The sequence below is a fragment of the Oryza brachyantha genome, chromosome 6 (genome assembly GCF_000231095.2).
Source record: "Oryza brachyantha chromosome 6, ObraRS2, whole genome shotgun sequence".
Classification (NCBI taxonomy): domain Eukaryota; kingdom Viridiplantae; phylum Streptophyta; class Magnoliopsida; order Poales; family Poaceae; genus Oryza; species Oryza brachyantha.
The window spans coordinates 16,968,329-17,110,152 of record NC_023168.2 but is presented as its reverse complement, the minus strand read 5'-3'; the positions used below and the strand labels follow the sequence as shown (position 1 = coordinate 17,110,152).

The following is a 141,824-nucleotide window of genomic DNA, read 5'->3' as shown; positions in this document are numbered from 1 at the left end:
AGATGATCAGTGCAGAGCTTTGTGTGAATTTTTCATGGAGTTTCTTTTTTCTTTCTGGTGTTTGATCGATGGAGTTGCAGGTAGAGAGAGAGCGAGAGGATGACGATGACAGGGGGGCACCATGACGCGCACCACGAGGATTTCCAGCTCAAGGACACGAACCCGCTGCTGGGGGAGCAGTGGCCGAAGGGCGCGGCGGCGGTGCCGGCGCGGCCGGGCGGCGGCATCGCCGGGTGGCTGGGGATGGAGAAGCCGTCGAGCACGTACGACCTGGTGGAGCAGATGTTCTTCCTGTACGTGCGCGTGGTGAAGGCGAAGGACCTGCCGCCCAACCCCATCACCGGCGCCGCCATGGATCCGTACGTGGAGGTGAAGCTGGGCAACTACAAGGGCACGACGAAGCACTACGACCGGCGAGCCAACCCGGAGTGGGATCAGGTGTTCGCCTTCTCCAAGTCGAGGGTGCAGTCCAACGTCCTGGAGGTGTACCTCAAGGACAAGGAGATGCTGGGCCGCGACGACTACGTCGGCAAGGTGGTGTTCGACCTCGCCGAGGTGCCGACGAGGGTGCCGCCGGACAGCCCGCTGGCGCCGCAGTGGTACCGGCTCGAGGACCGGCGAGGGGAGGGCGGGAAGGTGAGGGGGGAGCTCATGCTGGCCGTGTGGATCGGGACGCAGGCCGACGAGGCGTTCCCGGAGGCGTGGCACTCCGACGCCGCCACCGTCCGCGGCGAGGGCGTCGCCAGCGTGCGGTCCAAGGCGTACGTGTCGCCGAAGCTGTGGTACCTCCGCGTCAACGTGATCGAGGCGCAGGACGTGCAGCCGCAGGCGAGGGGCCGCGCGCCGGAGGTGTTCGTGAAGGCGCAGGTCGGGAACCAGATCCTCAAGACGTCGGTGGTGGCGGCGCCGACGCTGAACCCGCGGTGGAACGAGGACCTGGTGTTCGTCGTCGCCGAGCCGTTCGAGGAGCAGCTGGTGCTGACGGTGGAGGACCGGGTGACGCCGCGCAAGGACGACCTCCTCGGCCGCGCCGCGCTGCCGCTCACGCTCTTCGAGAAGCGGCTGGACCACCGGCCGTTCGTCCAGTCGCGGTGGTTCGACCTCGAGAAGTTCGGCATCGGCGGCGCCATCGAGGGCGAGACTCGGCGGGAGCTCCGGTTCGCCAGCCGCGTCCACGTCCGCGCCTGCCTCGAGGGCGCCTACCACGTCATGGACGAGTCCACCATGTACATCAGCGACACCCGCCCCACGGCGAGGCAGCTCTGGAAGCCGCCCGTCGGCGTGCTCGAGGTCGGCATCCTCTCCGCCGCCGGCCTGCAGCCGATGAAGAACCGCGACGGCCGCGGCACCACCGACGCCTACTGCGTCGCCAAGTACGGCCAGAAGTGGGTGCGCACGCGCACCATGCTCGGCACCTTCGGCCCCACATGGAACGAGCAGTACACCTGGGAGGTGTTCGACCCGTGCACCGTCATCACCATCGGCGTCTTCGACAACAACCACCTCGGGAACGGCGGCAACGGCAACGGGAACAACGGCGGCGGCGCGCCGCCGGCGAGGGACGCCCGCATCGGCAAGATCCGCATCCGCCTCTCGACGCTGGAGACCGACCGCGTGTACACGCACGCGTACCCGCTGATCGTGCTGCAGCCGTCGGGGGTGAAGAAGATGGGCGAGCTCCGGCTCGCCGTGCGGTTCACCTGCCTGTCGCTGATGAACATGGTGCACCTCTACACGCAGCCGCTGCTCCCGAGGATGCACTACCTCCACCCGTTCACGGTGACGCAGCTGGACGCGCTCCGGTACCAGGCGATGGGGATCGTGGCGGCGCGGCTGGGGCGCGCGGAGCCGCCGCTGCGGCGGGAGGTGGTGGAGTACATGCTCGACGTGGAGTCCCACATGTGGAGCATGCGGAGGAGCAAGGCGAACTTCTTCCGCGCCGTGTCGCTCTTCTCCGGCGCGGCGGCGGCGGCGCGGTGGTTCAACGACGTGTGCCACTGGAAGAACGTGGCGACGACGGCGCTGGTGCACATCCTGCTGCTCATCCTCGTCTGGTACCCGGAGCTGATCCTCCCCACGGTGTTCCTCTACATGTTCCTGATCGGGCTGTGGAACTACCGGCGGCGGCCGCGCCACCCGCCGCACATGGACACGAAGATGTCGTGGGCGGAGGCGGTGCACCCTGACGAGCTCGACGAGGAGTTCGACACGTTCCCGACGTCGAGGCAGCAGGACGTCGTGTACATGCGGTACGACCGGCTGCGGAGCGTCGCCGGCAGGATCCAGACGGTGGTCGGCGACATGGCGACGCAGGGGGAGCGGCTGCAGTCGCTGCTCAGCTGGCGCGACCCGAGGGCGACCTGCCTCTTCGTCATCTTCTGCCTCGTCGCCGCCGTCGTGCTCTACGTCACGCCGTTCCGCGTCGTGGCGCTCGTCGCCGGCCTCTACCTGCTCCGCCACCCGCGCTTCCGGACCAGGCTGCCGGCCGTGCCCAGCAACTTCTTCCGCCGCCTACCGTCGCGGGCGGACAGCATGCTCTGACCAACCCACCCAGCATCTTCAAAGTTTTCAAATTTTCAGTCGAATTACATGAGATTTCGTTTGCTTTTATCAGTTTGCTGATGAACGTGCACGTACGTTATAAGTTTGGACGCTTGAGATTTGAGAAATTCCCCTCCATGTAAACTATGTTTGTCTCAAGGATGGTAATAAGTTCATGCCTGAAAGGACCTCGTGATGGCAGATAGGAAAATTGTTTTTAGCAAAACTCATCGTAGCCAGAAAAAAGTTAGTCATTTGTTACGTAGAAAAAAGCATAATGGAGTTATTTTTAAAATTGATTTTGAGAAGGCTTATGACAAGGTTAATTGGTCTTTTGTGCAGCAAATACTTCGAATGAAAGGCTTTTCACTACAATTGTGTCAATGGGTTGCTTCTTTTATTCAAGGTGGTCATGTTGCAATCAAAGTTAATGATCAAATTGGACCTAATTTTCAAACAAAAAAGGGGTTGAGACAAGGTGATCATTTATCTCCGATTTTTTTAATATAGTAGTGGATATGCTTGCTATTTTAATTAAACGGGCAAAAGAAAATGAACAGGTACTAGTTGTTGTTCCTCATCTTATTGAGGATGGTTTATCTATTTTGCAATACGCAGATGATACTTTAATTTTTATGGACCATGATATTGACAAAGCGAAAAATATGAAATTGATCTTAAATGTCTTTGCTCAATTGTCTGGACTAAAAATTAATTATCATAAAAGTGAACTTTTTCTGTTTTGAAGAGGCTAAGGTCAATGAGAATTTCTACTCTAATTTGTTCGGTTGTAAGCTAGGCAATCTCCCTATGAGGTATCTTGGAATTCCAATGCATTTGAGAAAATTAAGGAATTCTGATTGGAAGCATATTGAGGAAAGAATGGAGAGAAAACTTAGTAGCTGGAAAGGAAAGTTGTTATCAGTAGGTGAGAGGTTGGTGTTGATTAATTCTGTTCTTTCAAGTTTAGTTATGTTTATGGCATCATTTTTTGAGATCCCAAAAGGAGTTATTCAGAAAATGGATTTTTATAGATCTCCTTTCTTTTGGCAAAATGACAGTCATAAGAAAAAAATACAGGCTAGCTAGATAGAATTTGTTATGTTAACCAAAGGAACAAGGGGGTTTAGGAATACATAACTTAGAATTACAAAATAGATGTCTGTTGAGTAAGTGGCTTTTTAGACTTATTAATGAGGATGACGTTTGGCAAAACTTACTAAGACGAAAGTATCTTAAAAATCAAACAATAACAGGTGTGGTAAAAAAATTTGGTGATTCCCATTTCTGGTCAGGTCTTATGAAAGTGAAAGACTCTTTCCTTGCTATGGGATCTTTTGCTGTCAATAATGGCTCACAACTTAGATTTTGGGAGGATACATGGATTGGAAATAGACCTTTAAAAAATCAGTATCCATATTTATATAATACCATTCAGAAAAGAAATGATTCTATTGCAACTGTTATTTTGATTGTTCCATTAAATGTATCTTTTTGAAGACATTTGTTTGGTAACAATCGACTGTTGGGGTATAACTTAGTTGCAAGAATTGTACATGTCAATTTAAACAATGGCACTGATGTGTTTAGATGGAACCTGCATCAAAATGGAAAATTTTCGGTTCACTCCATGTATTCTGCCTTAATAAACTATGGTCATTCTTTTAGGAATAAAGGCACGTGAAAGTTGAAATTACCTCTTAAGATAAAAGTATTTTTATGGTACTTATTTAAGGGTGTAGTTTTGGCAAAAGACAACTTAGCTAAGAGAAACTGGGATGGTAGTTTGAAGTGTTGCTTTTGTATGCACAATGAATCTATCCAACATCTGTTCTTTGATTGTCATTATGCCAAATTTATATGGGGATGTGTTTTTATATCTTTAGGGTTAAGAGCATCATTTAGTTTTGACGATTTAGGAGGAAACTGGTTGAGTGGAAAGAGTGTGGAGATTAAAAATTTGATGTTAATAGGAGCATCTGCAATTTGTTGGGCTCTTTGGCTAAGTAGGAATAAGGTGATTTTTGACAAATCCCTTCCAAAAACATATTTGCAGGTTCTTTTCAGAACGACGTATTTGTTGCGGTGGTGGGCAATCCTACAAAAGCATGAAGAGAACAAAGAAACTATCTCTATTGCGTGTCAGAAGTTGAAGATTTTGGCTATGCAGGTGTTTGGACACTTTGGCTAGAGATTTAGCAATAGAATTGAGTAATGCTTTACTCTAGTGATCCTCGTTGTTTCTCTTTTGTCCGATGGACTTTTAGATTTATGTATGGGCCAAATTTATGCATGTTAGGGATCTATAAACTTTGTAATAAGTGGTCGTAGCTTTTTGAAGTCAAGGCTAGATTTTTTTAATCCATTATTAAAAAAAAAGACTCTTTGTGAAACCTTGCTGAGTTTTGGTTGGGAGAAAGCTGTAACTTCATCTCGCAACTGGTTGTGAGTGAGTATATTAATTTTGAGTAATATATTTTCTTTTCCCCGAAAAAAAAAAGAAAACTGTGATCCCTTCACGTAAGCAGGTCCTCATAAAGGGGTCTTTTTACATTATATCTTTCACTGTGGGCGGTACATATGGCGATTTTTTTTATTTTTAACCTTTTAAATAAATAATTTTATTACTAAATATCGAAGAAAAATATTTTCAGTGTATAAACCTTTCAGCCACATCATTATTGGTGGCGTGACAAGACAAGTTGTCACGCAAGTTGGCTTGCGTAGTAGGCTTAACACGCCACCGACACTGGCGTTGTCTATACCAGTGTTATTGGCGTGGCAAGCCTACCATACACCATACACTCTGCATGACAGCGTTATCCTGTTACTCTAGTGTTGGTGGCATGGTCAAAAGATTTATATGGTAAAAGTATTTTCTTTTGAGGTTTAGTAATAATAAAACAATGTGTTATAACAACATTAAATGTTATTGAGATAACAAGACTTATACCTCACTTTACATGAATAAACTAAAGATTAATTTAGTGCTAATTGAATATTTTAACCTTTATTTTAAGGATCTCTGGTCAAGGTCATTACACAGTCCATGTTCCTTAAATAAGTTGGGAGAAAAAAATCATTTGGTTGGTTAGCTTTTAGGCATATACTATGGGCACATTCGCAACTGCATATCACCGTCGTACCCTAGTCTTACAATTAACAGTGTACTACAGTATTCGGAAACACGTACGTACGTCCTACCTTCTTCCCAACTGAAATAAGGTCCACGAAAAGCTTAGACTGAATCACGGGCAAACTCCGAAGTTTGGATTTTGGAAAGTACTTTCGTTCTTATTTGTTCCATCTCATAGCAGCTGCAACTAATATTACAACTTCGTCCTAACGAGCTATATTGCCGAAGTAGAGTTGGTACACTAACTTAACTCCAAAATTGATAAAAATTTATATGATTTGTCGAGAATCGAAGATGTCTTAAACAAGGCATGAGACCAATACTTAAAAAAAGGCAGTAGATATAAGAAAGATAAACCCATACTCGGTAAAAAAAGACTTCCTTTCCAGTAAGTCAACAAGTTGACGACCAATATAGGTTTCACGTTACCATAACATAAGAAGTCTTGCTGATAAGGTGACCTTGCTCAACTTTAATGTGTGTGCTATAATTGTTTATATACTAAGTACTTTGAAATATATATATATATATAGAGAAAAAAATTCCAAGCATATTCACTAACTTGGGGCGCCTCACATGCAGAGAAACTTTTCAACATCCCGGCAAACAACTTTGATGTTATTAGAGAGGAGATAGCACGTTTTTCATACTCAATGACGTCAGAGCATCCAACTAGATATCTAGAACACAATAGTACCTAGCTCGTCAGTTAATTATTGAAAATGTTGCAATGCTTGTGAATGACATTTTATTTTTCCCATGGTTGAATATTAATTTATGTATATATTCCACGTAAAACATTTTGGTACATACTTGCAATGCTGATTATGTATATATTTGTTCCAATTTATAGCTCAATTTTGCAGGTTTTGATGCATATCAGCGGGAATAGGGTGTGAATGGATGTGCTCTGACTATATGTATATTTGTTCTAATATGTTTATGACTGAATATATGTAATTTAAATCATAAAATGACTGTGATGGCTTATGTGAATATGGATATGAAAGTTTAATTTTCTGAAATACTAGGAATGGGGGTGTTGGGAGGGGATATATATATATATATGCAGTGGACATGGCTAGCAAAGGCTTGACGCTAGCAAAAAATATTTTTTTTTGTTAACGTACTCATCGGTAACGGGCGTCTAGTAAAGCCCGATAGAGACATATAGATAACCTCATTTCACTAGAACGGAATCGGTTATCTCTAACGGACGTAAAGTGCATCTCTATCGAGCATGACTCCCGTCACTAAAATAAGGTCAGTGATATGAGAAAATATCTCAATCATGTATCCGACCGTCACATATGGCATTCATCTTAATTGGGCCTAGATTATTGCCCGTCACAGATGACTCTCATCTCTGACGGACCAAAATTATGGCCCGTCACAGATGATTATAATCCAAAAAAAAAATTGTCATATGTGTGCCTTTTTGGTGGTCATCTCTGACGGACATTTGGTTAGCCGTGTGTCTTCCCAGTAGGTCACTTATCAAGAAATTGCTTTAGGCCAAGCACGCTTAACCTCATAGTTCCTTTGAATATTGCTTCTGAGAAAGAAATTGTTATTTGTTAGTATGAGTATTTAATTAATCCTATTAACTCCTGTGCCAGGATGTCACATTCTCCCCAATTCATATATATTCATTCACAAACACAATCATCAATATATTTAACACAACCACATTCATACAAATTTTACTTTGGTATTTTTGCTAGATAAAATTTTTTGAACAATTTGAATTTGAATTTAAAATATGACAACTTTAAACAATATTTTTCAAATACTAAATGATCTCAACTGAAAAAGTCATCAACAACAAAGTTATATAACTCATCAATATATATAACTCTTATTTTGTTCATTTTTCTATACAACATGTTTTTGAACAGTTTGAATTTGAATTTGAAAATATGACTGCTTCAAACAACATTTTAAAATACTAAATGATTTCAATTAAAAAAGTCATCAAATATAACTCATCAAGATTATAACTTTTATTTTGGTTATTTCTTCATCCAATAAAGTGGTAGCAACATTGTTTATAAAATTCACATATGTCTCATTTGATTTATAAACTATAACACAAATATGTCAATTTTATGAACAATATTACTAACACTTTGTCGGATGAAGAAATGACCAAAATAAAAGTTATAGATCTTGATGAGTTATACATCTTTGTTGTTGATGACCTTTTTAGTTGAAATCATTTAGTATTTACAAATGTTGTTTGAAGTTATCGTATTTTTAAATTCAAATTCAAACTATTTTAAAAAAAGATATATAAAAATGATCAAAATAAAAGTTATAAATCTTGATGAGTTATAAAACTTCGTTGTTGATAACCTTTTAGTTGAAATCATTTAGTATTTGAAAATGTTGTTTTGAAGTGATATATTTTCAAATTTAAATTCAAATTATTCAAAAAACATTATATAGAAAATTGACCAAAATAAAAGTTATAAATCTTCGAAAGTTATACAAGTTTGTTGTTAATAATTTTTTCATTTGAAATCATTTAGTATTTAAAAATATCATTTGAAGTTGTTACATTTAAAAGTAGTCATATGTGACGGGCCATAATTTAGGCCCATCAGTCTGATGAGGGTTATCTGTGAGACTGTGACAGGCCATAATCTAGACCCGATTGAGATGACCGTTATATCTTATGACGGATCCATCGAGGCGGCGGCTGCTGGGCGTAGGGTTCAGGCTGCCGGAGGCGGCCGTTGCGACGGGTTCGGCCGGATCGATGACGGATCCAGCTGAGAAGGGTGCAGATCCGGTGATGCCGGTCGTGCATCTGGGAGCCTACGGTCGTTGTTTGCGACGGCGGCCTTGACTGGACTTTCGTTGCCACGGCATGCCGGCCCCTCGCCGTGCTCACGTCGCCCTTTTTTCGTTCGCCGTCTGATCGTTCGTTTGTGGCCTGATGCGTTGCTCTCTCTCAGTTTTCCCTCTCTGCCTCCGCGAGCTCTCGGGGAGCCGCGCCGCACGAGCACCGAGCAGCCAAGGACTTGGCGTCGCTCCTGGAAGCGTACCGCCGCGATCGGCGCGCCCTCCTCGGCTTCATCCTCTCCACCGTCGGCGGCCGCGCCGTCGACCTCTCCCGCGTGGACCTCGACGCCGTCAGCGCCGACTACGCCCTTGACTGCGTCGCCTCCGGTGAGCCGCTCTCTTCCCTCGACTAAGTGGTTGTGCTCAGGTGGAGCCATTTGGAATGGGCAAATCTGATGGTCGGTTGTTTGCTACTCCCTCGCCTAAATGATTGATTTTTTTATACATGGTTTGACTACTCGTTTTATTCAAAAAATTTGCATAATTATTAATTATTTTTATGTTATTTCATTTATTGTTAAATATACTTTTGTTCGTAATAACTTTATATATTTAAAAAAAAATTGAATAAGATGAATAGTTATAAAAAAGTCAAACGCCGTCAAATATTTAAGTACGGAGGTAGTATTATTTTTGTTTGAAAGAGGCGTGCAGTTTGACGCCTCAGCAGCCACCGTGAGGTATTTTGACGAGAGGAGATACTCGATCATGGTATTAGTGTTACTCATCACTCCAAGTTCCCTTTTCTATTTTAGCTCCAACTGATTTGACACACTGGCCAAATGTTTGATGATTTCTACTTGGGGGATGCTGAGTATGACCAGGAGACCCCTGAGAACCTCAACTTCGCTATGAACTTCACCGAGAAAGCTCTGTGCTGTGAGTCCCCTCCTCAGTATGACATACACTGTAATCTCTTGACCATTACATGTGCTGCAATTGATTCATGATCTCGATGCATATTTACGACTGTCTGCTCTGCTCCCTGGGCCAGATCATGATTCAGCTGTAGGTGGCCAACAAGAGCGAAGCCTCAATCTCTCTTGAGGACAACGACACTGTTATTGTCGCCTCTGACTACGCTCAAGAGGCCTCCTCACATCTTCAGACTTGGTATCCATTAACTTCTTTCGGCTTACTAAGGTAATACTACCTTTTATTTTTTTTATGAATTGTTTCCAACAAATCGGTCCCTGGATATGTATGATACAACTATTGTTTGTTCTTACTGTCTCACTGTAATTGTCAGTATCTGTTATATTTAAAGAAAGATGACTTCTTTCTGCTTTGCAACCTGTGAGGCCAGGTGCCATAATATTTGTTCGGCAAGGTTTCTTCACGGGCAGTTGTGTGGATTTGGCTATTGATTTTTGTTAGTATCATTGTGTTGAGCATCTCAAATCTTCAATTTGGTTCTTTTAGTGTTATGATCTATAAGCGCATTTATTGTACTGCATTTTCTTTCAATGTTCAGGCAACAGCTGAGAAAAAAAAAGGGAGAACCTCCCCAGATTGCATCGTTTGATGAACTATCTCCTTCTGGTACCCAGGACAAGATAATTAATACTTATCTCTGCTTTCAACCAAAAACTATAAACACTGACAAGATAAACTATGCTACAAGGCAAAGGCACCCACAATAGCAGTAGAAGATACTCCATCAGCATCCCCATCATCGCCTACCAAAAACATTCCCCAAAAAGGTATATTCTTCTATCTTTACTCAGTTACAACAACTTTCTGGTCTACCAAAAATACAGGTGAACTGTATCCTGAACAAAACAGGTCTGCAGCCTCTGCCTCAGCTGCTAAGAAACTATTGAAAGGTGATAGTCAGTACAAGCACAAGTTACATAATTAATCAGATCAATTCTATCTATCATAGGACACATAGTTCAATACATATTGCTAATCCATATTTTTCTTTGCTCTTTATCTAGCGGATGAAGAAGGAAACAACATGCAACACAGTACTGCCCCTTTTGGTTATATATGTCCAGGATGGCATCAGTATGCACAACTAGCCTTAGAAGCAACACTATTTGTTTACAACCTTTGCATTATGGCCAGTAATGTAAATAGCTGCTATCATATATATGGCGTTTGGTTCCTAGAATCCTTTTGCTTTACACAAAACTGCAATCCAGACTATTACAAGCACTTATGGTTAAAATCCTATAAGCCTTAATTATTATTACTCTGGATGTCTACTACTTTTCTATGCTCCTTATTTCAGGGTAAGCATATGCCATGAAAAAATGCATGAGGTAACTCTCAGCCAACTATTGTTGCCAATCTGGGATGAGCTACATTTTTTTGGCTACATTACTGTTGTTATGGAAACATGGAAAGGTATTAGGCTAGGGTACATATTTGTTGCTAATCTGGGATGAACTACCTTTTTCCCCAGTTAAATTCATGTCTAGCAACATAAGCTTTGTAGATATTTGATCTTAGTCAATCCTATTGAATAGTGCTATTTTGCCTTAATTTTCCTTTCTTATCTTTTGGAATAGCATAGCTTCACTTTCCTAATTATTTTCTACAATAATATAACATGTGTTTGTAAATCACCCTTAGGTGCTGCATTTTGATCACAATCAAAATCTGTCAGCTCCAACCAGTGCCAAAAAATATCACTGTTGCTTCGCCTAATTGCTTCCTTTCTTGGGGTTCATTTATAATTGTCTGCAAAATGGTTTATAGTACATCAGCTCTGTAAGACGAGTGCTATATAAACAAAGCATTCAAGCTTTCCAATGAAATGTTGTTCCAAGTAATTAAAAGGCGATGCTGTAGCATGCAACGTTGTGATACGATGGTGCAGTGTTCAAGTTTAACCTAATAAGACTTTGGGAATATACATTAATATGATTAGATGTGCAATGCAACAGGCATCTCTTATGGTTAGCAAGCAACAGGCATTGGTGTTGACCATCAGATAACCTGAAATGTAAGCGATAGGACAATGCATTTTAGGTTCTCTGATCACAAATCTATCTCATACAAACTAGGATACATATAGATTTTTTTGGGGTACTTACTGACAGAATTGAAACTATCTATAGATTCCTTTGTTAGATTTTGGACACAAGGGTGTGCTGATTAATCAAAGTACTTGTTAAATAGATCTAGGTGGTTCAGAATTTTGTCTGTGCATTCTATCAACAACCATCTGAACCTTAAAATTTAAAATTTGAACCATATCTCCTTCCTTTCAGATTGCGTCAACCATGCGTGTATGGGATATATCACCTGGCTTCACATCTTGTTCTTTTCCTAAATACCACGCACGACTTTTCCTTATCATATTGTTTCAAAGCACCGTACACAATTATGGTAAAACTATTATTTATTTTTCTTAGCACATGATTTTTGATACTAGCTTAATATTAGTTTTTCATACAGCACACAACATCGTGTCATAGTTCTATGTTTGGTCATGTATATTATAAAGTGGTAATTAATTTTCCATCCAGATTAATTTGTATATTGCAAGATTACTACTCTTCTTCCATGATGCTTCTTCCTTGCATGACTGGTACCGCGCGTGTCCACTCTAGTAAGAGAAGTATACCAAGAGAAAAGTGTGCATGCTCAGCAAGTAGAAAATTAAGTTAAATGTGAGCTTCATAACTGCATCAGTCATGACCAAAGTGTAGTTTACTCAAAAAAAAGAAAAATCTGACAATTACTGCATGCAGTGACGAGTGGTGGAAGGTGAATAAACGGTTACGGAAAAGAGGGAATCCATGGTATATCCTTGAGTTTGACATAGGTCTACGATTTACCATTAATATTATCATGTTCTATAAAATGCCACCGACTTTTACTTAAATTACACGATTTACCATCGTCATCGATAAGTGAGAGTCCTGTATAATTTTATCCAAATAACCAAAATACCCCTGAAAATAAAATTCTGAAATACTTCCTCCATTTTATAACGTGAGATGTTTGACTTTTTTTTTACAATGTTTGATCATTTGTCTTATTCAAAAAAGACAAATTCAAAAAATTGTGAAAATATTATTTATTTTGTCTGCGACTTACTTTATTATCAAAAGAACTTTAAGCACGACTTGTTATTTTTTATATTTGTACTAAATTTTTGAATGAGACGAATGATCAAATGTTGGAACAAAAAAAGTCAAATATCTTACGTTGGAGGTAGTATCAGATTTTAAGTTTCCGGCTAAAGTTTGGATGTTTATAATATGATATTTTAGATTTTTTTTTTACAAATTTTGGAAGTTTTTGTCGTAAGAGTACTTTGGTCATTTGAACAAAATTATATTAGTAGTAACGGAGGCTAACATGGTGATGATGGTAAATTATAGAAAAAAAAGTCAATGATATATTGTAAAAAGTAACAAAGTCAATGGCAAACTGTAGAATTGAGCTCAAGCCAATGGTATACACAATAGATTCTCTATGGAGAAGTCCACAATTTTCAAACTGCATAGTCATTCAATAATTACTTTTTGAATTTGATACAAAATTTGACTATTTTAAAATTCAATAAAATTACTTTTCAAATTGTTGAATTTGAAACTGCATATCAGGTTGTTTACCCCTTGTTGTTTTTTTTCAAAATCCAAATAATTCGTACGTAGAACCTTTCTGAACTTTTAGATCAACTAATGGTTAACTAAGGAGATAACAAAAAAGATCATGTAAAATACCAGGGGCATTGATCAGGAATTAACTCTACTGTATATGTATGATGGCCTTAAATCGAACTCTTTTATGCTGAAAATTTATGATCTGGTTCAGCTCATGTACTGAAACGAGAGAGTTCAGATATGATGCGAGCCTCAGCGGCTGTACGAAGAGGCAATCGATCGGCTGGGTGTCTATGATCACTCATAAGCGACAACTCGCTCTACGTCGCCGTCGCCGAATCTACAAGCAGCGATGCTAGCTGGAAACTTTTAGCATGTACTCTTATCTATGCGGTGAGTAAGGGCATGACCAATGCTCCGATTTGGCGTGTGGCTCTAGCCCGCCATATCGGAGCATCCTTGTCAGGTGGTATGGAAAAAACGCAAGTGAATATTTTTCATAGGGCTTACTTTGAGGCACTCTGCATTGTGAGGGAGAGAGAGGAGAGAGCTCGGAGGGGGAGGGAGAGAGAGGGGGGAGAGAGACGGTGGAAGGGTGGCATGGAAAAAACGCAAGTGAATATTTTTCATAGGGCTCACTTTGAGACACTCTGCATTGTGAGGGGTGTAGCTTCATCACGTAGTATTTTTTTTTCCTCCAGAACCACTCCACAGAGATACTTGCGTTGTGTATGTCCTAATGGGAACTCGTTGTCTTTCGCATCATCACGAAGAGTATTGAGTTCAATCACGTATCTCTCACATACTTCCTCTATCCTAAAATAAACAAATTTGATATATTTTATCTACAATATTTGACTCTTCGTCTTATTTAAAAAAATTTACGATTAACATTTTTGTTTTTATTAGATGATAAATCATAAATAGTGTTTTACGTGTAACTAATTTTTTTTAATTTCTTAAAAGTTTTTTAAATAAAGCGGATGGTCAAACACAGTACATAGATGATTAAAAGTTTGCCTTATTTAGAGACGGAGGGAGTAAATATCGTAGATTCACTTGACTCCTTTGGTTGGTGCATTAAATCTGAGAATCTATAGAAGCAGCAATACTATCTCAAAACTTTTAGGTTGTGTCGGATATGATTAGACGAGCAGAACTCGAAATGGAAACTTGTTGTCTTTTGCACTATCATAAAGATCGTGGGTGCGTGCAACAGGTAGCAGCTAGCTAGCTCGTTTGAAGCCCTCCTCCATCGATGAGAGAGCTTCAATCCATTATAAAACCAGTGTTCCAGCTGTATCGATCTTCAGCCATTGCCGAAAAGAAGGAGAAGTCGGTCGAGGCTAGCCCAAGGTTTGTTAATTACTAATTTCGATCTGATTTCCTTAACATTAATGTAAGGATTTTCAGTTAATTGTTTCAGTTAATTGCAGGCAGGCCGGTCGGTGATCTCCAGTTTCCCCAACCGAGCGAGCTAGGCTAGCTACAAGCTAGTACGTACGTAGTAATTAGCCAAGTTAATTACAATGGCACATGGTGAGACGTCCCAGGGGTGCAGAGACGTGTTCGATGCCGTGGAGGGCTCCGTGGTACGCCTGAGTGTCGCCGGAGGCTCGCCGTTCATCGGGAGTGGATTCGTTGTTTTCCACGAACAACGCGCGCGCCTTATAATGACATGCATGCATGTCGTGGATGACCTTCCCCCGGGCGCTGCTCTGCGGGCCCATTTCTCCGAGTCTCGCGGCCCCGAAGACGTCCCCGTGAGGGTGGTCTTTGTCGACGCTCGCAGAGACCTCGCCTTGCTTCGTGCGGATGATGTGCCCCCTGGCATCGGTTATTCTGTGGGGTTCTTTGAATATCCTATAACTAGATATGAAGTTGTTTTGGTTGCATTCTTCAACATGCCCGATGCACCGGTCATGGTGCGGCCAGGAACGTTTCCCGGCCATATAGTGTAAGTAATATGCTTCCTTCCTTGCTTGCTTCTTTCTGTGCTAGACTAGATATACTGTACTACTTAGTAATTCGTACTCTCTTCGTTCTATATTATAAGACTTTTTCCGAGTTTGTCTATATCCATTCATATATATATATATATATATATATATATATATATATATATATATATACACACATATATATATACATATATAATTTGTATATGTGTCTAAATTTATTAGCAAATGTATAAATCTAGATAAGATTAGAAAGTCTTATAATATGAAACGGAGGAATAAGTAAAACCATTATTATATATACATGCATGCTGCCTCTTACTCTGATGACCGACCTGTTAATTATTTGGCTAAGTTTCTGCTCTTTTTTTTAATTGCAGAACACAACCAATCGTTGAACAGCCTGAACCTAACCTGGTTGAATTTTTCCGTGCAAGCTACACATCTAAGCCTGGTACATCCGGTGGACCTGTTGTCGAGCCATCATCTAATCTAGTTGTTGGAGTGCATGCTAAAGGACATGCCGGAGCCAAACTATTTATTTCTGCACGATCAGTACGCACAGCCCTACGACAATGGCTTGGACTTGGTGTAAATGTACAACTTAAAAACATTGCTATGTATAACAAACTATATATTATTATGAAGTAATTTGTATTCGCTGATATATTAATTGCATTTGTACTTTGTATACATTTTGGCAGGAATATGCATCTGAGTCGATCCAAGACCTGATCGGACTTATTGCTCAACAACGGTAACCAACAATGCATGCAAGTTATATGTCATCCAAGGTAAAAAGTTTTCTACCTTTAGCATTTTCCCCTAGACGTACAGCGTGTAATCCTTAATCCGGGTACAAATGCTAAGAGTTTTGCTTAGATCTGGACAGGTACTCAATACGATCCGTTCGTCGTTCTGTCCTTCGAACGTTGGGAAGGGGTTAGCTGGGAGCCAGCTGAAGGCATGATATATACGTCATCTTGCCACGTTGCTAATTGTCTGTGATGTGTTAGTCGCGTCTGATTAATTGGTAGGTATTTGTGCTGCACCCACCGAATGTGTCGTACACTTGTATGCCTAAGCTATAGCTAGCTAGTAGCACGCCGTATATGTGATTAGTACTAGTAGTATCTAGTCGTCAGGCCTGCCAAAGTTATCGAGGGAGTTAGCCCAGCGTTCCTGCTATTGGTGTATCTGTCTAATCATCCATGTATTATTGTTTTAATTAATTACGTCCTCTTTTTTTTTATGTCCGTTAGTTCAATTTTGAACTCAGTAACGTTATATATTTGCATACGGAGTATGTAGAATATTAGAGGCTGGCGCACGCAAAAGCTCTTACATGTACTTTGCTTTATTCTTGTGGAGGGATTTCAATGTTGTTTTTTCTACTCTCCGGCATCGTACCGCTTCAGAAAAGGGCAAACAATTGATACAAAACTAAATACCGAGAACAAACTATAATCGATTTAGGGTAAATCAGTTTATGAAGTTAGGAAATCATATTATTTGATAGGTAAAAAGGCATGGAAAATATGACTTCAGATGCATGTATATTGGGTTTTACTTGAGAACACATTCACCCATGAATGCACTCCGGGCTATGAATCAATTTGAGCTTACAACGTACACATGCCATCTAAATACGCGTGTAAAACTAACTCCCCCTGATTACATATACGGGCTTATAAACAGACAGCTGCACATTATAAAATGGAGAAATTTGTCGTTTTTGTCACTAAATCGGATGGTTTCGCTAAAATAGTCACGAAACAATGGCTTTTCTAAAATGATCTTATATCGGATGGCATCCCTTTAAATTGGTCGTTCCCTTTGAATTAAATATTTACATCTTTTTTTTTCCTAAAATAACACTTGAAAGTACTAAACTACCCTCTCTCGCAACATGTGTATGGATATTCATGGCTTTAGAAAAATAGTTTACACACCAAAGCATATTATAATTTTGAACATAGGCATAAAATATGTTGCACAACCATATGCATGGACATGATTGATACCAATGTCCATGCATATGGTTGTGCAACATATTTGTATGCATATGTTTAAAACTTTAATATGTTTTGGTGTGTAAACTATTTTTCTAGAGTCATGAACATCCATATACATGTTGATAGAGAGTTATGGGTAGTTTAGTACTTTTAAATGTTATTTTAGGGAAAAAGAGAAGAAAACATGTAATTTAGAAGGGTATGACCATTTTAAAGAGATGTCACCAGATACAAAGTTATTTTAGAGAAGTACACGGTTCCATAACCATTTTGATGAAGTCATCCGGTTTGATGTCCAAAATGGCAAATTCCTCTCTAAAATGAAACCAACTCTCCCCTAAATCTATACTATTATAAAAAGCGGTAACGATTCTGTCGGAAACTTTCGTCCGTCTGTACTGACGTCATCATATGCCATGATGACGTCAGCATCAGCAGCAGCAACCTCAGCGATACTTTGGTCTTTCAAGCCTTTGCCTTGGGTCAGGAGGAGAAGCAGCAAAGCCGAGGCCCTTGGGGCGGCGGCAGCAGCAGCAGCAGCATTAGCAACGCTCGTGGGTGAGCAGCAGCGGCAGCAGAACGCGTGGTCATTTTTTGTCGTCAGCAGCAGCAAAGACGATGTCGTATTCCGTCTAAACTCCTGCAGCACCATGCATGGCGCGTGGGTCAGCAACAGCAACATGTCATCTCCACAGTAGACTCTTGATCAGATTCTTTCTCCAAGACTGATTCGATTCCAATTTTAAATAATCTCCCTTTAAATATGTAACATCTCATAAAAAATATCAAAACAAATTATTGCAAAAAAGCTGCTCGTCCTTTTCAACCCGCCACTCAGCACAATATAATTGTTCCAGAGGAGAAAGGGTTAGGAGACAAAAAAAAACAAGCCTCCCTCCGAGCTATAAGTTATCCATTAGTTGTATTTAGTATCTTTTCTTTATCATTTTTTACTTCCGATTTGTATTTGTATAAGGGTGTGTTTAGTTTGAAAAAACAAAAATTTTTGTGGTCACATCGAACGTTTGGCCGGATGTTGAAAGCAGTTTTTGGACACGAATAAAAAAACGAATTTCACGGCTTGCCTGGAAACCGCGAGACAAATCTTTTAAGCCTAATTAATCTGTCATTAGCACATGTGGGTTACTGTAGCACTTATGTCTAATCGTGCACTAATTAGGCTCAAAAATGAACCACAATGAAACATCCAAAGTAAATTATACATTTAAAGTTAAAAAGATCGAATTTTGGTTTATAAACATAAAAAAACAAAAGGATAAGAGGATAGATTATATGACAGATACGTAAGCAGACGTTCACATATATGTCTGTTTTCTTACATAGTTCATTGGGTGAGGATTTCTCCACATGAATTTCAATTACTATGGGATATTTTTAATCGGTCACCAGGGTGAAGGTTTCTTCGCCTGAATTTCAATTAACTATGGAGTATCTAAAGCCAAGATACATGGTTTTGGATATAATTACGGTAGATTGAAGTGATAGAAGGATGATAGTTTACATGTTGAACATAGAAATGTTATTACACATGAATGGAAGTAACAAAAATTTCAAAAAACAAAAGAAGTACTAATACGATGCATGTACCGACCGAAGATTACGACACATAGTATAACGACTTACATGTATAGCCATTTAAGAAGTCATTTGAGACAAACAAATTTTAATGATATTCATATAATTTTATAGATTTTATTCTAAGGTTTATGCCCGTAGCGAAGCACGGGCATGATGCTAGTATGCAATACAGACTTGTAAGCAGAACAACTGCACAAACTTTGCTATGTCAAATTCAGTTATATGTTGGACAATCGTAAGGTGAATTACGAAGTCCATATCCCCTCTTCCTAGTTATTATACAGTTCAACCACAAAACTTGATTTCAAGGAGGCCACGTCATTGTTAAATCATAGTCGTCCGACCAAATCCGACGAGCTCTAGATTTTCGCCATGTGTCCATAGATTTCATCTCTTCATATACCTATAAAGTTTATCCCCAGTAAGTGCAATTAGTGATAATTCTCTGATACCACATCCATCCACATCACCCGGAATTAATATGGCCATTGCATTTGCATGGAACGTCTAAGATCTTACACCTCTCATCCAGACTTCCATCGTGCAATAAAAATAGTCTAGTACTAGAGTCTGTCTGTATGCCAAGCCCTTCCCATCATTTGCAATTACCACAAGTTTAGGAAACCGTCAAGGCTCCCCATCTTCCGGTAACCGGCCGAGCAATACAGATACAAACACAATAACCAACCAAAAGGAGAGCATACGATTAGCATTAGCAGGATTTATCCATTCAAGCTCTCCTTTGGTAATCTCATAATCCCATTCGGCTTCTATTGTTCTAAGTCACATGGCAATGCATAGGATCCATAGAGGCGATGATGTATGACAGTGGCAGAGCCACCTCTCAAGCACGGTGTGATCAGGCTTTAACACCGGCGTTTCCACTGTATGTATTAAATAATACATGTAAAAAAAATTATACATCACTAGCACAAACGGCTCCACCACAGGCTGGCCGAGGTCACTAGCGTCAACTTCCTGACATGTACCACCCTCTCTCTCTAAAGCAAACTTTAGCAACACCGTGTGATCAGGATTAAATATGTATTTGATGTCACAGGTTCGATCAGTTCAACAAGTCCAGAGCCGTTGCACACTTCTTTCCTTGAAAATGTTTGAATCACTAGCTTCACTGTGTGATCCATCTAATATTTTAATTTTTTGCCGTTGATGTTAGCTTTTAGGAGTATATATGGTAGCTACGTAGCTACACGATTTCTTTAAGCATGTTTTAATCTAGTGATTATTTGTTACCTATATAGTGGTAGCTAATATGGTTACATCCATTTTTTTTCACGTTCGCATATGAGTGTATATATCAAATGATGTATATGATTTTATAAACTTCACTTTGCATTGCCTTAGCATTATTTTTATCATTTTCCTCTACTTACTAGGTATGTACAAACTATGACCTCAGGAGCACTTATCAAATATTCCGCAGGAATGAGCGGGGTACCATCTAGTATGAGTATATGACTGATCTCAATCCATTGCATACGTCGTCATCTTATTTGATTGTCATTCAAACTAACATAATTGTACATTCTTCACCTTGTGGTCCCTGACTCACTGTTGTCACATGCAACACAGCTGATGAGTCTTACATTTTGCTCCCGGTACTATTTCTTAAGATGGTAAAATTGGTCAATACTATCTCCGTTTTATAGTAAAAAATGTTTGATTTTTTTTTAACGTTTGACCATTCGTCTTATTCAAAAATTTAGTACAAATATAAAAAATAATAAGTCGTTCTTAAAGTTCTTTTAATAATAAAGTAAATCACAAGCAAAATAAATGATATTTTCATAATTTTTTGAATAAGACAAATGATCAAATATTACATGAAAAAAGTCAAACATCTTCTATTAGGAAACACTATTAGGAAACAGTGGGAATAACAAACTATAAGATAATACATGGTCTACTGCGCTTGTCTTTATTGTTGCTACCATGCATATGTACCGCCTGCACTCCTGTACCCGTCTTACTTTGCGCACCTCTCTCCTGGTCTAAGCTAGAAATAGTTTGTTGATTAGATTTGTGTTGCATTTTGCAGGATCACATTAACTATGGGCTGAACTGAGCAGTACGCCAAAAAACAAGGATACTTCTTTAGGTTCTTCTCATGGAGGTGAACATCCTTGCTTTTTTACATTCTTGCATCTTCTGCAGTTAATGCTGTTTTTTTTTACTTTATTTTAATTTAGGATTTTGTTTACTCTTCTGTAAAAAGATATCGTGAGATTTTCAATAATAATATTAGTCAGAATAATTTTCCCAAAAATATTAGTAATAATAGTAATCTTACGTGTTGTAGGTGGATCATGCTATTGCTGAAGGTACACATTGGGTCCATCATAGAATCTGTAGCTCTCTAGTTAAACTGATTTGCTACAGTCCCACCTCACACAATTCACAAGGGAAAAAAGTAGAGTATGTACTGCCAGGTGCTGTTGTCGTATCAGAGAGTGGCTATTGCCACATCATTGTATTGTGGAATAAAGACCTCAGATTAAAAAAAAAATCATCCAATTGGTTTTTCGAGGCAATTTTTCATAATGGAACAAAAATGAAGCTAAAAAGGAAAAGTTTGGAAGTTCGACCTTATTTGGCCGCATTCTCTGTTAACATCTCTATGAGAGTGGACCCAGTAGAGTTTGGTACAGAAGAAGCCATAATGAATGAGGAAATTTATTCAGTTGGCTTTTGCAAAGACCCAACAATGCCATGCCACATAACTCCTGGTCGTGTTACGTAAGTATCTCATATATCTTGGGATAGTTGGGTGTTTCTTTTTACTGTGCTCCTCTTAGCGTTAGCTCTACAATTGTTGACACGCATACAAGAACTGGCTTTTTCAGCCATGATTCTCCCCCTTTCCCATTTACTCCACTTGGAGATCTCGTTGTTAACAAGCAAGCACAACTTGTTGGCATCTCTTGTAAGAATCTCGGTGTCACCATTGCTTTGAGTGTGAGCTCTATAACAAAACTTCTTGCGATGTTTGTTAACATTGACATGATGGGTGAGGTATTATATTGTTCTAATTGTTTTTAATTAAACTAAAAAAATGTGTTCTTATACTGTTAATATATTCTTTTCATGTGTAGCCCCTTAGTGACATTCTGAAGTGCATAAAAGATAAGGGTAAGTCTCTGATTAAAGGAAAGAAGAGATCTGGATCAAAGAAAAGGAAGAAAAATTCATGCTGAAGCAAAATAATCAAGGTTAGGTTTTACCTGATGGCAATCTCTGATGTTTGGTTTACTTTGAAAGATGATAAGCATGGTGATTAGTTATTGGACAAAATGATTATCGATAAGCACTAAATCTTGCATGATTTATGAACACGTTTGGACCCATATGCCCACCATTGCTCATAAATATTGAATTTGTCTCAACTCATTTGTTCATAGCAATGGAAGGCCTAAAAACCAGTTACAATTTTCTGCATTTTTTTCAGGATATTTTGTACTATTAATCAACTGAGTTTCACTGTTATGCATGAATTCATGATTCAAGAACCATTTGTCTGAAGTGCTTTGGTTGTGACATACAGCAACCAGAGTGTAAAACCAGTGAGCGTTCATGCGTAGTATTAGTGGATCTACTTATTTTGCTTTGTACACTTCAGCTTTGTGTAATGTAATATCATGAAGCTGAGTTGGTTAGGTGGCTCTAGTAGCACCCCTCAGGTCCTGGGTTTGACTCCCTGTGGGAGTGAATTTCATGCTAGGGTTAAAAAAAATCCCCTCATCTGTCCATGCCAAAGCACAGGTCTAAAGCCTGGCCCAACTCATTGGTTGTAAGAAGGTCTTCTTCTAAGCTTAATGTCTGGGGGCTGTCTTAGCCCCCACAGGTCAAGTTTTTTTTTTTAATATCATGAATCTGTTGATTGCTTAATGACCAGTTTAAGCATGTGTCCAGTTGTGGAACACATTTGGAGTAGTTGTGTGCCTATGCTGGACATTTGCAAGCTTTAATGAGCTTTGTTTGATTAAGTTTCTTACCTTTTAAATGTTTAAGACTTGTCAAAGTTGACTAATTTTTCTACCCGCATCATCTTTAGTTGGGCCATCTTTGGTCTAAGATAGTGTTTTGCTGCTCCCATTTACAGTATTGTTCATAGGGGGTGGGCATTCGGTCTAGACCGGAACTTCGGTTTGGCCTATTCGGTCTAAAAGAAAGTTCAGTCTTTCAAAATGGATTGACTGAAATCACTGTCGGTTGTTCAGTTGACTCATACTTTGTTCTCCGTCTTCGGTCTAACCGGACTGAACCCTCTCCATTGTGTGCAAGACTGCATGCAGGCAGCCAGTACACTTGCAGGCACAGGGGCAGCACGTCAACGGCATTTTGATTAGCACTTTAACAGCATTTCAGCAGCACACTTGAATGCAACATTTGAACACACAAGTACACCAGGCATGATAAATTGACAGATTCACAATGTAATCCACAACATTTCAGGCTTAAGGCTAATACACACACTACAGGATTGCAGGGACTCCATGTGCTGCTTTGTTTGGCACTTTCTCTTGTCTGTCAGTCCTTCCCAGTCCCTTGTTCCTCTTGGATCCCAACGCCTTCACTGCGTTGCAGCGCGGCGATACACAACGGCTGGCATCATGAAACCTAGGCACAGAACAACTACCTCCAAAAGACAGCAACTAACCGGGACAAGCCAGGCAACCCAAAAAACAACAGCCAATCCTTCACAAAGCTGGGCGACAGATTACAATAAGTAGATTATTATAAGCTGACATGGTAAGTTGGTAATTAGCTTAAAGTACCTAAGGGCAGTGGGTCTTTAGCCACTCAATAATCTGGAAAAGGCATCCTTGGAGGAGCTTATCAGATTATAGTAATCTGGGCTCTAGATTATAATAAGTTGACACAATAATCTAATTGTTTGTTTCAGATTATTTATATAATCTAGATTACAGGGCCGTAGTTCAGATAATACTTCCTGTCCTTATTAAGTAATTGGATTGCAGACTCTTCAGTCTTCACATATTTACATTTTTGGTTTTGCCTAATTCTATGCAGAACACATTGGCGTCACAAAGTGTGAGCTAATTTATGATATCTAACCTAGGATCTTTGTACTAGTTAATTTACCTTTATCTTAACTGTTTGGATACCATATGTTATGTGTTACAGCGGTAGAAACATTGGTGTGTAAAAGCTAAAATAATCGGTCCAATAATTAGTTCTTTGTATTTGTTGGCCATTTCTTTTGCTCATGTATACTTCATGATCAATCTAGATTAAGGTTCTATTGTACTTAAAATCCAACAGGCGAATGTCTCGGTCTTTTGGTTCAGAATATAGCTTACTTCAGGTTGGAAAATATGGATTATATTGTGAAGAGCCAGCAAGTATCTTACCCTTAGTTTGAGGCAAAAAAAGTGCTTTAAAGAGTTAGTTCTTACCCTTGGGCCTTAGCATAGTTCTCCAAATGCTTGTCTTGTTCTGGTTTTAGGATAAGTGTGAATATAATTGCATGTTGTCTGTTGGCATGTGATTGCAGTTTCCAATTGTTTAACTGTATGTGTTCATCTTAACCTTCAAAGCATATAGTTTAGACTTTTTTTTGTTTTTACAAAATAAAGTTCTTTGTATGGTTCAAGTTTGTTTTGCAGTATATATCCAATTTTTATCTGCAGAGAAGATTGTATATATGGATTAGCATTGTGTCTGCTGTGCCACCTTGAACTAGTTTGTGCAAAGCCAGAGATGAAATCTTGCCTGGAAAGGCATCCCTTTTTTCATTGTTGTTTTATAATAAGGTGGCTTCAATGTGATGAGGCTTCTAAAAGCTTTATTTAACTATTCGGAGCAGATCCTGTGCAGGACCAAATTGAATTATATTGATAAATGCAATGAGCTTTTCCTGAGATTATTTTTTGGCCTATTGTTGTCTAAGAAAATTAAATTAGTGATAAGTGCGGCAGTATTAGACAATGGCATTCAATGATTAAATGTGAAGATGTCTAGCTATTTATTAGACAATAGCAGCATCAATGTTGAGGATGGCATTTTTGGCCAGGTGGCACATGTCATGGAGGCACTCGGTATCATAAATGGTGTGATGTGCAATATGTCATTGTGTATATCTGGTGACTAGTGCATGCTTTTTGTTATATTCCCTATATGTGGAGATTGCTGATATTTCTTTAAAATTATTTCAGGGGTTGCTAATGTTTACTTTTACGATTGCTGGTGGTAAGCAGAAGAGGTAGCAGGTGGCGGACTTGAGGAGCGTTGGAAGGGTTGGCAATTGCTGGAACAACTCGTCAAATCCTTTGCCAATGAAGTTGCACAAGAAACCTTGAAGTTAACCAAATTAGTGTACTACGATGATATTGACAGTGTCCTGAACCTATACATGAGTACAACGAAATTTTATAGTATGAAATAGATTAACTCTACATATTCGAGCATCTTAACTTAACAGTATTAAGTGAAGGGAATGAGATCCTTGCCCCTGACTTAGAGGCTGACATGTGGGCTCACAGCTATTGGGCCTACATGTTATCCATAAAGTCAAGAGAAAGTTAAGTCAGAGCAGGTTTGTCCAAGTGATGTATTCGGTTCTTTAGGATTTGATTTCATTGGGAATATATCTAGAAGCTTTAGGGAGCCTCGAATGTACGGATATATTTTTACCCCTGTAAGGCTATAATGAACATACACACTGGTAATATTTATTTACCCAAAAGTACAAGTGAGATTAAAACCACTGGTCTTGTAATTGTTTGGGGGCATTCAGTGATTTATTAGATGCATGATATATTGTTTCGCTTTTTCCATGCACAGTTAAACTTATGGCTAAGAGAGAGAAAAGACATCAATCTTTTGGCATATTAAAAAATAAAAGGTCACATGACACGTTTGTAAGAAAAAATAATTTATAAAAAAAATTATATATGTGTTAATAGTGATATAAAAGTAAAAGCTGAAAAATAAACTATGATGTAAAAACCCTATAATCAACTTAAAATTTAAGGTTAAAAATTTAAATTTTAACTTATAAATATAAGCAGAAGCGAAAAGACACAGTGAAGATGGAACCCTATATACTTACCCGTCTTTGTCCTAGGACACTTTGTATCTTTTTAAGTTTTATCAATTTTATATAAAAATACAATAACAACCTAGTTTCTTTAAATCAACAATATTTGTATAATATATTTATTTTGTATTAAAATATTACTATACTTTTAATAAATTTAGTCATAAAATATCTGCTTAGGTTGCGTTCGTTTGAGGTACGAGGGAGTGTTAGTTATCGAGCGCGTAAAACGTAATATTAGATTAGAAATTTATAAAAGCAACTTTCCAATAGAATTATTTTAAAAAAAATACACCGTTTAGCAGTTCGAAAAGCGTGCGCGTGGAAAATAAGAAATCTGGGATTTAGGGAATAATTAACTTTTTACCATTTTTACATTTAGTCATAACAGATTTACCACTATACCTATACACATGAGGACCCACATGTCATAGACAGCGAATGACATATCTATTATGAATAAATTTTAAGAGTGACAAAAAGTTAAATGACGTGGGATTCAGAGGAGGGGATGCGAATCCAAACTAACTTATACGAAAAGGAGAGGTGCATATGCAAGAGAGAGCATACATGAATGAATGCATTAGGTTATCTGGATAATGTGCTTCAAAAAAAAAAGGTTATCTGGTTAAGTAGCGGAAGACGAAGAGGGGGCGTGTATATGCAGGAAATACTTACCGATTGTACTGTACCTCAAGATAAACATGCATGTGAATATGATCGACATACGCTTGGTCGTCGGTACGTGGCACATGAAGAAATTAGTACTATATATTATTCTCTTAATGTGAATACTATTAATTTATATTTAAATATAATACTAGCCCTCTTATTAGGTTTTAGAAGTAGTTTAGGAACTATGATATTCTTCATTTTTTTTATTTACTCGCTTGACACAGCATTTTTACACGATGTTTTATTTAATTTTATAAATATTATCCTAGTCATTATATCGTAAATGTCCTAACGTAAATAATTAAGCAAAGGTACAGTAGAGCGGAATGAAATCAAATTACCTAGGAAGCTATGGTGTAAAAGCCCATCATCAAGAGTTGCAAAAGTTAAGCCATTCTTCATTGGATACTTGTAGATGGAGTATTTATTTTCTCTAACTTCTTCATTCCGAGGTAGATCGAGTAAACAATAACGAATGATGGCGCATAATCATAGTCTATGGATGTTATGCGCTAGCTAGTTTTGTGCGGGGATTTAACTTTTTACCACTTTTAGAAATGGCATCTTACATATTTGTCACCCGCTGTCTATGACTCGTGGGTCCTCATGTGTCTATGACATGTAGGTCCAGTGACAAATATGTTAGTACCATTTCTAAGAGTGGCAAAAAGTTAATTATTCCGTTTTGTGCCACCAGAAACACGGATCGACTATTCAATAGCGTATTAACATCAGAATATATAACCGTCCCAAATTTGAATGTAAAGAAAGTTAGCAATCCGGCCAAAGAGGAATTGTGATATCTACTACTGTTGGTGAAAACTGTTTCCGTCGTCCGTTATCGCGTAGCGATTAAATCATATAACCACGGTCAACCCCTTAATTAATATTCTCTCCATATGCAAATGTCTGATGTTTTTAGCTAGCCAACGTCAAGTTTAATGGAGTACAGAAATATCTTGTGAGCGCAGGGGATGAGGCGCTGAACCCGCAACCCGAACGTTTCCCCAACATATCTTGTTTTTTCTTTTGGCAGCGTGCAGATTAGGCGGAGCTAGCTAGCCATGTCGAGTCTGATTAGCGGCGGACTAATTAATTACAATTTAGATTTGAGTCTGAATTTAAAGTGCTATTTTTTATTATCAAATATATTAGACAATAGATTACAAATTTTAATTAAATAAATTCTCAAATTAAGTCGTTATTATGATTTTGGGAAAGATTATTTAGATGGTTGTACAAAGTCGACAGTGCAAGTCGGACGTTGATGGTGCGTACACGGGTGCGACACCGACAACCGAACATCTGTCCGATCGCCTGCCATGCCATCTTTGCTGATCTTGCATCTGCAACTTTTGTTCAGGATCTCTCTTGAGAGAGGAGAAAAGAAATCCGAGCACTTGCTGATCTGCTGCATACCATTCTTTTTCATATACATGGGCGCTGGGAGCTGTGGTATAGCGGCCAGGATCTGTTCCGTGACTTCCGTCCATACGGCATGATTTTCTCCCGTTACCTTCTGTCCAAATTTTTTAAAGAAATGTCGCATCGGATGTTTGATTGGATGTTGGAAGTGGTTTTCGGACACGAATAAAAAAATAAATTTCACGGCTAGCAAAAAAACGCGAGACAAATCTTTTGAACCTAATTAATCCATCATTAGCTCATGGGTTACTGTATAGGCTTAAAAAATTCGTCTCAAGATTTCTTCCATAACTGTACGATTAGTTTTTTATTTCATCTATGATTAATGCTTTATTTAGATGTCTAAAGATTCGATGTGACAGACTTAAAAAAGGTTTGAGAGAAACAAACACCCCCTAAAAGCAGGTACAATAGCAGGTTATAAGTCAGCTGTAACCATATTTTAAAGAGATAAGAGTGAAGAGAGAAGAGAAGTGAGCTACTAATTTATAATCAGCGGTAGCACAAGCTTCAAGACATAGTGTATGTATGATATGTTAGACCATGTATTAATATTTTGTAGGTAACTATTATATGAATTAGCTATTATATTGACTATACTCTCCCCGTCCTAAAACAAATCAATCTTTCACCTTTTACCTATAATGATTGACTCTTCATCATATTACAAAAAATTACGATTAACATTTTGGTTTTATTAGATGATAAATCATAAATAGTATTTTACGTAGGACGGAGGAAGCACATGAATTAGAGCTAGTAGTTGGCTCTACTATTGAATTTGCTCTAACATCAGTACAATAGTAGACTATGAGCTGCCTATAAACATATTTTAGAAAGAAAAGAGATGAAAGAGAGCAATGGCCTACTAATTTGTAGTTAGCTACAGCACGGGCTCTGAGATGCTTAATGTGTATGACATGTGAGACCATGTATTAATATTTTGTAGATAACTATCATATAAATTAACTATTAGATTGACTATAGATGAATTATTTCCGTAATCGGCTGTACTATTGAATTTTTCTAAACAAGGCCTCAGCAACTGCGAATCCCGGGACAAGCGCTCCTCCTGCGTTCCGGACTGTCACGAGTTCGACTCCCGGAGCAGGCAAAGAGGAGAGAATATTTTTTACGCAACGTTGATCGACGTAGCTAGGCGCGGTTGATTATTTTAACCCTAAATTTATAGTGTTGTTTTTTGTACTTATTATTATTAAATATATCAGACAATAAATTATAAATCTAACACCAAAATTTTAACACCTAAATAAATTCTCAAATTAAATAATTATTATGATTTTATGGTAGATTATTTTGATTGTTCTATGATACAAATCTCCATTATTATAAAAAAATATCTAAATCTCTACTGTTATAAAAATTGATGAATTTTGACACCTACCTAAATTCTCAAATTAAACCATTATTATTGTGATTTTAGAATAGATTATTTTAATTGTTGTATAATCCAAATTTCTATTATCAAAAAAATTATACAAATATATATTGTTATAAAATTAATAGTGTTTCTGCCGTGTAATCTGATTCATGGGCTCACCATCAGTTCGAGCCTAAGGGAAAAGGTCAAAATCCAGCCAAGAACCAACATGGACGTTTGTATCGGTTTGGAGATATTTACTCCATATTGAACTAGGTCGTGTCGGTAGCAGCCGTAGTAGCCGCGTGTGGGACAATCATTTTCCCTATGGCAAAGTAGGTCGTGGACCACATATTTTTTTAACTCATCTATGTCTTGATCGATACATTGAGTATTTCATTATTAATAAATTAATTTGGCTAATTAAACATTGCTCAACGTGTCACCTATTTGTTGTTACATATATTATTTATCGTTACTTAGCTTGGCGATAATATTTTGAGGGCAGGTTAATATTTAATAACGTCATTAACCTTTTGACACAAGTTTAATTATTTAAATTATTTATAAATATGGAAAAATGTAATTTCTAATTAAACATATTTAGTAATAAATCTATTCATAAACATATAATTAATAATTATGTAAGTTAAGTTTTTTTTAAGAAGAAGAAAGAACAAACATGTGCCAAAAAGTTAGGGTTATTATATTAAAATAGATGTAGGGAGTATATGTTTTTACGGAGCTCAACTATTTATTAAATTATTTACACATGACTCATATATATGTCATCTATTTTAATAGAATTTTATAAAATAATTTTTACCCGTAGCGAACCACTGCTATTATGCTAGTAAAGTAAAAAAGTCAAAGTACCATATATACTAGAAACAGACCGTCTCTGTCTGCTGCCTCCACTCAATACGGCCCATGGACTGTATATAAAAAAAGGGGTCGTCTCTACTTGGCCAAAACGTTCGCGCGCAGGGCCAACGCGCGAGCGCACTTCAATTAGACTTTTCCGGCAGCGGCACAGTGGCATTCTCGGCTAGGCCCAATGGGCCAGTTGGGTCGGCTGGCCTGGTGGGCTGGGAGGCACAGAGGGAAGGCAAAGAAAAGAGTAAAAGGGGCAAGGTTTTGGCTCAAAATAAAAAGGAAAGATTGGCTACTTTTTCGAGTTATGCCCCAATCTAAGGTATAAACATTGTAAATTTTAACTGGATGTAATCGAGGAATAAAATTTAAGAGTAATTTTACAATTTTGAGTAGGTACTAAGAGATACCAAAATTTTAGTGTAAAATTTGGTACCTTTTAGTACCTAAGGTATCAAGAGATACTAAAATTTACATAAAAAAGTGGTACCTTTTGGTACCTTCTCAAGTATGATAAAATTGTTCAAAATTTAAAGGTGCTATTTGAATTTGGAGAAAAAAAAACAAAATTGAATTTATATGGGCTTTGGGAACAAATGGGAATTGAGATTTATTTGGATGGAATCAAAGAATAAAATTCAAAGAAATAATTTAAACGGAAAAGGAAAAGGAGTTATTAGTGAACTTCTATTGAAATTTGAAAATAACTCCAAATAGAAATTTATGGGCTTTTCTCGAGGTATAGGAAATCGGAAATTTATTTGAAGGAAGATATTGGTAGATGATTGAATATGGGTCCCAAGGATTTTAAAATAAAAACCAATTTATAAGATGTAAAAAATTTTAACAGAATAAAACCTTTAAAGAAAATAATTAAATATAAAATTAAAGAGAAGCTGAACTAAAATCTTTCGCAAATTCTTCTCTAAAAATTGGAAAATTTTAAGGTCTGTTACATTATCCATCAAATCAAAGACAAAAAAAACAAACATAATAAAAAAATCACTATAACAATTGGATTTAACACAAATGAACAAAAATATATTGAACAAAAAAATTTCTATTTCAAATGTGGTTCTTGCTCCTATGTAGTGACTATAAAATAATATCAAAATATCCAGTAGAGCATTCTAATCCAACATAAAGGAAAAAAGTTCTATTTCAAATGTGGTTCTTGCTCCTATGTAGTGACTATAAAACAATATCAAAATATCCAGTAGAGCATTCTAATCCAGCATAAAGGAACATCGAGTTATATAACAAAATACTTAGCACGAAGGCATCGCAATATTTTGATTTAACACAAGGGAACATTGAAAACACATTTACTCAAACATCGAAAAACTCACAACAATAAGTAGCATTTCAGATTTGACTCTTCTCCTCTTCCATGGCTATAAAACATCAAAGTACCTAGTGGAATATCTCATCCATACAAAGAAACATATAATTTTATTTTATTATAATAATCATGTGGGATTTTATTATAATGACTTAATTACCATGAACACGATGGTTAAATTGGATTATCCAATTTAATACCATTGGGCTGGGATCTAAACGCCCGTCAATAAGCATTTTCGGGATTTTGCGGAGCGCCGGCGATGTTAGTGAAGAACAGTGCATGAAGCAAAACAGGGATATGTGATGTAACATCAGCAAAGACGATGTTTCAAGTGAGCAAAATTGTAAAAAGTTGGCTCTCAATAACAAGGATAAATTTGGAGTTGGTAGTATAGGATGTCTTGTTTGATAAATATGATAACACCATGAGTAATTACTATATGGTCTAGCCAATACAATTTTTAGATAGTGGACTGAGCTCAGCTCGGCTAGGCTGTACATACTTACACCTATAGCAATAAATTTGCAGCTTGACTTCAAGATAGCATTTTCACTCTAATCTACTACTCCAATTTTCACTCTAATCTACTACTCCAAACCCTCTCGTTTCTACTCATCATTGTCATCGGCGGTCGTAGAGGATGACGGTGCCAACGTGGCGCAGGTACAGGCCACCTGTTAATGTTAATGAAAATGTTAGTGTTAATGAATAATACATTAACAATAATGTATAAGAAGTTATTAATCTGAAACAAAACAAATCCTATTCAAGAATACCTTTTTGGCATGCCGTCTATAGCTATCTCATCATCATCAGTCCTACAAAAAGACCAAAAAAAATCAGTAACCAAAACCTACGAGATATGATGCTATAAGGCATTGGATCTGTGGACTAGCATATCAACTACAACGGATGTGGCTCATAACCCTCTCAGTAAGCTGTAGATCATTAGTTGTCACTCGATAGATTGATTTAGGTTTTGTCTTCGACTTTAATGTTTAGCTTATTTATATAAAAGCGCTTTTAACTGGAATCACCCAATCATATCCCTTGGGAAGAGGATAAAAGCATGCAACATCAGTTTAGACCTATTATCATGTATGCCCATATAATATAGGAGCTATATAGTGCTAAAAAGGCTAAAAAGGTAAAAGCTGCTTGCACATAAGTTACAAAAAGTACAAGGACTATAAAATCGCTAAATTAATCCTAGAATTTGCATCTGCTAGTTCCAATTATAATAACAAAAAGTTTCATTAGAAGAGATGGAAATAATCACGCAAGTCTTTGAGAAGCAAATGCAGTTACCTAAAACCACATGAATAAAACTTACTGATCATATACCAAAAAAAATACACAAAATATGAAACATGTACCCTTCAAAATGCTTCAATAGTTTCTGAATCATTAAGCGTGGTAGATAATGTGTTTCTTCTGTTCCATAGAAGTTCATGCCAACGAAATCCCCATCAAAATCAATCAGCGGTCCTCCAATACCAGCCTGGCACAAAAAAAAAACAGACGAATTGATGAAATTTTCAACGCCATGCAGACGATGCAATGAATTAAATTGATCATATTCTGATGCAGTTATTTGCTTCCACCATAAATCAACACAATGTATCTTAGTACCTTAGTGATTTTACAAGTGGAGATCATAAGCTCTCTGCAGTCAAGATTGCTTTCCTTGTCAGACAATATCCCACTTGTGGCCATTAATTTGCCTGATTCAAATATACGCCCTATAGCTACTACCTCCCTAGTAGGTTTGATTTGCATCTGATTGTGGAGTTCTGCTGTCCGAAGGCAGCGGAAACCATTGATGCTGACCACAGCCATATTATAATTCAAATTGTAATGCTGCAATTTCCCTTCAGCAAGTCGTTTGTTTGGAAGGTACACTTGAATCTGCTAAGAAAGACAAAGAGAGAATTAATGAATATCCCAAATGATTGTGCAAGAGTGTTTGCGATACCAACCTTCAAGTTATCAGCAATCTTGTTTTCATCAGCAGAAATTCTAACCAAACTTGCTGAAGTCAAAACTCTTGATGTGGATCCATTGAAGTCTATAAATATACCTGTGCAAACAAAAAACCTTTCTTCTCCTACAAAGATCAGTTATTGTAATTATAGTCAGCGATGGAATAGAGAACAAACAAATATGGAGAAGTAATGATCTTATAACAGTGTAATCACCTTTAAAAGAAGCAAGTGAGACAACACTTCGGGATGTATTTAAAGCAACCTTTTTACTCAGTTTGCACCATGTATCTTCAGCAAATTCTTCTTCAAAAGTATTTTTCAATTGCATAGACCCTGGTTAAAAAAGCATAATACAACAGTTTACTGGAACATACTGTCAAAATGTGCAACAAAAGTGGCCAGCAAAAGCACAAGTAATGACTCACCCCCAAACTTGACTGGCATGGGATAATTACGAGGCTTTAGATCCTTCCTCAATAGTTGCGTGAATTCTGGCGCAACAAGGTGAAGTCAACAATGATCATGTGATATTAATAGCTAGCAGAAGTGAAAACAATGACTGACCATCATCTGGCAAGGGCTTAATAAGTTCAGGAAACAAGAGTTCCTCCCATTCTGGTGCAAGAAAGTGAAGCGATTAATTTACATGTACTAGAAATCATCAATAAGCAACATTATGAAATGCTGAGAGCTTGCATGATAATTTGGTCAATCACTTAGAAATAACCCAGTTCGATTCACCTTCTGAATCACTTGGATAGGATATGGGAAGCTTCTGAGTCTCACTTTCCCCCTCCTCATCTGAACTACCTAAAATAAACAAAACGAGGGGAGCAAACATAACTCAAAACAAGCAAGGAGATGAGATTAATGACCATGTATTTGCAATGATTAATAAGTATGATTATAAAACAATGACAGCTTGCGTGATCATTTGATAACAGTTAGAACTTAATTGGCTCAGCTTGATTTACCTTCTGAATCACTTGTAGAGGATGTGGAAAGCTCCTGGTTCTTTTCTTCTGCCTCTCCAATTGAGCTACCTAGAATGAAGAAAAAAACAAGAAGAATGAAGATAATCAAAACAACAAAAATGCTCTATACAGGGCATCCCCGATAGATTCTTAATATGAACCAGTTAGCACAAACCTTACATGTTATTATAGATATTATTTACCCCATTCACAAATGTGGATGGCATTTCTTTTATATTCTTATTGGAAAATACGGGGCATATTTCATACTACAAAACAAGATAAGCATATTATCCATCCACCATATACCCCCAATTATATATCCAATTTATGAGCAATTGAGCAGAGGAGCACCATAAAGTTAGCATTGACCCACAGGAGAGGAAACTACAAACAATGATTAATAGTAAACATTAATGAACACAGATTTCTGACCATAAACAATTTAGCAGTTTAGAAGAGTGATTGTGCTTTAACTGATTAACTCACCAATAAAATTATTGTATACTATCTCACATGTGCTTCTTTTAGATGTGTTATCACCTCCATTGTTGATTTCAACCCTGCAGCAGAATGTAGTAAACTCATTTAGTGAAAATACAGAGAGGTGCCGATCCCCAAGAATAATGGATTACATATATACTAATCAACAACGATATCAAGATTAATATTATTCCATCCATAAGAAGCATATAACAGAATCAGTTGTGTTGCTTTATCTAGCATAGTTATAAATGTGTAAAACCAAATTGCTATTATGGAAGAGACTCTCAAAATAAAAATTAACTGTCCAATGCAAGAACAAGTGAACTAGAATACTGGGATAGCTCAAAAGCTTTCATCAAGATAGCGTGCTTTTCTATAGTACTACAAACTACACTGGTGTATACATTGAATTTGCTTTCTGACCCAAATAAGCACAGCTGCCAAAGTGCCAATATAGTAAGCTGCTGTTGTTTACATCATTGTGTATTTCTTTCCTAGGCCAGTCTCAACCCTGGCTTGGCTAGTGTTTGGAGTGTCCAAGTGGAAGTATAGAAGACATACCAGAGTATGCAAGATCGCACCAAGCGTTGGTAAATTTTGTTCCTTGGTAGGAATGGAGTCCTACTCTCCTTCACAAAAAAGTTCATGCCAACAACGTTCCCATGCAAATCGATAAGCGGCCCTCCAGCCATAGCCTGGGAGAAAAAAAATACTGTCATGCTGAGCTAAAATAAGCACAAACATAAAAACACATTCAACGAAAAAACTACATGAAGAGGATGAAATGTTTAATGCCCCAAAAGATGTAATAGTTCAGTGCATGCAGTGATAAATTCTGCCTACAGCTCTGTGAGTGAAAAAACTACATTTAATTATTTCCACAAAGTGGAGAAGAAAGAAGAGACATCAGCAGCACACCTCTGTGATTGAACAGGTGGAGATCATAAGGTGTTCGGGACAATCTGTTGGCTCATCGGTCACTACCCCAGATAACGCCATTAATTTGTCTGAGTTGAAGCAACGGCCTACAGCTACTACTTTACTGCCAGACCCAAACCACACTTCATGGTCAAAACATGCAGCTCGGAAACCAGGGAAATATTTGATCACCACAACAACAATATTGTAATCCAAGTTAGAGTGAAACAACCACCCACGGGCAAGTTTCTTATTTGGAAGCAGCACTTGAATCTGCAGAGATAAAGCAAGGAAACACTGCAGAATTATCATCATATCTTAAACAGGCAAGCGTGCAGAGAAAATTAGCAGTACCAACCGTCATATATGGATCGATCTCTTTGTCACGGTCAGAACGTCTAATCAGATCTGCTGAAGTCAGAATCTTTACAACTAAGTCAGTCTTGATTCTGACAACTATGCCTGTGCCTGCAAAATGCATCCGATCTCCTGCACAAGATAATATCTTCAATGTTTAGAACTAATTATCAGATACAAATATGGAAAGCTAATTTGTATAGGCAATCACCATTGAATGAAGCCAGTAAGACAACAGTTTCAGATAAGTTTGAAATGGTTTCTTGACTGAGTCCGCTCCAGGCACCTTTACTATAATCAATTAGGCTACCAGATTCCTCTTCAAAAGCATCATACAACACACTTGTTATGGCTAGATTAATAGAGATGTGTAAATACATGCAAAAAAGGAGAGGAACAAATGGCCAAAGTGAATCAACAGCTGACCTTTATTTCCACTATTTCTGCAAGCTTTCTTCTTTTTATTTGACTTTGACCAACCACCCCTTCGTTTAGACATCTTTCCAACCTTGGAGCAGAAAGGACAAGACCACAAGACCCAAATAGTGAGTAAACATTAGCATGAAAGTTCTTTGTTTTTATTTACTTTTGGCAGAAGCAACTAGCTAGTCAGACCGTAAACTGATTTCCTGGCACATTTAAAGTGACTGCATGTATAAGGGTATACGTAAAACTGAGTAGGACTAGACCAGCTAATACTATCTAGTAAGCTTTGAATATAATCATCGTGCTGTACAAATGATCTGCACAAGCAAAAGATAAAAAAAAATGTACACACTCAGTGCAAATGGATCCATAGACTTATATAATGCCATTTGAACCGGAGCTACAAATGATATAGTGATTTACAATAGAAGCCCAAAGGCCACTGAGCAACTATGAAAGCAAAGTTCAGATTAATTATTTATATACGATATGAGATATAGCATCATCATCGGTAATGTATAAATTTGTAGCCCATCTCATATTATAAAATGTTTTTACTTATTTTTAAAGTCAAACTTCCTTAAGTCTGAGTCTGACCAAGTCTATAGGAAAACATAGTAACATCTACAACACCAAACTAATACCATTAAATCTAACATTGAATATGTTTTGATAATATGTTTGTTTGGTGTTAAAATATTGCTACGTTTTTTCTATAAACATAGTCAACCAGCTCTATAACCATGAAGAATACATAGGCAAGGAGAATCTGGGAAGAGTTATGAAAAATGTACTAACTCACATAGAAGCCCAACTGCCCAAGCCCCAAGGGAGAAACAACAAAAGAAAAAAACATATAAAAGACTCAAATTTCAAGAAAAATTGACAACGAACTCGAGTAACATCAAGCTTGCAACTAAACAAAGCACACGTGGATGCAGAAATGAAATCGTAGGTGAAGGCTGACAATACATAAAATGAACAGTTTTGTGGATCATCGCTGCAACTTTGAGATATGGAAGGAAGGTACAGGGTGACAACATATAACAGATTCAGCTTCAGGCATCATCATAGATACCTTGTAGATTGAAAAAAAAAAAAGAAGAAGGAAAAGCTCAATTCTCTTGCAACAGAGGCGCTGCAACAGCAAGCCTCCAGTCCAGGCTTTTAGATTAAAAAAAAAAGATGAGTGTATCTGACCTGGGAGCACCACAAACCAAACCAAATCGAGAAGAGAGGAAGAAGAGCACCGGATCACAGAAAAACACACACCTGTCGCCTGGACGACACCCTCTCTTGCGGTGGATCTGACCTCCCGCCGTCTCGGAGTTGCCTCCCCGCGCTAACCTCTCTCTCCGGCCGCGCGGTGGATCTGACCCCCCGCCGTCTCGGAGCTGCCTCCCTCGAGCCGCTTGCGCCGCCGCTGGGGTTCGAGACGGAGAAAAGGGTTGATGGGTGGAGGGTGGGTGGATTGCTCGGTCGGGCCGCGAGGTAATATGCAAGCGGGTACGAAAAGGAATCGGCCCAGTAGGAAAAAAAAAAAGTCCACTCCGACACGTCCCCAACTCCATTGATGACTTGACATCCCTTATCCAAAAGTCTGAGACAAACCCAAACTTTGGAAAATTAACTTTCTATATAATCTACTACTATTATAAAAAGCTTCCTTAGTCCGTGCAAGTGACATTTTTTCCTGACTCGCGCTTAATCAAATCACAAATGAGTACATGGTCCAGTGGATATAGACTAACCTCAGATAATTATAGTCTTAAAGACGTCTAATTTGTTATTTGACAAAGCGTAATGTTATGGTCAGTTAACATGGCAAGATTCGTTGTTTTTATTTGGATATTGATGCACCTTTAATTTTTTATAAAAGAATCTGAGTAGAAATACAATTAACAATAAAAATTGTAATCGCAGACGTTAGGGTTCCGTCGCTTTCTTTTTTAAGAAACCAAGTAAATGCTTTGCCTAAATATGAAACAATAATAGAATCACAGTAGCTTTAGCGTTAGGATTCTGTTTTAATTTTTTTTTTAAAAAAGGAAATGAAGCTGATGTTTCTTTTGTTTCTATATTTTTTTTAAAAAAAGAAACCAATAAGATGTTTTGTCTAAATAGGAAGTAAAATTCACGTCCAATTTAAATTTTAGTTCACCGTTTCAAAAATACACGATACATAAGGTTTGCACGGAGAGGAAATGGGAAAGATAAGAGGGGGAGAAGAAGAGAGAGAAAAGGAACAAAATGATAAGAGAGAAGAAAAGAAGGAGAAAAGAAATAAAAGAAGAGAAAAAGAATAAAAGAATAAAAGAAAGAGAACATACTGAGAAAGAAGTAGCCTGCTATATTGATGTTCATCGAGTACAAAGAAGTGCCCTGCTATGTACTCTATTCTTCCATGGTTCATGACAATGCGCACCGTGGGATCGACAGTTGCGACAGTAGCCAGCGGCTGCCGCCCCGGCTTGTTCCAGCCACCGGCGTCCATGGGAGAGAGAGATAAGAGTAGAAAAGAGAGAGATGAAGAGCATCAAACTACTGACACTTGAGGTCCACAAAATCCGATAAAAATAAATCAGTACTATTTATAAACCTTTTTAGAATGGATTATGCGAGTTTAGGGTATATATTTTTCATTTAAGTTAAGTGAACTCAGACATAAAGACAGTCGACGTTAAGTTGAGTGAACTTAGTCTAAAGAAAAATATGCGATTATCATCCCGAAACAAATTAATTGGTTATCATAGCCTAGGGGAGCTGCCTACGTGGGTACTGGGTAAAGGGCCTGACTCACGCTCGTACTCGGGGGTTTCTCTTTATCGTGATCATCACGATTATCTTCATAATCGAGCATATCGCCGAGAAACGATAATGGTCTCGAGCGGTTTTCTTCAGGAAAAATCACCCAATTTCAAAAAATTGAAAAAATCTGATGGAAAGTTAAGAAAATAAGGTGTTAGATATGTCTTTATTGAGCTAGATGTGAAGAAGATTTTCAAAAAACTCAATAAATCATTCGTAACTTAGAGAAAAGATGGCTTGAATTGAGTTAATTAGAGAAAAATATGTTTTTTTTTTCACTACGCATCCGGACTAACTTAGCCCACTAGGGAGAATAGCATCCCTTGTACGCAGGGCCAGTGAAATGGTCCAAAATCTCTCTCTCATTTTCCCCATTTGTTCGCATGACCGATGTACTTTATGTTATGGTTGTGGTCTTGAGTCTCTAGTTATTGTGGGTTTTACTAGATTATTATTGTCAACATTAAGATATAGTGGTTGCTAACTTTGTTATAATATGCATGCTCATTTCTTACCATGAATTGTGAATCTATGATTGTTCTCTGTGTTCTTAATTGTTAAATTTTTGAACTATTAGCAAAGGTCATGCCACTTTTTTCTTTTTTTACTCTACGACTTCTCAGGTATACCTTCTTTTTTGCTGTAAGTCTCGCCATCTTTTCTCATAATGTTCCCCTTTAATTTTTATACCTAACGACATCTATATATTTTTGCTAAAATCGTGCGATTATCGCCTATATCGCCACGGTTTTTAGATGAAACCACGTGATTATATGAAGGAAAAAACTATGACAATATCTTTTGATTTTTTAAATTTGAATTTGTGTGGTTTTCATGCGATAATTGTGACAATCGTCGATTATCGCACCTTCGCCCAGGAACAGTTTAGGGTGCCTCCGCGATAAATGAAACACGAGTCGTAAGAGCATCTCTAAGAGTTTGCTATCTCCACTCTCCATCATGTTTTTTAGCAAATTAAAAAAAAACCTCCAATGGTTTTCATATGACTTTCCCAAATTTAGCAATTTACCATATCTTCTCGTTTGCATCTATATTTAGGAGTCCAATTTTTGTTTGTCATCCACAGAAAAGTACGACACACTTCTCTCCCCTGCGCACACAAAACTCACACACGCACGACTCCGTCTCCTTCACGTGCCACCGCCGTGCCCTGAGTCACCGCCTCCGGACATCGCTGCATCCGCGTGCCCAACTGCCGTCCATCACTCGTCAGCGCACCCATCCGCCGCGCGGAATCGAACCGTAAAAACATGGACAAACCAAATCACCTGCTCGATCGACACGCGACGTGGCTGCAAGCATGACGGCATCGCGAGGTAGGCGCTTGGCGGTGCGAGGTAGGAGGCACGCCGACGTGAGGGAGGCCGGGGTAGGACGAGGAGGCGTGGCGCCGGCCTGTGTGCGGAGGCGGCGGCGCGCGGTGCGGGAAGGCGCAACGAGCAGACGGCGGGATCGAACACGGATCGACATTCACAGACTTTCGACTTCCACATTAAAAATGGCCTAATTTTAGTTTTGCTAATTGAAATATACCAGACTATTGAAAATTAAGTACAATTTCACCAGAACTAGAAAAAATATTTTTGCCTACCTCTCAGAGATGCTCACTCCTAATCACGGTGCTTACAAATTTGTCACTAGATCCCCATTTCATAAACACAGATGGGACCACAGACATCTCATCCACTCCGACAGTCAGATTTAGCCATGTTCTAACATCGGTAGTTTGGTATTCTACCAGACCAGCGTGAAACCCTACACTCCATACGCGCCGCCGCGAGAGTCGCCGCACTGCCTCCGCCCTCCGCCGCGGCGCCGGCTGCCCGCCTCCACCGCTCCCCATCAACACCACCCTAGCTGCATCAACTGGTCGACCCTAACCTCCGGATCTTCCCCAACACTTCCTCTCCCAATTCGCCAGGGACGCGTACACCCCCGAGCCGAGGCGACACGGCGTAGGAGAGACGAAGCTTATCCATATCGCCATCCGATTTACGTTGTCCTCCAATCTTCTCTGCTACCTCTATGTAGTACTAGGTACCTCCCTCTACCCCCTCTGGTAGTCAGCATTGAATGGATCTATTTTATTCATCCATTTTTTGTGATGCCGCCGTCAAAGGCCAAAACTGTTCACCAAATTATTCTAAGCTCGTGGATTCTGCAAATTTCCGCAGTCTGTAGACATTTTGCATGTACACTCGTTTTTGTTCTTTTTATGTGGAACCTGTGTGGATGCTTTTACATGGATAAAATTATTGATAGTATAGCTTTATTAGTTTCTCTTCTTTTTTACTTGAAGCATTCCCATATTTCTGGTGTTACATGAATGAACTTAAAGAACTTATATTGGGTATTGTTCATGACATGGTTACTTGGCCCTTACTATTAATGTGAATATTGTTCATTTAGATTTAGCTTTAAATTGGGCATCTACACATGGCACCAATCAAATTATGGAAGCTCAATTTATATATTCAGTTTGCATCCTCTAGCTATATATATGTTTTCATTAAATAAGGAGCAGATATGCAGGATTGACATCATGAGAAAATTGAATAGTTATTTAGGGAATTAACCCAAATTTACGAGATCAACATTATCCATGCCATTGCATGATTTTTTTATTACTACTAAGTTGATGTCCCATTATCTTACTATAATACTATTGTAATGGCATATAATTGCAATGGCATAGAAGTTAAGAGTTGTAGTTTACCTTTATTATTTAGGATTATTTAAGATAACATGAAATCTGATCTTAACAGTTTGCACTAGAAGCAATACTTTGTACTTGTTTCTTTTTTCAATGGCGGTTCATTCATTGTCATTTACTATGTTCATCTTTTATATTACTTACTCCCTTCGGTTCCATAATACTTGGCCTTACTCTCTCCGGTTCCATAATACTTGTCCTTTTGAACAAGGACACAATCTCTAAAAACAACTTTGACCACTATTTTCTATTACAATATATATAGATGTATCAACAAATATATGATTTTAAAAAAAAATTGAGTAACTTTCAAGATTAATCTATAGATAGTCTCTATGTGTCAAAAGTGTCGGCGTTAAGCATTGATAGATACATGAGAAATGGCGATGTACGATCGATTATTATAGGGTTTGTGATGCAACCAGTGTATCAAAGAGTACTTGGGAGCAAGCAAAAACGTAGGCACTTATACAGGTTCGGGCCTCCAGAAGGATAACAATTTCCTGTTTGAGGTCACTATCAGGAGAAAGCGTACAGATGCTTGGGAGTTCTCGTGCTAGCCTAGGTATCTGGATGCTCTTTTTGATCTCTCGTGTCTGGTTGGACAACCCTTCTTAAAGGGCTCAAGGTAGGTTTTTATAACCTATGGCTAGTCTCTCTCTCTCTGGACAAGAAGTATCATTTACAATCCTGATCCTAAGCTAACTCCACGAGCTCCTTGATGAGTTTACTATAGTAGCAGACATCCTGTCGGAGTTTCGCTTAAAATGATGCATCGACTCAGTTCTTGGCGGTCTGCCGACATGTCTCTTCTTCAATGTATAAGCCACGTGGCTGCCTCCGAGCAGCCTTAGGGGCATGACTTCGATTTGGGTCGGTTGCGAGCATGCGGCCTTTCTTCAATCCATCTCCTTGCGGATCTCCTGGCAAGACCTCGGACCTGGTCTAGGTGGTAGAGGCGCTGGCCCACAACCTGCTCAGTTTTGACGACTTGCTTAGTTTTCTTCTGAACTAAGCAAGCTGGCGAGTGGGGACCCTTTGCCTAGATGCTGACAGAAATAAGTATTTTAAAATTCATTCATAGTCAAAATTCTAAAGTTTGACCTTAATCTTATCCAAAATGACATGTATTATGGAATCAGAGGGAGTGGCCAAAGTTAGTGTCTGACTTATAGTCCGTGCAATCCATTCTATTCTGAGATTCTAGGAAATTCCTTCCTCACCTGGTAGTCTTCTCTGTGTATCTATGGTTTTGTAATGGTACATATTTTCTGTATTAGTGATTGAGTTACTGCATAGAGTGAGTTCATTGTATGTTTTTTTAATTCTATTGCATGAAAAATATACAATTTGGAATGACAGCAAATTTTAAATGCTGCAATTCAGTTGAGTTATGTTTTTTTTTTTCTATCTTCCAGGTCATTGACTAGGCATCAAAACAGATAGGTTTGTTTTGGAACAACTAAAAGAAATCAAATATGCCACCGGTAAATGTCCTATACTTGTAGTTTAGAATTTTAGATACCTTTCACATCTCGAAGTCTTCTCCCGTTCTATCTTAGATTTGTCATTTTTGTTTGCAGGTTTCATGCAATAAAGATGACCTGGATGAGCTTTATGAGCACGTGAAAGCGTCAGTGGTTAGTGTTACCACCTACAATACCGATAAATATAAGCTGGACTTTTTGACAGGCTTTATCATTTGGTCGGACAGAAAACACTCCTTAATTTGCGTGCATCAGTCAGCCATTGATACGAAGAAGACACTGTATGTTCATCTCACTGATGGGACCATTGAGAAGGCGAGCATGGTTCAGAGGTCTCCTTCTCCATCAGGCCACGTAGTGCTGATGACAACCACAGAATCTGGTCAAGCACGGAAAACTGTTTCTTTCCGTACCACTGAGGCAATGAGAGAGGATATATTTGTAATCGCCGAGGTTGAGGGTGGCTATAGAGGATTTAATATGCTAACTGGCACGATCATGTAAGTAACTAGCTTCTTCCACTTGTTTAATCTTTCATGAAGTGAATAATTTCTCCTTTTGCGGTTCTCTAAGTTTGAAATGATTTCTCCTTTTGCAGTTCCCCAAGCTGCAAGTCAAAAGATCCACAATCAGGAGAAGTGATTCTAGGGAGTGAGCACAGGTTTGCACTGAGTTGTGCAGCCGCAAATATTATTGGTGCTGCAGTTTTTGATTTTAATTGTCTTCTGGTGGGAACAGTCAGTGAATTCGATGATGTTTCTTATGATTTGAACTATGCACTGCAATCATGCCATTGGGTGAAACAACTGGAGGAGTCATTGAAAGCTGTAAACTCAAAAGTAATTATTCGTTTAAATTCAGTTGAAACCAATTGAAATTAAAATAACCCCTAACCCTTTTTTATTTTCATAGATTTCATTGTCAAAGGATATGAAGATCAACATTCTTGAAACAAGGAAGAGGAAGCGGAACATTTCAAAAGCATAGGGTATGTTCTGTTTTCTTTATTGTATTTGAACTGTGCCTTAAATCACTGTTGATCATTGTTGTCATTTAGGATTGTCTAACTTCATTTGAAGTTGCATTAAAAAAAATATATCAATCCATTTTTCATGTTTTTATAGCTAATAATTAATTAAGCATATGCTAATTTGCTGCTATGCTTTCCGCACTGGTTACTAACCCAACGAAAGAAACAGCCTAAGTGCCGTTAATGATATTTTCCAGCCTTGTGAAGCCATAAATCTAACCAATGGATTAAGTTTCAATATCTGAGATTCGCTCAGCCCAGCGGCAGTCCATTTTCCCTTCTCGCTCTCCTTTCCATCTTCAGTTGCAGAGCCCAGGCCACCTTATTCACCATTGCACATACCTAGAGCATCCCATTCATCTCTTGGTGTCCCCTCAGCTTCTGCGGCACAAGCAAACCCCACCGTCACGCACACTGCCTCCTCGGCATTCAACCATCAGCCACCACATGGACTCCCGGTCTACCACTACAATAGAATCCAACCATTTCATCTGGTTTGCCTCCCTCCCTCAAGCTCACCCCAAGTCTTTACTCCAAGAAAACGCTGGTGGCATCTAATGCGGCAGCTATGGCCTTCTTCAATCAGGAGCTTTAATCATGCCTTTGTGTCCACTTAGTATCTCTCTTTGAGCAATGTTATCTTCCCCTTTAACAGGTCATGTGTGCAATGCTATCTCTCCCTAATTAAATCAGTATTCATGCAACCCCTCCTTTTTCTTTCTCAGGAGAACATCTATTACCCACAGGTAGTACTGCCATATTTTGTTAAGAAATAAAGCACTAAAGCAATTTTCTTTATCATAATATACTGCTAGTTATCCCCCCCCCCCCCTTTTTTCCTCATGATTGTCTCTCTTATGCTCTATTGTTTAGCAATATTTACATTCTGTGGTGTGGGATTTGCCAATAATTTATTTGCAACATAAAACCTCAGGATCATAATTTTTGTTTATATTTTCCTTACGTTGCCACTAATATTTGAAATAAACTACCACAGGTACTACCCTATGCTATTTTATTTTATCATTAACATAGGAATATCTTGGAAACAACATTCTTTTCCTTAATATAAAACGAGACAGGAACAAACTACCATCAGATACTTCTATTATCTTTTTTTTTTGGTCCTCCCAATGCTTTTCATATCAGCAGCCCTTTATATGACTACCATGTTCTTTCTACTCTAAAAAATACACTAATGCAGCGTGCACAGGACGACGCCACGCCACCGTTTTGCCGGCGCCTGGTACTCGCTGATCATTCGCTGCAGCACGCCCCTCCGGCTTAGCACCGGGAGCAACCACGGTGCCACTAGCTCTAATCCATCACTCCATCAGCTGGACCAGCTTAATACAATCCGATATTTTACTACATGCATGTCGATTACTGGTTTGTTTAGGGATCCGCGCTAACCTTTTGGTGGTAAAATGGCATTTCTCCTCTCTCTCTCTCTCTCTCTCTTGTCCAGGGAGACATACTACTTCGACAAAACATCATCTCTAAGCTCCGTCGTGCATCTACTGGTGATCTTCATAATTAAGATGAGGGGCTCATTTGGATTGGAGGATTTTGTGGTAATTTTGGAGTATTCAAATTCTTAGAAACTATTACCCCAAGTCCATAATAGGAAAACAAACATAAGATCAAATCTCATGTCTTTATTTTGCTTTGAGAATTTCAATGCACTTCCTCTCTATGCCCCATGCAAATTCATCTGAGATTCCTGTGTTTAAATTTTTGCGAACAATCCTATGGGATTCGATGGAGCATGGCATTCTATTAATTTGTTTTTCCTATTGCTATCTGTTTTTAGAATCCTGTATTATAGATGAGCCTTAGATGGTGTTTGGATCTAGGGATTTTTTAGTCCCTTGTCACATCGAATGTTTGGAGGCTTAAAGCGGTTGCCCTACTCGAGCCCCTAGGGCCGGCCCGGTATAAAATCAATGTTTGAACATATGCAGTGCAATGTGAATTTGCATAGGTATGATTATTCGGCTAGAAAGGTCTTCTAGCTTTTCTGATAAATATAACCCTATCTTTTTCTTATGCTTATGCTTATAAGCTAAAATTTGAATTTTCAATCTTAAATCTAGAGTTGATTTTACGATTTTTTTATCGTAATTTATTTTCTAGCTTTTGTTTTTAGATAGTTAAGAACACTTATATAAAAAAGTTATATTAATATATTATTTTTTGTTTACAAATATGCTGGTTGGCTTATTGCTTGGATAAGCCAAAAATGGGCACCGGCATACTTAAGTTTATGCTATATATGATTTGTGCTATCATAATGACCAATCTTTACAAAATTCAAGAACCAATATTTCACCGAAGTGGCGTAGACTGTGACTTCACCATGCTTCCCTTGCCTCGGCACACGATGGATGTCTCTTCCGACAAGAATTCATCCTAATCACTTCTATTACTGTCGCAATTCCAGAGGGCGGACTCCGAGCGGCACATGAAGATGACTCCACCCAGGCGAGTGCCATTATCTCTGAATGGCCATTTATCTTGTGCTTGACAGCTTCACCCTCTCCTGGTACTTTAACGGTTTAAACTCCTGCAGGATAGATCTTTGGGTCTGTTTGGGGAGCTTCTTTTAGCTGTAGCTTTTATCAAAAGCTGTTTCTGCTAGAAGCTGCCATAAATGGTCCACAACTTCTGAGGGTCTGTAGTTATAGATTTTGAAAAATAAACTAGAAAGCCAGAAGTTGGAGAAGCTGAGTTTCAGAGCTTTTCTAGAGTCTTAGAAACTGACTGCCAAACAACTGCTTCTTATAATCTAAGCTCTCCTAAACAAACCCTTTACGTGGGACTCAACTTCATGAAATTTTCAGAAGCAACTTCAGGGGCATGTACACCGAGCTGAAAATGCATCATGATCTCTTCGTTATCCGCAACTATACGTCTGGTACTTCTACCAAACCTGATGCTGTACTATGTCCCATTTTTTATTTATTGACTTTTCAATCTCTGTTTAAACTATTTATCTTATTTAAAAAACATGATTATTAATTATTTTATTGTGATTTGTTTTATCATCAAAAGTACTTTACGGGTGATTTGTAATTTTGCATATTTGCATAAAAATATTGAATAATATGGTCAAATGTAGATGTTAGGGAAATTGAGGCATAACCGAGAAGCAGATTTAACGTGAAAACCCTTACGGGAAAAAACAACGGGCGTCAACTGACAATAACCACTATAAGGTAATGATTACAATAGCAGGGGAATACACCGGGCCGTCGCTCTCTTCCCGTGCAGCTTACAAGAGATATATATAAGGGAAAATCAAGGAGTCCTAATAGTACAAGGCTGACAGAATCCTATTAGGAAACTAATCCTACTCCAAGTAGGAAACGGTTAAAAGAAACCTAGTAGGAAACTAATAATATAATCCAAATACATTACAGATAATAATTCAGATCATATCTCTAACAATCTCTACCTTGAAACGAATTCTCTTGTAGCATAAAAATTGAAATCACCAGAAACCTCAAGTTTGGTTCGTGCTTATTATAGTCCAAAAGACTATTTGCCGCAAGGTGATTTTATCTATATGAAGTTTCTGGTGATTTTAATTTTTATGCTACAAGAGAATTCGTCTCAAGGTGGAGATTGTTAGTAATATAATCCAAATATATTACAGATAATAATTCGGATCATATCTCTAACAATCTCCACCTTGAGACGAATTCTCTTGTAGCATAAAAATTAAAATCACCAGAAACCTCATATAGATAAAATCACCTTGCGGCAAATAGTCTTTTGGACTATAATAAGCACGAACCAAACTTGAGGACAACGAGAATCTCGCTTGTTTTGAACAGGAGCTTGTTTTGAACAGGAGCAGTGAACCATATTTCAAACTCGCAATGGGAATAAAATGCTAAACCTGTTGGTATAAATTGGTAGAACCCAACAGAGATACGAACCAAAACGAAGTACTTGAATCTCCTGATAAACCTCATGAAAAATTGGTCATGTGCTCATAGCAATTCCTCTAAAATCACGCGACCAAAACAAGAGCATTGAGTAATACTTTAAAACTCGCCATATGATCAAATCCTAAACTTGTTGGTATAAATTGGGGGAACCCAACAGAACAGCGAAACGAAGTATTGAAATCTCTTGATAAATTTGATCAAAGTGATAAACGGGAACGAAAATCTTTTCGATGAATTATTTTTCCCTTCCAAACACCAGCTTGTAGAAGAAAGGTCAGTAGATCGAAGGGCGCCAATGTTGACGTCAGAAATCGATCTGGTCTGACGAACCAGCCAGTGATGGCGGATTGCAAATTCTCATCAGAACCTATCATATACTGAAACTGATCTTGCCATCAAACTTCTCAATGTCTAATTTAGGGAAAGACTTCAAGAAGAATTTGCAGATCAAAAATATGATAGTTTGAACAGAGAAAAAACTTCCTGATATGTTGGTGTGTGGATGAAGTGGTAAATCTCTAAGAAACTTGAAGCCAGGGCAGGAGAAAAAAAATCCAGCGATGCTACTTGTTGCTGTACTTTTTATTTGCTGCTCCTCGCCTTTGCTATGGTGTGCATGCGTGCAGGACAGGGAGTGGACGAGCGTGAGGGCGCCCCGACAGAACAGATGCATGCAATCTGTATCGCCGCTCATGTCGAGGACGAATGTTGCCGCCGGCCGTAGACACTCAACGAAGAACGCTGCAAACCGGGTAGATCGGATCTTGGCTCTGATACCACTTGTTAGGGAAATTGAGGCATAACCGAGAAGTAGATTTAACGTGGAAACCCTTGCTGGGAAAAACCACGGGCGCCAATCGGCAATATCCACTATGAGGTAATGATTACAATAGCAGGGGAATACACCGGGCCGTCGCGCCCTTCCCGTGCAGCTTACAAGGGATATATAAGGGGAAATCAAGGAGTCCTAATAGGAAAAGCTGACAGAATCTTATTAGGAAACTAATCCTACTCCTACTCTAAGTAGGAAACGGTTAGGAGAAACCTAGTAGGAAACTAGTAATATAATCCAAATATATTACAGATAATAATTCGGACCATATCTCTAACAGTAGATTCAAAATTAACCGCGTCAAATTAGCACCCATCTTTTCGTTTCTGCTTATGCTTATAAGCCAGAAAATTGAATTTTCAACCTTAAATTTAGAGTTGATTTTGGGGTCTATTCACCGAAGTTTATTTTCAACCATGGCTTTTAGATTGTTAAGAATATGTATATAAAAATTTTATTCACTACTAAGTATTTTTCCTTTGCAAAAATGTCGTTCGAGGATCACCCTCTAGAAAAGAAAAGCAGAGGAGTACCAGAAATAAATGAAATTCCGGTAAAAAAAAATATTGACACTGGAAGATTGCAGACGGGGGCCCTGATGAAGTTGTGCAAGCCCCCGAAGGACATGGGTGAGCTTTTCCAAATCATGGAAAATTACACTCGCATGGAGGAAAACACCAAGCGAAGGAACGAGAATTACAAGCATCTTATGACCACAAAAGTGATACTAGCAAAGAACCTTCTTTGGCGGATGCCACTTCGGCCAAAACCTCACAGCAACAGCTAGCACTGGATGAAACTCCGAAAAGAAAAGAAGCAAGTGTGCGACACCGATGAGACGCAAGCACAAGAAACTCATCAATTTAAACAAAACCGATGGAATAAAGGCAGGGACAAGACCGAACTTTACTCATATATTTAGAGGTAAGTTGCTTTTCGTTGCTTCATCCGACAATCCTCGTCCCTCCTATTACTAGATTTGAGATTTGTAATTAGAAGTCCTTTCATATAATGTACTTCATCCATTTATATATATGAGTCATTTGACTCTTTTCTTAGTCAATCTTTTTTTTTAAGTTTGACCAAGTTGATAGAAAACTATATTAATATTTTCAACACAAAACACATATATTATAAAATATAATTGGCCTGAAATTTAATGAAACTAATTTGATATTTTAAATGTTGCTAAATTTTTCTACGTACTTGTCAAACTTTTGACTATAAAAAGGTCAAACAATGTATAATATGAAACGAATAGAGTACGGTACTCGAAATGGTAGTGACGATCAGCTAGTTGTCATCAGCGTTCATGAGACCGTGGATACAACCGCGGTAACCATGATCTCCACCGAGGGACGGTAACGGCATAGCCACAGTAGGGTTCAATAGATTTGGGGAGGATTCATAAAATTTGAGGAAATTTAGTGACAAAATTATATGGGGTAGAGGTTGATTTATAAAATAGTTTTGTGTGAAAAATAGATGAAAGATTGTATTTCCTGACTACGTATAAATTGTTAATGAAAAATACAAATAAAAAAATGGAAAATCACACTATTCATTGCAAGGCCATCATATTATGCACATGCTGTAAAAAATTTGGACATCATATTATGGATAATATTTGGTATTGTATAATGGGCACTAATATATTTGAACAATTGCTTCATATTGTACCGTAAATTATATCATGGGCATTCTATTTATCCTAATCATCTATGGACACTGGTTTATTTATGGTTCTTCCTACTATTTATTGTGTGAAATATGATTGGAATATCACTTGTGTTGTGCAATAATTATGACTTATCATTTGTCATATATATATTTATTGCAATATCATGAATTTAGTAAAGGTCATGCCAAAATTTTCTATTTTTTTCCAAAAACATGTCCTATCAGAATTATAGCTGTCTACTATTTTCCTATGTTAATTATAATTTTATAGTTTTTTCATATTTTTTCAATCTTCTATCTTCGGATCATGCTTGCTGTGGTTTTCGGTTAAAATTGTGTGGTTTTGACTTAAAAAACCACCGTAGCAATGGCTTTTGAATTCAAAATTTTTAATTTCAAATTTGTGGCGGCATCCACGGTTACCGTGCTTTAACCGCGCCTTTGTCGTGTCACGGTTGAAGGTCCATGGGAGGTTAACCCTGGTTGTCAACCCCTGCTAAATGGGATCCACTTGAAGGATATTTTTACTCTCAATTATCAATATCTCTATCTTTGCTTTCAACAGTCCAAAAGTTTAGAATCCACTCTCCAATGCAGTACTGTATCAGTTGCAGTTGCTAACAGTCCTCACTGGCATGGCAATCACATCTGCTGTTCACCATATACATCAGCAGTTAGGCCGCGTTTTCAGGGAGGAAACGAGGATTAGTTATCCGGCATAAAAAATATAATAATATATTATTACATGATTAATTAATTATTAATTATAAAAATGTAAAATAGATTAATATGATTTTTTAAAGTAACATTTCTATAGAAAATTTTCATAAAAAATACACTGTTTAGTAGTTTGGAAAATGTGCGTATAAAAAATAAGAGAATCATCAGGAATGGGGGCATCCGAAACGCGGCCTTAATCGTAGATCCATGAGCACTATTATGTGTACATGAATGACTCAAGGCACTAAGGCAAGGGGGTGCGCCCGATAGTGTTTAGAAATATTGCAACTAACTACGATATGTTCCCTCGAACTTCACACAAACGGAAGGAACTCCTGCAAGCTTCAACATTTTTTTGGCTGGTTGGATCATCCGTATAAATTTTACTCCATTGTCTACTTTATCCTGTTATAGTATTGGGGTAGACAGTTCGATCATATTCTGTCTACTTTAACTTACAAACAAAACCACCATAGAAGCAACCCCAATAATAATCATATTTCCCCTTTGAGCGAGCCTTTTGTCCATCGGGATATATTTCGGTGAAACTGAGTTGTTAGTTCACTTAGTTGTAATGGGACTCAAAATCTCAAATAGCAAAGCCAATCTATAGTTCGAAAAATACAGCAAAGCCAATCAAAATATCATTGTTTTAGATAATGGATGATAGCATCCGGTCTTTACATCATTAAAAGCTACAGCCAGCCACCTATCACACAGTTTTAAACCAAAGTTTTGCAACAAACTCTAAGGAGTATTATAAAGTTTTGCAAACAGACAAGTTATAATGAATGACAGCATCGGGCTTTTAATTCATGAAAATAACTATCAAGAACAATTTATAACTATCAAGTTATAAATTGAAGAAAGTTTGTCGGTGAGAGATTTAAGTTTTCTACAAGGTAGTAGAAATTTAGATTGGTCCTATAACCCAGCAGATGGTACTGCTGGTTGCATTCTTACTGGTGTGAATTCAGATCTGTTTTCCAATCTCTCTTCTCATAATGGAGTCTTTTTTCATAGTAGAGGTATAAAAATAGAAATGATGGTTTTGAATGGGAGATTGTTAATGTGTATGGGCCTACTGATTATGCCTCTAAGAGTGTTTTTCTTGAAGCTTTAAGCCAACATATTTTAAATTCAGAGAGACCTGTTTTAGTTGGGGGAGACTTTAATATGTATAGGTTTGCTAATGAGAAATCTAATGGAAATGTTGATTTTAGGTCTATGGCCTTGTTTAATGAGTTTATTGATTCCTGTAATTTGAGAGAGATGTATAGATCAGGCAGTAAATATACTTGGACCAATAAACAGCTTGACCCCACACAAATTGTGCTAGACAGAGTTCTTATCTCCTCAAGGTGGGAGGACAATTTCCCTCTTTCCTCTCTTATGACCCTTGTTAGGACTGGTTCTGATCACTCCCCCCTTCTAGTGTCTTCAGGAGAGGTGGATAATAGAGTTCCTTATTATTTTAAGTTTGAGTCCAGTTGGACTTTGGTGGATGGCTTTAAAGAATTGGTTGTTAGTAAAATGCCAATTAGAGACAATAGCTATATCCTAACCTTTTGGAATAAGAAGCTGGGAAGTATTAGAAAGTTCCTGAAAGGGTGGGGGTGCTAATATCAATAGTGATACAAGGAGGGCTAAGCAAGAGTTGTTAGATAAAATGAATGAACTAGATTCTATTGCAGACCTGTCTGATTTTACTTCTGAACAATGGAATGAGAGATATACCTTAGAAGGTGAGTTAGGCCACATTTACGAGATGAACTTTTTTGGCATAAGAGAAGTGGAGAAGATTGGCTGCTCAGGAGTGATAGGAATACCTCCTATTTTCATAAGATAGCAAATGGTAAAAGAAGAAAGAGTTTTATCCATTCGCTGAATGATGACACAAGAGTTGTTAACCAACCTGGGGAATTAGTGGATCACATAGTGGGTTTTTATAAGAATCTTTTCAGAGCTGAGAATACCTCTACTATTAAACTAGTTGATAATTTTTGGACTAGTAATTTGTTCCCTGACTCCCTTAAGGCTTCTTTATGCTCCCCTTTTGAAATAAAAGAGTTGGAAGTAGTAATTAAACGAGCAAAGAACAACACTGCTCCTGGTCCTGATGGTTTCTCTATCATTTTTTACAAGTTTTTTTGGGAACATGTTAAACAAGATATATATGAGATGCTTATTCTGTTATATCACAATGAGTTAGATCTGAAAAGGTTGAATTATGGTGTGATTACCCTGATTCCCAAGTGTGATAATGCTAACAGTGTTAGACAATTTAGGCCTATTTGTGTTTTGAATGAATGCTTTAAGATCATTAGCAAAGTTATTACTAATAGGTTATCTGTGGCTGCTCCTGAGATTATTTCTAAGACCCAAACTGCTTTTATTCCTAGGAGATTTATCCTAGAAGGGGGTATTGTGTTACATGAGGTACTCCATGAACTAAAATCCAAAAATTTATCTGGTATTATTTTTAAGATTGACTTTGAAAAAGCTTATGATAGAGTTAGTTGGGAGTTTCTATTTGAAGTTCTTGTAATAAAAAAATTCTCTTCCTCTTGGATAGAGTGGATTAAAACCTGTGTGACTGGTGGTAGGGTCTGTATTAACATAAATGGTACTAGATCAGAGTTTTTAAAACCTCAAGAAGTTTGAGGCAAGGGGACCCCCTCTCCCCTCTGCTCTTTAATCTGATAGGAGATGCCTTAGCTAGAATGTTTGACCTGGCCAAAGAAAATGGTTCACTTTCTAGTATTGTTCCACATTTAGTCCCCGGAGGTCTAACTCACTTGCAATATGCAGATGATACCATAATTTTCATTTCTTGTATTGACTCAGAGATATAACTACAAAATTTCTGCTTTATTGCTTTGAAGAAATGTCTGGCATAAAAATTAACTATCACAAAAGTGAGGTTTTCTCATTTGGAAGAAGAGAGGTTTGCTAATATGCTAAACTGTAACATTGGATCTTTTCCCTGAAATATTTAGCGTTACCTATGAGTCCAGATAGATTGAAAGTCTTTGACTTTGCTTTTATTACCCAAAAATTAGAAAAGAGGCTATCTACTTGGCAAACTGGCTCTTTGTATTATAGTGGGTGAGCTGTCTTGCTAAATGCTTGCTTATCTTCCATCCCTTCTTATGCAATGGGGTTATATCTCCTTCCTGACTCAATTCATCAAAGGTTGGATTCTATTAGAGTTAGATTCTATTGGGAAGGGCTAGGAATTAAAAGAATATATCACATGGTTAAATGGAGTGGAGTGGCTATTCCTAAAGATTTTGGAGGTCTAGGGTTTACTGATACTAGAGCTATGAATATTTCCCTGCTTTCTAAATGGATTTTTATGTTAGAACTGAGGAGATGAATCTTTGTGTAAATCTGTTAAGGAACAAATACATGCGGGGGCACGGTAGGTGACATTAACAGGGCTCCTGCCTCTTTATTTTGGCAGGGGCTGCATAAGATTAAACCTTGGTTTCTAAGAGGAGTTATATGGGAGTTAGTGGATAGTAAACACATTTCCTTTTGGAGAGATGTTTGGATAGGGCAGGTGGCCTTAAAAACCATGTTTCCTTTTCTCTATGAGATTTGTAATCAACAAAATATTCTGGTAAATCAGGTGGCTGAAAACGGTTTAGATATTTTATCTTTTAGGAGAGCTTTTTCGAGTGATGATCTTATCCACTGGGATGAGCTCTGTAACATAGTTTCCCTGGCTTTAGGCAACATTTCCGTTGAGAGAGTTGATAAACCGATTTGGGTGTTGAACACTAAGAAGATATATACCACTAAGGCTGTGTTCAGTAGCCAGATAAGTTATCTTATTTCTCTCGTTTTTCGCGCGCACGTTTCTTGAACTGCTAAACGGTGTATTTTTTGCTAAAAATTTTCTATAGGAAAGTTGTTTTAAAAATCATATTAGTCTATTTCATATTTTTAATAATTAATAATTAATTAATCACTTACTAATCTATTACTACGTTTTCCATGCGGGATAAGTTACCGTATTCTCTCCATAACGAACTCGGCCTAAATCGATGTATGAGTTCCTAACTTTTAGAGGTGCTAAAGATGTAAACATGTGTGAGTTGTGGGACTCCCCTATTCCCCTTAAACTGAAACACTTTATTTGGCTAGCGTGGAGAGATAGGATTCAATCGGCTGTACAATTGAGGAAGATGAATTGGGAGGGCTCGGAGCTTTGTCCGTTGTGTAATGACAGAGAGGATGCTAATCACATTTTCTTTAAGTGCCCAAATGCTATCTTTATGTGGTGTGTTTGTCGGGATGCTTTGGGCTGGTCAAGGCTGCCTACTAGTTTTGAAGATTTTAATGAGTGTGTCAATTGGCAGTACAGGACTCGTTACGACAAAGTTAAATTCTGTATTTTAGCGGCAGTTTGTTGGCAATTATGGGTTGTTCGAAATGATATGGTTTTTAGAGATGTGTTGCTTTCTTCCCCGTATTTCATATCTTTCCGGGTTATTTGTATGTTATTGCAGTGGATAAAAGCTGCAGCGATCAGAGGGACATGTCCTATAAATACCGGAACGCTGCCTCGTTGCAACGTACGTAAAAACAATCTAGGGTTTGCCTCTCCTCTGTGCTGCGCCGCCATTGTCGTCTACTCCGTCCGCTTCGTCGGCGTGCACCAGCGACCGGGAAAGCAGGTCTCCGGAACCATCGTCCTCGTGAAGTCCTGCACCGGGAGAGGACGAATAAGGTTTTGGGAAGCGCTCTGCGCGACTGCTTACAGTTCGTCAACGACGCTTGTCTTCCCCGTCGATCGGTCGCGGCTCACCGTCATCAACATCCAATCCTCTTCAAAACAACCTTCGGTACATGTCAGTTATGTTTAATCTAGTTCTGCGTCTATTTAATCTATTCGTGTGTAGCTATTACACATACATGTTTAGATTAGATCTGTACATGTTGGTTGATCTCTGTGCTGTCATGCTTTCGCTTTACAATGTCATGATTTATTTACGCGATAGATTAAATCATTATGTGCTTATACTTTCAACAATCCAAAAACCTTATTATAGGCACTCTGATTTTTCGATGGCTGGTTTTGCCGATGCACTGAGGCCGGATAAATTCACCAGTGTGTACTTTAAGAGATGGCAGATCAGGGTCACTCTATGGCTGATGGCTATGAAGTGTTTCTGGGTTAGTACTAGTAAACCTGAAGAGGTTTTGACTGCTGAACAACAGAAAAAATTCGAGGAAGCCACTACTATATTTGTAGGAGGCATTCTTAGCTTTCTTGGTGATCGTCTTGTAGTCATATATGCATATGACTGACGCTAAGGAGTTGTGGGATGCGCTGAATACCAAATTCGGTACCACTGATGCTAGCAATGAGTTGTATATCATGGAGCAATTTCATGATATTAGGATGGTTGAAAACCGTTCTGTGGTCGAACAGGCTCATGATATACAAACCATCGCTAAGGAACTCGAACTCCTAAAGTGCGCCTTACCCGACAAGTTTGTGGTCGCATGCATTATTGCGAAGTTTTCTCCTACTTGGAGAAATTTCGGCGCTGCACTAAAACACAAGAGACAGGAATATTCCGTTGAGGGTTTGATTTCATCTCTTAATGTTGAAGAGAAGGCTCGGGCTAAGAATGCTGCGTCTAAAGGCGATGGGGGACAGTCAAGTGCTAATGTAGTGCACAAGCCCTCTCACAAAAACAACGGGAAATTCAAAGTCAAGCAGAACACTAACTTCAATAAGAAGGGTAACAATGACAACAAAGAAGAGAGAACTTGCTTCGTGTGTGGTATGCCTGGCCATCTGGCTAGGAGGTGCCCACAACGCAAGGGCATGAAGGCACCTGCTGGATAGACTTCTAACTCTGTCAATGTGACCATTGGCAAGACTGAAGATGGGACAGGGTATGGTAATTTTCCTACTGTTCTTTCAGTCAGTCAATCTACTAATTGGTGGGTTGATACATGAGCCAATGTACATGTTTGTGCTGATATCTCATTGTTTACCTCTTATCAGGCCATCCGAGATTCCTCTGTCCTAATGGGGAATGAGTCGCATGCTTCTGTTCATGGTGTTGGCACGGTGGATCTGAAGTTTACTTCGGGAAAGATCGTGTAGCTGAAGAACGTGCAGCATGTCCCTACTATCGACAAGAATCTTGTTAGTGGTTCCCGTCTATGTAGAGACGGATTTAAGTTAGTGTTTGAGTCTAATAAAGTAGTCGTGTCTAAACATGGATGTTTTATTGGTAAAGGCTATGAGTGCGGAGGCCTGTTCCGCTTTTCCCTTTCTGATTTTTGCAATAAGTCTGTGAACCATATTCGTGGCAGTGTGGATGATGAGGCTAATGTTTGACACTCACGTTTATGTCATACTAATTTTGGTTTGATGTCTCGGCTTTCCAGTATGAGTTTGATTCCTAAATTTTCCATTGTCAAAGGTTCTAAGTGTCATAGTTATGTGCAATCAACACAACCTCGTAAGCCCCACAAGGCTGCCGAGGAGAGAAACTTGACGCCATTAAAACTCCTTCATTCTGATCTGTGCGAGATGAATGGGGTGTTGACTAAGGGTGAAAGACGATACTTCATGACATTGATTGACGATGATACTAGATTTTACTATGTGTATTTGCTAAAAACGAAAGATGAGGCTCCAGACTATTTTAAAATCTATAAGGCAGAAATTGAGAACCAACTTGACAGAAAGATAAAAAGACTTAGGTCAGATCGTGGTGGAGAGTTTTTCTCAAACGAATTTGACTTATTCTGTGAGGAACATGGCATAATACATGAGAGGACACCTTCCTATTCTCCCGAATCCAACGTGATTGCCGAAAGGAAGAACCGCACGCTCACTGACTTGTGAATGCCATGTTAGATACCGCGGGGCTACCTCAGGCATGGTGGGGGAGGCATTATTGACCTCGAATCATGTACTTAACAGAATTCCTAACAGAAATAAGGACAAAACACCATACGAGGTATGGATTGGGAGAAAACCATCACTTTTTTACTTGCGTACGTGGGGGTGCTTGGCAAAAGTCAATGTACCAATTCCTAAGAAACGTAAGTTGGGACCCAAGACTGTGGATTGTGTCTTTCTGGGATATGCTCATCATAACATTGCTTATAGGTTTTTAATAGTTAAATCTGAGGTACCGGACATGCATGTTGGTACTATTATGGAGTCTCGAGATGCCACTTTCTTTGAGAACCTTTTCCCAATAAAAAATGGACATAACACTTCTAGCCAATCTTCTGAGATGGTGCCGAGTTCAGTCACTCCAACTGAACATTCGAACCTACACATGAAATTGTTATTGAGGAGGATGCCAGTGAAGCTCCTAGGAGGAGCAAGAGACAAAGGACGGCTAAGTCCTTTGGAAATGACTTCACTGTGTATCTCGTGGATGATACTCCCAAGTCAATTTCAGAAGCTTATGCATCCCCAGATGTAGACTACTGGAAGGAGGCTGTCCGTAGTGAAATGGACTCTATTATCGCTAACGGACTTGGGAGGTGACAGAGCGACCCTATGGATGCAAACCCGTAGGATGCAAGTGGGTATTCAAGAAGAAGCTTAGGCCTGATGGTACTATTGAAAAGTATAAGGCTCGGTTGTGGCTAAGGGCTATACTTAGAAAGAAGGCGAAGATTTCTTTGGCACTTACTTACCTGTTGCACGATTGACCACAATTCGAGTACTACTATCTTTGGCTGCCGCACATGGTCTTCTCGTTCATCAAATGGACGTTAAGACAACTTTCCTCAATGGAGAGTTGGATGAGGAAATTTACATGGATCAACCTGATGGATTTGTAGTAAAAGGTCAAGAAGGCAAAGTGTGCAAGTTGCTAAAATCTTTGTATGGTCTGAAACAAGCTCCTAAGCAGTGGCATGAGAAATTTGATATAACATTAACATCTGCAGGCTTCGCAGTCAATGAGGCAGATAAGTGTGTATACTATCGCCATGGTGGGGGCGATGGAGTTATTTTATGTCTGTATGTTGATGACATACTGATCTTTGGGACAAACATTGAGATGATTAAAGAGGTTAAATCATTTTTGTCTCAAAACTTTGACATGAATGATTTGGGAGTAGCTGATGTTATTCTAAACATTAAGCTAATTAAGGGCGACGATGGGATTACACTGTCACAGTCTCATTATGTGGAGAAGATCTTGAATCGCTTTGGCTATATTGATAGCAAACCTTCTCCAACGCCTTATGACTCTAGTCTGTTGCTTCGCAAGAAACAAACTAGGAATCAACTTGAGTATTCTCAAATCATTGGCTCACTCATGTACCTAGCTAGTGCAACTAGGCCTGACATCTCTTTTGCTGTGAGCAAGTTGAGCCGGTTTACCTCTAATCCGGGAGATGATCATTGGCAAGCGCTCGAGCGAGTTATGCGCTATCTAAAAGGTACTATGAACTTGGGACTTTGCTATTCTGGTTATCCCGCGGTGCTAGAGGGATATAGTGATTCAAATTGGGTCTCAGACGCTGATGAGATCAAAGCCACTAGTGGATATGTCTTCACACTAGGTGGTGGTGCTGTTTCATGGAGGTCTTGCAAACAGACCATCTTGACGAGGTCAACCATGGAAGCAGAGCTTACGGCACTAGATACTACTACTGTTGAGGCAGAATGGTTGAGAGATCTACTAATGGATCTACTAATTGTTGAAAAACTGTGCCAGCTATTCTAATGAACTGTGACAATCAAACTATGATTGTTAAGGTGAACAGTTCTAAGGATAATATGAAATCGTCTAGGCATGTGAAAAGACGATTGAAGTCTGTCAGGAAATTGAGAAACTCCGGAGTTATAACGTTGTATTACATCCAAACAGCTAGAAACCTGGCAGATCCCTTTACTAAGGGGCTATCACGGAATGTGATAGACACTGCATCGAAGGAGATGGGTATGAGACCCATATGAGTTATCTATGGTAGCAACCCAACCTATGTGATCGGAGATCCCGTGAGTTAGGACCTGGGAAGAACAAGCCATTAGTTAGCTGGAGGAGAGTATTCTTAATTAATAAACCCTCTCTAAGTGAAGATGCATATACTCTTTTGCTACAAGGCAGGTTGGCAATGCCTTAGTGTGTTCTGTTGGCTTTAATTAGCAAAGATAATATCCTGTAGAGAAATCTTGAAAGAACACACCTATATGAGCTTGACTAGTAGTCGTAGTCTGTGGAGATTTTGGGTGAATCTTCTAGGAAGCTCATGAATAGACCATGGAGTATGACTTATAGGCTCCACCCACGGGGTAGGCTACTGGCAGCCTAGTATCAGTCAAGGATCTGAGTGAAACTTACTTACACCAAACTTGCAATTCAAGGCATAGTCCATTGTTCAAGTTGTGAGTAAGTGTAGCTTAGGGTTCTAGGTGGATGTTCAACCTTAATCGGTCTCCATCGCAATACTGGTATATAAACAGTACATTGGGACAGGCAAATCTCTAAGTCTTTTGAGATTTGGTGGGAGATTGTTGGAATTATTAATTGGGCTAAGGCCCATGTGTAGAATAATTCCTAGGAAAATCACAAAAGGCCACCTCATGGAAGCATGCATGAGAACATTTAGTACCACCTTGCTAGTTCTATGAGAGTGAGACCTCTTTAAATAGGAGAGTGCTCTCTAGGCTCTTGAGCAAGAAGGAAATAGAGCAACATGCGCGCTGCCTCGCCTTGCCTCGCTCGGGCTCGGGCACAGGCACAGGCCGGACCGGGCCGGGTGGCGCGCGCACGACATCCGCGTGAATGGTCCGCCAAAATTGGCTCCTCGTGCTTGTGAAGATACGGCTTCCTTTTGCAGTTTTGTTTTGCTGCGTGAAACGGAAATTCCGGTGATCAGTTTTTGGAAACTTATCGTATCGGATTCTTTCTTGCGCGAGATAGCATAGAGTCCAGATAGGTTACGCGTGGCCTATCCGGTTCGGTTACGACGTGGTAGACGTGCTGATCACACGTCCTATAAATACCGGAACGCTGCCTCATTGCAACGTACATGAAAAACAATCTAAGGTTTGCCTCTCCTCTGTGCTGCGCCGCCACTGTCGTCTACTCCGTCCCCTTCGCCAGCGTGCACCAGCGATCGGGAAAGCAGGTCTCCGGAACCATCATCCTCGTGAAGTCCTGCACCGGGAGAGGGCGAATAAGGTTTTTGGGAAGCGCTCTGCGTGACTGCTTGTTGTTCGTCAACGACGGCCCGTCTTCCCCGTCGATCGGTCGCGGCTCGCCGTCGTCAACATCCTATGCCGTGAGTCGTTCGTGCTGTTTCCAATCCTCTTCAAAACAACCTTCGGTACAGGTCAATTATGTTTAATCTAGTTCTACGTCTATTTAATCTATTCCTGTGTAGCTATTTCATATACATGTTTAGATTAGATCTGTATATGTTGGTTAATCTATATGTTGTCATGCTTTCGCTTTACAATGTCATGATTTATTTATGTGATAGATTAAATCATTATGTGCTTATATTTTCAACATGAAGTACCGGCTGTTGCTTTGGGATTTAGGAGGTGTGTTCTGATGCCCTGTTGCTGCTGGTCGGTGCTTAGCCGGCAACGTTCTGTCTGTTGTTAGATACTTTGCCTTTGTAAACCGGTGATCTTAATGAAAAAGCCGGGCTACGGCATTTATCAAAAAAAAATTGAAGATTTGAAAGTGCGGTCAATACGTACGTGCAGCGTTAGATAGCTCAGGCCATCATTAGTAACAGATCGAATCGATTTTCACGCAATACCAAATCTCGACAAAAGAAGAGGAAGCGCACCGGATCACAGCCCCCCCCCCCCCCCCCCCACACCCCCCTTCCCCCCCCCCCCCAAAAAAAAACCCAAAAAAACACCCACAGCTAGCGTTGCCTGCTAGGGACGTTAACGGATCGAATTATCCGATTCGATCTGAATCTGCTTGAATTGAGGATGTGGTAGAAGTTTACAACTATCCGACGGATATGGATACGGGGTCGGATTCGGATAGTGAGTTGTGGATTCAGGTACAGATATGTTATTGTTAATATCCGGTGGGTTCGGATTATCTGATTTTCTTACCGGATTATCCGATAGACATTTTAGCGGATAATCCGAGTTTCTAGCCCACAAAGCACTCAATCAAAAGCCCATCAATAGTCCAAGTATTTTTAATTCAATATTGAATGATAATGTATTGATTACATGTACATATCATATCCGTTCATAATAATCCGTTTTCGAGCCGACTCCGCACCATTTCCGACATCCGCAACAATCCGCATCCGAAAACATCCACACCCGCTCTGCATCCGCTTAAAAATTATGGTTTAGGATATGGTATGACAACCATCCATCCGAATCTGCTCCGTTAACACTTTTTTGGCTTCGCTACGATACCATTCTCAAACTACTACAACACGTTGAAATATCATTTTCATTCATTTGGTAAAAAATGTTTTTTCCCTTTTATTCTCTTATGAGTTCACAAAATTACCCTTGAGATTATAGGAAATAAGCTAGTTTAGTTGATCAAATGGTGTGAACAATTAGAAAAATATTTTTTAAAATGAAAATAATTAAGCATATAATATCAAATAAGGTGGTGAGGCAAGCCATATATTTATTACAAACTAAAACACATATAAAAAATAAAATAAAAATATATGCACCAATACACCATCAAGCATAATTCTAAGTGTTACAATAATATTTGAGTGGTTAACTTAATTAACATTTCAATGAAGCATCCACAATTATAAAATTTAGGTTACTATTTCTTCCACACTTAAATATGAGCATACTTACTATATATGCAGGGTAATTTTACCATCCAAAATGATATTGCAAAACTTGCATCCACGTCCTTTCCTTTTGCTTATGCTTATAAGCTGAAATTTTTAACTTTAAATTTGAATCTGATGTTGTGGTTTTTTATCGTAGTTTATTTTCTAGCTTTGGCTTTTAGATCGGGAAGAATACGCGTGTGTATATATAGAGAGAACGAGAGAGTTGATCAGGTTTTCGTTGGTTCACCGGCCAATCCTCGTATGCTATCACTAGATTTGTAGTTAAAAAATTCCGTCGTAAAGCTGTCTTTAATAAATTTGATAAATATATAATTATTTAAACAAAAGTAGTTATCGACCATTTAGTTTGAAGATTGTATCGATTAGTATTAGGGCAAGCCCAATATAGTATCAAGTGTAGTTCCTATCCTATTTACCGTACTGTCGTATAAGCAAATCTTGATATGCCAACTCATTCATTGAAGATAGAGACACAAAAATAAAGAAACTGGTTCTAGATTAAGAACTAGTGTCTTCACGTAAAACAAGACTGCATGTGAGAGAGACAAGTAGGGCTATGTGAAAACAATATACAAAAGTTGCATTATGAAAGAGAGACAAGTGGGACCATGTGATAACAATATACAAAAGTTATATTATGAATAGTTTTTTTAACACAACATCCTAGAGTATAGAGTATAGAAACCAAAATAGTTTATAACCAAAATAGTTTATAGCATTATGAGTGTCCTTAGACTCTCCGTGTTACACACCAAACCATCGAGTTAATGCAGACACTGCCATGTAGCCTTATCTATATTCATATTATACTAACAAATTATTATTGATAAATCTAGACGATATTAAAAAAATATATACTTCCTCCGGTCATTCTTTTTGACGTGAACTCCTAGTTCTATGTTTAACTTCTTATTCAAAATATTTATACAAACATGTACAATTATAGGCATTCTTAAAATTTATTTAATAATAAATCAATTATAATAAAAATGATTAATAATTATATATATTAAAATAAGACGAATTTTTTAAATATATACTTCAAAATTAATGGCTTCAAATTAGAAGAAAAAAAACGCGACAGAAGCAGTATGAAACGGAGCGAGTTGGAGTATCAGATGTAAAGCATATATTAATCTTTCTCGGTTTGGCGACATCGCTAATTCCATCGATCAAACAAACAAACAAGGGCCTGTAACTCTCATGGCTTCGTTACGTCAATCTATGCCCTATTTTACGCCTGCCGGCCGACCGGCCACCGCCAAGGCCTTGTTTACATTGCAAAAACATTTTACAAAAACATCACGTTAAAACTTTAAACATACATTTAAAGTATTAAACATAGTCTAATTACAAAACAAATTTTAGATTCTGCCTGGAGACAAATCTTTTGAGCCTAATTAATCCGTCATTAGCGCATGTTGGTTACTGTAGCACTCGGCTAATCACGTACTAATTAGGCTCAAAAGATTCGTCTCACGATTTCTCACATAATTGTACAATTAGTTTTTCGTTTTGTCTACGTTTAATACTCTATTTAGGTGTTTAAAGATTCGATGTGATATTTTTGGTGAAAAGTTTTGGGAACTAATCAGCCACTAAGATACTCTGAGAAGAAGAAGATGACGCCATTATCCAACGTTGCCCAGTCCAAGTACTATTAACCTGAACGCTGGCCTGCAACGACTTGGCCATAAGTAATTATGAAACTTGGACATAGGTATTAACAAAAGTTAATAAAATTATATAGGAAAAGTTATGGTTAATTGAGATGAAAAGAAAAGGTGAGAAATTTTATTGGTGAAATATTATGATTAGTTGAAAAAAAATAGATACAAAAGTCGTTATATTTTAAAACAAAATTTTTGTACTAGTTAAAATTTTTATATCTGGTGACGGAAGGGAGGGAGCATCTAGCCGTAGCAGCAGGGTATCTATACAGTAGAGTACCTGTACTGGCTACAGGACTACTACTTGCCATTGTCTATTTGTCTTTGATTTCTGGATTGATTCTTGCAGATCACAATATATCGTGAGATTGTTCTTTAAACTTTAATACATCCCGTTTACATTCTTCGAATTTAGTGGGATCATTATGTTTCTTTTTCCACTTGATATATAAGCTTTTAAGCAATGAGGCGATGATGGACAAACTTGTAATATTCCTCAAGCCAAACAATGTACTCCTATATTAATATAATAGATCATACTGTTGACTTTTCGATATATGATTTATTATTTATCTTATTTAAAAAACTATGCTAATATGTAAAATATAAGTTATACTTAAAATATATTTAGTTAATCACAACAAAATTAAATTATAATTATATTAGACAAATGACCAAACATATAAAAAAATCAATAACGCCATATATTAAAATACAGAGAGAATATTCAAGATCAAGTGATTAGTTAACCATCTCATTCCTCAAACATGGTTATCTCACATAAAAAGTTTCAGCATCGATCACTTTTAAATCATGAGTAAAATGCCAAATGCCAAATTGATGAGGTCGTTTATAATTAATTATGCCACTTGTCATGTTGCTGGCTTCTCCGAACCCCTAATTTGTTTCACCGTAGTGAATAAAATTTTCCTTTTGTGTCACCGAAATGTTAGCAAAGTTTGGAACAATATGTATCTCTACGGCATCATTTTAGCTAGGACTGGAGGTCAAGATCGAACAGCGAATGCGGGAGCAAAACAAAGTTGCACAAGGCATCATAGGAGGTGGGAATTAGATATCAACATCAGAGGGTCGCATAAGAGAAAATAAAATTAGGAAAAGATAAATTTTCCATTAAGTTATCTTATATCGATATAAATAAGAAAATCTTATTTGTAGCGAGAAATCAAACAGAAGAATAAGTTTTTTTTTGACAAAGTATCTCTTGCTCATACATAGAAACAGGCACGTTTCCTCCAAAATACATATATACAGTAAAGCATATTTAGGCTCCCATTGTTTTACTTGTGGTAGAAAAACGAAACTGTGTTGTTGCAAACTAAAAATAGTTTGTGGGTAACACTTTAACTTATGTGTCCATAACGACTCAAAAGCAAAACCGGTAAAAGTAGGTTTTAAAATTCAAATTTTAACTTATAAGTAGTTGCAACTAGGGATCCTTTGTCATTTACATTTTCTAACTAATAAATCACTGAAAAATAAAAAATGAATATTTTACAACGAATATATTCGTTTTTTATTTGACACCGTTTGATTCTTAAATCTACTTTTGACCATTTATCTTATTCAATTTTTTTGCAGATATACACAATTATAAGTTATTCTTAAAGTACCTTTAATAATAAAACAAATCATAACAAAATAACTAATAATTATGTAAATTTTTCAATAAAACAAATGATCAAACATAAAATCAACAGTTCACGACACCAAAAAGAAGGAAAAAGCCGAATATAGTACATGCATTTGCATAGACTATGTTGAGATAAAAAAAAGTTGACAAGCAAAGAGCATTAGGGGAAAATATTTTTCTCAATTAGTTAGATATCCACTCTTTTCGTATATGTCATCTAAATAATTATGAAAAATTTTGAGAAGATAAATTAAAATGAGATATATAATTTCACAACCTACGAGTTCAAATTCGTCTTCTACAAGTTATAACAAAAATAAGAAACTTAACTATGAATGTGTATACTAGTTTCGTTTTAATTTTCTATTTTTATACACCTCATAAAAGTTGAATTTAAACATGTATATTTATGAAGTGATATATCTCATACTAATCATCTTACCATTTTTGTAAAAGTTTCATATAACTATTTAACTGACATTTAAAAAATAGTGGATATCTAAGCAAGCGATGAAAATCCATCTCTAAGCATTAGTTTATCACTTTTGCTATTGATCAAACGTTTGATTTTTCGCTCTTCTGTCAAACGTGCACGCAATGTATGGAGGACTAGGGAGGATAACATGTATAGGCTTTTTGACTTGCATGCACACCTTCAGGCTATCATTCAACGGATGTAACTAAATTTTGATTGATGAAATTAAAATTTTTAAACATTTGATCACTAGGTGGACCTTAGCTTATATACAAGTTGCACATATGACATGCATTAAGCAATGTCACAGCACTATATCATTAGTATATCCGTAACCAAGCGAGAAACAGCAGAGTTAGCATCTTAGCTGAGTGAAACCTGCTCTTCGTCGCCATGGATCATCAGCTGGAAGCTCGAGATCTCATCGCCCCGGCCACACTACCTCTCCTCGTGCTCGTCGCCGGCCTGACCATCCTATACGCTATCCGCCGCCGGAGCAGTGGCCTACGCCTCCCGCCGAGCCCGTTCGGGCTGCCCATCCTGGGCCACCTCCACCTGCTCGCGCCGCTGCCGCACCAGGCGCTCCACCGCCTCGCCGAGCGCCACGGCCCGCTCCTCTACCTCCGCCTCGGCTCCGTGCCCTGCGTCGCCGCCTGCTCCCCGGACGCCGCCCGCGAGGTGCTCAAGACCCACGAGGCCGCGTTCCTCGACCGCCCCAAGCCGGCCGCCGTGCACCGCCTCACCTACGGCGGCCAGGACTTCTCCTTCGCGGCCTACGGGCCCTACTGGCGCTTCATGAAGCGCGCGAGCGTGCACGAGCTCCTCGCCGGCCGTACCCTCGACCGGCTCCGCCACGTCCGCCGCGAGGAGGTGGCGCGCCTCGTCGGCTCCCTCCGCCGGAGCGCCGACGAGGGCGCGCACGTCGACGTCGACGCCGCGCTGATGGGCCTCACCGGCGACATCGTCTCCCGCATGGTGATGAGCCGGCGGTGGACCGGCCACGACAACGACGCCGAGGAGATGAGGAGCCTCGTGGCCGAGACGGCGGAGCTCACCGGTACGTTCAACCTGCAGGACTACATCGGCGCGTTCAGGTTCTGGGACGTGCAGGGGCTCGGCAAGCGCGTCGACGCCGTGCACCGCAAGTTCGACGCCATGATGGAGCGGATACTCACGGCGAGGGACGCGGAGAGGAGGCTCCGCCGGCAGCGCCAAGCGACAGCGGCGGCCGACGGCGAGGAGGAGGAGGAGGACGTTCTTGACATGCTCTTCGACATGCACGAAGACGAAGCCGCCGAGATGCGTCTCACCAGGGACAACATCAAGGCGTTCATGCTGGTAACAATCACAGATTCCACGGAAGCAGTTTTTTAGCACGTGGTACGGGTGTATATGCACCCATTGCTTGCATGTCATCTAAATAGTCATAAAAAAATATGAAAAAATTTAATAAGATGGTTTAATATGAGTTTATATTATATCACTCTACCAACGTGCAAGTTTAAATTCATCTTCTACAAATTGTAACAAAAATAATTATGAATATGCATATAGCTAGTTTCGGTCTTATTTGTTTTTTTTTGCTACAACTTATAGAGGTGAATTTAAACTTGCATATTTACGGAGTGAATAACTCATATTAATCTATATTAACAATTTTTTTCATATTTTTTATAACTATTTAAATAACATGAAGCACACGGGTGTACATACATCCGTGTACTAAAACTGTTTCCTCAGATTCCACACTCAATTCAAAAGCTCGAGCAGATCAAGAACTCGATGCGAATTTCTGATCTATGTCGCGTAGGACATCTTCGCGGCGGGGACGGACACGACGGCGATCACCCTGGAGTGGGCGCTGTCGGAGCTGATCAACAACCCGGACGTCCTCCGCAAGCTGGAGGCGGAGCTCGACGCGGTGGTCGGCAAGGACCGTCTCGCCGACGAGTCTGACATCCCCAACCTCCCCTACCTGCAGGCCGTCTCCAAGGAGACGCTGCGGCTGCACCCGACGGGCCCGCTGGTGGTGCGTCGGTCGCTGGAGCCGTCCACGGTGGCCGGCTACGACGTGCCGGCGGGGGCGACGATCTTCGTGAACGTGTGGGCGATCGGCCGCGACCCGGCGTGCTGGCCGGAGCCGCTGGAGTTCCGGCCAGAACGGTTCTTGGACGGCGGGGCGAACGCCGGCACGGACGTGCGCGGGCAGCACTTCCACCTGCTGCCGTTCGGGTCCGGGCGGCGGGTCTGCCCCGGCGCGTCGCTGGCGCTGCTGGTGGTGCAGGCAGCGCTGGCCGCCGTGGTGCAGTGCTTCGAGTGGAGCCCCGTCGGCGGCGCGCCCGTGGACATGGAGGAGGGCCCCGGCCTGACGCTGCCGCGGAAGCGCCCGCTCGTCTGCACCGTCGCGCCGCGCCTCCACCCGCTGCCGCCGCTGCAGCCGTGACACTGACAACCGCTGCCCCCTCCTTGTTTTGGATGGACGGCTACGATTTGTTCCCTTCGTTTTCAAACGGCAGATGTACGGAAAGAATTCTAAACTCCAAGGGACGTCCCCTCGTCTATTAAACGTTATCTAAATAGTTATTAAAAAATAAAAAAAATTATAAAGATAGATTAATATAAGATATATCACTACACAAACATGTAAGTTTAAATATGACTTTTACAAGCCATAACGAAAATAACAAATACGACAGTGAGTATATATATACTATTCAGAGTTCAATTCGTTATTTTTTTTTGGATTGTAGAAGGCAGTTTTGAACTTGCATGTTTGTGTAATGATACATCTTATACTAATTTATCTTCACAATTTTTTTTCAAATTTTCTAATGACTATTTAAATAGCATGCAATAGATGAGGGGACATCACCTCGAGGGTTTAAAATCCACTCCCGCAGATGTAGCTCATGACATCTAGTGCGCAGGTGGATCCTGCCTTACTGCCTGTAAATCGAGGGAAATTTAACTTTTTGTCACTCTTACAAGTGGTCAGAACAGATTTGTCACTCGTTGTCTATGTTATATGGACCCTTTATGAGACTATGACATATGGGTCCTGTGACAAATCTGTTATCAACATTCGTAAGAGTGGAAAAAGTTAAATGCCTGTAGATTGAAGTACGTATATGTAGTTTCAGTGTTTTCTTGTAACAGTAAAAATCAAAAACATTATGTGAGCGACAACAGGTTCTTTGATATTCTCATCCTAATAGTCAAAATCACAAAGATCTATACATATGTTTGTTTTATACCAGTTCACGGCAAAAATGTCAACCACCAAGTTTAGGTTTGTTAGTTACCAAAATTTTGGCACCGCTACTATTTGAAATGGTTGATTTTGGTAAGAAAGTAAACAAACCCTAATATGGCCATCAATCTCAAGGTTGCTTTGGAAAAGACAAGAAGAATACACGAAAAGGAAAGAAAAACACAAAAGGAAAAGAGCTAAGAATAGCATTCAAGAAACGCTCTATTTTCTTTAAGTATATACTATAAGCTAGGAGGGATCAGGTTTGCTTGGATCCTTTCGCTTGAGGAGCATGGCGCACAACACTGGTGAAGGCCAGTGAAGGGGACCCACCAAGCAAATATTGCTTCGAGGCAAAGGGACTCCTCACCTATCACATTTAATTCTGGACACGCATAGTTTCAAGCACGTATAGTGCCTGACACCGTCTATCCCACGTCGTAACATTAAGTATGATAGGACAACACCTATCAATATTTGATATGCATGGAAGACCCCTCAAGTCTTATCATCATCATCATCATCCCAATCCAAGCTTAATGGTCACCTACCATTCGTCTATACCAGTAGGCGGGAGCCATCGAGTAGACATCCAATGGCGTGTGTAGGGGGCTACCAGCCCCATCCATGCTCTAGAGCGTGGTTCATGAGGGACGACAGGTCCAATTAAGTGTGTAAGGCTATCACCATCTTTTGGCATCGACAATCTAATTGCACATTCCATCAATAGGGATGAGGCACACGTATTAAATGGCTTTCCTAAAAGGTGCAAGACAAAGGAGACGAGTCTTGGTAGAGGCATGTTCCTTGGCAAGAATGGAGCTAACATTCCATCAATAGGGATGAAGCACGCGTATTAAATGGCTTCCCCAAAAGGTGCAAGACAAAGGAGACGAGTCCTGATAAAGGCATGTTCCTTGGCAAGAATCGAGCTACCGTGGTATCCTCTTGGCACTGTAAAAGGATGATCAAGCTCAATTAACAAGGAAAGAGCAACAGAAAATGGGAAAACAAAAAATAGCAAAAGATAAATATATATAACCTTAAGTCAGGAGTATTCAAGAGCATATGTTAGTTGGTAGTACTCTAGAATCAATAGCATTAATGAGCTAAAGATGAAAACTGACAGGAGATAGAGAAGCAAACTCCCAACTACTCATAGATAACTTCTTGCTCCCAACATCTGTATTACACTCAAACCATAAGAACATCCGTAGGAGTATGGTGTTACGTCTTCGTATGGCATAAACTTGTATACTTGTATATTTGTGTTGTTCACGTGATTTATCCATGTATATACAACACCATCCACAAATTTTGAACTAGAACTTCTCCCGTGCTCCCTGGACTAAACACAAAAATGAAGTATATTGGTCTCTCACTCGAGGGGTTCACACTCCAACACAATCGATATGATGCAACTTGAGAAGAATGTATTTAGCAACATCATTGCTATTTTGCTAGACATTCTGAGTAATACTAAGGATTATCTACTTCTCATAACGACTTAGTGAATTTGAATATCAAGACAAATATTCACCGAACAACGAGAGAATGAAAACATATATTAGTTGTCGGTAAGGCACACCCTAACACCCGAACACCTGAGGAGCAGAGGGGTGTGTGTGGGTATTTACATGTTGTGAGAGTGCCTACTGGATCTTTATTGAACATTAGGGAAAAAGTCTTGATGAAATACTTGTTTGTTTCCAGATATAACTATCATGATTGTCATTTTATGCTAATAGTATTTCTCCCTATTGCAATTAGGGCAATTAAAAACTTTGATTAAGGTCGTCATTGCAAAGATCTGATACTTCTTTACTACGATTCCATAGAAAGTTTTGGATCTTGAAGAACTAGAACCTTTAGAGATATTTCTAACATAGACTTTATGCCAGTATGAGATGTGCTTCCCTCTATCATTCTTCGATACGATGGTTCATCTAATAGTTCATATCGTCCCCATATAGTGGAACAAGGTCATTGTAGCTAAATCAAATATGTATATATTAACGGTTCATGCCTATTATGAAGAGCTATGTCCAAAATTATGCTCATCTAGAGGGGTCGATGATAGAGAGACATACCACTGAATAAGTCATTGAGTGTTTCATAGATTACATAGAGGATTTCAATCACATTGGTGTACCTATGCCCTGTCATCGGGGGAGATTGTTTGGAAGGGGAAGCATTGGCAACAGAAACTTTTATAACAATGATTTTGTTACTTTGTGTGTAGCACACTATAACATCCTATAACAAATTGCAATAGTGGAGGCCTACATTCAGCGACACTTCAACCATACTAGAGTCCGTAACATTGAAAGATCACAATAGATTATCGCCGTTGATTTACCACATGGTTCAAGGATAAGAACCTACCAAATGGTGACTCTATTGAAGAAAAAACACTAACAGTTGATTTTAGTACTTCTTTTATTAGTTTCATAGCGAAGCATAGTGTATGTCCACAAAATTTGATGCTATTATAACAGTTACTACCTCCGTCCCGAAATAAGATCGTTTTTTTTATTTTTCCGTGTCCAACGTTTGACTATTTGTTTTATTTGAAAAATTTATACAAAAAATTAAAAAAATAGTCACGGTTAAAGTACTATTTATGTTTTTATCATCTAGTAAGAATAAAAATATTAATCGCAAAAAAATTCAAATAAGACGAAGAGTCAAAACATTATATCAGAAAATTAAAAAATGATCTTATTTCAGGACGGAGGTAGTAATTTTTAGTCAATGTAGTTTTTGGTGAACGTATGTTGGGCTTTTTGTTTGATCAAAGTTTGCTTAGAACCCGTCAATTCCGTCTTTTTTTTTTATGTTTACTGGCAAAAATTGGACCAAGCTAGAAGTTATGTGTTTGAAGCATCATATTAAACAGATTTGAATTTGTGAAGATTTACATCATAATGACTTTCTCAGTGTTCTAGGAATCTAGAGTATTTGGGTGATCTATTCAATGCTCTAATGACATCGGGATAATTTTTAAACTTGATTATTAATACCAGTAAATATTTGTTTCCATTGTTTAAAAAAATTAATGATCATTCACCTTTCTGATCCACGCCCATCCAATAGCATAAATAATAAAAAGAGGTCGCGACAAATAAATGATGCTTATTTATGTTTTCGATAAGATAAATAGTTCACTTCATATCTAAAATTGAAACTTTAGTCCCATCTTCCACAGATTAAGACTACCTATGCTATTTATTGAGTGATTAAGGTTGAGTTAAGAAATGCTCGTGACTAATTTCCACAGATTAAGACTACCTATGCTATTTATTGAGTGATTAAGGTTGAGTTAAGAAATGCTCGTGACTAATTTAGATAATCGAGAAAGTATATGGAGAAATTAAATAGAAAAAGATTTAGAGTGAAGTGCACCAGTGGTCCCTAAAGTTGTGTGTATGTGTCATCTAGGCATCTGAACTCTCAAAATGTATTTTTAGGTCCCCGAACTGGTCAGGGGTGTCATATAGGTCCAAACGGACTTCGATCCGCTCCATACGCTGGCGTGGCATGCCACAGTGACGCCTACATATTGGTGGGGCCACGTGGGTCTCACATGACAGTATCTTTCTTTCATCTTTATTCTTTTCTCTCCCTTCTCGTAGGCGTCAACGTGGCATGCCACGTCAGCGGATCGAACGGGTCGGAGCCCGTTGGACCTATATGACATCTCCGGACAAGTTCGGGGACCAAAAATATATTTTGAGAGTTCAGAGACCTAGATGACACATGCACACAAGTTTAGGACCGTTGGTGCACTTCACTCTAAAATTTATAAGTAGCAACTCTTTCTGTTTCTTATAAGTCACTTTAGATTTTCTCAAAATCAAATATATTTAAATTTAACTACATTTATGTAACTACTAACGCCTACAATATTAAATTAGTTTTATTAAATTCACCATTAAATATAAATTGATAGTTTATTTATTTTGTAGTGTAAATATTGCTATATATATTTTTGTAAATTTGGTTAAACTTATAAACATGTGATCTAACCGAAGCTAAGATAACTTACCATATAAACCGGATGAGTGTATCTTAAGATTAAACTAGTCCTCCCTCATTTTTTTTTACATGTCTTTTTACGTGTATGTTGATTATTCGTGTTATTTAAAACAATTATTAAAATATATTAAATTATAAGTCATTCTTGAATTTCTCATGATAATAAATTAAATTATAATAAAAATTAATAATTATATATTTTTTGAACAAAATAAATGATTAATAACGTCGTATAAAAAGTACAGGGTGAGTATATATATTTAAAACCGGATGCTTTAAAATATAAAGGTGCTGATCACGATGCTCTACCAACCAAACATTGAGCAGTCAACCCAGCAATTTTCCGTCGGCATGGATCACCAGCCGTCAGCACGTGGTCTCTTCACACCTACCACGCTGCCTCTCCTCCTGCTCGTCGCCGGCCTGGCCGTCCTCTACTCTCTCCGCCGCCGGAGCAGCGGCGGCCGACACCTCCCACCGACCCCACCTGGGCTGCCCATCCTTGGCCACCTCCACCTGCTCGCGCCGCTGCCCCACCGGGCGCTCCACCGCCTCGCCGGGCGCCATGGCCCGCTCCTCCACCTCCGCCTCGGTTCCGTGCCCTGCGTCGTCGCCTGCTCGCCGGACGCCGCCCGCGAGGTGCTCAAGACCCACGAGGCCGCGTTCCTCGACCGCCCCAACACGACCCCCATCGAACGCCTCTCCTACGGCGGCCAGGGCTTCATCTTCTCCCCGTACGGGCCGTACTGGCGCTTCATGAAGCGCGCGTGCGTGCACGAGCTGCTGGCCGGGCAGACCCTCGACCGCCTCCGCCACGTCCGGCGCGAGGAGGTGGCGCGCCTCCTCGGCTCCCTCCGCCGGACCAGCGCCGACGAGGGCGCTCACGTCGACGTCGACGCCGCGCTGATGGGCCTCGCCGGCGACATCGTCTCCCGCATGGTGATGAGTCGGCGGTGGACCGGCGATGACACCGACATCCAGGAGATGAGGAGGTTGGTGGCCGAGATTGCCGAGCTCAGCGGCACGTTCAGCCTGCAGGATTACATCGGCGCGTTCAGGTACTGGGACGTGCAGGGGCTCGGCAAGCGCATCGACGCGGTGAACCGCAAGGTCGACGCCATGATGGAGCGGATACTGACGGCGAGGGAGGCTGTGAGGAGGCTTCGCCGGCAACAGAAAGCGGCGGCCGACGGCGAGGAGGAGGAGAAGGACGTCCTTGACATGCTCTTCGACATGCACGAAGACGAAGCCGCCGAGATGCGTCTCACCAGGGGCAACATCAAGGCGTTCATGCTGGTAAGCTCAGTCAACTCAGAGCTTGATGAACAGAACAGCTCAAGAACTCGATGTGAATCTGTGATCAATCTCGCGTGTAGGAAATGTTCGAGGCGGGGACGGACACGGCGGCGATCACGCTGGACTGGGCGTTGTCGGAGCTGATCAACAACCCGGACGTCCTCCGCAAGCTGCAGGCGGAGCTCGACGCGGTGGTCGGCAATGGCCGGCTCGCCGACGAATTGGACATTCCGAACCTCCCTTACCTACAGGCCGTCGCCAGGGAGACGATGCGGCTGCATCCAGCAGCACCAATGGTGACGCGGCGGTCGCGGGAGCCGTGCACGGTGGACGGCTACGACGTGCCGGCGGGGGCGACGGTCTTCGTGAACGTGTGGGCGATCGGCCGCGACCCGGCGTGCTGGCCGGAGCCGCTGGAGTTCCGGCCGGAGCGGTTCATGGACGGCGGGGCGAACGCCGGCACGGACGTGCGCGGGCAGCACTTCCACCTGCTGCCGTTCGGGTCCGGGAGGCGGACCTGCCCCGGCGCGTCGCTGGCGCTGCTGGTGGTGCAGGCGGCGCTGGCCGCCATGGTGCAGTGCTTCGAGTGGAGCCCCGTCGGCGGCGCGCCCGTGGACATGGAGGAGGGCCCCGGCATGACGACGCCGCGGAAGCGCCCGCTCGTCTGCACCGTCTCGCCGCGCCTCCACCCGCTGCCGCCGCTGCAGCCGTGACGTCATTGCAGGCGCAAATTTTATAGAATTTTCATAGGAAAAAGTTTAATTCCTCTCTTTATCTTGCAACAGTAAGTCAGAAAGAGTATCTGAATAGTAACAGTTTCTTTGATCTGCTCGTCCTAATAGTCAAAATAAAGTCAAAAAAATACTGCAATGCGTACTTTTTTTCCCTATACCATTACCAGTTCAATCTTTTTAATATTCCTGCATTATTGGACTGGTCGGCAGCAGTTGCTTGTTGATTTGTTTCTCCTTTCTTCAAAAGAAAGAGAGACCAGAGCACGAGAGCTGAAAACAATTGTAAACAATGGAGAAACACCTCCGACCATTTCCGTGACCGTATTTTTTTCTTTTGGACTATGTATTGAAAATGGTACTACTCCATAGGTAAATGTTTGACGTTGGTTAGTTCATTTTTGAGCTAGCCAAACTTAAACAAAAAAGTTTAGAGGGAGTATATTTCAAACGTAAATGGTAGTGGAAATATCGAAAAATCTAGTATGAAATAGTATCTGTGGAAACATACCAGTATCAATCAGAAGCCTGTAATTAATGTAAAAAAATTGAATGGAAAAACCATATAGTTAACTTACATGATTGTTTAATATGACCACTTAAAACCATGTTTATAGCTATGTTTTAGCCATTTACCCAAAATAGAGATTTAGCTAAAATTGAATACTCCCTGGTGTTTATTATGACACCGTTAAATTTTATATTTATATTTGATCATTCATGTTATTCAAAAATATAACTATTGATTATTTTTTTATAATTTGTTTTATTATTATAAAAACTTTAAGTATGACTTATAATTTTATATATTTGAATAAATTTTTTGAATATGATGAACGGTTAAACGTAGATCACAAAGTGAACAACTTCGTATAAAAAAACATGTATAGAGTAATTCTCTATACTGCAAACTAAATAGAGACAACTGCCATAAATATTGGGGTATTTAGAAATATGGTAAATAACCGTATTATGAAAACGATAATTTCTGTTAGAATATGAGAATGATTGGGAAAGAACAAAACCGTTTTCATTTCTATTTTCACATATTTTACCATTTTCATTTTTGTTGTTACCATTACCAAACCGTTCATATCGGAAACGAACGTCCAGAATTTATTCACCCCCTAACTTGGAAAGAGGGAAGCACCCAGAAGCGAAGACCACCGCGTGAATATTTTTATTTATATATTTTTTATTCAAAAGTAATAAAACAGATTATTTTTCTTGAATAAAAAATATAAAACTAGACTCCCAACGCTTAGCTAATGAGCAGTATATATATAGATTATGTTTAGATCCTTCAAAATAGCAAAAGTTTTGTCATTTTGAAGTATTTTTTGGCAAAATGGATGTAAACACTAGGGTAAGAAAATGACAACTTTGTATTTGGTATTTGGCAGTCTAGAGCAGCAAATTTCGCCAAAAAACGAATAGGGACACGGACCACCTCTTACTTTTGTCAAAAAAATGACAACTTTTGCATGTCTCTAAACACCAACTTGCAAAAATGCAATGCCAAAACTTTTATCATCAAAACTTTTGTCATTTGCCATTTGCTATTTCAAATAGATCTAAACAGGTCCATAAATATTCACTGATCAGGTGATATATTCGACGTGATAAACTTTGGTTGGTGGTAGTTGGATGGATGGCTAGTGATACTTGCCATATTTGCATGTGTCCCCTATAAAACTCTCCTGCTGGGCGTTAAGGGGGCTGTCCGTGAATTGTTTCTACTCATGATGGTAAATGATTTTGCAAGCGGTTCCGTGAGAATAAATAAAACACCCATCAATTAGGCATTAAGGGGATCGTCTCCAAAATCATTAACCCCTCCTGTAAGGGCTTACATATTGTTATGGGGTTGACAAACAGTTTGCCACGTTGGATATGTCACCTGGGTATGTTTTATATATTGCGCCTGGCTAGACATTTGGGGTCCAGTTATTTTTGAAAACTTAAAAAAATTATAAAAGAATCCCACCACGTGGGCACAACGGAGGAGGCAGCATTGGAGTTTGGAGGAGAGGTTGGTTGGGCTATATTGGTAGATGGGCCTAAGCCTGTTGGACGGTTGTTGGGCTAAGCCACGTGAGGTTTGTGGGCTACTGGGCCATACATAGGCCGTGGCCCATGGAGACAGCGCTGCTTCAGTCAAAGGAAAAGGAAGACCTGCGCCCGATGGATCTGGATCGTATGCTTCCCAAATCCAAATCCCGGCGTTGCTTTCGCCGGCCGTCGCGCTCATCTCTCGTCTTCTCTCCTCGTCTTAGAAGAAAGTTCTAACATTATAGCTAACAATCAGCTCTAATTCTAATTCATTTTATAGTCAATTTAATTATAATTTATATAATAGTTACTACAAAACATTAGTATATAGTCCTATATGTCATATGTACACTCTGTTTTAGAGTCCGTGTGCAGCTGACTACAAATTAGTAGTCCATCTTTTTTCTCTCTCCTATCTTATCTCTTTAAAATATGTTTATAGCTGACTTATAGCCGCTCTTATAGTCTGCTATTATACCCGCTCTAAGGTCCACTGTTGGAGTAACTTCTAATATAAGACTTTCTAACATTGTATAAATTTATATGAATACTAATGAATCTATACACAAATAATTATCTATATAAATTTAGAAAATGTTATAAAGTGTTATATTTTGAAACGGAGAGAGTATTTCTTTCTCTTAGTTATGTATTTAATATATCAATCTTACAAAATAAACATACCATTTTTAGTTTTCATTTTCTATCATTTTCGCGTGAGCTTATAGGCTTCCGGTTCGCTATTGTACGTAGGGTACGTTCGAATCAACGGATGATATTTTTTGTCACGTAAAACAATAAACATAAATAGCTCAAGTGTAATTTAACACTCATTATTATAAAAATTAAAAAAGATTTATTTGATTTCTAGAGTAGATTCTACTTATAATGTTTTTATATGAAATACTCCGCTTAACAATTTTAAAAATATGTCAACGATTGACGAGGTATAAGCTAAGAGCAAGTTTAATAGTATAGCCAATTAGTAACTTTAAATTTAGTCAATCTGATAGCCAATTCATACTATAGATATCTACAAAACATATGCTACACTATTAATATCTAGTCCTATCTGTCATACACCCATTGTGTGTTTGGGGTCTGTGTTACAGCTGGTTACAAATGTAGCACGCTGCTCTTCTCTCTCATATCTTAGGCCATTCTCAATTGCCTCTTTCATTTCACAATTTTTAAGTGTGACACATTAGCGTTTTAGTTTTGTTTTGTAAAATGAAAGGACATCTCTCAGTGATCTCATTCATTTCACAGTTTCATAGACTTGATAGAGCATTAAATTCATGCATGAGAGTGTGATTAAACGTGCCATACGAATTGTAGATAAAAGAAAGGTTTGGTCTCAATGGACTTTCATTAAACTTTCTTTTGCTTGGGAACAACGTCATGAGCCTTTCACTAGAATGAGAGTAGGTACAATAGCAGGCTATAAGCCAGCTATAAGTATATTTTAAAGAGATAAGAGGGGAGAGGAAAGAGACGTGGGCTACTAATTTGTAGCGAGCTGCACATGGGCTCCAAGACAAAATATGTGTATGACATGTGAGGCCATGTATTAATGTTTTGTAGCTAACTATTGTATGCATTGGCTATAGATGAATTGGAGCTAGTAGTTGACTATACTATTGAACTTGCTCTGAAAGGTTTTCTTTTTTTCCTAATTAAATGTTTGTCATGTCATAAAAAATATAATATGACATCTAATTAATATCAAATAAAAGTGTCACTGAGAATGACCTAATCTCTTTATAATATATTTATAGGCTTATAGTCTGTTACTGTACTGCTCTAAGTCAGATTAAAAAAAGAAACGGACGCTTGCTCGTATGCTGCTGTCCGTGCTGTGCCATGCGGCCATGCATGGTCGTCAGCTTTCCTTCTTCCCCTTGCGCACGTTGACGCGCACGACACGCGGTACCCTAGTTTCTTCTACAAAGGCCACATGGTGTTGATCCTGTTGTTCGGTACTCCCTCCGTTTTATAATATAAGATGTTTGATTTTTTTACTTATAATGTTTGATCATTTATCTTATTCAAAAATTATGAAAATATCATTTGTTTTACTTGTGAGTTATAGAACTTTAAACCTAACTTATTATTTTTTATATTTGTATTAAATTTTTAAATAAGATGAATAGTCAAATGTTACAATAAAAAAGTCAAACATCTTATATCATAAAAACGGAGGTAGCAGTAATTAGTACACCAACTTTACTTAGTAGCAGTACTTTGTCACGAACATCATGGATATATATACTACTACTGCCACGTGCTCGATCTCACTAAACTGAGCGCTAATCCATATGTAACCTCCCTCCCTCCCAGGATGTTGGGAGATCTAGACCTTTTTCTTTTCCTTTGCCCTCGTGCGTGTCACGTACTAGCACAGAACTAACATAAAAGGTGGCACGAAGTTAGTTGCTGAGTCGAACCGAAACAACGGCAATAGAAAGAACCATATTGATAAAGAACATGGTCAATTGTACATTTTTCACTCTTTTGTATCCTCCGTCCCTAAATGTTTTATGTTGTTGTCTTTTTTATACGTGTTTGACTATTTGTTTTATTTAAAAAAATTTATCAAATATGTAAAGCTATATATATGCATAAAAATATATTTAACAATACATGAAATGATATAAAAATAATTAATAATTAAATAAAATTTTTGAATAAGACGAACGGTCAAACGTGTATAAAAAGTCAACGGCGTCAAACATTTAGGGATGGATAAAGTATTTTATAAGCATACGTGTAAAGGTAAAGTTAGTACGGTGTGTTCGCTAAAAACATATTTTTATTACTCTTCTTTTTTTATTTACCTTATGTAATAAAGTTTATTTAAATAAATACTACTACGATTGAGATCATTTCTTTTTTCTCCACTCTTCTTCTTTATGTAATTATGTTTACTCACAGGCAATAGAGAGAGTGTCGTCTTTTACGTGACGATTGGCATTTGGCAGCGATGGAAAAACCATTCTGCCAAGCATGGCTGGCTGTGCATCTGGCGAGAAATTAAAGACGCTTTAAAACAGCACGGTCCACGACCCGCTGCCGAAAACGGTAAAAGTCAACACCGCGAAGTTTTACCTCTATCGCCACGCCTACGCTGCTTCGCCAAATCTACAGAAGGTGAGAAAATTTTTTAGAAGTGTCACATCAAATATTTAATCGGATGTCGGAAGGGGTTTACGGACACAAATGAAAAACGAATTTCGCGGCTAGTCGAGAAACCGCGAGACGAATCTTTTGAGCCTAATTAAGCCGTCATTAGCACATGTTGGTTACTGTAGCACTTTTAGCTAATCATGGACTAATTAGGCTTAAAAAATTCGTCTCGAGATTTCTCACATAACTGTATAATTAGTTTTTTTGTTTTATCTATGTTTTTAATATGTTTAATGCTTCATTTAAATATCTAAAAATTTAATGTGATGTTTTTGGAAAAAATTTTGAGAACTATACCAGACCTAACCTAGGCCTAACCCTACTATTCCGTACTATACACCGTAAAAAAGAAAAAAAAATAAACAATACTAATAATGTAATAAATAGACTAAAAATAATACTAGTAATAAAAAAAGTCCAACTCTTGCCCTCCCTGTCTCTCTCCCCCCCCCCCCCCCCCCCCCCCCCCCCCTCCTCTTCTTCTCCACAGAAGCGAAGCGAGCGAGCGAGCAAAAGCTCGAAAGGCAAGGCAAGCGCGCTCGACGACGACGCCGACCTCTATAAATACCGCCACTGCTCTCCACTCCCCTCGCCTCCGGCCGCCCCTCCGCCTCCTGCCGAACGCCGCCGCCGCCATCTCGCGCCAATGCGGCACCCCTCGCCGACGCCGCCGGAGCTCTCCGCCGCCCGGGGCGAGATCCAGGTTGCCTCCGCCCCGCGGTCTTCCTCCGGCGGTGCTGGGGGTAGCGGGGGCTCCTTCACCGCGCTGCTGGGCCTCCCGACCTCCCAGGCGATGGAGCTCCTCCTCCCCGCCGCGGGCGCGCCGCCGCCCGCGTTCCCCGCCGCCGACCCGCACCTCGTCGACCGCGCCGCGCGGTTCTCCGCGTTCGCCTCCCCCTCACCATCCTCCCCGTCCCCGACCCCGCCTCCTCCCCTCTCCTCATCCGCCTCCGCCTCCGCCGCCGCCAAGCGCAAGGCCGACACCGCCTCCTCCAAGGTATCCGCACGCGCCCACGTCCCTGCACCCCTCCCTCTTCTCCTTCTCGGGCTTCGTCGGAGACTAAACTCGGTGTCGTTTCTCTTGATTGCGCGGCAGGGGAAGGCCGCGAAGAAGGGGAAGACCGCGGCCAGCGGGGACGACAGCAAGGACGGTGGTGGCGACGGCGAGGACGAGAAGCCGGCGTACGTGCACGTGAGGGCGAGGAGGGGGCAGGCGACGGACAGCCACAGCCTCGCCGAGCGGGTGAGTTCGCCGTCCGTCCGTCCGGCTCGCCGCTGATCGATCGCCCACTTACTAATCACTCTCAAACCCTTAAACCAATCTCGTCGCGGGATTAGATTTGTGGGGGAGCATTGAGGGGGGGGGGGGGGGGGGGTTTAGCGAGCTGGATTACGCAATGATTGGGTAATTAGGACGTGGTGACGTCGCTGTTAATGCCTTTTTCAGGGTTGCTTTCCTCGTTAATTACTTAATTATTCGATTCCTCTTGGCTCTTTCTTGACATTTTTTTTTTTGCTCTGAGAAACAGGCGAGACGCGAGAAGATCAATGCGAGGATGGAGCTTCTCAAGGAGCTGGTCCCCGGATGCAGTAAGGTGAGCAATATATTAGCTTCTTCCATATTATTTTACAAAGTTATCGAGTCCTTTTTTTTTTTCGCGAATAGAAGAGGCTTCACCTTTGCGTTTCGAAAGGTGAAATTGCCGCGGAGTTTTGTGCAAAGTACACTTCTTTTTTCTGCTTTCGGTGGTCTTTTTACTGCTTTTGATGGCATAGTGAAATTTGTCATCTCTTATCTGTTGGGTCCAAAGGCACTACGAGTCCAAAGAATCAGGCCAAGTGTTGGTGTGCAGTAGCATGGAGTAATAGTCTCAGTCTGCTTGGCTCATTTCTTGCAAATGCATAGCATGGCTTGGAGAAAGAGGTTGAATGCAATGTGTATTCTTAAACGTGGCGGTCTTGCACTGGCATGGCGACACATCCATATGGGCGAGTTGCACGATGGAGGTGGGCGTTGGGATAATGTGGCCATGGTTCCCCTTGTGGATGATAAGGGAGACACCTTGATCCGGTGTACCTAACTTGAGGGGGAGGGGATGGGGTTTGGCCTTGGTGGTGGTTGTCTGGGCAGAATGTGGCAGCCACTTTAAAAGACACTGGAGGACGGTAGCTTAATGGAGGGGCTTGTTTGGTTGCTGTAATGCCATGAGTCCCGTCTCCCCTTTCTCTCCATCACTTTAGAATGTTGCTATCCCTAAGCTCACGCAATAATGTGCTTATGGGTCGGCATCTCTGGGTGTTGGATGTGGAAGCAAGCCTGCTATTGTGTGAGCTGTTGTGTGAGGTGCTCGGGTAGCTTACCATTGGCGAGTATTGGTTGGTCTTCATTAATTATGGATTCATGGAAAGTGACTGGCCTGTTGTATTGGTGCGGTAGTTTGACTATTAGTTTCACTGTAAGGACAGCAGCTTTTGTGCTGGAGGTGTCAATAACTGTGAATGATTTCATAGGTCAATCCGCTGTGAGATTTATGAGGACCATTATCTTATTGTCTTAAACAAACTGCATTTCTGCCGGTCTGCTAATATAACCTGGTGGTTTTGTTGTACTAGCATATGTTTAGAGTTTATCTAACTAATTACCTCAACCATTGCAAATCGACTTAATTTTAGCTGGATCATGATCTGGAGAACAAATAATATAAAGGATTTGATAGTTTTAAGATCACATTTCTAACTAACAAAATGAAGACTACAGTACCATGAAACCAGATTCTGCAAGACTGCAACCAAATTTTTGCTTCTACTATTTCCTTTCATGTTCTCGTTTAATAGCGGTAACTCCACTCTGTATATCCAAAACTGAAGTCAAACTTTATGCGATTTTGTCATAATTTTTTATTTTTTTTCATCGTGCAATTTATTGTATTAACTGAAATAACTCAGGAAAAACAATTACTTTATCAACAACAATTGTTTGATATGTTATGTGTAACAGGTATCAGGAACAGCATTGGTACTGGATGAGATCATCAATCATGTCCAATCTCTTCAAAGGCAAGTTGAGGTAACTGTTCTTTTTTGCTTATAATACCTTAACTCCAAATACCCTATTTACCCTTTAACCCCCTTAATGTGCAAGCTAGTAAGGTATTCACTTATGCTATTGTTGTTTGTTAATTGTGATTGGTTCAGTACTTGTCAATGAGGCTCGCAGCTGTAAATCCGAGGGTCGACTTTGGTGGGATAGACAACTTCTTGACTACAGAGGTACAGTTCTGAATAATCAATTGCATATTGAATATTTTTTGTCACCGTATCAATTGCATATTGAATACGGAGGTTGTTTACTGAAGTATTATTTCGTTCATCTTCATTTATAGACAATACTAGCTGATTTCTTTGGGCCAGAGATCTCTTTAAATTGTTTTTCTAATTGAATAGCCTGTCCTCTGCTAAAAACTGGATCATTTTCTCATCATTTATTGGACTTCTTTATACGACTGCATTTCTGTGAAACATATCCTACTGTACTTGTAACTCTGCTTGACAGCCTGTCAGTTTGCCATTATTCCATATTGCAATTTTGACTGACTTCTAGAAAGAGAAAGAACGTCTATTGGTACAATGAGTTGTATCTAGATGGTTGACACTTGAAACTATCGTTTACCTGAGAATGTGTTATTGATAATGGTTAAGATATTCCACTTGGAGTTATATACATGATTAGAGCATTGCAGCTGGATCACATGTTTTCTGCAGAATGTTGCAGTTTTGAAAATCCATTTATGCTGTAGTTTTGAAAATCCATGTAAAATTTCTAGCATGCATGTTTTCTAATTATGTAAATCTCTCAGAATTACTAAATTTAGTTAAAGTTGATCCATGGTCCATTTGTTTAAGTGCACTAATTATACTAATGGGCAAATTGATAGTTTGCTTACTATTGTGTTTCTAGTGTGGAAGGATAACAGGCTTGAACTATAAGAATGGAATGGATTTGGAGCAGGTCACCTGGCCAGACATGGGTGTCCATGGAACAAGGCATCTCATGCAACTACAACAGCAGTTCTGGCATGGTGATTTAGCCCATCCACTCCAGCCGCCTTCACAGTGGGAAAAGCGTGCAGATACCAACCCCCCTGGCTTTAGCAACTCAAGTTCCTCTCTCTTCGGCTATGATCTAGCAAGCTCTGGTAAAACTGGCAACAAACCTATATCTCTGAATTTAATTGTTTGTCGTTTGCATCCAAATTTTCTCAGCCTTGATTGGACCACCACTTTTGTCTCTTGTGTTGTCCCAGAGTGTTTAGAAATAGGTAAATGGGCAATGTGTGGTAAAATATGCAGAAAGTCAGTTTCTCCAGGAAAAATTACTGCATCTTCAGGAAAGATTATAATCAAGTATAACGTATCCTATTCAAAAAAAAAGTATAACGTATCTTATGGACATGCTAATTAAAATACTTGTTATAAATTGTAAAGAAACATATAAATTTACATTTTGATTTGGATGTGATGGAGATGACTAACTTAATTGGGCCCTCTTCTATTTAATAGTTAAAGTTTATTAGCAACTAGGGGTTTAAGGAAGCAGGAACTTGTAACATTCTAGAAAGATTAGAGAATGGTTTGTTTGTTCTTCCTCCCTTTATTTGTTCACTCAATCATTATCGCCATCATCGCCACCATTTTGGATGGTAAGGGGCCATATAGCTGTGTTCGTCTGGTGGATCTGTTCTCTCTGGCACCAGCGGACCCAACTGGTTGGTGTGGCTGGGCCCGAATCAATAAATGCATGTCTAGAAACCATATCACTCCCGGCTTTCCGTTTGGGCTTGGCTGCATAAGGCCTGTAGATGCAGATCTGGTCCCTTTGGCCCTTCTGATCACTCGTACAACTGTGAAGGGCCCACTTTTTTCTGTAAGTTGTCCAGTGCCTGTCTAGGGATCCCCTTTCTTGCAATGGAGGGAGCCAGCTAAAACAACTTTAATCTTAGTGCTACTATTTGTACGCTGTACTGTAGTATTGTTTTCTATGCAACTAGTTAAATAGTACTCGCAAATATTTACTCCGTTCTATATTATAAGACTTTCTAGCATTGCCTAGATTCATACATGTGCTAATGAATCTAGACATATATACAAAACATATACATTGATATATAGATAAATCTGGGCAAACCCAGAAAGTCGTACAATATGAAATGGAGGGAGTAGATAAGATAATCTAATGGTTTGAATATAACTTGTATGTCTACGGACGAAATTTCATTCAATTATGACAATTCATGTAGGCTAGAGTTATGTTTACATTGCATGACCTGCATTGGCATGCCATTTGACTGTCCTTGGTAGCTAGAGATGTACTGGGTAGTTGGGTACTGAATTTTCTAGTGGAGCCCGTATCTTTACCAAGGAATACACCGTAACACACGATTCAGTTTATGAGGCCAATTATATAGCTTGGCTAAGAGAGTGTATTTGATAACTAGTGCAAATATTGTTAGAGCCAAACGATTCAAGTCAGCTCCATTGTTTAGGAACTAGCATGTTCTAACGCTATTGCAAATTCATACTCTTGCATTTGCTAATGAGTGAAATGGAAGAAAAGATGTGTAGCGATCTGCCGTTTGGATCTGGGTAACTGATCTGCGGCTCTGGATCCAAGCAGAGCTCTTGGAGGGACAAATGCTATTGGAGGTACAGACCCAATCATGCAAAGCGTTCAAGGATCATTAAACCTTTAGGGCCCTCCCCTGAGGCCCTGACTACATGATATCTGTACTGCATTACGGCTGGCAGAATCTGTTTTTGCCAGAAATTATTGCAGCTTCTTCGTGTACCGGTGTCTGCTCAAAGCTGAGTGGTATACAGCAAGTCAGCTCCATTGTTTAGGAACTAGCATGTTCTAACGCTATTGCAAATTCATACTCTTGTATTTGCTAATGAGTGAAATGGAAGAAAAGATGTGTAGCGATCTGCCGTTTGGATCTGGGTAACTGATCTGCGGCTCTGGATCCAAGCAGAGCTCTTGGAGGGACAAATGCTATTGGAGGTACAGACCCAATCATGCAAAGCGTTCAAGGATCATTAAACCTTTAGGGCCCTCCCCTGAGGCCCTGACTACATGATATCTGTACTGCATTACGGCTGGCAGAATCTGTTTTTGCCAGAAATTATTGCAGCTTCTTCGTGTACCGGTGTCTGCTCAAAGCTGAGTGGTATACAGCAAGCTTTGTCCAGTCCTCCCCAGCCATCATCTTTATCACGCTGCCCGCCTTGGCAGACCTGGGTACCAGGACAGATCTCAAGCCCTCATGGATTCACATTGAATGGACCCAATTTGGTGCAGTTTTAGTCTTTGTGGTTCAGCTTATTCGCTTTGCATTCCTCCAAAATAGGTGGCCTTGATGAATTCCCAACTATTGACACTGTTATGCTGTGCATGCTTTTGGCACCTTTCTTGTTTTCTTACTTTTGTATGTAATTTCAAAAAAATACTGAGTACTCTGCGAGATTTTGGTAGTTTTACTGATCTGAGCCACTTTTTACCTGTTACCAGCTGTTCACTTGGTGGTGTCCTAGTCTTGCCCTTCCCTCTTGAAATCATTGTACCCCGGAAACCCTACCACGAACTTTGACCTCTTCCACTTTTTTGAGTTTTTTCATGTCTTTGTGCAGGTGCGCCGGCCCAGACAGGCAAGCTAAAGACGGAGCTGTGAGTCTGTGGTGGTAGATAGCAAAGCAACTAAGCAAGTCAGCAGAGCAAGCCAAAAATACATGAGCTGTGGGCAATGGCGGCTGGATGTCATGAGAGCAAGCTAGGCGTGAGCTGTGGACGACGACGGCGGCGGCTGCTGCTGTGGATGGCGACGTCTGGTGCAGTGCAAGCGCAGTGCAATGGAACTTTCATTACTTCGACGGCCAAATTCCGAGACGATGTACATATGATGGATGCAAGATATAGAAATACTGCTGCTGTTTGTTGAGAGGCTTTTGGAGCTGGAGACGATGGATGCCAAGGTTTTACTGCTGCTGCTATCACTTTGTAGAGATGAGCGAGCGATACTCTGGGTTCTTTTCTTGCTGATGTATTCTTGGCGTATGTCTGACTACGATGGTTTAATCTCAAGGTTATATGAGCAGCATTTGCATTTATTTGGTGAACAAGTTGAAACAAAGTTACAAGGGTCCTTGTCCTTGGGTGTTTAGGGGGCCCAAACTAAAAACTCGTTGTATTGGTTATTGTTTGGTTTTTTATGTAAAAAGACCAATTTTTTGCAAATTAAAAATAATTTGTCAATAAAACTTATATATGTGTGTTCACCTGCCTAAAAATCATGGCTGAAAAATAAATTATGGTGAAAAACTTAAAATTAATTTAAAATTTAAAATTGAAATTTTAACTTCAAAGCATAAGAAAAGATCCAGTGATAATCTTTGTGTGTCACTGAGATGAAAAGGCTGACATGAGCACATGGGTGCAAGGGACAAGAGGGACAGAACTCCCAAGACAATTAGCACGTGCAACTGAGCAAATGTGCAGTTGCAATAACGGAAGATGGTTCTGGAACTTATTATCTTTTTGCCAACGTGTTAAACTGTTAATTCTGTAGGCTGTAGACAAGATAACATAGTAATACGGTGTATTTCATAAACCATGATATGAAATTGAAAATACACTGCCCAGAATAAAAATCTAAACCACGTTTCCAAGTATCAGAGAACTTTTAGGCCGAAAATGTCGTTTGCACTGATGAGCTATGAAACATATTCAGCAACATGTCCTCAATCCAAAAAAAGGAGAGGATCCCTAGATTCCTACTGCGGTACTCGTGCGAAGGAGAAAATACCTCAATACCCCTTATTCTGTAAAAATATATTAGATATTTGACAGGCAAGGGATATTAAAGCGATAAAATTTCTTAATTTATTACTTATTCATGCTAGTTAGGAGAGGAGAAGTTGGTATTTTTGGACCGAGGAAGTGTTTGGGTCAGTACGACGCACCTATAATCATCCCATTCTTTTGGCTTTTAATTATTCTTACAAGTCTAAATTTGAATAATTTGAATTTTTTTAACCTTAAATTTAAAGTTGATTTGAGATTTTTTTCATTGCTGTTTATTTTTCAATTTAGCTTTTAATCCTTGTAAACACATATATAAAAGTTTTATTCGTAAATTATTTTTTTATGTAACTGTACCAATTGATTTTTTTCTACCAACAAGCCAAAAAAGATAACACCGAATATAGGCGGTGGCCGGCGACGATCGGACGCACCTACTACCTCCGTCCCTAAATATTTGATGCCGTTAACTTTTTTATACATATTTGACCATTCGTCTTATTAAAAAAATTATATAATTATTAGTTATTTTATATTATTTTATTTATTGTTAAGTATACTTTTATGCATATATATATATATAGCTTTACATATTTTGTAAAATTTTTTAAATAAGACGAATGGTCAAACGTATATAAAAAAGTCAACGGCGTCGAATATTTAAGAACTGAGGGAGTATAATATAGTCGGCAGGTCCCCCAGAACCGTAAGCGGAATGTAGCCGGGGCAGCAGATGGGGAGGAGAGCATCCCGCTGTCGCCGGTTGGGGAGACACGCACGCCGGCGGCGCCCCGGAAGTGCAGGGCCAGTCCGCAGCACCGGCCATGTGATTTTGGCCCTATGTCAACCCAACCTACCTGCAAGTTGAATCACTCTTCCTTGGGGGTATGTACTATTATCTGGTTTCGTTCCAACAGAATTACTACCTGGTTTCTTTCTTATGCATCATGTTCTTAGCAGATCTGACATAAAATCGTGATCAAACAACAATGGAAAGGACAAATGGTTTTTCATTGGAACAAGAGATAGACTTCAGTCTGCTGTCAACAACTGCATGCTGAAGTAGTAACTGGTAACAGCAGAATGAAAAGATCATGGGTGTGCTTGTGATATGTAAATGTTGAAGAAAAAATGTCAGGCAACGGTATAAGGCTTGCCATCAAAGATTATTCTACTGCTTTTCAATGTTGGAGGTCATTTACATAGAACACCAAGTGACAGTATATTCTGTCTTCAACAAATGGACATTCTATCCAAGCATATAATCTTTAAAAGAAGTGATGTGCATTTCCCCAGCATGACAGCATGAGATTTACTACTGACATTATTGATAATATCTGGGGTGTGATTGAGAACCTATGTTATTATAGCAAGACACTGCACTAACCAATGAAGAGCAAATCCTACTTGCAAGTGTTACATTTCTGATTCAAACCCAATGTTCCAAAACCCTTCAGGTGTCAATGGTGGAGCATACCTGTAGCGATGTCTGGATACACCATCCTGATGCTCGCACCTCATGCTTGTGGAGTTCGCACCATCACCATTTGCACGGCCATCTGGAAGAACAGCGTCATAGAATTTCTTGCACTGTTTGCACTCAACGCCTTTCAGATCCTCCCGGTCAGCCTTTTTTCTTACAGGTTCTGTGTATTTGAAACCTTTACTTGATGGATGGATTGAAATCGTACTTCAACGCAACCGCCTCTGATGGGCATCTCTCTCCCTGCACACATCTCCGCAATCTCCCTCTCTAGCCGACGAACAACCTCATCTTTCTTCCCCAATTCATCCTCCAACCACCCCAGAAGCTGCTTCTTCTCAACCTCATGCCTCGCGACCGCATCCGCAAGGCTCCCCTTCATCTCCTCAAGAGAGCAACCCAGCTGCAGAACCTTCTCCTCCGCGTGCCGCTTGCTCCTCCAGTCGGCGCACCAGGCCGGCCTCCCTCTCCCTCCGCGGCGTTGGCCAGCTGCGCCTCCTTAATTTTCGTTCGCACGCCGCGCACCACCTCACCTCGAGTGCTCGGCGTCTCGACGGCGCGCGCGAGGTGCTCGGGGGACAATTCAGATGTATACCCAAGATTTCTATAAAAAAAATACATATATATATATATATATATACTGCATATACACATACACATGTATATTAAAAAAATAAAAAGAAAGCACTAATCCAGCCCAAACAGACAAAAATAGACATAGTGGGCTATTTTTCTAGTTTTTAGGCCTCTCCCCCTGAAGCCCACGTTCTACGGCCCATTCAGCCCAATATTTTCTAACCCTAATGTGACTACGTGAGGACTCAGGAGAGAGAGAGACTTGGCTATGGAGACCAGAGAGCGTGGACTGGACACTGGTTGTGGCCGGGGGCGGCGGCCGGCGCTTGCGGGATTGCGGGCTGACAGCGGGCAGCGGCGGCGAGGCTGCGCGGAGCGCCGGAGAGGCTGGAGCGGTCAGCGGGGACGGCGGTCGCTGGGGAGCCGCCGGCCGCCGAGTCGCTCAGGCCCGAGGGCCGAGGAGGCGAGGAAGCGAGGGAGCGCCGCCGCGCCGGAGCGGGCGTGGCGCGCGACGGCCTAGCCGGCGAGCTGCCGAGAGGCGAGAAGGAGCGTCGGAGCGGCCGAGCCGCCGGCGGCGAGGTCCGAGTAGCGAAGGACGGGAGGAGGCGAGGCCAGGCGGCAGCCGGCCAGCGGCGCGGGGCGGCGAGGACCGTGCAGAGCAGACGCCGGCGCCCGGCGAGCTGCGGCCTGCGGGTGACTGGGCGAGGGGGCGCCGGGTCGCCGGCGAGGCAGAGCCGCAGAGGCAAGCTGTGGCAAGCTTCGCTTCATTCATTGACTACTTCCTCATCGTCGACCAACCCATTGATCGGTGAGTGCGGATTAATTCGTTCGTCGATATGGATTAACTATATGCACAACTAACCAACACAGTAACTAATTAATTCTGCATTTAACGGACAGTGATTAGTTATATATCATTCCATATAAATTACGTTCTTTTACCTACCGGTAGATATATAATATCTACTGAACTGAACTACTGAAATGATGCAGAATTACATGCATACATGGTACTAACTAAGTCTCCACAAAAATGTGTTTTTTTTCCTCTTGGATGTTACCAGGATGACAGGCCGGCCAAGCATTTTTTTTTACTGATCACATGCTTTCACTTTATATAAGTTAAACGATGTTATGCACTTACGCAGTTATTAATTCAATAAAATATGATATTAGGCTCAATTTCACATTTTGTGTAATATATTATATATATATCATACAATTACTTAGTGTTCGATGTTATACAAGCCAATTAGTGTGATTTCGGGTATAAATTTTTTTTTTACACCGTTACATCTCGAATACCCAAGGTTGAAATCCTGCGCCGCCACTGCCCCGACGCACTCATGCTTGTGGCGCGTGGGCTCCGGAGACTGGATGCGGCGGGGCGCCACCTCGAGCACCAAGCCTTCGTCCCGCCGCTTCGCGCCGCATCGGGGTTGGGGCTTCTGGGGGCCGGCGCGAGGTTCCACGACTACGACGCCGCCATCACGGCATGCGTCGAGCGGAAGGCGCTCCGGGAGGGGCAGCAGGTGCACGCGCGCATGATCACCGCGAGGTACCGACCACAGGTGTACCTGGCGACCCGGCTGGTCACCATGTATGCGCAGTGCGGTGCGCTGGAGGACGCGCGCAACGTGTTCGACAGGATGCCTGAGCGGAGTGTGGTATCGTGGAGTGCCATGATCTCAGGGTATTCTCAAACAGAACGGCGTGTCAAGGCCTTCGAGCTGTTCATCGAGATGCGTAGAGCTGGTAAATTTTTTGAACCGTTTCTACCGAGTCATTTGGCAGAGGGAGCAAATTGATCACACAGATCATCATGTTGCATCAGACCACAGTGATGGCGATTTGTTTTGTGCATTTTAGCTGAATGACCTAGAATGACAGAAAAACAAGCTTTCATGATGTCCGGTACCCGTAAAATTAGTGTTCTATAATCTACCAATGTTTGATACATTCTCTGACATCCACAATCAAGGAGTTTACCCTTGATGTAGGGCATGGCTATAAACTAAAATTCATAATTTTGTTGGTTCTGTCATGACTATGGATGGCATTATGCCATGGTCAATTTAGAATATTACCAGCACAATTTTGCCTGTTATATCTCCCTGATGTCCTCCCAAGTCGATATCCAATTGCTCCTATTTGGAGGTTTGTTTTGTTAGCACCATTGTCCTGTATGTATGAACTAGAAATCTTCTGGACCATTTGGGTATGCATTGCATTGTCATCAAGACCAAATTATATCTACTTGCTATACTAATTTAATACATTTTACTTCTATTTGGCAGGATTTAACCCCAATGAATTCACTTTGTCAACTGTTCTTACATCCTGTTCTGGTCCTCTAAGTATAAAACAGGTTGAGCAAGTCCATTCTCTTATAGTCAAGACAAATTTTGAGTCGCACATGTTTGTTGGGAGTTCCCTACTTGATATGTATGCCAAGTCAGAAAATATTCAAGAAGCTCGAAGAGTATTTGATATGCTTCCAGAAAGGGACGTTGTTTCGTGTACTGCAATTATATCAGGTTATGCTCATCAGGGTCTTGATGAGGAAGCCTTAAACTTGTTCAGACGATTGTATAGTGAAGGGATGCAATGCAATCATATTACCTTCATGGCCCTTGTCACTGCACTGTCTGGCCTAGCTTCTTTGGATTACGGCAAGCAAGTTCATGCCCAAATACTTCGTAAAGAATTGCCCTTTTATATTGCTCTACAGAACTCTTTGATTGATATGTACTCTAAATGTGGTAAACTGTTATACGCAAGGAGGATATTTGACAATATGCCAGAGAGATCAGTCGTCAGTTGGAATGCAATGCTTATGGGATATGGAAGGCATGGATTTGGGCATGAAGTTGTTAGGATCTTCAAAAATTTGCGTAAAGAAGCGAAGCCTGACAGTGTGACTTTGTTGGCTGTTTTATCTGGTTGTAGCCATGGTGGACTTGTTGATGAGGGCCTTGATATGTTCGATATCATGGTCAAAGAACAAAGTGAACTTCTCCACACTGGACATTACGGATGCGTTATTGATCTTCTTGGACGTTCTGGACGACTAGAGAAAGCTTTAAATTTAATAGAAAATATGCCACTTGAGCCAACTCCATCAATTTGGGGTTCACTGCTTGGTGCTTGCAGAGTACATGCGAATGTTCATGTTGGTGAGCTTGTTGCTCAGAAGCTTCTGGAAATGGAGCCAGAAAATGCTGGCAATTATGTAATACTTTCTAACATTTATGCTGCTTCTGGGATGTGGAAAGATGTTTTCAAAGTGAGGAAGTTAATGTTGGAGAATACAGTGACCAAGGAACCAGGGCAGAGCTGGATAATTCTTGACAAGGTTATTCACACCTTCCTATCAAGTGACGAATTCCATCCCAGTAAGAAAGATATAGATGCCAAGATAAAAGAGATATTTGTCGATATCAAAGCTGCTGGCTTTGTTCCAGACTTGAGTTGTGTGCTGCATGATGTTGATGATGAGCAGAAAGAACGCATGCTTCTTGGTCACAGTGAGAAGCTGGCAATAACATTTGGATTGATGAACACTCCTTCAGGCTTGACTATCCGGATTATGAAGAATCTTCGCATATGTGTTGATTGCCATAATTTTGCCAAGTTTGTTTCAAAAGTTTATGGGAGGGAGATATCCCTTAGGGACAAAAATCGATTTCATCTACTTGCACATGGAAACTGCACCTGTGGAGATTACTGGTGAAGATATGATGAACTATTAATATTTATTTTGTTAATAAGGAGAGCAGTTTTTATGATATTGCGAATGATGGGATAATCGATGGGCCATTGAACAGACTGAGACAAGTGAAATATCTTGTGATATTCTTATCTCAGGTCATCACACAAAGGTAAGCAGCAGAGATTTACTGGAAGAATGACAATAAAATATTCTTAACACTTGATGCTCCCTAGCTAACAAATATATTTTTCTTCAATCTACTTTAAGACATCTATATTAGTTAACATGCAATATAGTTGTGCTGGAAGCTTCTTTCTTGTAAGTAGCTTACCTAAATGGGATATATTTGTAACTTCACATATGTTATGGACCGGCCTTATGGGATTAAATACCTTAGGCGTATGAAGTGATCAGTAGCTGGGCCTGAAGTGTTTAGGTATGTCTATAATTCTAGTTCTAGTTGGTTTAGGATTATGTTTCCTATTCTTAGTTTGTCTTAGTTTTCTTTATTATTAAATTGGTCTTAGATTTCTTTATTATTAGATTGGCACCTAATATAGCAAGGGGGCTGGTATTGTATTAGGGGCTTAAGCAATGAATTTATTAAAGGGCCTTGCCCACCAAAGCTGATCAGAGCCTTGTTCTTCCAGTGAAGCTGGCAACTTGAGGGTGATCTACCTTTCGTTATTTGTTTTCTCGGCCCATGGTAACATACTATGATTGCAGACTCCGACATGAGCTGATTTCGAGAAAAGATGAACTTTTATTGCCAGAGAATATTCAAACGTCACATATCAGATGTGCATGCCTAAGGTAATAATCAATTGCTTTATTACAACAAATATTCCAAATGGTTCAATACATTAAAAAAAATATGTATTTTAAATCTTCGGTATCAACCTGCTTATATGGATGAAGTAGTCTGGAGGATGTATAAATTGAAAAATACACCATCAGGTGGAAAACTTTAGCTGGTACTATGAACCAGAAATGTAAATATCACGAGTCCTTATTTCTGCAAATATAAGTGCAGATTGTCTCCAGTTGCAGCTAACTGCATGTTTGATAGTAATTTTCTGATGGCATACTTGGTTTATTGCTCAAATGAACCAGACCAAAAAAATGGCAATTCCATTAGAATGATAGATTCATTTGGTTTCTTAACAAAAAAATGGTATGGATAAACAAAAGTCCACAAGTAAATTTACCAAAATTTTGGCAGATATAATGCCCATGCTTCATTAAAGATCTGTCAATGCTTAGCTCTCGGTTTACCAATATTTTAGTAAGGTTCATGTTTAGAACAATCCAAACATGCCCTGGGTGCAAGAATTTCCTTCATGAGGTAGAGGGTACATGAATCTGATAGTTGAAGCTAGTTTATTCTCTACTTGTGTGAAGAAAAGATGAACATTCAATTACCACGACGGACAGTTGAATGCCTCGGTGTTTTGATTACTGGAAGCCAAACTAGGCACTTTATTTCGATTGGTAGGCTGCTGTACAAAGTCCTTATGACCTTGCGAACTGAGTTAGTACAACCATAGAAGGGAAGTTTAGAGCGTGCCATGGAAGGTCCACAAAACATGAAGCTATTATGCATGCAGCTAATATTATTCTATTATTTGTTGTCTTATCTTGAAACTTCAATAATGCCAAGGTCTTTAAATACTATCATCCTTAGCAATAATTATTCTGGAAGCATTTTCGTGGCTAGATAGTTTGATTTCTGTGTTTGTCTCATCACCAAACTACACTCCCGACAACATCTTGTAAAACTCTATGGCTGGCACTACCAATTGTAGATTTTTCTCTGCATGTACCTATAATCACTCCTCATCTTATCTGAATGTCTTCTAATGGAATCAAGAAAAATTTTCTGAAAAAACTTAATTGGCCAGTCATTATAGCAGAAGCTGTTACACAAAAGCAAGAATGTGTTCTTGGCTTGTACTCGTGAAACTAGCAAAAAGCCAAATATTAGACAAACACTTTCATGGTTAGAATTAGCTGGGATTGGAGCCTATTTACATGTGGTGACAAGCTAAAAACTTGTTTCTTTATCACGCTGCCCGCCTTGGCAGACCTGGGTACCAGGACAGATCTCAAGCCCTCATGGATTCACATTGAATGGACCCAATTTGGTGCTGTTTTTAGTCTTTGTAGTTCAGCTCATTCGCTTTGCATTCCTCCAAAACAGGTGGCCTTGATGAATTCCCAACTATTGACACTGTTATGCTATGCATACTTTTGGCACCTTTCTTGTTTTCTTACTTTTTTTATGTAATTTCAAAAAATTACCGAGTACTGTGCGAGATTTTGGTAGTTTGACTGAGCTGAGCCACTTTTTACCTGTTACCAGCTGTTCACTTGGTGATGTCCTAGCCATTGTCCTTCCCTCTTGAAATCATTGTACCCCGAAACCCTACCACCAACTTTGACCTCTTCTACCTTTTTTTGAGTTTTTTCATGTCTTTGTGCAGGTGCGCCGGCGCAGACAGGCAAGCTAAAGACGGAGCTGTGAGTCTGTGGTGGTAGATAGCAAAGCAAGTCAGCAGAGCAAGCCAAAAACACATGAGCTGTGAGCAATGGCGGCTGGATGTCAGGAGAGCAAGCTAGGCGTGAGCTGTGGACGACGACGGCGGCCGCTGCTGCCGCTGTGGATGGCGACGTCTGGTGCAGTGCAAGCGCAGTGCAATGGGACTTTCATTACTTCGACGGCCAAATTCCGAGACGATGTACATATGATGGATGCAACATATAGAAATACTGTTGCTGTTTGTTGAGAGGCTTTTGGAGCTGGACACGATGGATGCCAAGGTTTTACTGCATGCTGCTGCTATCATTTTGTAGAGATGAGCGAGCGATACTCTGGGTTCTTTTCTTGCTGATGTATTCTTGGTGTATGTCTGACAACGATGGTTTAATCTCAAGGTTATATGAGCAGCATTTGCATTTATTTGGTGAACAAGTTGAAACAAAGTTACAAGGGTCCTTGTCCTTGGGTGTTTAGGGGGCCCAAACTAAAAACTCGTAGTACAAGTAGTTGGTGATTGTTTGGTTTTTGTGTGTAAAAAGCTAATATTTTACAAACTAAAAATAATTTACGAATACAACTTTTATATATATATTCTTAGCGATATAAAAAGCCGATAAAAATATATTATGGTGAATAAACCTTAAAATCACCTTTAAATTTGAGGTTAAAAATTTATTTTTTTACTTAAAAAATAGTTTGAAGTAAAATGATGGAGATAATCTGGTGATTCTTTTGTTTTTGTGTGTAAAAAGCTAAAATTTTACAAACTAAAAATAATTTACGAATAAAACTTTTATATATATGTATTCTTAATGATCTAAAACTAAGACTAAAAAATAAATTATGATGAAAAACCCTTAAAATCATCTTTAAATTTAAGACTGAAAATTTATGGTCTGTTTGTTTTCCCTGAATTTTTTAAAGTCCAGGTCACATCGAATATTTTGGACACTAATTATAAGTATTAAATATAGCTATTAATAAAACTCACCTCATACTTTGGGCTATTTCTTGAGACGGATCTATTGAGTCTAATTAGTTTATGATTAGCGAATGTGATGCTACAGTAAATATTTGCTAATCGTGGCTTAACTACGCTTAAAAAATTTGTCTAGCTTTTATTTATATAATTAGTTTTGTTATCAGTCTATATTTAATACTCCTGAGTAATGTCCAAACATTTAATATGGTAAGAGACTTAAAAAAAATCCCCGATGTAAACAGCAACTTAATTTTAAGTTTGAAGGATAATATCGGTGTGTCGCTGAGAATGAAAAGGCTGACATGAACACATGGGTGCAAGGAACAAGAGGGACAGAACTCCCTAGACACGTGCAACTGAGCAAATGTGCAGTTGCAATAACGGAAGATGGTTCTGGAACTTATCTTTTTGCCAACGTGTTAATTCCGTAGGCTGTAGACAAGATAACATAGTAATATTTCGTAAACCACGATATGAAATTGAAGATACACTACACAGAATAAAAATCTAAGCCACGTTTCCAAGTATTCAGAGAACTTTTAGGCCGAAATTGTCGTTTGCACTGATGAACTATGAAACATATTCAGCAACATGCCATCATCCTAAACAGCTCGGTGCACCTGGGACATGCTATAATTCGGAAGAAGTGTCTGTGTTTATAGGGATACAGTATCTCGTACTCCGTCCGTTGTAAAATACAAAATATTTTTAAGATTTGAATCTTGTACCAAACTACAAACATTCCTAATACTATTCACAATACTACTTAATTAAATTCTTTCTTATTTTACATCGAACTACTCTCCCACCTTCTTCAGACATCTCTATTTATTAAGATTACATCTCTTTTTTCTTAGCTTCGAGCAATCTAAATATACTTATATTTTAATAAAATAGAGGTAGTAGATGTTTATAGGAATAAGATGTGTTCATAGAAATGAGTGCACATGTATATACATATGTTGTTCTATGATCCGAATTATAATATACAATATATTTATATATATTTATACTATGTTATTAGTTCTCTAGAGACTCTAGTCTTTTTTTTCCTTGATACTTAGATTTATCCTTTGTAAATCTCTGTTAAGCTGCACGAGAAAGATGTGATGACCCGTTATATTGCTTGTATGGTTTTTCCCACAAAACTTTCCATGTTAAATGTATGTCTCTACTGTGCCTCTATTTTCATAACATATATACGTATATTTTTTATGCACATAGTTTACTGCAGTACGGGGTACTTCCTCAATCCAAAAAATGGATAGGATCCATAAGATTCCTAGTGCGATACTAGTGCACAGGAGAAAATACCTCAATACCGCTTATTCTGTAAAAGTATATTAGATAGTTGACAGGTAAGGGGTATTAAAGCGATAAAATTTCTCAATTTACTTATTCATATTGAAGAGGAGAAGTTGGTTTATTTTTAGACTTGAGAATATGTTCTATTTTAGGACGAAGGAAATAGGCAGTAAGCACTACTACGGCCTTTCACCGCTTGGGTACTTAATGATCTGAACAAATGTCACCTTGGAACGGCCGTTGAGCCGGACAATTCTCCCTGACAGCGGTGGCGAAAAAGGTTTAGTGTCTGCGGCAGTACGACGCACCCTATAATCACTTATATTTTTTTTGCCTTTTGATTATGCTGGTAAGTGTAAATTTAAATTTTCAACTTTAAATTTAAAGTTGATTTTGGAATTTTTTTCATCATGTTTATTTTTCAATTTTAGCTTTTTTATCGTTATAAACACATGTATACAAGTTCTATTAGTAAATTATTTTTTGTCTTTAACTATACCAATTGATTCTTTTTTCAACCAACAAGCCAAAAAAGATGACCCTGAATATAGGCAGTGGCTGGCGACGATCTGACGCAACCTCTGTCCTAAAATAAAATAAATTTCTAAATTTTTGGATATAATTTTTTATTCTTCGTCTTATTTGAATTTTTTAAGATTAATATTTTTATTGTTATTATATGATAAAACATAAATAGTATTTTACGTTTGACTATTTTTTATAATTTTTTTAATAAGACAGATGGTCAAGCGATCAACATAGAAAACTCATAAATGTTTTTTTTAACAAAGTAGTATAGTGCCTGTTTGTTTCCAACCAACCTTTTTTTATTGCCTGTCATATCAAATATTTGGATACTAATTAAAAGTATTAAATATAGACTATTAATAAAACACATCTCATACTTTGGACTATTTTACGAGACAAATCTATTAAGCCTAATTAGTCCATGATTAGCGAATGTGATGCTACAGTAAACATTTGTTAATCATAGATTAATTAAGCTTAAAAAATTTGTCTAATAAAATAGACTTTATTTATACAATTAGTTTTATTATCAGTCTATATTTAATACTTCTAATTAATATCCAAACATCCGATATGATAAGTGAATATAAAAAAATCGCTGGATCCCATCAGCCCTATGATATAGCCGGTAGGTCCCCCAGAACCGTAAGCGGAATGTAGCCGGGGCAGATGGGGAGGAGAGCATCGTGCTGTCGCCGGTTGGGGAGAGACGCACGCCTGCGGCGACGCTGTGCCTACGGCGGCGCCCCGGAAGTGCAGGGCCAGTCCGCAGCACCGGCCATATGATTTTGGCCCTATGTCAACCCAACCTACCTGCAAGTTGAATCACTCTTCCTTGGGGCATGTACTATTATCTGATTTCTTTCCAACAGAATTACTACCTGGTTTCTTCTTATGCATCATGTTCTTATCAGATCTGACATAAAATCGTGATCAAACAACAATGGAAAGGACAAATGGTTTTCCATCGGAACAAGAGATAGACTTCAGTCTGCTGTCAACAACTGCATATGCTTCCCATTAAAGATTTGTAAATGTTTAACAAAAAAGGTCAGGCCACGGTATAAGGCTTCCCATCAAAGATTATTCGACTGCTTTTCAATGTTAGAGGACATTTACATGACAACCCCAAGTGACAGTATATTCTGTTTTCAACAAATTGACATTCTATCCAAGCATATAATCTTTAAAAGAAATTATGTGCGTTTCCCCAGCATGACAGCATGAGATTTACTACTGACATTATTGATAATATCTGGGGCTGATTGAGAACATATGTTGTAGCAAGGCACTACACTAACCAATGAAGAGCACATCCTACTTCGAGTGCTACATTTCTGATTCAAACCCAATGTTCCAAAACCCTTCTGGTGTCAATGGTGGAGCATACCTGTAGCGATGTCTGGATACACCATCATGATGCTCGCACCTCATGCTTGTAGAGTTCGCACCATCACCATTTGCACGGCCATCTGGAAGAACAGCGTCATAGAATTTCTTGCATTGTTTGCACTCAACGCCTTTCAGATTCTCCCGGTCAGCCTTTTTTCTTACAGGTTCTGTGTATTTGAAACCTTTACTTGATGGATGTATTGAAATTGTACTTTGCTGCTTGGGAACTGGCATGTTTTTCAGTCCCTGGGTGGCAATATTAACATCTTGAGTCTCATCATCAGAGTTATTGAAGTCCATATCCTGAGGAGGACAGGCAGCAAGAGCTTGTGCTTCTTCTCGAGTTGTAGGATTCCTGATCATGTTTTTAACAGCCTCCAGAGGTGTATCAAGGAAATCATCATGTGGATCTACAACACCTGGTTCTTTACACGCACGAGTCTCCCTCCAGTGTAGACTTGGGCGGGCGAAACTAGATGTTGCCTCTGTTTTTGAATTGCTAATAGCATTCTTTGGTGGAGTGTTGGTTGGACGAGACGGTAGACAAAGGCGCGAGTTACTGAATGGACTCCTGATGAGTGAGCTATCATGTTGGATACCTCCTGCCTTTGCACATGAAGCAAGACCATTCTTCTCATCTTTGGTCTTAGAAACTACCTGAACGTTATCCTTCTTTGTGTCCACCAGATCTGAAAATTGAAGCAAGTAAAAGGAAATGTTGAGCAAGATGTCCAACCATTAATTTCCAACAAATTTAGGATGCATACAACTCCTAGATTTTAAAAGTAACATGATAACAATGGTAGGAGACATCTTGCAGATTAGTACCTTTGAGCTTTCTCTTGCTTGGAGGACTTTTAGAGGAGGATTTCTGTTCTGCCAGATTGTTGAAAGCAGACTTGGAACTTTCATTCTGGTCGATCTTCCTGGTGAGAAATGTGTACTTTGACTTCAATTCCTTGTACAATGTCTTCAGCTTAGTGTAATCCTCGATCACCTCCGCCCGCTTATTCTGTTCAAGAAGCAGTTCCTTATCCTTCAACGCAACCTGCTCCAGCAGCCTCTGGTGGGCATCTCTCTCCCTGGACACATCAGCCGCCTTCTCCGCAATCTCCCTCTCTAGCCGACGAACAACCTCATCTTTCTTCCCCAATTCATCCTCCAACCTCCCCAGAAGCTGCTTCTTCTCAACCTCATGCCTCGCGACCGCATCCGCAAGGCTCCCCTTCATCTCCTCAAGAGAGCAACCCAGCTGCAGGGCCTTCTCCTCCGCGTGCCTCTTCCCGCTGCTCAGCTCCTCCAGTCGGCGCACCAGGCCGGCCTCCCTCTCCCTCCACTCATCCTTTGCCGCCTCCGCGGCGTTGGCCAGCTGCGCCTCGAGTAGCTTCGACATGGACTGGACGTGCGGGAAGAGCTGGCTGCAGAAGATCAACTCAATCTGGGAGACACGATCCTTCACCTCCTGGATGTTGGCCACGAAGATGGTGCTCACCCCGGAGAAATACTTGAACTCGTCCGCCGCCACATCGCCGCCGCAATTCGCGCCCGAGACACCCAGCACGCTCCCATCCATCTCTACAGAAGCTAATCGAATCACAAACTCAGGATAAACATATTCTCCATCGAAATCGCAGCATTCCAGACGTGGTTTTGAAAGACCTAAGAGCATTCCTAACAGCTCATCCATCTCATCCTCTATCTTATAAATAGAGAATGAAACCCTAGAAATCCCCAATCTTCCCCCTGGTTTTTCCGCGGAAGCAAGCGAAATGTGAGGCTCACACAGGGTTCCGGGGACGGAGCTCACCTCGTGGTTCCGATTCGGCCGCGGAGAAACCCTAGCCGTCGTCCTCGTCGCCGGCCGCCGCTCCCGCTCGCCGTCGCTCCGAAATGGGCAGAAGCTTTTCAAATATTTTCCCTCGCTTGCCCGCGACAAAAATTTCTCGAAATTTTCAGGCGGTTTGGGGATTTCGCATCCAACATTTCGGCCCAATGAATTCAGTCCACCTAATACAATCAACGAGTTCTGCTGGGCCCACCTAAAACACATCAACGAATTTAGCCCATGTATTGATTTGGCCCACTTAGTTTCCCTCGACGAATTTGGTCCATGGTTAAATACGGCCCATCTAATTCCCATCAACGATTTCGGTCCCACCAGAGAATTCGGCCCACGTATGTCCTGTCAATGAATTCAGCCCACCAATTCCTACCAATAAATTCAGCCCACGAGGGTCCAAATTAACTCGGCCTACTTAATTCTTGTCTGCGAGTTTATCCACCGATGAATTTGGCCCACTTAATATTAACCAACGAATGTGGCCCATGATGATATCTTGCCCACTTACTGCCCATCAACGAGCAACGAAGTTGGCCCACTTATACCCATCTACGAAATCCGCCCATTTTGGCCCACTTATACCCATCAACGCAGGCCCACAGATAATTCTGGCCCATCAACGAAGTCGGACCAAAGATAAATTTGGCCCACAGATAAATTTGGCCCATTAAAGCAGCCGGCCCAAAGACAAATTTGGCCCATCAACGGAGTCGGCCCAAAGATAAATTTGGCCCACTTATACCCATCAATGGATTAGACCCGCAGATAAATTTGGCCCACTTATATCCACAAACGAATTTGGCCCACACAAATTGGCCTACTTAATTTTCGCTCGCCCGCCGCGCACCACCTCGAGTGCTCGGCATCTCGACAGCGGCGACGGCGCGCGCGAAGTGCTCGGGGAAATGCCCGCGCAAGCCGCCGACGCACTCATGCTTGTGGCGCGCGGGCTCCGGAGACTGGATGCGGAGGGGCACCGCCTCGAGCGCCAAGCCTTCGTCCCGCCGCTCCGCGCCGCGTCGGGGTTGGCGCTTCTGGGGGCCGGCGCGCGGTTCCACGACTACGACGCCGCCATCACGGCGTGCATCGAGAGGAAAGCGCTTCGGGAGGGGCAGCAGGTGCACGCGTGCATGATCACCGCAAGGTACCGACCACAGGTGTACCTGGCGACCCGGCTGGTCACCATGTACGCGCAGTGCGGTGCGCTGGAGGACGCACGCAACGTGTTCGACAGGATGCCTGAGCGGAGTGTGGTATCGTGGAGTGCCATGATCTTCGGGTATTCTCAAACAGAATGGCGTGTCGAGGCCTTCGAGCTGTTCATCGAGATGCGTAGAGCTGGTAAATTTTTTAACCGTTTCTACAGTCATTTGGCAGAGGGAGCAAATTGATCACACAGATCATCATGTTGCATCAGACTACAGAGATGACGATTTGTTTTGTGCATTTTAGCTGAATGAACTAGAATGACAGAAAAACAAGCTTTCATGGCATGATATCGAGTACCCACAAAATTAGTGTTCTATAATCTACCAATGTTTGATACATTATCTGACATCCACAATCCTGAGTTTACCCTTGATGTAGGGCATGGTTATAAACTAAAATTCATAATTTTGTTGGTTCTGTCATGAATATGGATGGCATTATGCCATGGTCAATTTAGAATATTACCAGCACAATTCTGCCTGTTATATCTCCCTGATGTCCTCCCAAGTCGATATCCAATTGCTCCAATTTGGAGGTTTGTTTTGCTAGCACCATTGTCCTGTATGTATGAGCTAGAGATTTTCTGAACCATTTGGGTATGCATCGCATTGTCATCAATACCAGATTATATCTACTTGCTATACTAATTTAATACATTTTAATTCTATTTGGCAGGATTTAACCCCAATGAATTCACTTTGGCAACTGTTCTTACATCCTGTTCTGATCCTCTAAGTATAAAACAGATTGAGCAAGTCCATTCTCTTGTAGTCAAGACAAATTTTGAGTCGCACATGTTTGTTGGGAGTTCCCTACTCGATATGTATGCCAAGTCAGAAAATATCCAAGAAGCTCAAAGAGTATTTGATATGCTTCCAGAAAGGGACGTTGTTTCGTGTACTGCAATTATATCAGGTTATGCTCAACAGGGTCTTGATGAGGAAGCCTTGAACTTGTTCAGACAATTGTATAGTGAGGGGATGCAATGCAATCATGTTACCTTCATGGCCCTTGTCACTGCACTATCTGGCCTAGCTTCTTTGGAATATGGCAAGCAAGTTCATGCCCAAATACTTCGTAAAGAATTGCCCTTTTTCATTGCTGTACAGAATTCTTTGATTGATATGTACTCCAAATGTGGTAAACTGTTATACTCAAGGAGGATATTTGACAGTATGCCAGAGAGATCAGTTGTCAGTTGGAATGCAATGCTTATGGGATATGGAAGGCATGGATTGGGGCATGAAGTTGTTAGGATCTTCAAAAATTTGCGTAAAGAAGCGAAGCCTGACAGCCTGACAGCTGCTTCTGGGATGTGGAAAGATGTTTTCAGAGTGAGGAAGTTAATGTTTGAGAGTACAGTGACCAAGGAACCAGGGCAGAGCTGGATAATTCTTGACAAGGCTATTCACACCTTCCTATCAAGTGATCAATTCCATCCAGTAAGAAAGATATAGATGCCAAGATAAAAGAGATATTTGTCAATATCAAAGCTGCTGGATTTGTTCCAGACTTGAGTTGTGTGCTGCATGATGTTGATGATGAGCAGAAAGAACGCATGCTTCTTGGTCACAGTGAGAAGCTGGCAATAACATTTGGATTGATGAACACTCCTCCAGGCTTGACTATCCGGATTATGAAGAATCTTTGCATATGTGTTGATTGCCATAATTTTGCCAAGTTTGTTTCAAAAGTTTATGGGAGGGAGATATCCCTTAGGGACAAAAATCGATTTCATCTACTTACACATGGAAACTGCACCTTTGGAGATTACTGGTGAAGATTATGATGAACTACTCACATTTCTTTTGTTAATAAGGAGAGCAGTTTTTATGATATTGTGAATGATGGGATAATCAATGGGCCATTGAACAGACTGAGACGAGTGAAATATCTTGTGATATTCTTATCTCAGGTCATCACACAAGAGGTAAGCGGCATAGATTTACTGAAAGAATGACAATAAAATATTCTTAAAAGTTGATGCTCCCTCGCTAACAAACATATTTTTTCTTCAAACTACTTTAAGTCACCTATATAAGTTAACATGCAATACAGTTGTGCTGGAAGCTTCTTTCTTGTAAGTAGCTTACCTAAATGGGATATATTTGTAACTTCACATATGTTAATATGTTATGGACCGGCCTTATGGGATTAAATACCTTAGGCATATGAAGTGATCAGTAGCTGGGCCTGAAGTTGTTTAGGTATATCTATAATTCTAGTTCTAGTTGCTTTAGGATTCTATTTCCTATTCTTAGTTTGTCTTAGACTTCTTTATTATTAGATTGGTCTTAGATTTCTTTATTATTACATTGGCACCTGGTATTGTATTAGGGGCATAAGCAATGAAGTTATTAAAGGGCCTTACCCACCAAAGCTGATCAGAGCGTTGTTCTTCCAGAGAAACCGGCGACTTGAGGGTGATCTACCTTTCGTTATTTGTTTTCTCGGCCCATGGTAACATTGCAGACTCTGACATGAGCTGATTTCGAGAAAAGATGAACTTTTATTGCCAGAGAATATTCAAACATCACATATCAGATGTGCATGCCTAAGGTAATAATCAATTGCTTTATTACAACAAATATTCCAAATGGTTCAATACATTAAAAAAATATGTATTTTAAATCTTCGGTATCAACCTGCTTATATGGATGAAGTAGTCTGGAGGATGTATAAATTGAAAAATACACCATCAGGTGGAAAACTTTAGCTGGTACTATGAACCAGAAATGTAAATATCACGAGTCCTTATTTCTGCAAATATAAGTGCAGATTGTCTCCAGTTGCAGCTAACTGCATGTTTGATAGTGATTTTCTGATGGCATGCTTGGTTTATTGCTCAAATGAACCAGACCGAAAAGATGGCAATGCCAATAGAATGATAGATTCATTTGGTGTTAACAAAAAAATGGTAGGGATAAACAAAAGCCCACAATTAAATTTACCAAAATTTTGGTCACTTCATTAAAGATTTCTCAATGCTTAGCTTTCGGTTTGCCAATATTTTAGTAAGGTTCATGTTAGAACAATCCAAACATGCCCTGGGACCCAGAATTTCCTTCATGAGGTAGAGGGTACATGAATCTGATAGTTGAAGCTAGTTTATTCTCTACTTGTGTGAAGAAAAGATGAACATTCAATTACCACGACGGACAGTTGAATGCCTTTGTGTTTTGATTACTGGAAGCCAAACTAGGCACTTTATTTCGATTGGTAGGCTGCTGTACAAAGTCCTTATGACCTTGCGAACTGAGTTAGTACAACCATAGAAGGAAGTTTAGAGCGTGCCATGGAAGGTCCACAAAACATGAAGCCATTATGCATGCAGCTAATATTATTCTATTATTTGTTGTCTTATCTTGAAACTTCAATAATGCCAAGGTCCTTAAATACTATCATCGTTGGCAATAATTATTCTGGAAACATTTTTGTGGGTAGATAGTTTGATTTGTGTGTTTGTCTCATCATCAAACTACACTGCCGACAACATCTTGTAAAACTCCATGGCTGGCACTGCCAATTGTAGATTTTTCTCTGCATGTACCTACAATCACTCCTCATCTTATCTGGATGTATTCTAATGGAATCGAGAAAAATGGTAAATTTCTGAAAAAACTTTTATTAGCCTGTCATTATAGCAGAAGTTGTTACACAAAAGCAAGAATGTGTTCTTGGCTTGTACCCGTGAAACTAGCAAAAAGCCAAATATTAGAGAAACGCTTTCATGGTTAGAATTAGCTGGAATTGGAGCCTATTTACATGTGGTGACAAACTAAAAACTTGTTTCTTAGTACTTCCTTTCCCTGAATAACAAAAACAGTTCAAGTAGAGCAGTTTCTTCCCTGCAAAATTGGCCTGTTCATCCAATGCAAAAGGACAAGATCTAGAAGAGAGCTTGGTACAGGTTTAGAAATACCAGCTGTGCTTGCTTGCTCAAGCAGATAAATTTCTGGATTTGAAAGTAGCAGAATAGTCTGAAGCTTTATGTGAGTAGTTCTTTCTATTGACCATGTTGCCAGCTTCACATATCTCGGTCACCATTTGCTGTACTGCTCCATAGTTGCACAGAGATGATCTCCTGATGGCCGTTCTGTTCATCATCAGGTCACCATTCCAGTGACTTGTTATATACCATCAGGTCTTAGAAGTTGCATAACAATCACTTAACTTCCACACCAAAGAGCAAAAGGACATGATCTAGAGTTTGGACCCTGTGGAGGGGTGGTGAGCACCTTTTTCTTTGCAATTAACGCGGCAAAATCTGGATGGAAATTAAGGTTAATGCAGTCCACTGGAGAGGACTTGCAGTTTGGTTGGGCAATTCCCCTTTTTTACGGGCTGTTCCCATTTTTACTGCTTTGTGTTAAGCATGGCTTGACCTAACCTGACCATACTCTGACCTAAAAAAAAATTACTGTCTTGTGTTAACAATGGCTTGACCTGAGTACCTGACCTCACCTGACTTGACCTTACTCTGACTCAAAATTTGCTGTCTTGTGTTAAGAATGGCTTGGCTTGATCTAACCTTGACCTTACTCTGAATCATACAGGGATTAAGATGAGCTAAATTTTAGCAGTAAGAAGTTGGAGAGATTTATATATCCAATTTCACTTTGCAATTTTAATATTTCAGATTGGACACATCCACATTGGATAAGTAGTGGATAACTCACCTTTATCCTACGTCATCATCCGTTTCTTGGTTTGTTTGTTTGTTTGTTACTAGGAGTACGTCGTTTCGCTTCCCGCGAATCTCCCATCTCCCCTATAAAATCCCGCGCGACATCCTCGCCGCTCGCGCGTCAGGGAGGAAAGGCTGCTGCTTGTTTGTGCTGATTGATCGATCAATGGCGCGGAGGATGAGAGCCGGCGGGATGGCTCTGGTGGTGGTGGTGGTGGCCGCGGTCGCGGCGTGCCTGCTCGACGGCGCCGCCGCGCTGCACCTGTGCACGGACAGGCTGTTCAATGACACGCAGGGGAGGCACTCGGACGGGCTGCCGCACCTGAACAAGGCGGAGGAGGCGACGTGGATGACCCTCCTGCCGCGCCGCGCCGGGCCCCGGTCGGAGTTCGACTGGCTGGCGCTCTACCGGAGCCTCACGCGCGGCGGCGGCGGCGGCGGCGTCGAACAGGCGGAGTTCCTCTCGCCGGCGTCTCTCCACGACGTCCGGCTTGACGCCGACGGCGCCTCCATGTACTGGCAGGGCCAGCAGACCAACCTGGAGTACCTGCTCTACCTCGACCCCGACCGCCTGACATGGACGTTCCGAAAGCAGGCCAAACTTCCCACCGTCGGCGAGCCCTACGGCGGGTGGGAGTCGCCGGACGGCCAGCTCCGTGGCCATTTCACAGGTCTGTATGCCATTCTTGATCTCATCTGCCGATCAACTCTTTCGCCATTTTTATGGTCACTTCGATCTACTCTCCTCCATCTGACCAAGCAGGGTGTTCTTGTGCTGCACGCTTGTATTTGCAGGTCACTACCTGAGCGCGGCGGCGCACATGTGGGCGAGCACGCACAACGACGCACTGAAGGAAAAGATGACGAAGGTAGTGGACATCCTCTACTCCTGCCAGAAGAACATGAACTCGGGTTACCTAGCAGCCTATCCCGAATCCATGTTCGACTTGTACGATCAGCTGGCCGAGGCATGGTCGCCGTATTACACCATCCACAAGGTACGTAGTGATGAACTATATGTCTATGGCCGCGTTCGGCAGCTCCCTTAGTTAACTTATCTTCCTTGTTTTCCGCCCGCACGTCTCTCAAACTGCTAAACGGTGTATTTTTTGTAAAAATTTTCTATAGGAAAGTTGTTTTGAAAAATCATATTAATCTATTTTATATTTTTTTAATAATTAATAATTAATTAATCATGTACTAATATATTACTATATTTTCTGTACCAGAGATAAGTTAACTTATACCCCATGTGCCGAACGTGGCCTATATCTGATTCTGAGTACATAACTTGCCATCTGATGGGTTGTGACTCAATGCTTTTGACAGATCATGCAAGGCCTTCTTGATCAGTATACATTGGCTGGGAACCCGAAAGGTCTCGAGATTGTGGTGTGGATGACTGATTACTTCAGTGTTCGTGTGAAGAAGTTGATACAGGAGTACAGCATTCAGAGGCACTGGGAAGCGATGAACGAGGAAACCGGTGGATTCAACGATGTCATGTATCAGCTTTATGCCATAACGGTAATTGTAGCCTGATTGCAGCTAATGTTTTTGTAATTTGTTTGGCGTATGTGGATCTTACAAGAGTTGTTTTTCTGTCCTCCGTGCAGAAAGACCAGAAGCATTTGACAATGGCGCATCTTTTTGACAAACCATGCTTCCTTGGACCACTTGGGCTTCATGTGAGAACCTGAGTTCCATTCATGGTATTTTGTTTTCTTTTGCGAATCGAATCTTTTGCAACAATGACAGGTGATATCTTTTGTTTGCTTTTCAGGATGATGACATATCAGGGTTGCATGTTAACACACATGTTCCTGTCCTCGTTGGTGCACAGAAGAGATATGAATTAGTTGGGGATCAACTTTACAAGGTACACTGAAAGTTATTTGGAATTTGTACCGAAACCCTCACCTTGATGGGCAACTGCAATAAGCTTCACTTATAATTGTTCTCTATCATATCAGTTTGTTCATCATGCAAAAAAAAAAGTGATGTAGCACTTCTCTTTTCTATCCTTTAACTTTGAGTTAGCTTACTTTTGAAACTAAATGTCCACAGGAAATTGCAACATTTTTCTTTGATGTTGTGAACTCCTCTCATACATTTGCAACAGGAGGCACATCTACCATGGAGCACTGGTTAGCACATAACCATATAACTTTCTTGAGCAACGCTTCGGTGCATATTACTAGTAGTATAATACTGCCAGGGGAACTAATCTCGTCCATTGATTTAAAAGAGTATTTTCGTACTTTGATTAATATTTGATTTGTATTTATTTTTTTATCACATTATGCACGGATCAAAAAAAGCCCAGCAAGGCCCACTTACTATCACTAATAAAAAAGACGATATTGCCATCTCAAAATTCTACTACACCTAAAATGTTGGTAGTATAATTTAATCATAACCGTCTAACAAAATTAGATCAGCGGTCTGAATTAAATTATACTACAAGTAATATGCACCGGAGTTTCTTGTCATTCTCTCTGCCTAAGTTCTTCCTGCATGACAGGCATGATCCAAAGCGGCTAGTAGACGAGATCAAAATCAGCTCAAATGAGGAGACTTGCGCCACCTACAACTTGCTCAAGGCGAGCCCAGTTCCATGCCTTCTGTCAGATGAATGCAATAATTCTACAGAATGAAGCTCTGAATCCGCCCAATCTGCACTGCAGGTCTCACGGAATCTGTTCAGGTGGACAAAGGAAGGTAAGTACGCCGATCACTACGAGAGGCTACTTATCAACGGGATCATGGGCAACCAGAGGGGAAAGGAGCCCGGTGTGATGATCTATTTTCTTCCCATGGGGCCCGGACGATCCAAGAGCATCAGTGGCATGCCCACCTCTGGCCTGCCCCCCAATAACCCAGGAGGATGGGGTAACCCAAATGCTACATTTTGGTGCTGCTATGGGACAGGTAATATGATCCCTGAAAAATAGTTATCCTAGTGGGAAAACAGTTTTTAGCACTTGCATGATATATAAATAGTTATAAAAAAATATGAAATAAATTTATAAGATAGATAAATATGATTTATATCACTCCACAAACAAAGTTTAAATTCAACCTCTACGAGTTGTAGTAAAAAAAAGAAACAAAACTAAAGCTAAGTATACACATATTCATAATTGTTTTTGTTATTTTTTCTTCAACTTATAAAAGTTGAATTTAAACTTGCATGTTTGTAAAATGATATAACTCGTATTTATTTATCTTGTTAATTTTTTTCATATTTTTTATGACTTTAGATGATATGCAAGCAAGTGGATGTCTACCCATGTGCTAAAAAACTGCTTCCGTGATAGAGATCTTTCTTCTTGTGTCTGAATCTTCTACTTTGCATTGACAGGGATAGAGTCATTCTCAAAGTTAGGGGATTCCATCTACTTCTTGGAGGAGGGAGATCTCCCTGGGCTTTACATCATTCAGTACATACCAAGCACTTTTGATTGGAAAGCGGCAGGGCTGACCGTCAAGCAGCAGGCCAAACCCCTCTCCTCGACAGATTCTTACTTTGAGGTTTCGCTCTCCGTTTCTTCGAAGGTAACTTAATTCTGAATCACCCATTTTATCCTGGATGTAAATCATGAGATATTTTTCTTTATTGAAGAATAGTCAAGGCTTGAATCCCCTTTTATACATGCAGGGAGATGCCCGGCCGGCAAATGCGAATGTGAGGATCCCGTCATGGACATCAGCCGATGGAGCAATAGCAACTCTCAATGGACAAAGGCTCAACCTGACATCTGCAGGTAACGTCTGATATCTTGGTGTTGCTATTTCATATGATCTCGTTGGTGTGATTCCTGCCTCATGTTTTTTTTTGTTTTCATTCTCAGGCGATTTCCTCTCTGTGACCAAACTCTGGGGCAATGACACGCTGTCGCTACAATTCCCCATCACCTTAAGAACTGAGCCGATCAAAGGTCTGAGCTTTATATGACATCAACATCTTGCTCGTTGCAAGTTAAATTTATCAGATATTGGAGTCTGAAATGGTTGATGAAATTTTTTCAGATGATCGCGAGGAGTACGCGTCCATCCAAGCGGTGCTGTTCGGGCCTCACCTCCTCGCCGGCCTGACGCACGGCAACCAGACCGTGAGCTCCAGCAACGACTCCAACGCCGGCCTGACCCCCGGCGTCTGGGAGGTGGACGCCACCGCCGACGCCTCCGTCGCCGCCTGGGTCACTCCAGTCTCCCACCGATCGCTCAACTCGCAGCTTGTCAGCCTCACGCAGCAGCGCGGCGGCTCCTCCGGCGACGGGAAGGCGTTCGTCCTGTCGGTGTCGATCGCCGACGGCGCGCTGACCATGCAGGAGGCGCCCGCCTCCGGGAGCGACGCGTGCGTGCACGCCACGTTCCGGGCCTACTCCGGCGCCGGCGCCTTCGACGGCAGCGGGAGGCTGCAGGGCCGGGGCGTGACGCTCGAGCCGTTCGACCGGCCGGGCATGGCAGTCACCGGCGCGCTCAACGTCAGCCGGCCGGGCCCGGAGCCGGACACGCGGTTCAAGTTCAACGCCGTCGCCGGGCTGGACGGCCTCCCCGGCTCGGTGTCCCTCGAGCTCGCCGCCAGGCCGGGGTGCTTCGTGACGGCCCCCACCACATCCTACCTCCCCGGCGCGAAAGCTCAGGTCAGCTGCCGGAACACCGCCGCCGCCGACGACGACACGGCGTTCCGCCTCGCCGCGAGCTTCACGCAGGCGCCATCGCTCCGGCAATACCACCCGCTGAGCTTCGCGGCGAAGGGCACGGAGAGGAACTTCCTCCTGGAGCCATTGCAGAGCCTCCAGGACGAGTTCTACACCGTCTACTTCAACGTCATCACCAACTCCTCCGCCGTGTGAGGAAGCCAGGCCAGCCACGCACGCCATGGATTGACAAACACATCACACTGTCCTACCTAGGACCAAAGATTGTTAATTAATCGATATAAAACCTAGTTACCTATAAGAACCTAATTACCTAACAATCATCACCATCACCACCACCATGGCCGTGATGATTCAATGCACGTGGCTCGTGATCCAGAAAGACGATGGCGATGAAATGTCTTCGCGGTGGTTGAATCTTGATCCATAAATTATGTGCCGTCCAATTAGGCCATTATTGATTGCTCTCGTGGAATCTTGGAGAATTTTTGCTGCTTCTATTCCATCACCGATTAGTATAGTAGTAGTACCGTCCAATATTATTGCAGAGCCGTCACGAGATGAGTAGCTTTTGCTCGCTTCGTCAGGCCCAAGAATCTTTAAGAACTGTCACTGATGTTTTTCTGGTGGTGCTCCGACCAGATCACCAGCAGAAGAAGAAACGCAAAGATAAAAGTTTGATTTTTTTTTTCTGATGCTTTGGGTTGCTGCCTGCCTCTCCCTTTCCATCTCACGGGTGCAAGCCAGAGCAAACGCAACGTGACAAAGGAGAAGCAACCTGACAAAACGCAATGCAGTGTCGTGTGCGACATGTGAGTTTGCGAGCGAGGCGAAAGCGATGTTTTGTTACTCGCAGTATACTAGACTTAATCTCTCCCTGTTTGTCTCGCAGAATACTGGGATTAATTAATATTTCCTTCAAAAAAAAATTTCTGCATGCGTGCTTGCACTTGTTGGTTGCAGCCCATCACGTAGCCACATGATGTTGCTAATGCTGAGCTATACATTTTCTTGATGCCTAAACGCTGTCCTTTTCGCTGTGGGTACAGGTGATAAAAGGCTTTGGATTCTTGGAGTCTCTTTTTTCTCGTTGTATCCCACTGTGCCGGTTTTGTGTGTCTGTGTGTAGTACACGCTGATAGCTGAGTGAGTGAGCTAGTGAGTGAGCGAGCGAGGGAGCTCGGCGTCGGCGCGTCTTATCCAGAAATGGCGCGGTGGCGTGCGGCGGCGACGGTGGTGTGGGCATTCGCGGTGGTGGCGGTGGCGAAGGAGTGCACGAACGTCCCGACGCAGCTGTCGTCGCACACGGTGCGGGCGCGGCTGCAGGCGACGCCGGGGGCGGCGGAGTGGCGGTGGCGGGAGGAGTTCCACGACCACCTCAACCCCACCGACGAGGCGGCGTGGATGGACCTGCTGCCGCTCCGCACCGCCTTCCCGTCGGCGGCGGCGGGGGAGGAGTTCGACTGGGCGATGCTGTACCGGTCGCTCAGGGGCGCCGCCAGCGGCGACGGATACGGCGGCGGGTTCCTCGAGGAGGTTTCGCTGCACGACGTGCGGCTGGACGTCGACGGCGACGGCGTGTACGGGCGCGCGCAGCAGACGAACCTCGAGTACCTGCTGCTGCTCGACGCGGACAGGCTCGTGTGGAGCTTCCGGACGCAGGCCGGGCTGCCGGCGCCGGGGAAGCCGTACGGCGGCTGGGAGGGCCCCGACGTCGAGCTCCGCGGCCACTTCGTCGGTGAGTGACAAACACCGCCGCGCTCCCATCTTTAAGCAGCTTCCACATGGCCCCGTTGCGGATCGCATTAGCTCTAGTGTTTCACACTTTCACAAACCAAAAAGATAAGGGCCATTTGGCCCAACAAGCCCAAATGCGGCCCATCCCATACTTGGGCCTAGTATGGGCTGGCCACTTTACGGCCCATTTAAGTGTATGGGCTTTAATTTAGCTTTAATTTTTGGCCCATTTACGTAGATGGGATTGGGATTTCCGTGGACACATTCGTGCAAAAATTTTATATATAAAAGTTCTCCATAATTGTCGGCCAAAATTTTAGGTTTGTAGCAGCTAAATCATTCATTTATACCTTTAAATATATATTACTAACATCTGATAATCCTTCCATCATTCAATCTCACCCTTTCAAACACCACCTTATACCCCTCCTACATTTTTTTTTCTGTACAAATTTTAAAATAAATGGGTCAAGACTAAAAATTAGAAAATTGATTCCTAGTAGAAATTTCGAACTTGGTTCATGTCGAGCTCAGCCAGAATTTTGTACATACAGTATAAAATTGTATAAAATCCGTTCAATTTTTGGCAAGGATATTTTTTTTAAAAAAAAGAGTAAATACAAATTTTGGCGCGCAGGGCACTACATGAGCGCGGCGGCGAAGATGTGGGCGACCACGCACAACGGCACGCTCGCCGGCAAGATGGCAGCGGTGGTGGACGCCTTGCACGACTGCCAGGCGGCAGCCGGCACCGGCTACCTCTCTGCCTTCCCCGCCGAGTTCTTCGACCGCTTCGAGGCCATCCGCCCCGTCTGGGCTCCCTACTACACTATCCACAAGGCACGCAGATCATCTCCATGGCCATGCATCTCACCTGTTCGTGCAAATCTCTGAGACGAAACCACCCCTGCCTCTCTTCTTCCTCTGCGCTCAGATCATGCAGGGCCTGCTTGATCAGCACACGGTGGCCGGGAACGGCAAGGCGCTCGGCATGGTGGTCGCCATGGCCGATTACTTCGCCGGCCGCGTGAGGAGCATCATCCAGAGGTACACCATCGAGAGGCACTGGACGTCGCTCAACGAGGAGACCGGCGGGATGAACGACGTCCTCTACCAGCTCTACACCATAACTGTAATCGCTCTTACCAATCTAGATTTGTGTTGATTAGAACCACCTCTAATCTCAGTGAGTTAAATATCTGTTGCTGCAATATATTTTGGGCAGAAAGACCAGAGGCATTTGGTGCTTGCTCATCTTTTCGACAAGCCTTGCTTTCTAGGATTGCTTGCAGTTCAGGTCTGAAGATCTTAGTTCCCCCCATGGCACTGTACTTTTGCTACATTCTATTCTCTTTATTATTACTAATTTATATATTGAAAAATTAAGCTAGCTATAAATTGTAATATAAAAGCATAAAAACTTAGTTGTGCTTACCCTACTAACCAAAAAAAAAAGGGTGAAACTCTTGGTGATATTTCTTCAATTTCTTTGATCTTTCAGGCTGACAGTCTTTCAGGTTTTCATGCAAATACACACATTCCTGTTGTTGTCGGAGGCCAAATGAGATATGAAGTTACTGGTGATCCTCTTTACAAGGTAAAATATACGGGACATCTCATTTCAGGAGTTTTTAAGGACAACCATCCTGGTGAAGCTAAGTAGCTAACCATAACTCTTATTCATGAAACAGGAGATTGCAACATTCTTCATGGATATAGTAAACTCTTCTCATAGCTATGCCACAGGTGGCACATCTGTTAGTGAGTTCTGGTAATGAATTCTGGATGGGTAAAGTTCACAGCATCTTTGTCAGTCACTTAACGCCCGAAATGATTTTGCCAGGTCAAATCCAAAACATTTAGCTGAGGCCCTGACCACTGAGACTGAGGAGTCTTGCACCACCTACAACATGCTGAAGGTGATTTATCCGTCGATGATCATCAATGATCAAATTCCCAAACCATTCTTCTTTCCAAGTAGTAGATAAAATGTGATAAAACAAACTATGCAGGTTTCTCGGCACCTATTTAGATGGACAAAGGAAATAGCGTACGCGGATTACTACGAGCGAGCGCTGATAAATGGTGTCCTAAGCATTCAAAGAGGAAGAGATCCTGGTGTGATGATCTACATGCTGCCCCAGGGCCCTGGAAGATCTAAAGCAGTAAGCTACCATGGGTGGGGAACGCAGTATAATTCATTTTGGTGTTGTTATGGAACTGGTAAGTGAGAAGAAGTTGGTTCCAGAAGTTCAGAACCAAAAAGTGAAAATAGTGTGTTAAGTGGTCTAAAAAACCAATACGATTGTAATGATTTCTACTATCTGGTTTTTATATTTTTAGGGATAGAATCATTCTCCAAGCTGGGGGATTCTATATACTTTGAAGAGAAAGGAAACAAGCCTGGGCTCTACATTATTCAGTACATACCGAGCACATTGAACTGGAGAACTGTAGGTCTTACTGTTACTCAGCAAGTGAAGCCCCTCAGCTCATCAGATCAGTATCATCAAGTTTCACTCTCCATTTATGCTGAAAAGGTAAATTTTTGTCTCAATACTTTCAAACTATATGAGAGTTTTCAACAATAGCTGTTTAACCAGTTTTATTTTTGTGACAGACAAACGGGCAATATGCGACACTGAATGTGAGAATACCATCATGGACATCAGTGAATGGTGCAAAAGCAACTCTGAACGACAAAGATCTACAATTAGCATCTCCAGGTATGCTCATAAGAACTGAGACAGCACAGAAATCTGTCATCCACTATACGTTGGAAGAAGTACAGATATAATCCTTACACAATCTCGATCTTTTTTTCAGGGATTTTTCTCACAATCAGCAAGCAGTGGTATAATGGTGATCACTTGCTACTCCAGTTCCCAATTAACCTAAGGACAGAAGCAATAAAAGGTATGAAATTTTGACTTATATTATTCATCACTGTATTCAGCCTGAAAGACACAAATCACAGGTTTATCGATCAGTAATAAAGCCCACACAATATTATACCACAAAAATCGAATATTACTTACATCCCTACTAAAACAAAACAATAGCCAGAAGCCTAGATTTGGTGCCATCCAATGGGGAAACTATTTTAAACCCTTGAGGGGACATCCACTGTTATGCAAAATGTCATCTAAATAGTTGTGAATTTTATTTTAAAAAAAATAACTAAATATATTAATGTGTAATATTCACTACACAAACATGTGACATTAAATTTTACTTTCAAAAGTTGCAAAACAACAAACATGACTCTGAATAATAATCAGAGTTTAATTTGTTCTTTTTTACAAGTACAGAGGTCGAATTTGTACATAAATGATTATGGAGTAATATATCACATATTAATATATCTAGTTATTTTTTTGATTATCTTAGGACAGAATTTTTTTATAACTATTTGAATGACATGCAAAAAGTATCCCTTCAAGAGATTAGATTACATTTATCAATCCAGTTCTCTTGCAAGGGGCCTAACTCTGGGCGCAAAAATGTTCGTACCTACCAAGTTTTATCCCAAATTCAAAAGTCAATTCTAAGACAACACTAAATTTACATTCACATCTACTGTGTGTATATTCATATTTATACATTTCACCTCTACCCATTTCTCGGAACATTTTCAAAGAAAAAAATAAAATTTTGACAAAATTCAAATTCAGATTTTTCAAATGAACGGAACCAAACTTGAACCGCTGAAATTTATCAAAACTGGTTGTTCTATGGGTAGCAAAAGAATTGCAAAACAGAAATAATTAAATTGAGCCAGAATTTTCACGAGAAATTGACTGCAAAATGGTGCCTTCAGACGATCGGCCACAGGTGGCATCCCTGAACGCAATCCTGTTCGGGCCATTCCTCCTCGCCGGCCTCACCACCGGCGACTGGGACGCGAGGACCGGCGGCGCCGCCGCGGCGTCGGACTGGATCGCCCCTGTCCCTGAATCGCACAACTCCCAGCTGGTGACGCTCACGCAGGAATCCGGCGGGAAGACCCTGGTCCTCTCCACCGTGAACGACACCTCCCTGGCGATGCAGGAGCGGCCCGAGGCCACCGGCGGCACCGACGCCGCCGTGCGCGCCACGTTCAGGGTGGTGCCGCCGACGCAGCAGCTGGGCGGCTCGACCGCCAAGCGACGCCGCGCCGGCGCCGGCGCCGGCGCGGCGGTGGGGCTGACGGTCACCGCGGCGACGATCGAGCCGTTCGGCCTGCCGGGGACGGCGGTCTCCAACGGCCTCGCCGTGGTGCGCGCCGGGAGCGGGAAGAGCTCGGACACGTTGTTCAACGTTGTGCCGGGGCTCGATGGGAAGCCCGGCTCCGTCTCCCTCGAGCTCGGGAGCAAGCCCGGGTGCTTCTTGGTCGCCGGCGCCGGCGCCGGCGCGAAGGCGCAGGTCGGCTGCAGACAACGCAGCGGCGGCGGCGGCGGGTTCGAGCAGGCGGCGAGCTTCGCGCAGGCCGAGCCACTGCGGCGGTATCATCCGGTCAGCTTCATCGCCAGCGGCGTGAGGAGGAGCTTCGTCCTCGAGCCATTGTTCACCTTGAGGGACGAGTTCTACACCATCTACTTCAACCTCGCAGCCTGACAACGAAGTGGCAATCTCTCTCTCTCCTTAGCTCTCTAATTTTTTGGAGGTGGTGAAGGATAATTTGTTGGGTTAATTCTTTGATCACTTTCGATGCTCTATGAGCTTAGCTTAGCGATTAGCATGGCCAGGAGCAGCTGAATGTGAAAATGAGTTTGGTTTACATGTAGCCTCCTCTACCTCTGACTAGCCTGATGTTGCTCTGCAACTTCAGCTCTTAGCTGGCCATTATTTTCTTTGAAAAGATTATCTCTTGATGCAGTTGAGTACGCTCAAAAGTTCTGCAGATGAAAGAGTAATTAAGGATCAAGGATGCCATTGACCTAGTAATTGCTAAGCAGTAAGCACGTGTTTTAAGTCCTTATGTGGCTTAAAATACAAATCTGAGCAGGTTCAGAGATTGCTTTGTTTGCATTTTATTCAACCTATCTGATGCTATGTGCACAATACGAAATAAGAGCAGGTTCTGAACTTACCTTGAATGTACTCTCTTCAAGTTACTAAATCCGTTTCGAAATAAGATCATTTTTCAGTTTTTTTATACAACGTTCTGATTCTTTGTCTTATTTAAAAATTTTTTGTGATTAATATTTTTATTCTTACTAGATGATAAAACACGAATAGTACTTTATCCGTGACTAATTTTTTAAATTTTTTTATAAATTTTTTAAATAAAACGAATGGTCAAACGTTGGACACGGAAAAAAAATAAAATTATTATGGGACAGAGGTACAGTATCTAAAGTGAAGTGGGCATTATTTTAATATTAAGTTTGACTTAAGGGTTTATATGATTGTATGATTCCCACGCATCGAGGTGGCTGAACAAGCAGAGCAGGTTTATTTCATTATCTGATGCAGCATTTCGAATTCATTATACCGTCTTGGTGTATAAAACATTATCCGGACGCCATGATTACAACATACTCCTCTCTTTCCCAAAGATAACTATGGGTCACATTACACTAATCTGATTGGTGCAGAAGATTGTTATTCACTCTTTTGTGTGTCTAGTTGCTTCTTGATTGAGACCTGAAGCGTGCAAATTTCACCAGATGCTGGATTAAAATGGGAAGGGACTAGAAATCTACAGGAGTAAAATTTTGATACGTCAAACTAGTGAAGAATAGACCATCGAGACAGAAAATCAATCATACAGTTATGCCAGATAAGAGTACGAGATCCAAGATCTAATTGGTACTGGTGACAGCGAGGAGACAATCGAGACATTCAATGGTAGATCCACAATCAAAACAAGGAAAATGAACAAATATAGAAAAACAAAATGAATATATATGTGTACGTTTAGCAAGCGAAGATATTTGTTAGAACTAAAATTTATGAGATTCAAGTTTGAACCTTTGTTCTTCATATACTTCATCTTTTTACCACCTTCATTTGAATGTATGCTCAAACCAAGCAGGAAAAAAAAAAGAAGCAAAGTTCTTCATGTGAAAGTTTCCCTGTATCATACCAGAGGGGAAAGCCAAGCCTACACAAACCAACCATAGACCAACATCCCACCAAACTCTCTCACCTAGTCACCTAATATTCCAAATAAGTCTCTGGGAGATATCCAGGTATATCTTGAGTCCTTTACCAGGCATTGCACACAGAAATGGTCATCAGTACCATATAACAGACGATTGCTGATTACTATTACTGGTTGCAATGTAACAACTTGGGTACAATAGTACATTACAGAGCTAGCTAAATGCGAAGCCACGATACCGTCAGCGCAAGACGATCATAAATAAAGCTTACACAACATAGCCAACATGCAAACCATTCGGACTAACCAGAGGTGTGGGTTCTTGAAGCTGCCGTGGAGTGCCATGCATCACAGCGCCGAACAATTAGATTGTAGCAGCCAACATGAAAGGAAAAGGCATGGATAATGCAGCAAAGAAGGATGATGAAGTACCGCAAATTGAGATGTATCTTCCACCAACCATTTGAACCCCCTAGATCTTGTCAAGCTTCTCTGCCTTCACCACTGGATTAGCCTTGGCGATAGCATCCCTAGCAGCTGTCCGATAGTCAAACTGGCAGTCATGCTTATCAGAATAGCGGTGCAATGCGCAGTACAAGTTGCCACATCGGCAGTTGAATCCGGTAAGCCCAACCCTCTTCCGACAAGTGGAGCACCGACTTGGCCCTTCCTTACCCTTGGGGTTCACCGTCAGCCCCTCACTGGGGCCAGCAATTTCAGCAGGTTGTGCAACGAGTGTCTGCACCTCAACTTGAGCAAAAGCTACTTCTGTGTGACCAGCAATAATTGGTTCCTTCCCGGAATCGCCACCATTGACAATGCTATCGATAGAGGAGGCTGCCAGCTTGGCCTGCTCCTGCTTCATTATCATCTCCTTGTGGCACTTTGAGCACATGTTCATGGTAGCCGCACTACCAAAGAAGCCGCAGTTATTGATGCAAAGGATCGGGCCTTCTGGCTGTTGGCATCCAGCCTCCTTGTGATCCATGGTTTCCTTAACTATAAATCAAACAAACAAGCATAAATAACACAGTAAAGAAGAAGAAAAAAAACATGTTCCATTTTCTAGTTCTCTAAAAGAAAATGCATTTTCAATCAGACCACAGCATATCTAACATTTGCAGCAAAATGCTCCACTTAAAAGTACCAAAACCGATCAAACTATCTAAAAATGACTGTATGCTCTTCTCGTTATGCAAAATGTGCTGCAACAAAATATGCCAGCACCACACACAGGTCAATTTTACTCTAACAATCATCATGTAAAAGACTCTAAAGAAAAAAAGAGGTGGATGTACTACTAACAGTCCAGCCTACCTTGCTATCAAGCCAACAGAATAATCACCTAACAAGATGAGAGCAGGGCGGGATATTGGTTCTAGAAAGGAGATGAGACACCCCCCACACAACTTTTACGCCGCTTTACGCAACAGAGCAACAAATCTATAAAAGTTGCAACCATATCTGCACACTAACTTTGTCCAAAGAAGCCTTGCATCCATCCATCAACTAAGCCGGCCGGCAACCACCACACCCAATACCAATACGTGTAAAGGGGACGCCACGACGCCCCCTCTTTTTTACACCACATCGCCGCCCCGCGAATTCGCTCGCTGCTCATCGCTGTTCCACGCTGCCCAAACATCAAATCACCAGCAGCTGTTTGTTCCGCCGCCACCGCCACCACCCAAACAGGCGCAATTTTTTTCTTTTTTGGGAAAAAAAAATCCTCCAAACTACTACCAACTAAATCACCCAATAATCACAAGCAAAACACAGGGGGAGGCAATCAAGCCACGGAACTCACCAACAAGAAGCCCTTCTCCGCGATTCCTCTCCGGCGATCCCTGCACAGAAACACCCCCCAACACCAATCAAGAAACGAGCAAAACCATCAGCAAGAAAACAAGAACGAAATCCGCAGAACCAGACACCCCCCGGATCGCGCCCCCTCGGGGGACGGCTACAGATCGAGGGAGAGCATGGAGTGAATCGGGGATTGGAGGGGAGGCACGAACCCTAGGGAGGGGAGGACGAGGAGGCGAGGGGAGAGGAATCGCGGGGGTAGAATTTTCGGTGGGCTTCGAAATGGGGGCGAGACGTGGGGGAGGTGGAGGGGAGAGATAAAGGAAGGAAGGAGAAGGACAGGGGAGAGGAACGCGCCGAGAAATTACGGGAATGCCCTTCGCCCCCACCTCGACGGGGTGTGGGGCCCACCTCGATTTTTCCATGCGGGGTGGGGTCCCCACCGTCAGGTTGCCGGCTGCGATTCTTTTGTAAGCGTGTGTGTTTTTAAAATTTAGTTCGTCTTACCGGTATGTCATGCTATTAAATTATTTCTGATCGTTAGATATAATCATATATATTTTATTTAGCTAGATCTAATGGTAAGAAACAGTTTAATATCTTAGATAGAACAAATTTTTTTAAGCTCTTCTCTAGCTGGATAGCGAGGGCCCGAGGGAGGGAAAAGTGCCATAGTCGTAAAACTCAAAAGTTGGAGTATAGACTTAAATAGTATGCCTGTGTTCAAAGATTATATATTTTTACTGACTATTTAATATGTATAAATAATAAAATTAAATACTATTGATCTATCTTTTTCACATCTGGTTATGTAAGTCTTTCACATCAACTTATGTTTATAAGTCAAATTTTAAATTTTCAAACTTAAATTTATTATAGTTGATTTTGGGTTTTCACCAAAGTTTATTTTCTAGCATTAGCTCGTAGATCACGAACAATACATATGTAAATTTTTTTATCCATAAATCACTTTACGTTTAAAATATATTGTTTGTCTTTTACTTAAAAAGGCAAATAATCACCCCTATAAAGTAGAAAATCTATATTAGAAATATGATATGATTAGCTTTTGTATATATTTTTTATAAAAATATACCGTTTAGCCATTCGAGAAATGTGTATGCAAAATCCGAGAAATAATCCGGTGAAATGAACACACAACATATGCTTTTTAATTAAAAAAATAAGGCTGGTTGCCCTGTCCTCGATTTTATTGTGGCAATGTTGTTCTATATATATATCACGCTAATAGAATGCGTGGTAGTTTATTAAAAAAACAGATTGTGGTATGGATTTTTATGGTTAGTTTATTTTGCAAATGCACTGTTGTTCGTATATTGCAATGGGAAAAATAGTAAAATTTTGTGCGATAAACATATAATATGACAATCTAGATATACATAATATCTGTATCTACTGTTGATATATTTATACATGATTTGTATAGTGCCCCCTAAATTGTCTGGATGGCATCCTTATAAATTTTTTCATATGCATATATAATGTCATATTTTATGTAAAAATATTAATAATTTAACGTTTGTCCTAATTTGATTAAACTTATATGTTTATATGACATCATTTCAACCATTCTATCGTATATTCAAAACAACATGTGCATTCTAATAATTTTCAGTAACGTACAAATTTATAGCTATTTTTACACCATATGTTTAACGCGAAGCACCTAAAAAAACCCTTGAATTAATTTTGGTAAATATATTGACTCTTCTCTTAATATGCTTTTCTATCTAGGTTTACATATTTCTAGATTAATTGTACTAATGCCCAAACTCTTTTCCCAATAATAATATTTTTAGCCTGAAATTTAAGATATTTGCAAATTGTATTTCTTCCCATAATATTATTTATTTTTATTTAAGATTAAAATATTCCTATATTGTCCACCTACATAAACCATTTTCTTCATGGTATTTCTTTTTTAATCCAAAATTTTATACCTACAATTATATTTCTACACTAAGGCTTTCTTTTATTTACTAGAGCTCCAATTCTTAAATCTAACTCCTGAAGTGGAGCCGTGGAGTGGTCCGAACCGAGCTTCACCCCTTTAATTAAAAAAATAGCACTTATAATTAAGCTGCCCTTGCACTAACGCATACTAATAAAACAAATACTCAATAAAATTACACATTTAGAAGTTTAAAGTGCCCTTCTGAACCCACAATTTGAATGCACAAATTATAAGGATATAATCCACCTTATATATTGTAAGATTTTGATTAAAGTTCTATCAAGATTTATTTATTAATCAATACTACGTACATATGTTTTCAAAACGGATAGCTTTAGCTGGTTGGGCCGTGGGGCCGTCCTTGTGCTGCCGTGCCGTGTGTGGTGCCCTGGTTGGGTCGGGTGCTGACTTTAGTTGGAAAGGATAGCGATTTTGTTCTGTGTTGTGTAGAGGCGTTTGTACGTACGTGGCGAGCTGGCAGTGTTCATCAGGGGCTACGTGTGTGGTAGTCGCACCAACCACGTCTCCCAGACATGCACTAAAGGGATTTAATTTAATTGGTCTACGTTTTATATCATAAGACTTTCCATCTTTGCCTAAATTCATTCATTGATAAATATATATAATTTATATATGTCTAGATTCATTAGCATTTATATAAATCTAGACAATGCTAGAAAATCTTATATTACGAAACGGATCGAGGAAGTACTTTCTACAAGATCATAGGCATGATCTTATTTTGTGATGAACAATTGGTTTGTAAATTGATAGATTTAGTTTGGAAACAGTTATTGTGTTAGTGTGAGTGTGTGACTAATGTGGGTCAGGTTGCAATATCTGTGCCCGAAAACGGTTGGTTTGTCTCTGTGTGTGCAGGTGACTTAAGGTCAACTGTGGTTAATGGCTGGTGAGGACCATAACTAGGTTCAGGGAAGAACTGAGGTCTGGATGGTCGGGATGCGAACCATGACTAAGTTCAGGGATGAACCGAGGTCTGGATGGTATAGGAGTGAGGCGATCAAGATATTCTTCGACAGAGGTAATATTTTATTCCGTGAAAGATTTTTGGGTTTTGGTTTTCTCTACTATTCACCCCTCTCTGGTAGGTCTGTTTAACTCTGTTTCGATCCTACACTTTCTACTCTCTCCGTTCCGTTTCATAATGCAAGATGTTTGACTTTTTTCTTATAATGTTTGATCATTTGTCTTATTAAAAAATTATGAAAATGTTAATTATTTTGCTTGTGACTTATTTTATTATTAAAAAAAGCTTTAAACATGACTTATCATTTTTTATATTTGTTTAAATAAGACAAATGATCCTACGTTTAAAAAAATCAGAGATTTTTACGTTATGAATCGGAGGTATTATATGCGGTTGTTCAATCACACAGTGCAAAGATTCATATATCTTTTCTCTTCCATGCATGTCCACTTGTCCAGAATCACTCACTCGACCGTATTTTTGCATAGCATCTCGTACTACGAAAGTAGAGAAAACCAGCATGCTGGCGGAGATTCTGGGTCGTTAATTATATGACACGCGCACGGTCATCATCGCACAAAATGTGCGACACCTCCGTGGCAACACTCCGCCAATCTCGAGATACATACCAATCTAATTTTGAAAAGCATTCCTAGAAATTTGAGTAATTTGACTATGGCGCGTGTGTTTACAAAAGTGAATGTATACACACATGTACGAACGTCTGCAGTTTTGCTGGGTTTTAAAGAAAAAAAAAAGATACTATCAAAAAAAATTGCATTCGCACTTTTACCTCGACCCTAACTTTGCTTGTTTGGACAAGAGTCCCGGACCACTGCAGAGCCGCCACTCCGACAGGAACCGTGGGCGGCGGCCGGCGCCGGCGCCGGCGGTGCGCGTGCGTGCGGTGCGTGTGCGTGATCCGCACGCGACGCCGGCCGCGAAAAACGCTGTGACAGCGCGAGTGGGCCCCACCTGTCGGCGACTTATTCCTCCTCTCTGGCGCCTCGAGCTGTGGATTCAAAAAGGATCTCTGGGCCTGGGCCGTCACCTCGATCGTGCACTATATTATCCAATCGAATTTTGGGCTAAAGCGGGCCTGGAGAGCAAACATATTGGAAAACGTTCAATTGAGATCCCTCAATTTAGCGTCGATTTTGTATGAGGTCGTACCTTGAACTCGCATAAACTATTTACAAAAGGTTTCTCGGTAGTATTGACTCACTTTTTGACTGATTTTTGTTGACGTGGTGCCGATGGGTTCCACATATTAGTTTTTTTTTCTTTTTTTCTCTTCCCTTCTTTTCTTTCTCTCTCGCTTCCTCTCCTCTCTCTTATTCCTCTCTTCTCTGCTTCTCTCCCGTGGTGCTGGTGGCACCGGGCGTTGGGGCGCGGATAGCGGGTGGCGGCGGTGGCAGCTTGACGGCTCGCCGGCGGGCTAAGGGCGGGGATGGCGGGCGGTGGCGCTGGCATCACCTGATTTTTCTCTGCCAGCTGATGCCAATCCATCATCGCGATAAGCTCGTGTGCTCTCTCATATGCGATGTCGATGCGGTAGTTCAGATCACCGAGCCAGAAATTTATCCTGCAGAATTCAGCAGATCAATGTCACATAGGAGTAGATGTGTTTGCATCATTTGATAAGTGACATGATTTAGTGAACTTGATTTACTCATGGTCGTAGATGTCTCTTGGCATGGCGATGTCATCGTCGGGTCCAGTGAAATGCGTACGCCGGTGGATCTCCTGCACGTCGGCGTTCCGGTTGTGGAGGACGCCAGCCTTCTCGCCGGTGGCGAGGTGGGTGCACACGAAGCAGAACATGGTCTGGTAGATGGACATGCTCACCGACACCGACCCTTGTTGCCGATGTAGCCCATGGCGCCGACGCCAACGGTGGGAGATGCACCGGAGAAAAGAATGGAAGAAGAGAGGAACCAAAGAGAAAGGAGAGGAAGGGAGAGAAAAAAAGATGGAAGAAAAAAAAACTAATATATGGGACCTACCGACGACACGTCAGCAAAACCGGACAAAAATTAAGTCAATATTGCTGATGGACCTTTTTTGAACGGTTTATTCAAGGTCAGAGGTAAACATTTCTGGTTTTAAAGTTAAGTGATCTCAGACAAACTCAACGCTAAATTAAGAGACCTCAAGTGAACTTTTTCCAAAGATATTTGTGGACTCAAATTGGCTAGGAATAAGTAGGGTGGATAATGAGCCAGCTCGGCTTGGCTTGGCTCGGCTCGGCTCGGTCCAACAACGAGCTAGCTCGACTCGTTATCGTAGCGAGCTAAAAACTCAGCTCGACTCGGCTCGTTATAAAGCTCGAGATGACTCGTTAGGCTCGCGAGTCATGAATGAAAAGTTAACCTAAACAATTTTTCAATAGGTTATGCAAACAAATTTCCGTTTCAAACATGCAAATCATATGAAATTGTATTTAAATATTAAAATTTGAACCAACAAATCACATGGTGAACCTATGAAGTACTGAATACATGCATTCCAGGGTGGAATCAATGAACGCCGGTGAATCACGTGGCTTTGATCTAACTCGTTAGGCTCGCGAGCAGCTCACGAGTCAGCTCGAGCTGGCTCGTTATCTCTAACAAGCTAATATGCTAGCTCGGCTCGTTAGAAAAATGAAACGAGCCGAGCCGAACCGAGTTTGTCACGAGTCGAGCAAGCTAACGAGCCACGAGCTTTCTGTCCACCTCTAGGAATAAGTCGGGTCTGACCCCTTAACCCCAAAACCAGAAATTTATAATTTAAATTATAAATTATTAATAAGTTAGTTTACTACATGATGGGTAACTAATTTAAACTATTTAAGGATAGTTTTTTAGTCAACTAACAATTTGAAAAAAAATTATTGGAGGAACTTAATTATTATATTATAGCAACGTGAGGTCTTAAATGGAAACAAACAAACCTAAATATACTCTTTTTAACTTTTAGAAGTTTTTTTTATATTCGACTTTTTTTAATCAATATTACTGAAGAATAATCAGTACTTGGACTGTATCTGGGGTTCACTTAATTTAGCTCAAACGCGCGGGAAAACACATGCAACCACTAATGAACTGTAACCATCGATCGATCGTGGTTAATTAATTAGCTCCTGATCACGCTCCTAACCTCTCGTGCTCAACTGCCTCCTCCCTATATAAACGCTTCCTCGTCGTCGTCGTACTACTCCTCCAAGAACGCGCAAAGCATCCCAAAGATTGGTCCGGCTAGCCGCTAGCCTCTCGACCGCTCCCGAATAATCCAGAGCTACCCCCAGCTAATAAAGACCTCTCGAATCGATCGATCGATCGCGCGGCGCCGCCGTGGCTCGCCGGAGAGGAGGAAGAGAGGAATTAGCGGAGCCAGGCCGGCCGGTCTCCCCCCAGACGATCGTCACACACCGTCAGCGCTGCAACGTCCACGACGACGACTATGGAGATGACGAAGAAGATCGCCTTCGCCGCCCTCGTGGCCGCCGCGTCCGGCGCCGCCACCGCCGTGCTCGCCTCCGAGGCGCCGACCGCCGCGCCCGGCCCGGGTAGCGCCAGCAGCGGCGCCTCCTCCGCCGCGGCAGCTGCTGCTGCGCCCCTCGCCCAGCTCGCCGCCGTCGTCTCCTTCCTCGCGTACTACCTTCAGTAAAATCCGTACGTACGTATGCCATGACCTAGCTTACTAGCTAGCTCTAGCGACATGAACAGGGTGAAGGAGGAAGAAGAGAGGAGCAGCATCGCATCGCCGTTCTCGATAGCAAATGCCATCCATCGACCGTGCTGATTGCAAATGCTGGTCTTGCGTGCTAATTAATCTGATTGTAAAACGTACGGTTCGTGGATTGATGGTCGTTTAATTTGCTGGCTATATATATATGTACTATTTCGTAACCAACGGTTGATTAATTCATCATCTGAAATGTATTACATCTATCATTATTGCGTTCTGACATGAGTGAATTTGTTCTTCTTGTGTTTGATTCGATATGTTCTCTTGTAGTTTTTCTTTTTTCTTTCTTAATTTTTTTCTCCTGTTGAACTTTATTATTACTACCTGGTCAACTAATTGGGCAGTTGGGCTATCAATCTCTGATTACTTCAAAACAGGATCGGCCCATGAACAAGTAAGATATATGCTGTTCTATTCCGGCCTGATATATTAATTCAGCTCGGAAAAGCCCAATTGGACCGTACAATGTACAAGAACGAAATTTACTGGCCCAACAAAATGCATGGCAGGTTGCAGCTAGCTACTTTCTTCACTCTGTTACTGCTGGTTAATTACTTGCTGAGATGTTCCTCGTAATCATCGATCAGCGAGCGATGTGTGCACCTCTTGTGGATTTTTAAGGCTGAATTTGATGTTTAGGTCGCTATTTGCCGCAATCGTTATCGTCTCTTCTGATCGAATTTACTATTAGTTATCGTTGTTGTGTTTTTCGCTCGACTATTCTTATTTTTCCCCAGTTTTTACGTCGTACATTTACAAACGGTTAACTGGTATTTTTTTAAAAAAGTTTCTATAGAAAACTTTATCATTTCATATTTTTAAAATAGATTTTAATAATAGTTGTTAATTTTGTCGTTTATACTAATAAAAAATTAGATACTCTTTTATTTTTTTATCTTTTATCAAAAAAAACACATCATACATTAATTAACCGATCTGCTTGTTTTAGCCCATGTCTTTTGCACTGACTATTCTTTTTCTAGAAAAGAAGTATGGCAACATGTTTTTTTTCTGGGCAAGCAACCCATCACCAACAGAAAACCATTACTCTTATTTTCCAAGAATACTAACTTCCGGGTGGAAAAGTCCAAACGTCGTAAACTAATTTTTTTTTTGTAAATATGAATGCTTGGATCTGTGAGCAAATTTCCAAATCTTGGAACGTTTATATTTGTGAACAAAGGGAGCAAAAATATATATTATGTACGTTGTTGTCCCCTTTCATTCTTTAGTCCTGGACATGATAAATGTGTAGTAGAATCTTATTGACTGTCTGCATTGTTTGTTCCATGGACCATCACCATGATATGTCGGCCTCTATATGGCTAGCGAAAAAATACTGTAGCATAGATTGATTTATCACTTCTACGGATGCTATCTACAGCATCTATATGAGCCGTCAAGTTTTTTTTGCAACCTATACCTCATTAATAATTAACCGCTCGAGAAAAAAAGACATATTTTAAATAACCGAATAAAAATCTCAAAAGGGATATATGTGTGTAAATATATATATGTATGGCCGTGGATCATAGATGTTGGGTGTAGATTATAATGTGCGTGATATATATTTTGTATTTCTAGAAACAAAAATGCACAAGAGTTCCTTGCTATTTGAATTTATATTCATATTAGTAAAACCTAGCACAATTAGGCATAAAACTCAACTAGTTTTATGATGCCTCCTTTTTTTTTCTTAATTTTATTTTTAAAATAAAATCTTATGATACTATAAATTTTTTTGAACCTAGATCCCACGGGTTTTCAATGACAATCATACCTACGTGATGCTTATTTTCTTTCTTTTGCAATTATGTGAAAGATACACGTACGGAACTACCTGTGAGGTTATGAGTATGCCCCTTTAACACACTCTCGAGAGGTCATGATTAATGACATGTCTATAATCGATAAAGACACTTATCTTTTCGTTTATACTTATGCTTATAAGCAAAAATATGATTTTTTATACTTATGCTTATAAGCAAAATATGAAATTTTAACCGTAAATTCGGAGTTAATCTAGTGTTTGTTTTAGCTATAATTTCTTTCAAAATTGCATGTTTTTTTCGGTTTTCTTTGAATTTCTCTTCAATGCAGCGACGTTGCTTACATCCATTGTTTGTTGCAAGTGGTTAGATCGACCTGGCCTGCAACACGCTGGTGCCATATTGATATCGGGCTGGTACTTGGGGTTGGACTTGTATTGATATGTATCAGGTCTGGTACCAATCAATATCTTCGAGTACCGATGGATAGATACTGGTCCAATAAAGTGTATCGTCCAAGGAACTACCGCGAAATTCTGTTATGTAACAGTTATATGATATCAAGCTATATATACATGTATGTAGCAAAATATTGATCTATAGTCCTTATTAGTTCATATGATGATGCACAATTTAGTGTATAATATAATTCTTGAGCCGTTCTGGTGTACAAATTTGGCTATAAATTTGATGTAAAGAATTTGACAAAACTAAGCAGTTAACTATATATTAAAGTCAAACGCCCCCCTGCATATTTGGCCAAACAATAAGCATATATAACTTCCATGCATTGATGCAACACTAATGTTGACATAATTAGTTTAAAATCTAAATGTGAGGAGATGAAACCACACTATAACAAAATGCGACGAGAAATGATGGCACGCTGTTCATCTGTACCTCGTGTCATATATGTATACACACACATAGACATATATTAATTAAGCAACAAGCTATTCAATGGAGAATGTAATGCTTGTGCTACAGTATATATATATATATGCTAGCTACGTACACTGATACGCATAGCAGATCAGGCCAATCGATCGAGTTCTTCGTTGCTGACATACGCATGTGCATTATATATGCGAGAGCGTATGTATGTACTGTACGACACAGTAGATTTATACTGAACGACACTATACAATTGATATGTGTAGTGTACGTATTTATGGGTATGTAGTACTTCTCGTTCTCTGTGCACCGAATGTAGTACAACGAAAATTAATGTCAGGCATATCCACTGAGTTCATAAAATTGGATATATATTAATTCCTATTTTGGAAGACCTGTTAATTTGAGCCATGGCCAATTTCTGGCCTCAAAATTGGTCAAATATATATGCTGTGGTTTTTCTTGTGAATTTAACTTTGATTTCGGTATCCTTTGGTTTGGTGTACTTGGAATCTAACCGGTATGTTTAGTTCAATGGATATCTCTGGATTAAAATTTTAATGTGATTGGTCATGGATTAGGACGGATGAAAGGACCATAGAAAGGAATATTGTGTGAAGATATCGAATGAGACGATCCAACAAATCTTATCATTGGAACCATTGTATGTCCATCTATCTACATTGACATAATTTGCACCCTCATCTTTTCTCTTTTGCTTTTGTTTTTTACTTATAAGCCAAAATCGAATTACTAATCTTAAATTTAGAGTTGATTTTAAGAATTTTCCATCGTAAGTTTAGTTTCTAGCCTTTGCTTTTATATCACTAAGAACACATATATAAAAATTTTATTTACAAACTATTTTTCGTTTATAAATATGTGGTGATCTAACATTATATTTATTTGTTTTTCTTTAATTGTTATGGTAGTTAATTTCTAGACTTCCAATTAAGTAAAATGGTGGCACATTTCTGAGCTCACTTAGACAATAGAATAGATACAAGTTTCCAAAAATAATAAAATAAAAAATTGGTATGCTTCAACTATTCACAGCTGAGCTGCGGTACAGGCAACGGTCAACTGCAGTATGATGAACCAAGTTGGACACGGTCTGGCACAGTGGCACAGAATCATAAAAAGGCAACACAAGCTTTCTCGTACTTGTAAGTGTTTCTCAAAATATATCTAAGACACGCGCACAAATGCTTCTATTAGCAAAGAAAAAAGTTTCTACGGGGCATCTAAAGTTTGCGCTCTTTATTACAGCACATCACAAGAGCATCTTTTTACTGGAGGGCACAACAAAGAAATAATAATTAATTAACTGTTGACACCAGCTGCATTGTTTTATAATAATATCCACTAAAAATTAAGATGAAAACTTTCATTGAAGATTTATATTATCCCTGGACTAACTCATTCAATCTGATTGGGTCTAGTTCGAACTAGTCCTAGGTCAGTCTTGATCCTCTCTGTAGACTGGTGTGGGTTTGATTCGAACTAGACCGAATCAAACTAAGTGAGACAATGACATATCGGAACCTTACATGTTTTCTTTCTCTATTTTAATGGAAATATAAAATAGTACCTAAAGTGTTCAACAACTAATTACCACATCTTTATAGTGTTCTATGAGACATGTTTATGATGTGCTAAGTACATACTTGTCTTAAATAGAGGTTAGTAGTTTACAAGACGAACGTACGGTCAGGCGACATTTTCCAGTTTACAATTTTCTCACTAGACGAGACTTAATTACCAACATTCAGGGAATTGGTACTCTCTCTACATATTGGTCAGAAACTACCCACTAATTAATCATTTCCCACTGATCTTTTACTTAAAAAAGAATGAAATTAATTATCATGCATGGGCATGGCTGATTTAACCACAGATTAATTAAGCATGTATATACCCCCACTATCTAGCTAGCTAGCTGAGGTCTTTTCAAGGAGATGCTTGCTTTTGCTTTAAACATTGGTACGCTTTCGTGGGCACGACCCTATGGCACATAAGCCCTCGATGTTTTCCTTTTGGTGGCCTCTCCAAATCTATGCTACAGTGATGCTGCTACTTAACTTGATCAATTCTGCTTCGATTATGCTACAAAACCCTAGCTAGCTATATCTATGGCATATCATATCTGTCTATGTATTCTCTATGGGATCCTTTGATTTGATCTGTTTGTTTTGTAGGATCTCGGCCGTGTGTGTGTGAACCACGTACCTCTTGTTGGCTGGCTGGCTAGCTTTCTTTGCCTTCAATTCATTGTCCTTTGATGTAAAGGGAGAAAGGAAGAGGCCAAGAAATGATCTTTTCCTTCTCTTTCCTTATCTTTTTTGCTTTTCTCTTTGATCCCCATGTCTATCCACTTTCTTCCCCTTCAAGCCTCCGGCTAAAATCATGGAATGGCACGTTTTGAATAATAATAATAAATAAATCTTATTTTAAGGATATTTCTTTTCTATGCAGCAAAGCATCATATTAATATATATTAATCCGCTAAATAATGCACCAATGTTTAGACCTATATAACTCATACTAAGATGGGTCCCACTATGTTAGAAAAATAATATCTTCCTCAACTTTTTTCAACATGAACTAACCAAATGCTTTAACTAAAATTATTTTTTAACCTTAGCATTAGTTGCCAAACAAGCAAAATGTGTTTAGAATTTCTAGCTTAACATATATGTTCTAATATATAGCACCTTTTTTTTAAGTTTCTCTTTCTTCTATGCATCTCCTTAGTGACAACTTTAGAGCTGCCCTTACCATCAATTATTGGTTGAGGAAGGGGAATGATCTTGCCCATGGACAAGGATGTACCAATGATGTAGCAAATATAGTGATAAGTTAGGACCAATGTTCAAAAAAATTAGTGTATCAGGTTTAGATATTGTCCGTAGTGGTAGCGTTATTACCATGAAAACCATGACAAATTCATTAACTCCTGCGCAGTTTATGCAGTAACCATATATGCAGTAAGCCACAATAATTGTGGTGCGTTAAACTGAAAAGAAAAAAGTTGTAAGCATAGCAAAAAAAATTCAAGAAATTTGTGAAAAAATTAGAAAAAATATGGATAACTCTAGAAAAATAATGAAGCGATGCACAATTTTTTGTCATAACATTTAGTATATTTTTAAAGTAGAAATAATACCTCAACCCATATTTTGTTTTTTAAAGTTTTTCTTCAATTTTGGTGGAGCCCCAAAATATGAAGTAAACCTTATTGTTTTATGAACATTGTACACCAGATAGCAATAGAAATCAAGTAATACTTGTAGGAGTTTATTAGTATCTTTTTAATTATAAATTTTAATTTGTATACAATTCATCAAACCAAACCACAATAACTCTTACCACCCCTAGCGGCCACAAAACTTAAGGAAAACGTATATTTTAAAATTTTGATTACATAGTCTCCAACAAATATACAGGGACCACTCTTATCAAACAAAAGCGCAAGACCAAAGGTGATTAAAAACCAAACACATTAGGATACACTCCCGGCCAACCTCGGTACGTACAATATGCACCATATCTACCATATGTTACTGCTAATCAGTAAATTAATTAGCTGCACGATCTCTCTCGATATCAACGGATCAGGCACACATACAGAGTAGTACTATATAGAGAGGGAGATCGCCAATTGATCCAATAATTAATCAATTAATTAACAAGTAGAACAACCCACTCGTGCACGCGCGCGCGCAACCGGCCGGCCGGATCGATGGCTGTACGGATCGACTAAAAGAAAAAAAATACTATAGTAATTAATCTGCATGGCAACAATTAATTAAGCCGGCACGGCAGCGCGAGATCGAGGGATATCGACCATAGGTAGCAGCGGGCCGTGCATCCGGCGTCCCTGCCCGGCCGGCCAACGAATTGAACTCTTACTCTTTCCCCAAGGCTGCACGCGCGCGCGAGGATACTGTATTTCTAACACATTGGGATCCTATATTTTCATGACATAGTTATTAAGACTGTAAAACTAGGTAACTGAACCGATTAGATTTGTTTCATAGAGATGGAACTACTCTTTCATCTCATAAAACTTCCTCATTTAATGACCCTGTCAAGTCAGCAATTTTGCTGATTGCTGATGTGACACCCTATTTAATATGCATGACACCTCATGAAATATGCATTGAGGCTGACCATAGTTCCAGTTTCTTGATACTAGTACTCCCCACACCTAGACATCTAGCCTACTTAAAAAAAAAGAAACGACACAAATGACTCCTTATCTATACCGGGTATTCCTTGAATCTAGAAAAATAGGTGAAAAGCCCCTCTACACCATACATGGATCATAATCAGCACAAATAGAAACGAGCCGAACCACAACCCATCCTCCCACAACATTATCTGCTTATCTGATTATCTCTCGTCTCATCCTCTATCGTCTTAACCTTATGTCCTCCTTCTGTCGCAACTTCTCATCTTTGTCGCGGACTAACAATTGCGAGCGTCAGTGCTTGCGGGAGGAGGAAGGGAGGGTTGCGGTCAACCCTCTAGGGCAAGGTCGATGCAGTGGTATTGACCCACCGGAGTTGGGGCCTTCGATGAGCTAAGTAGGGGACCATGCTACCACCAGCATGCATCTATCCTCCCCAGTCACTAACCGATGTCGACGGACACTAGTATCTATGTGTTGAGGACAAGTAGCTTCTACCAGCAGTATCCTTCTATCACTAGCATCTTATCCTTTACTCATATATCCTCAAATATGGATTATTTTGTTGTGATTTGTAGTTCATTATTCTCAAGTTGTAGATTTGGAGTTTCATAAGCTAATAATAAGAGATTCGGATCCTCCCAGTTGTCATGCTCCCCTACGTGTCTAGGTGGCTAGGTTTGTTCTAGTGAGCTCAGGGTGGCAATATGTATGGCCCAGTTATAGGGATGGCAATGGGTCGGATCGGGTACGAATAGAGCAGGAATATACTTGACCCGATACCCGAACTTATACGCGCAGGTACCCACTGCGTACCAGCCAGCTACTCGCTTCCCTAACGCCAATGTCATCCGCTCGCTCCTCCGCCGTTGGCTGCCCGAGCCACTGCATCCGGCCGCTGAGTGGAGTCCCCGCCACCATCGGCCGCCCGAGTCAATCTCCGCTGCTGCTGGCCTCCCTGTCACTGCCCGAATGCTGCCCGCTTGGATGTCGTCCTCCCGTCACGAGCCGCCGCCACTCGGATGACGTCCGCCTGCCACCGGCCGCCACCGTTCGGATGCCCACGGGTAAAATTTTAAACCCGGCTGTTGCCCACTAGATAGTCGGGTTGAGGCGGGTATACGCACGGTAAAAAATGACATCTATAGCCATGCCCGTACGGTCGGGTACCGATACCCATGGGCATAATTACCACCCGTACCCAGTTATAGTTGAGAGACAAGGGATGGGGAGGAGGTTGCACGATAGAGGGGAAAGGTCGATGGAGCCAATAACAAGCGGTGACCACTGGATCCATCCTCAAGCTTCCTGCCTGCCATTGTGCCCCTTCCCTTTGCCGCAACAATGGCAACCACCTCTGTGGCAAGAAGCTCAAGCAATGCTACCTAGGCATGCTAGCCAATATTGTCACGCCCAGAAATTTACACCAAATTTCTAAAGAATAGCATGTATTAAATCTCGGTCCAGACATACACACTATGACAAATCAATACACAGTTCCACGACTTAAAAACAAATGACAACAATCATTTATCGAAATGCAGCGGAAAAGGAAAACAAACTAAACCATCTAATCTTCAGCTTCAGCTGGCGATGACGGCTCCACACCACAGGCATTCTCGACGGCGGACTGAACCTCACTTCAACGTCTGGAACAACCTTCTTCCGACTTCTGACTCAGGCTCTGGCACTTGGTCTGGTGGGGGAAAAATTAAACAAGGCTGAGTACAAACCACCGTACTCAACAAGTAACACCCAAGAGAGGGAAATAAAGAATGCAATAGGGTGTCAAAGATAGGCTAAGGTTAAATTGCACAAAGCTGCAGTAATTTAGCAAAACAGTAAATAAAATAAACTGAAATAAAATTAAAGTAAACATTTAAAAATAGTCAACCACTGTTCAACGTTACACCACGTTGCAACAGGCCCAGACCGGTGTCGAACGTTACACCACGTAGCGATAGGGTCAACCCTCTGTCCAACGTTAAACCACGTTGCGACAGACCCAAACCACTGCCAACGTTACACCACGTTGCGCAGGGTCAAACCAGTTCCAAGATTGATCAGGTTATTAATGGTTCAACTAATCCCAGTGAATCTGTCGGTTCGCCCAATAACCGCGGGCACGGCTATTCGAATAGTTTTACTCTGCAGAGGTGTACAACTTTACCCACAAGACATGGCTCCCAAGCATGTTACCATGCCCCAACGTATCACCACGATATCTCAGTACGAAAACCATGATAAGACCTTTCACCTAACTCTCCCTAGACAATCGCACCGCACTTCAGGTTTCACCCCCTCCTTTACACCAAGTCGGGCAGTCCCCTCTTGTGCCTTGGTGAATCCGGAAGCAGCAGAGGCTTTCGTTACACCACAATTACCCGTCCATACTCCATCACGCTCACCCTTGCCTTGGTACGTCGAATAGGGACAAGCTAGATTACGAGTCTCACCGTTGCCCATTCTGGCTTGTGGTTAGTACGTGTAAGACTTTCAGGGTTTCCTGAGAACAGGTCCTTAATTGCCATGGGTGCGACTCTCAAAACCATGCATCCACAGCCCAGCATAAGCAATATTTTAGTTATATTAATCCACATCGGGAGATTAATAATGAATACAACCATTAAAGGTCTATCAAAGTGTCATGTTAATTAAATGATAATTGGTGAGCTAGTTGAACTAAGCATGGCTAAGCATTTTCTAACCCTATTTCTAGTCAAATTAACCCTGGGATGACAATAATAATAAATGGGGATCAATGGGTATAAAGGTAATTGCCCAATAGATAAATAAAGTAAATACATTTGAATACAATGCATGTTTGAATGTAAAAGCGGGGGATTTTATAATCATAGGTTCAATATGATCAAAGAAGGGTGCCACTTGCCTTGCTTAGACCCACGAGGAACTTCAACGATGACTTTGGGAACGGACGGCGCTGCGATGAGGGAAAAACCTATGACAAACAAGGCAAAACAAACAAAACAGGCTATAAAACTACTGAAACAGACAAAGAAACTATTTTTAATGGATTCTTGGCATTTTTTTGGATTTAATGAAACTTGAATGGACCTAAACGGAGACTAGATGAATTACTTATGAATTTTAGAAGATTAAGTATGTTTTCAAACTAAACAGAAAACCTTAATGAATTATTGCGCAATTAATTGGAGGCGATGACGTTAGCACCGAGGAGAGAGGAAAGCTGACAGCCAGGACCCACGTGGAGGTGAGAGAGAGAGGGAGAGGGGAGGCTGACACGCGGAGCCCGCGTGGGAGAGAAAGGGAGAGAGGGAGTGAGCTGGCGGGCGGGGTCCACAAGGCAGTGAGGAGAGGGAGTATGACGGGTGGGTCCACCCGTCAAAGGGGAGAGAGGGGGGAGTGGGAGGCTGGCCGGCTGATGAGTGGGGCCCGCTCATCAGTGGCCTCGAACAGAGGAGGACGGGGCGGCCTCGGCCGAACAGAGGGGAGAGGCGGCGTCGGCCGGGCGGCAGCACGGGCAAGCGGGCGACGACGGGCGACGGTGACCCGGCGGATGGTGACGCGAGAAGCGGCGACGGCGCTGAGAGCGGCGACGCCAAAGGAGGACGGTGGCGGCTCGGGGAGAGCGACGACGGTGACACGACGAGCGCGGCGGCGCTCCGACGGTGGCAGGGTTGCGTCGGCGACAGCAAACAAGGGAGACGGCTGCACGCGGGGAAGCGAGATTTATAGGGGAGGGGTGGCAGTGTTGGCGGCGCGACGACACGACATTGGGCGGCGCGGCGGCGAGCGCCGAGGGAGAGAGGAAGGGGAGAGGAGTTCATCGGGCAGACAACGAAGACAGTGACGATGACGCGGAGCGGCGTCCACCTGAGGGCGGCGC

The 141,824-nt window shown here is 40.7% G+C and overlaps 12 protein-coding genes, 1 long non-coding RNA gene and 1 pseudogene across 25 annotated transcripts in view; 10 read left to right on the top strand and 4 right to left on the bottom strand.

Moving 5' to 3' along the window:
* Nucleotides 1-2,877, top strand: part of LOC102719687 (FT-interacting protein 1) — a 3,343-nt gene extending 466 nt beyond the window's left edge. The window contains exon 2 of the mRNA XM_015838440.2: nt 81-2,877. Coding sequence (XP_015693926.2) covers nt 100-2,541 — 2,442 coding nt within the window. The 5' untranslated portion in view covers nt 81-99 and the 3' untranslated portion in view covers nt 2,542-2,877. The remainder of the gene's footprint in view (nt 1-80) is intronic.
* Nucleotides 2,878-8,396: 5,519 nt separating this feature from the next.
* Nucleotides 8,397-10,719, top strand: LOC102723061. 4 transcript variants are annotated; one of them, XR_005812072.1, is made up of 9 exons: nt 8,841-8,851; nt 9,169-9,235; nt 9,349-9,403; nt 9,519-9,667; nt 9,831-9,896; nt 9,999-10,066; nt 10,149-10,227; nt 10,310-10,350; nt 10,465-10,719. It is a non-coding gene; the product is annotated as an uncharacterized LOC102723061 (long non-coding RNA). The 4 variants fall into 4 exon arrangements; XR_423621.2 differs by lacking the exon at nt 9,831-9,896; XR_005812070.1 differs by lacking the exon at nt 9,831-9,896 and having other exon boundaries at nt 9,999-10,227.
* Nucleotides 10,720-31,881: 21,162 nt separating this feature from the next.
* Nucleotides 31,882-38,050, bottom strand: LOC102722405. 4 transcript variants are annotated; one of them, XM_015838901.1, is made up of 17 exons: nt 37,860-38,050; nt 36,588-36,669; nt 36,373-36,513; nt 36,163-36,293; nt 35,805-36,077; nt 35,448-35,581; nt 34,890-34,963; nt 34,401-34,469; nt 34,168-34,236; nt 33,991-34,041; nt 33,852-33,917; nt 33,640-33,759; nt 33,421-33,548; nt 33,074-33,352; nt 32,818-32,942; nt 32,218-32,259; nt 31,882-32,115 (listed from the first exon to the last, which is right to left on the bottom strand). In XM_015838901.1, the coding sequence occupies exons 2-17, from the start codon at nt 36,658-36,660 to the stop codon at nt 32,016-32,018; spliced, it is 1,875 nt and encodes a 624-aa protein (XP_015694387.1). In that variant the 5' UTR covers nt 36,661-36,669; nt 37,860-38,050; the 3' UTR covers nt 31,882-32,015. The 4 variants fall into 4 exon arrangements, with proteins under 4 accessions (XP_015694387.1, XP_015694388.1, XP_006656248.1 ...); XM_015838902.1 differs by having other exon boundaries at nt 33,074-33,349; XM_006656185.2 differs by having other exon boundaries at nt 36,373-36,480.
* Nucleotides 38,051-43,756: 5,706 nt separating this feature from the next.
* Nucleotides 43,757-46,412, top strand: LOC107304449. 3 transcript variants are annotated; one of them, XR_001550536.2, is made up of 5 exons: nt 43,757-44,116; nt 44,215-44,277; nt 44,355-44,455; nt 44,529-44,604; nt 45,851-46,412. XR_001550536.2 is itself a non-coding variant. In XM_015838537.2 (4 exons), the coding sequence occupies exons 1-3, from the start codon at nt 43,938-43,940 to the stop codon at nt 44,601-44,603; spliced, it is 495 nt and encodes a 164-aa protein (XP_015694023.1). In that variant the 5' UTR covers nt 43,757-43,937; the 3' UTR covers nt 44,604; nt 45,860-46,412. The 3 variants fall into 3 exon arrangements, 2 of the variants coding, with proteins under 2 accessions (XP_015694023.1, XP_015694022.1); XM_015838537.2 differs by having other exon boundaries at nt 44,215-44,455; nt 45,860-46,412; XM_015838536.2 differs by having other exon boundaries at nt 44,215-44,455.
* Nucleotides 46,413-67,843: 21,431 nt separating this feature from the next.
* LOC102719403 (3,9-dihydroxypterocarpan 6A-monooxygenase-like) lies at nt 67,844-70,015 on the top strand. The gene is given in 3 exon segments (XM_015838150.2): nt 67,844-68,788; nt 69,261-69,876; nt 69,879-70,015. Coding segments are annotated over 3 exon segments (1,698 nt in total).
* A 5,054-nt stretch (nt 70,016-75,069) lies between these two features.
* Nucleotides 75,070-77,080, top strand: LOC102719128 (cytochrome P450 93A3-like). Its single transcript, XM_015838149.2, has 2 exons — nt 75,070-76,034; nt 76,115-77,080. Exons 1-2 carry the CDS (start codon nt 75,090-75,092, stop codon nt 76,745-76,747), a joined length of 1,578 nt encoding a protein of 525 aa, XP_015693635.2. The 5' UTR covers nt 75,070-75,089; the 3' UTR covers nt 76,748-77,080.
* A 5,408-nt stretch (nt 77,081-82,488) lies between these two features.
* LOC102722129 (transcription factor bHLH48) lies at nt 82,489-89,266 on the top strand. Of its 2 annotated transcripts, none has more exons than XM_040525119.1 (7): nt 82,489-83,000; nt 83,100-83,246; nt 83,533-83,598; nt 85,002-85,070; nt 85,199-85,273; nt 86,013-86,199; nt 88,688-89,266. In XM_040525119.1, the coding sequence occupies exons 1-7, from the start codon at nt 82,650-82,652 to the stop codon at nt 88,726-88,728; spliced, it is 936 nt and encodes a 311-aa protein (XP_040381053.1). In that variant the 5' UTR covers nt 82,489-82,649; the 3' UTR covers nt 88,729-89,266. The 2 variants fall into 2 exon arrangements, with proteins under 2 accessions (XP_040381053.1, XP_006656247.3); XM_006656184.3 differs by having other exon boundaries at nt 82,492-83,000; nt 85,962-86,199; nt 88,688-89,265.
* Nucleotides 89,267-92,637: 3,371 nt separating this feature from the next.
* LOC102721848 (putative pentatricopeptide repeat-containing protein At3g13770, mitochondrial) lies at nt 92,638-98,654 on the top strand. Of its 3 annotated transcripts, none has more exons than XM_006656183.3 (5): nt 92,638-92,722; nt 93,225-93,669; nt 94,212-95,795; nt 96,353-96,439; nt 98,110-98,654. In XM_006656183.3, exons 2-3 carry the CDS (start codon nt 93,261-93,263, stop codon nt 95,645-95,647), a joined length of 1,845 nt encoding a protein of 614 aa, XP_006656246.2. In that variant the 5' UTR covers nt 92,638-92,722; nt 93,225-93,260; the 3' UTR covers nt 95,648-95,795; nt 96,353-96,439; nt 98,110-98,654. The 3 variants fall into 3 exon arrangements, with proteins under 3 accessions (XP_006656246.2, XP_015694390.1, XP_015694391.1); XM_015838904.2 differs by having other exon boundaries at nt 96,277-96,439; XM_015838905.2 differs by lacking the exon at nt 96,353-96,439.
* Nucleotides 98,655-101,979: 3,325 nt separating this feature from the next.
* On the bottom strand, nt 101,980-104,256 carry LOC102718849 (protein gamma response 1). 2 transcript variants are annotated; one of them, XM_040525425.1, is made up of 3 exons: nt 104,180-104,256; nt 103,201-103,947; nt 101,980-103,061 (listed from the first exon to the last, which is right to left on the bottom strand). In XM_040525425.1, exons 2-3 carry the CDS (start codon nt 103,943-103,945, stop codon nt 102,310-102,312), a joined length of 1,497 nt encoding a protein of 498 aa, XP_040381359.1. In that variant the 5' UTR covers nt 103,946-103,947; nt 104,180-104,256; the 3' UTR covers nt 101,980-102,309. The 2 variants fall into 2 exon arrangements, with proteins under 2 accessions (XP_040381359.1, XP_006657131.2); XM_006657068.3 differs by having other exon boundaries at nt 103,201-103,956; nt 104,180-104,240.
* An 888-nt stretch (nt 104,257-105,144) lies between these two features.
* On the top strand, nt 105,145-107,301 carry LOC102718566 (annotated as a pseudogene).
* A 534-nt stretch (nt 107,302-107,835) lies between these two features.
* LOC102718285 lies at nt 107,836-115,435 on the top strand. The gene is made up of 13 exons (XM_006657067.3): nt 107,836-107,980; nt 110,154-110,779; nt 110,904-111,106; nt 111,438-111,635; nt 111,725-111,796; nt 111,892-111,987; nt 112,176-112,255; nt 112,633-112,711; nt 112,796-113,039; nt 113,473-113,666; nt 113,770-113,875; nt 113,963-114,049; nt 114,141-115,435. Exons 2-13 carry the CDS (start codon nt 110,275-110,277, stop codon nt 114,968-114,970), a joined length of 2,694 nt encoding a protein of 897 aa, XP_006657130.2. The 5' UTR covers nt 107,836-107,980; nt 110,154-110,274; the 3' UTR covers nt 114,971-115,435.
* A 458-nt stretch (nt 115,436-115,893) lies between these two features.
* On the top strand, nt 115,894-121,610 carry LOC102718004. Its single transcript, XM_040524805.1, has 12 exons — nt 115,894-116,513; nt 117,150-117,352; nt 117,447-117,644; nt 117,738-117,809; nt 118,014-118,109; nt 118,204-118,283; nt 118,356-118,431; nt 118,525-118,735; nt 118,856-119,052; nt 119,133-119,238; nt 119,339-119,428; nt 120,333-121,610. Exons 1-12 carry the CDS (start codon nt 115,982-115,984, stop codon nt 121,106-121,108), a joined length of 2,637 nt encoding a protein of 878 aa, XP_040380739.1. The 5' UTR covers nt 115,894-115,981; the 3' UTR covers nt 121,109-121,610.
* Nucleotides 121,611-122,727: 1,117 nt separating this feature from the next.
* On the bottom strand, nt 122,728-124,702 carry LOC102721562 (zinc finger A20 and AN1 domain-containing stress-associated protein 8). The gene is made up of 3 exons (XM_006656182.2): nt 124,619-124,702; nt 124,408-124,447; nt 122,728-123,599 (listed from the first exon to the last, which is right to left on the bottom strand). Exon 3 carries the CDS (start codon nt 123,586-123,588, stop codon nt 123,073-123,075), a length of 516 nt encoding a protein of 171 aa, XP_006656245.1. The 5' UTR covers nt 123,589-123,599; nt 124,408-124,447; nt 124,619-124,702; the 3' UTR covers nt 122,728-123,072.
* Nucleotides 124,703-128,027: 3,325 nt separating this feature from the next.
* On the bottom strand, nt 128,028-129,316 carry LOC107304446 (type I inositol polyphosphate 5-phosphatase 1-like). The gene is made up of 3 exons (XM_015838531.2): nt 129,042-129,316; nt 128,595-128,954; nt 128,028-128,468 (listed from the first exon to the last, which is right to left on the bottom strand). The coding sequence occupies exons 1-3, from the start codon at nt 129,209-129,211 to the stop codon at nt 128,438-128,440; spliced, it is 561 nt and encodes a 186-aa protein (XP_015694017.1). The 5' UTR covers nt 129,212-129,316; the 3' UTR covers nt 128,028-128,437.
* Nucleotides 129,317-141,824: the final 12,508 nt, after the last annotated feature.

Coding starts and splice junctions, on each gene's coding strand:
- LOC102718849 (XM_040525425.1), bottom strand. CDS start 103,945: ATGGATGGGAGCGTGCTGGGTGTCTCGGGCGCGAATTGCGGCGGCGAT. Junction 103,062..103,200: donor AAGCAAGAGAAAGCTCAAAG/GTACTAATCTGC, acceptor TTCAATTTTCAG/ATCTGGTGGACACAAAGAAG.
- LOC107304449 (XM_015838537.2), top strand. CDS start 43,938: ATGGTTCAGAGGTCTCCTTCTCCATCAGGCCACGTAGTGCTGATGACA. Junction 44,117..44,214: donor ATGCTAACTGGCACGATCAT/GTAAGTAACTAG, acceptor CTCCTTTTGCAG/TTCCCCAAGCTGCAAGTCAA. Junction 44,456..44,528: donor TGAAAGCTGTAAACTCAAAA/GTAATTATTCGT, acceptor TTATTTTCATAG/ATTTCATTGTCAAAGGATAT.
- LOC102718004 (XM_040524805.1), top strand. CDS start 115,982: ATGGCGCGGTGGCGTGCGGCGGCGACGGTGGTGTGGGCATTCGCGGTG. Junction 117,645..117,737: donor ACCAGCTCTACACCATAACT/GTAATCGCTCTT, acceptor TATTTTGGGCAG/AAAGACCAGAGGCATTTGGT. Junction 118,432..118,524: donor CCACCTACAACATGCTGAAG/GTGATTTATCCG, acceptor CAAACTATGCAG/GTTTCTCGGCACCTATTTAG.
- LOC102719128 (XM_015838149.2), top strand. CDS start 75,090: ATGGATCACCAGCCGTCAGCACGTGGTCTCTTCACACCTACCACGCTG. Junction 76,035..76,114: donor ACATCAAGGCGTTCATGCTG/GTAAGCTCAGTC, acceptor TCTCGCGTGTAG/GAAATGTTCGAGGCGGGGAC.
- LOC102722405 (XM_015838901.1), bottom strand. CDS start 36,660: ATGTCTAAACGAAGGGGTGGTTGGTCAAAGTCAAATAAAAAGAAGAAA. Junction 36,514..36,587: donor CAGAAATAGTGGAAATAAAG/GTCAGCTGTTGA, acceptor CTATTAATCTAG/CCATAACAAGTGTGTTGTAT. Junction 36,078..36,162: donor AGATCGATCCATATATGACG/GTTGGTACTGCT, acceptor TTATCTCTGCAG/ATTCAAGTGCTGCTTCCAAA.
- LOC102721562 (XM_006656182.2), bottom strand. CDS start 123,588: ATGGATCACAAGGAGGCTGGATGCCAACAGCCAGAAGGCCCGATCCTT.
- LOC102718285 (XM_006657067.3), top strand. CDS start 110,275: ATGGCGCGGAGGATGAGAGCCGGCGGGATGGCTCTGGTGGTGGTGGTG. Junction 112,256..112,632: donor ACATCTACCATGGAGCACTG/GTTAGCACATAA, acceptor CCTGCATGACAG/GCATGATCCAAAGCGGCTAG. Junction 112,712..112,795: donor CCACCTACAACTTGCTCAAG/GCGAGCCCAGTT, acceptor TCTGCACTGCAG/GTCTCACGGAATCTGTTCAG.
- LOC102721848 (XM_015838905.2), top strand. CDS start 93,261: ATGCTTGTGGCGCGTGGGCTCCGGAGACTGGATGCGGCGGGGCGCCAC. Junction 93,670..94,211: donor CATCGAGATGCGTAGAGCTG/GTAAATTTTTTG, acceptor TCTATTTGGCAG/GATTTAACCCCAATGAATTC.
- LOC102722129 (XM_006656184.3), top strand. CDS start 82,650: ATGCGGCACCCCTCGCCGACGCCGCCGGAGCTCTCCGCCGCCCGGGGC. Junction 83,599..85,001: donor TGGTCCCCGGATGCAGTAAG/GTGAGCAATATA, acceptor TATGTGTAACAG/GTATCAGGAACAGCATTGGT. Junction 85,274..85,961: donor ACAACTTCTTGACTACAGAG/GTACAGTTCTGA, acceptor TTGTGTTTCTAG/TGTGGAAGGATAACAGGCTT.
- LOC107304446 (XM_015838531.2), bottom strand. CDS start 129,211: ATGTCCATCTACCAGACCATGTTCTGCTTCGTGTGCACCCACCTCGCC. Junction 128,955..129,041: donor AGAGACATCTACGACCATGA/GTAAATCAAGTT, acceptor TGAATTCTGCAG/GATAAATTTCTGGCTCGGTG. Junction 128,469..128,594: donor CAACAAAAATCAGTCAAAAA/GTGAGTCAATAC, acceptor TTTGCTCTCCAG/GCCCGCTTTAGCCCAAAATT.